This window comes from Pseudophryne corroboree, unplaced genomic scaffold (assembly GCF_028390025.1).
Source record: "Pseudophryne corroboree isolate aPseCor3 unplaced genomic scaffold, aPseCor3.hap2 scaffold_573, whole genome shotgun sequence".
Lineage (NCBI taxonomy): Eukaryota > Metazoa > Chordata > Amphibia > Anura > Myobatrachidae > Pseudophryne > Pseudophryne corroboree.
The window spans coordinates 289243-416135 of NW_026970172.1; the positions used below are offsets into that span (position 1 = coordinate 289243).

A 126893-nucleotide genomic window follows, 5' to 3' on the forward strand; every position below is an offset into this window, starting at 1 on the left:
GTCCTCACTCTCTCTCTCTGTCGTCACTGTCGTCACTCTCTATCCCTGTCGTCACTCTCTCTCCCTGTCGTCACTGTCGTCAATCTCTCTCACCCTGTCATCACTCTCTCTCCCTGTCGTCACTCTTTCTCCCTGTCATCACTCTCTCTCCCTGTCATCACTTTCTCTCTCTCTCTGTCGTCACTGTCGTCACTCTCTCTCCCTGTCGTCACTGTCTCTCCGAGTCATCACTGTCGTCACTCTCTCTTCCTGTCGTCACTCTCTCTCCCTGTCGTCAATGTCATCACTCTCTCTCCCTGTCATCACTGTTGTCACTCTCTCTCCCTGTTGTTACTCTCTCTACCTGTCATCACTCACCCTGTTGTCACTCTCTCTCCCTGTCGTCACTGTTGTCACTCTCTCTCCCTGTCATCCCTCTCTCTCCCTGTCATCACTGTCTCTCCCTGTCGTCACAGTCATCACTCTCTATCCCTGTCATCACTGTCGTCACTCTCTACCTGTCGTCACCGTCGTCACTCTCTACCTGTCATCACCGTCGTCACTCTCTCTCCCTGTCGTCACTGTCGTCACTCTCTCACTGTCGTCATTGTCATCACTCTCTCTCCCTGTCATCACTCTCTCTCTCTCTCCCTTTCGTCACTGTAGTCACTCTCTCTCCGTGTTGTCACTGTCGTCACTCTCTCTCCCTGCCGTAACTGTCGTCACTCTCTCTCCCTGTCGTCACTGTCATCACTCTCTCCCTGTCATCACTGTTGTCACTTTCTCTCCATGTCGTCACCGTCGCCACTCTCCCTGTTGTCACCGTCGTCACTCTCTCTCTCTGTCGTGACTGTCATCACTCTCTCTCATTGTCGTCACCGTTGTCACTCTCTCCCTGTCGTCACTGTCATCACTTTCTCTCTCTGTCGTCACTGTCGTCACTCTCTCTCCCTGTCGTCACTGTTGTCACTCTCTTTCCCTGTCGTCACTCTCTCTCCATGTCATCACTTTCATCACTCTCTTTCCCTGTCATCAATGTTGTCACTCTCTCTCCCTGTCATCACTGTCATCACTCTCTCTCCCTGTCATCACCGTCGTCACTCTCTCTCCCTGTCATCACTGTCATCACTCTCTCTCTCTGTCGTCACTGTCATCACTATCTCTCACTTTTATCACTCTCTCTCCCTGTCGTCACTCTCTCTCCCTGTCGTCACTCTCTCTCTCCCTATCATCACTGTCTTTCCCTGTCATCTCTCTTTCTCCCTGTCGTCACTCTCTCTTCCTGTCATCAATGTCATCACTCTCTCTCTCCCTGTCGTCATTGTCGTCACTCTCTCCCTGTCTTCACTGTCTCTCCCTGTCTTCACTGTCAACACTCTCTCTCCCTGTCGTCACTGACGTCATGTTAGTCTCTCTCCCTGTCGTCACTGTTGTCCCTCACTCTCCCTGTCATGACTGTCGTCACTCTCCCTGTCATCACTGTCATCACTCTCTCCCTGTCGTCACCGTCGTCACTCTCTCTCCCTGTCGTCACTGTCGTCACTCTCTCTCTCTGTCGTCACAGTTGTCACTCTCTCTCTCTGTCGTCACTGTCATCATTCTCTCTCCCTATCATCACTCTCTCTCCCTGTCGTCACTGCCGTCACTCTCTCTCCGTGTCGTCACTGTCATCACTCTCTCTTTCCCTGTCGTCAATCTCTCTCCCCGTCGTCACTCTCTAACCCTGTCGTCACTCTCTCTCCCTGTCGTCACTGTCATCACTCTCTCTCCCTGTCGTGACTGTCGTCAATCTCTCTCACCCTGCCATCACTCTCTCTCCCTGCCGTCACTCTTTCTCCCTGTCATCACTCTCTCTCCCTGTCATCACTATCTCTCTCTCTGTCGTCACTGTCGTCACTCTCTCTCCCTGTCGTCACTGTCTCTCCGAGTCATCACTGTCGTCACTCTCTCTCCCTGTTGTAACTTTCTCTTCGAGTCATCACTGTCGTCACTCTCTCTCCCTGTCGTCACTGTCGTCACTCTCTCTCCCTGTCGTCACTGTCTCTCCGAGTCATCACTGTCGTCACTCTCTCTCCCTGTTGTAACTTTCTCTTCGAGTCATCACTGTCGTCACTCTCTCTCCCTGTCGTCACTGTCGACACTCTCTCTCCCTGTCGTCACTGTCAGCACTCTCTCTCCCTGTCATCAATGTTGTCACTCTCTCTCTCTTTCATCACTGTCATCACTCTCTCTCTCTGTCGTCACTGTCATCACTCTCCTTGTCATCACTCTCTCTCCCTGTCATCACTGTCGTCACTCTCTCTCCCTGTTGTCACTGTCTTCATTCTCTCTCCCTGTCGTCACTGTCATCACTCTCTCTCCCTGTCGTCACCGTCGTCACTCTCTCTCCCTGTCGTCACTGTCGTCTCTCTCTCTCTGTCGTCACTGTCATCACTCTCTCTCCCTGTCATCACTTTCTCTCCCTGTCGTCACTGTCCTCACTCTCTCTCTCTGTCGTCACTGTCGTCACTCTCTATCCCTGTCGTCACTCTCTCTCCCTGTCGTCACTGTCGTCAATCTCTCTCACCCTGTCATCACTCTCTCTCCCTGTCGTCACTCTTTCTCCCTGTCATCACTCTCTCTCCCTGTCATCACTTTCTCTCTCTCTCTGTCGTCACTGTTGTCACTCTCTCTCCCTGTCGTCACTGTCTCTCCGAGTCATCACTGTCGTCACTCTCTCTCCCTGTCGTCACTGTCGTCACTCTCTCTCCCTGTCGTCAATGTCATCACTCTCTCTCCCTGTCATCACTGTTGTCACTCTCTCTCCCTGTTGTTACTCTCTCTACCTGTCATCACTCACCCTGTTGTCACTCTCTCTCCCTGTCGTCACTGTTGTCACTCTCTCTCCCTGTCATCCCTCTCTCTCCCTGTCATCACTGTCTCTCCCTGTCGTCACAGTCATCACTCTCTATCCCTGTCATCACTGTCGTCACTCTCTACCTGTCGTCACCGTCGTCACTCTCTACCTGTCATCACCGTCGTCACTCTCTCTCCCTGTCGTCACTGTCGTCACTCTCTCACTGTCGTCATTGTCATCACTCTCTCACCCTGCCATCACTCTCTCTCCCTGCCGTCACTCTTTCTCCCTGTCATCACTCTCTCTCCCTGTCATCACTATCTCTCTCTCTGTTGTCACTGTCGTCACTCTCTCTCCCTGTCGTCACTGTCTCTCCGAGTCATCACTGTCGTCTCTCTCTCTCCCTGTCGTCACTGTCGTCAATCTCTCCCTGTCATCACTGTCATCACTCTCTCTCCCTATCATCACTCTCTCTTCCTGTCGTCACTGCCGTCACTCTCTCTCCGTGTCGTCACTGTCATCACTCTCTCTTTCCCTGTCGTCAATCTCTCTCCCCGTCGTCACTCTCTCTCCCTGTCGTCACTGTCATCACTCTCTCTTCCTGTCATCACTGTCATCACTCTCTTCCTGTCGTCACCATCGTCACTCTCTCCCTGTCATCACTGGCGTCACTCTCTCTTCCTGTCGTCACTGTCAACACTCTCTCTCCCTGTCATCCCTCTCTCTCCCTGTCATTACTCTCTCTCCCTGTCATCACTGTCGTCACGATCTCCCTGTCGTCACTGTTGTCACTCTCTCACTGTCGTCACTGTCATCACTCTGTCGTCACTCTCTCTCCCTGTCATCACTGTGGTCACTCTCTCTCCCTGTCATCACTCTCTCTCCCTGTCGTCACTGTCTCATCCTGTCATCACTGTCATCACTCTCTCTCCCTGTCATCACTGTCGTCACTCTCTCCTTGTCGTCACCGTCGTCACTCTCTCCCTGTCATCAATCACCCTGTTGTCATTCTCTCTCCGTCGTCACTGTAGTCACTCTCTCTCCCTGTCATCCCTCTCTCTCCCTGTAATCACTGTTTCTCCCTATCGTCACTGTCATCACTCTCTCTCCCTGTCGTCACCGTCGTCACTCTCTCTCCATGTCGTCACTTTCGTCACTCTCTTTCTGTCGTCACTGTCATCACTCTTTCTCCCTGTCGTCACTCTCTCTCCCTGTCATCACTGTCATCACTCTCTCTCTCTCCCTGTTGTCACTGTCATCACTCTCTCTCCCTGTAGTCACTCTCTCTGTGTCGTCATTGTCGTCACTCTCTCTCCCTGACGTCATTGTCGTCACTCTCTCTCCCTGTCGTCACTGTCATCACTCTCTCTCCCTGACATCACTGTTGTCACTCTCTCTCCCTGTTTTCACCGTCGCCACTCTCCCTGTTGTCACCATTGTCACTCTCTCTCTGTCGTGACTGTCTTCACTCTCTCTCCCTATCATCACTCTCTCTCCGTGTCGTCACTGTCGTCACTCTCTCTCCGTGTTGTCACTGTCATCACTCTCTCTTTCCCTGTAGTCACTCTCTCTCTCCGTCGTCTCTCCCTCTCCCTGTCGTCACTGTCATCACTCTCTCTCCCTGTCGTCACCGTCGTCACTCTCTCTCCCTGTCGTCACTGTCATAACTCTCTCTCCCTGTCATCACTCTCTCTCCCTGTCGTCACTGTCGTCACTCTCTCTCCGTGTTGTCACTGTCGTCACTCTCCCTGTCGTCACTCTCTTTCCCTGTCGTCACTCTCTTTCCCTGTCGTCACTCTCTCTCCCTGTCGTCACTGTCATCACTCTCTCTCCCTGTCATCAATGTTTTCACTCTCTCTCCCTGTCATCACTGTCGTCACTCTCTCTCCCTGTCATCACCGTCGTCACTCTCTCTCCCTGTCATCACCGTCGTCACTATCTCTCCCTGTCGTCACTGTTGTCACTCTCTCTCTCCCTGTCATCACTGTCTTTCCCTGTCGTCACCCTTTCTCCCTGTCATCACTCTCTCTCCCTGTCATCAATGTCATCACTCTCTCTCTCCCTGTCATCATTGTCGTCACTCTCTCTCCCTGTCTTCACTGTCTCTCCCTGTCTTCACTGTCGTCACTCTCTCTCCCTGTCGTCACTGTCGTCACTTTCTCTCCCTGTCATCACTGTCATCAATCTCTCTCCCTGTCATCACTGTCGTCACTATCTCTCCCTGTCGTCACTGTCGTCACTCTCTCTCCCTGTGATCACTCTCTCTCCCTGTTGTTACTCTCTCTCCCTGTCGTCACTGTTGTCCCTCAATCTCCCTGTCATCACTGTCGTCACTATCTCCCTGTCATCACTGTCGTCACTATCTCCCTGTCGTCACCGTCATCACTCTCTATCCCTATCGTCAATGTCGTCACTCTCTCTCTCTGTCGTCACTGTCATCACTCTCTCTCCCTGTCATCACTCTCTCTCTCTGTCGTCACTCTCTCTCTCTGTCGTCACTGTCATCATTCTCTCTCCCTGTCATCATTCTCTCTCCCTGTTGTCACTATCATCACTCTCTCTCCGTGTTGTCACTCTCTCTCCTTGTCATCATTGTCTCTCCCTGTTGTCACTGTCATCACTCTCTCTCCCTGTCATCACTGTTGTCACTCTCTCTCCCTGTCGTCACCATCGTCACTCTCTCTCCCTGTCATCACTGTCATCACTCTCTCTCTGTCGTCACTGCCATCACTCTCTCTCCTTGTCATCACTCTCTCTTCCTGTCGTCACTGTCGTCACTCTCTCTCCCTGTCGACACTGTCGTCACTCTCTACCTGTCGTCACTGTCGTCACTCTCTCTCCCTTTCATCACTGTCATCACTCTCTCTCCCTGTCGTCACCGTCGTCACTTTCTCTCCCTGTCGTCACTGTCGTCACTCTCTCTCCCTGTCGTCACTTTCTCTCCCTGTCGTCACTGTCGTCAATCTCTCTCACCCTGTCATCACTCTCTCTCCCTGCCGTCACTCTTTCTCCCTGTAATCACTCTCTCCCCCTTTCATCACTATCTCTCTCTCTATTGTCACTGTCGTCACTCTCTCTCCCTGTCGTCACTGTCGTCACTCTCTCTCCCTGTCGTCACTGTCATCACTCTCTCTCCCTATCATCACTCTCTCTCCCTGTCGTCACTGCCGTCACTCTCTCTCCAAGTCGTCACTGTCATCACTCTCTCTTTCCCTGTCGTCAATCTCTCTCCCCGTCATCACTCTCTCACCCTGTCGTCACTCTCTCTCCCTGTCGTCACTGTCATCACTCTCTCTCCCTGTCGTGACTGTCGTCAATCTCTCTCACCCTGCCATCACTCTCTCCCTGCCGTCACTCTTTCTCCCTGTCATCACTCTCTCTCCCTGTCATCACTATCTCTTTCTCTGTTGTCACTGTCGTCACTCTCTCTCCCTGTCGTCACTGTCTCTCCGAGTCATCACTGTCGTCTCTCTCTCTCCCTGTCGTCACTGTCGTCAATCTCTCCCTGTCATCACTGTCATCACTCTCTCTCCCTATCATCACTCTCTCTTCCTGTCGTCACTGCCGTCACTCTCTCTCCGTGTCGTCACTGTCATCACTCTCTCTTTCCCTGTCGTCAATCTCTCTCCCCGTCGTCACTCTCTCTCCCTGTCGTCACTCTCTCTCTCCCTGTCGTCACTGTCGTCACTCTCTCTCCCTGTCGTGACTGTCGTCACTCTCTCCCTGTCATCATTCTCTCTCCTTTTCGTCACTCTCTCTCCCTGTCGTCACTGTCGTCACTCACTCTCCCTGTCATCCCTCTCTCTCCCTGTCATCACTGTCTCTTCCTGTCGTCACTGTCATCACTCTCTCTTCCTGTCATCACTGTCATCACTCTCTTCCTGTCGTCACCATCGTCACTCTCTCCCTGTCATCACTGGCGTCACTCTCTCTCCCTGTCGTCACTGTCAACACTCTCTCTCCCTGTCATCCCTCTCTCTCCCTGTCATTACTCTCTCTCCCTGTCATCACTGTCGTCACTATCTCCCTGTCGTCACTGTTGTCACTCTCTCACTGTCGTCACTGTCATCACTCTCTCTCCCTTTCATCACTCTCTCTCCCTGCCATCACTGTCTCTCCCTGTCGTCACTCTTTCTCCCTCTCATCACTCTCTCTCCCTTTCATCACTGTCATCACTCTCTCTCTCTGTCGTCACTGTCATCACTCTCTCTCTCCCTGTCGTCACTCTCTCTTCCTGTCGTCACGGTCGTCACTCTCTCTCCCTGTCGTCACTGTCATCACTCTCTCTCCCTGTCATCACTGTTGTCACTCTCTCTCCCTGTCATCACTCACTCTGTCGTCACTCTCTCTTCCTGTCATCACTGTGGTCACTCTCTCTCCCTGTCATCACTCTCTCTCCCTGTCGTCACTGTCTCATCATGTCATCACTGTCATCACTCTCTCTCCCTGTCATCACTGTCGTCACTCTCTCCTTGTCGTCACCGTCGTCACTCTCTCCCTGTCATCAATCACCCTGTTGTCATTCTCTCTCCGTCGTCACTGTAGTCACTCTCTCTCCCTGTCATCCCTCTCTCTCCCTGTAATCACTGTTTCTCTCTGTCGTCACTGTCATCACTCTCTCTCCCTGTCGTCACCGTCGTCACTCTCTCTCCATGTCGTCACTTTCGTCACTCTCTTTCTGTCGTCACTGTCATCACTCTTTCTCCCTGTCGTCACTCTCTCTCCCTGTCATCACTCTCTCTCTCTCCCTGTCGTCACTGTCATCACTCTCTCTCCCTGTAGTCACTCTCTCTGTGTCGTCACTGTCGTCACTCTCTCTCCCTGAAGTCACTGTCGTCACTCTCTCTCCCTGTCGTCACTGTCATCACTCTCTCTCCCTGACATCACTGTCGTCACTCTCTCTCCCTGTTTTCACCGTCGCCACTCTCCCTGTTGTCACCATTGTCACTCTCTCTCTGTCGTGACTGTCTTCACTCTCTCTCCCTATCATCACTCTCTCTCCGTGTCGTCACTGTCGTCACTCTCTCTCCGTGTTGTCACTGTCATCACTCTCTCTTTCCCTGTAGTCACTCTTACTCTCCGTCGTCTCTCCCTCTCCCTGTCGTCACTGTCATCACTCTCTCTCCCTGTCGTCACCGTCGTCACTCTCTCTCCCTGTCGTCACTGTCATAAATCTCTCTCTCTGTCGTCACTGTCATAACTCTCTCTCCCTGTCATCACTCTCTCTCCCTGTCGTCACTGTTGTCACTCTCTCTCCGTGTTGTCACTGTCGTCACTCTCCCTGTCGTCACTGTCGTCACTCTCTTTCCCTGTCGTCAATCTCTCCCTGTCATCACTGTCATCACTCTCTCTCCCTATCATCACTCTCTCTTCCTGTCGTCACTGCCGTCACTCTCTCTCCGTGTCGTCACTGTCATCACTCTCTCTTTCCCTGTCGTCAATCTCTCTCCCCGTCGTCACTCTCTCTCCCTGTCATCACTCTCTCTCTCTCCCTGTCGTCACTGTCGTCACTCTCTCCCTGTCATCATTCTCTCTCCTTTTCGTCACTCTCTCTCCCTGTCGTCACTGTCGTCACTCACTCTCCCTGTCATCCCTCTCTCTCCCTGTCATCACTGTCTCTTCCTGTCGTCACTGTCATCACTCTCTCTTCCTGTCATCACTGTCATCACTCTCTTCCTGTCGTCACCATCGTCACTCTCTCCCTGTCATCACTGGCGTCACTCTCTCTCCCTGTCGTCACTGTCAACACTCTCTCTCCCTGTCATCCCTCTCTCTCCCTGTCATTACTCTCTCTCCCTGTCATCACTGTCGTCACTATCTCCCTGTCGTCACTGTTGTCACTCTCTCACTGTCGTCACTGTCATCACTCTCTCTCCCTTTCATCACTCTCTCTCCCTGCCATCACTGTCTCTCCCTGTCGTCACTCTTTCTCCCTGTCATCACTCTATCTCCCTCTCATCACTCTCTCTCCCTATCATCACTGTCATCACTCTCTCTCTCTGTCGTCACTGTCATCACTCTCTCTCTCTCCCTGTCGTCACTCTCTCTTCCTGTCGTCACGGTCGTCACTCTCTCTCCCTGTCGTCACTGTCATCACTCTCTCTCCCTGTCATCACTGTTGTCACTCTCTCTCCCTGTCATCACTCACTCTGTCGTCACTCTCTCTCCCTGTCATCACTGTGGTCACTCTCTCTCCCTGTCATCACTCTCTCTCCCTGTCGTCACTGTCTCATCCTGTCATCACTGTCATCACTCTCTCTCCCTGTCATCACTGTCGTCACTCTCTCCTTGTCGTCACCGTCGTCACTCTCTCCCTGTCATCAATCACCCTGTTGTCATTCTCTCTCCGTCGTCACTGTAGTCACTCTCTCTCCCTGTCATCCCTCTCTCTCCCTGTAATCACTGTTTCTCCCTATCGTCACTGTCATCACTCTCTCTCCCTGTCGTCACCGTCGTCACTCTCTCTCCATGTCGTCACTTTCGTCACTCTCTTTCTGTCGTCACTGTCATCACTCTTTCTCCCTGTCGTCACTCTCTCTCCCTGTCATCACTCTCTCTCTCTCCCTGTCGTCACTGTCATCACTCTCTCTCCCTGTAGTCACTCTCTCTGTGTCGTCACTGTCGTCACTCTCTCTCCCTGACGTCATTGTCGTCACTCTCTCTCCCTGTTTTCACCGTCGCCACTCTCCCTGTTGTCACCATTGTCACTCTCTCTCTGTCGTGACTGTCTTCACTCTCTCTCCCTATCATCACTCTCTCTCCGTGTCGTCACTGTCGTCTCTCTCTCTCTCCGTGTTGTCACTGTCATCACTCTCTCTTTCCCTGTAGTCACTCTCTCTCTCCGTCGTCTCTCCCTCTCCCTGTCGTCACTGTCATCACTCTCTCTCCCTGTCGTCACCGTCGTCACTCTCTCTCCCTGTCGTCACTGTCATAACTCTCTCTCCCTGTCATCACTCTCTCTCCCTGTCGTCACTGTCGTCACTCTCTCTCCGTGTTGTCACTGTCGTCACTCTCCCTGTCGTCACTGTCGTCACTCTCTTTCCCTGTCGTCACTCTCTTTCCCTGTCGTCACTGTCATCACTCTCTCTCCCTGTCATCAATGTTTTCACTCTCTCTCCCTGTCATCACTGTCGTCACTCTCTCTCCCTGTCATCACCGTCGTCACTCTCTCTCCCTGTCATCACCGTCGTCACTATCTCTCCCTGTCGTCACTGTTGTCACTCTCTCTCTCCCAGTCATCACTGTCTTTCCCTGTCGTCACCCTTTCTCCCTGTCATCACTCTCTCTCCCTGTCATCAATGTCATCACTCTCTCTCTCCCTGTCATCATTGTCGTCACTCTCTCTCCCTGTCTTCACTGTCTCTCCCTGTCTTCACTGTCGTCACTCTCTCTCCCTGTCGTCACTGTCGTCACTTTCTCTCCCTGTCATCACTGTCATCAATCTCTCTCCCTGTCATCACTGTCGTCACTATCTCTCCCTGTCGTCACTGTCGTCACTCTCTCTCCCTGTGATCACTCTCTCTCCCTGTTGTTACTCTCTCTCCCTGTCGTCACTGTTGTCCCTCAATCTCCCTGTCATCACTGTCGTCATTCTCCCTGTCATCACTGTCGTCACTATCTCCCTGTCGTCACCGTCATCACTCTCTATCCCTATCGTCAATGTCGTCACTCTCTCTCTCTGTCGTCACTGTCATCACTCTCTCTCCCCCTGTCATCACTCTCTCTCTCTGTCGTCACTCTCTCTCTCTGTCGTCACTGTCATCATTCTCTCTCCCTGTCATCATTCTCTCTCCCTGTTGTCACTGTCATCACTCTCTCTCCCTGTAGTCACTCTCTCTGTGTCGTCACTGTCGTCACTCTCTCTCCCTGAAGTCACTGTCGTCACTCTCTCTCCCTGTCGTCACTGTCATCACTCTCTCTCCCTGACATCACTGTCGTCACTCTCTCTCCCTGTTTTCACCGTCGCCACTCTCCCTGTTGTCACCATTGTCACTCTCTCTCTGTCGTGACTGTCTTCACTCTCTCTCCCTATCATCACTCTCTCTCCGTGTCGTCACTGTCGTCACTCTCTCTCCGTGTTGTCACTGTCATCACTCTCTCTTTCCCTGTAGTCACTCTTACTCTCCGTCGTCTCTCCCTCTCCCTGTCGTCACTGTCATCACTCTCTCTCCCTGTCGTCACCGTCGTCACTCTCTCTCCCTGTCGTCACTGTCATAAATCTCTCTCTCTGTCGTCACTGTCATCATTCTCTCTCCCTGTCATCATTCTCTCTCCCTGTCGTCACTGTCGTCACTCTCTCTCCCTGTCGTCACTTTCTCTCCCTGTCGTCACTGTCGTCAATCTCTCTCACCCTGTCATCACTCTCTCTCCCTGCCGTCACTCTTTCTCCCTGTAATCACTCTCTCCCCCTTTCATCACTATCTCTCTCTCTCTATTGTCACTGTCGTCACTCTCTCTCCCTGTCGTCACTGTCGTCACTCTCTCTCCCTGTCGTCACTGTCATCACTCTCTCTCCCTATCATCACTCTCTCTCCCTGTCGTCACTGCCGTCACTCTCTCTCCGTGTCGTCACTGTCATCACTCTCTCTTTCCCTGTCGTCAATCTCTCTCCCCGTCATCACTCTCTCACCCTGTCGTCACTCTCTCTCCCTGTCGTCACTGTCATCACTCTCTCTCCCTGTCGTGACTGTCGTCAATCTCTCTCACCCTGCCATCACTCTCTCCCTGCCGTCACTCTTTCTCCCTGTCATCACTCTCTCCCTGTCATCACTATCTCTCTCTCTGTTGTCACTGTCGTCACTCTCTCTCCCTGTCGTAACTGTCTCTCCGAGTCATCACTGTCGTCTCTCTCTCTCCCTGTCGTCACTGTCGTCAATCTCTCCCTGTCATCACTGTCATCACTCTCTCTCCCTATCATCACTCTCTCTTCCTGTCGTCACTGCCGTCACTCTCTCTCCGTGTCGTCACTGTCATCACTCTCTCTTTCCCTGTCGTCAATCTCTCTCCCCGTCGTCACTCTCTCTCCCTGTCGTCACTCTCTCTCTCCCTGTCGTCACTGTCGTCACTCTCTCTCCCTGTCGTGACTGTCGTCACTCTCTCCCTGTCATCATTCTCTCTCCTTTTCGTCACTCTCTCTCCCTGTCGTCACTGTCGTCACTCACTCTCCCTGTCATCCCTCTCTCTCCCTGTCATCACTGTCTCTTCCTGACGTCACTGTCATCACTCTCTCTTCCTGTCATCACTGTCATCACTCTCTTCCTGTCGTCACCATCGTCACTCTCTCCCTGTCATCACTGGCGTCACTCTCTCTCCCTGTCGTCACTGTCAACACTCTCTCTCCCTGTCATCCCTCTCTCTCCCTGTCATTACTCTCTCTCCCTGTCATCACTGTCGTCACTATCTCCCTGTCGTCACTGTTGTCACTCTCTCACTGTCATCACTCTCTCTCCCTTTCATCACTCTCTCTCCCTGCCATCACTGTCTCTCCCTGTCGTCACTCTTTCTCCCTATCATCACTCTATCTCCCTCTCATCACTCTCTCTCCCTTTCATCACTGTCATCACTCTCTCTCTCTGTCGTCACTGTCATCACTCTCTCTCTCCCTGTCGTCACTCTCTTTTCCTGTCGTCACGGTCGTCACTCTCTCTCCCTGTCGTCACTGTCATCACTCTCTCTCCCTGTCATCACTGTTGTCACTCTCTCTCCCTGTCATCACTGTGGTCACTCTCTCTCCCTGTCATCACTCTCTCTCCCTGTCGTCACTGTCTCATCCTGTCATCACTGATATCACTCTCTCTCCCTGTCATCACTGTCGTCACTCTCTACTTGTCGTCACCGTCGTCACTCTCTCCCTGTCATCAATCACCCTGTTGTCATTCTCTCTCCGTCGTCACTGTAGTCACTCTCTCTCCCTGTCATCCCTCTCTCTCCCTGTAATCACTGTTTCTCTCTGTCGTCACTGTCATCACTCTCTCTCCCTGTCGTCACCGTCGTCACTCTCTCTCCATGTCGTCACTTTCGTCACTCTCTTTCTGTCGTCACTGTCATCACTCTTTCTCCCTGTCGTCACTCTCTCTCCCTGTCATCACTGTCATCACTCTCTCTCTCTCCCTGTCGTCACTGTCATCACTCTCTCTCCCTGTAGTCACTCTCTCTGTGTCGTCACTGTCGTCACTCTCTCTCCCTGAAGTCACTGTCGTCACTCTCTCTCCCTGTCGTCACTGTCATCACTCTCTCTCCCTGACATCACTGTCGTCACTCTCTCTCCCTGTTTTCACCGTCGCCACTCTCCCTGTTGTCACCATTGTCACTCTCTCTCTGTCGTGACTGTCTTCACTCTCTCTCCCTATCATCACTCTCTCTCCGTGTCGTCACTGTCGTCACTCTCTCTCCGTGTTGTCACTGTCATCACTCTCTCTTTCCCTGTAGTCACTCTTACTCTCAATCGTCTCTCCCTCTCCCTGTCGTCACTGTCATCACTCTCTCTCCCTGTCGTCACCGTCGTCACTCTCTCTCCCTGTCGTCACTGTCATAAATCTCTCTCTCTGTCGTCACTGTCATAACTCTCTCTCCCTGTCATCACTCTCTCTTCCTGTCGTCACTGTTGTCACTCTCTCTCCGTGTTGTCACTGTCGTCACTCTCCCTGTCGTCACTCTCTTTCCCTGTCGTCAATCTCTCCCTGTCATCACTGTCATCACTCTCTCTCCCTATCATCACTCTCTCTTCCTGTCGTCACTGCCGTCACTCTCTCTCCGTGTCGTCACTGTCATCACTCTCTCTTTCCCTGTCGTCAATCTCTCTCCCCGTCGTCACTCTCTCTCCCTGTCATCACTCTCTCTCTCCCTGTCGTCACTGTCGTCACTCTCTCCCTGTCATCATTCTCTCTCCTTTTCGTCACTCTCTCTCCCTGTCGTCACTGTCGTCACTCACTCTCCCTGTCATCCCTCTCTCTCCCTGTCATCACTGTCTCTTCCTGTCGTCACTGTCATCACTCTCTCTTCCTGTCATCACTGTCATCACTCTCTTCCTGTCGTCACCATCGTCACTCTCTCCCTGTCATCACTGGCGTCACTCTCTCTCCCTGTCGTCACTGTCAACACTCTCTCTCCCTGTCATCCCTCTCTCTCCCTGTCATTACTCTCTCTCCCTGTCATCACTGTCGTCACTATCTCCCTGTCGTCACTGTTGTCACTCTCTCACTGTCGTCACTGTCATCACTCTCTCCCTTTCATCACTCTCTCTCCCTGCCATCACTGTCTCTCCCTGTCGTCACTCTTTCTCCCTGTCATCACTCTATCTCCCTCTCATCACTCTCTCTCCCTTTCATCACTGTCATCACTCTCTCTCTCTGTCGTCACTGTCATCACTCTCTCTCTCCCTGTCGTCACTCTCTCTTCCTGTCGTCACGGTCGTCACTCTCTCTCCCTGTCTTCACTGTCATCACTCTCTCTCCCTGTCATCACTGTTGTCACTCTCTCTCCCTGTCATCACTCACTCTGTCGTCACTCTCTCTCCCTGTCATCACTGTGGTCACTCTCTCTCCCTGTCATCACTCTCTCTCCCTGTCGTCACTGTCTCATCCTGTCATCACTGTCATCACTCTCTCTCCCTGTCATCACTGTCGTCACTCTCTCCTTGTCGTCACCGTCGTCACTCTCTCCCTGTCATCAATCACCCTGTTGTCATTCTCTCTCTGTCGTCACTGTAGTCACTCTCTCTCCCTGTCATCCCTCTCTCTCCCTGTAATCACTGTTTCTCTCTGTCGTCACTGTCATCACTCTCTCTCCCTGTCGTCACCGTCGTCACTCTCTCTCCCTGTCGTCACCTTCGTCACTCTCTCTCCATGTTGTCACTTTCGTCACTCTCTTTCTGTCGTCACTGTCATCACTCTTTCTCCCTGTCGTCACTCTCTCTCCCTGTCATCACTGTCATCACTCTCTCTCTCTCCCTGTCGTCACTGTCATCACTCTCTCTCCCTGTAGTCACTCTCTCTGTGTCGTCACTGTCGTCACTCTCTCTCCCTGAAGTCACTGTCGTCACTCTCTCTCCCTGTCGTCACTGTCATCACTCTCTCTCCCTGACATCACCGTCGTCACTCTCTCTCCCTGTTTTCACCGTCGCCACTCTACCTGTTGTCACCATTGTCACTCTCTCTCTGTCGTGACTGTCTTCACTCTCTCTCCCTATCATCACTCTCTCTCCGTGTCGTCACTGTCGTCACTCTCTCTCCGTGTTGTCACTGTCATCACTCTCTCTTTCCCTGTAGTCACTCTTACTCTCCGTCGTCTCTCCCTCTCCCTGTCGTCACTGTCATCACTCTCTCTCCCTGTCGTCACCGTCGTCACTCTCTCTCCCTGTCGTCACTGTCATAAATCTCTCTCTCTGTCGTCACTGTCATAACTCTCTCTCCCTGCCATCACTCTCTCTCCCTGTCGTCACTGTCGTCACTCTCTCTCCGTGTTGTCACTGTCGTCACTCTCCCTGTCGTCACTGTCGTCACTCTCTTTCCCTGTCGTCACTCTCTCTCCCTGTCGTCACTGTCATCACTCTCTCTCCCTATCATCAATGTTTTCACTCTCTCTCCCTGTCATCACTGTCGTCACTCTCTCTTCCTGTCATCACCGTCGTCACTCTCTCTCCCTGTCATCACCGTCGTCACTATCTCTCCCTGTCGTCACTGTTGTCACTCTCTCTCTCCCTGTCATCACTGTCTTTCCCTGTCGTCACCCTTTCTCCCTGTCATCACTCTCTCTCCCTGTTATCAGTGTCATCACTCTCTCTCTCCCTGTCATCATTGTTGTCACTCTCTCTCCCTGTCTTCACAGTCTCTCCCTGTCTTCACTGTCGCCACTCTATCTCCCTGTCGTCACTGTCGTCACTTTCTCTTCCTGTCATCACTGTCATCAATCTCTCTCCCTGTCATCACTGTCGTCACTATCTCTCCCTGTCGTCACTGTCGTCACTCTCTCTCCCTGTGATCACTCTCTCTCCCTGTTGTTACTCTCTCTCCCTGTCGTCACTGTTGTCCCTCAATCTCCCTTTCATCACTGTCGTCATTCTCCCTGTCATCACTGTCGTCACTATCTCCCTGTCGTCACCGTCGTCACTCTCTCTCCCTATCGTCAATGTCGTCACTCTCTCTCTCTGTCGTCACTGTCATCACTCTCTCTCCCTGTCATCACTCTCTCTCTCTGTCGTCACTCTCTCTCTCTGTCGTCCCTGTCATCATTCTCTCTCCCTGTCATCATTCTCTCTCCCTGTTGTCACTGTCATCACTCTCTCTCCGTGTTGTCACTCTCTCTCCTTGTCATCATTGTCTCTCCCTGTTGTCACTGTCATCACTCTCTCTCCCTGTCATCACTGTCATCACTCTCTCTCCCTGTAGTCACCGTCGTCACTCTCTCTCCATGTCGTCACTTTCGTCACTCTCTTTCTGTCGTCACTGTCATCACTCTTTCTCCCTGTCGTCACTCTCTCTCCCTGTCATCACTGTCATCACTCTCTCTCTCTCCCTGTCGTCACTGTCATCACTCTCTCTGCCTATAGTCACTCTCTCTGTGTCGTCACTGTCGTCACTCTCTCTCCATGACATCACTGTCGTCACTCTCTCTCCCTGTTTTCACCGTCGCCACTCTCCCTGTTGTCACCATTGTCACTCTCTCTCTGTCGTGACTGTCTTCACTCTCTCTCCCTATCATCACTCTCTCTCCGTGTCGTCACTGTCGTCACTCTCTCTCCGTGTTGTCACTGTCATCACTCTCTCTTTCCCTGTAGTCACTATTACTCTCCGTCGTCTCTCCCTCTCCCTGTCGTCACTGTCATCACTCTCTCTTTCCCTGTCATCAATCTCTCTCCCCGTCGTCACTCTCTCTCCCTGTCGTCACTTTCTCTCTCCCTGTCATCACTGTCGTCACTCTCTCTCCCTGTCGTAACTGTCGTCACTCTCTCCCTGTCATCACTCTCTCTCCCTGTCGTTACTCTCTCTCCCAGTCATCACTGTCGTCACTCACTCTCCCTGTCATCCCTCTCCCTCTCTCTCCATGTCATCACTGTCTCTCCCTGTCGTCACTGTCATCACCCTCTCTCCCTGTCATCACTGTCGTCACTCTCTACCTGTTGTCACCATCGTCACTCTCTCCCTGTCATCACTGTCGTCACTCTCTCTCCCTGACGTCACCGTCAAAACTCTCCCTGTTGTCACCGTTGTCACTCTCTCTTTCTGTCGTCACTGTCATCACTCTCTCTCCCTATAATCACTCTCTCTCCCAGTCGTCACTGACGTCACTCTCTCTCCGTGATGTCACTGTCATCACTCTCTCTTTCCCTGTCGTCACTCTCTCTCCCCGTCGTCACTGTCGTCACTCTCTCTCCCTGTCGTCACTTTCGTCACTCTCTCTCCCTGTCGTCACTCTCTCTCCCTGTCATCAATGTCATCACTCTCTCTCTCCCTGTCATCATTGTCGTCACTCTCTCTCCCTGTCTTCACTGTCGTCACTCTATCTCCCTGTCGTCACTATCGTCACTTTCTCACCCTGTCATCACTGTCATCAATCTCTCTCCCTGTCATCACTGTCGTCACTATCTCTCCCTGTCGTCACTGTCATCACTCTCTCTCCCTGTGATCACTCTCTCTCCCGGTTTTGACTCTCTCTCCCTGTCGTCACTGTTGTCCCTCACTCTCCCTGTCATCACTGTCGTCATTCTCCCTGTCATCACTGTCGTCACTCTCTCCCTGTCGTCACCGTCATCACTCTCTCTCCTTGTCATCACTCTCTCTCCCTGTCATCACTGTCGTCACTCTCTCTCCCTGTCGACACTGTTGTCACTCTCTCCCTGTCGTCACTGTTGTAACTATCTATCCCTGTCGTCACTCTCTCTCCCTGTCGTCACTGTTGTCACTCTCTCTCCCTTTCATCACTGTCATCACTCTCTGTCCCTGTCGTCACCGTCGTCACTCTCTCTCCTTGTCATCACTGTCGTCACTCTCTCTCTCTCGTCACTGTCATCACTCTCTCTCTCCCTGTCATCACTCTCTCTCCCTGTCGTCACTCTCTCTCCCTTTTGTCACTGTTGTCAATCTCTCTCTCCCTGTCATCACTCTCTCTCCCTGTCATCACTCTTTCTCCCTGTCATCACTCTTTCTCCCTGTCATCACTCTCTCTCTCTCTCTCTGTCATCACTGTCGTCACTCTCTCCCTGTCATCACTTACCCTGTTGTCACTCTCTCTCCCTGTCGTCACTGTCGTCACTCTCTCTCCCTGTCATCCCTCTCTCTCCCTGTCATCACTGTCTCTCCCTGTCGTCACTGTCATCACTTTCTCTCCCTGTCATCACTGTCGTCACTCTCTCCCTGTCATCACCGTCGTCACTCTCTCTCCCTGTCGTCACTGTCATCACTCTTTCTCCCTGTCGTCACTCTCTCCCTGTCATCACTGTCATCATTCTCTCCCTGTCGTCGCTGTCATCACTCTCTCTCTCCCTGTCATCACTTGCTCTCCGTGTAGTCACTGTCGTCACTCTCTCTCCCTGTCGTCACTGTCGTCACTCTCTCTCTCTTTCGTCACTGTCATCACTCTCTCTCCCTGTCGTCACTGTTGTCCCTCACTCTCCCTGTCATCACTGTCGTCATTCTCCCTGTCATCACTGTCGTCACTCTCTCCCTGTCGTCACCGTCGTCACTCTCTCTCTCTGTCGTCACTGTCGTCACTCTCTCTCTCTGTCGTCACTGTCATCATTCTCTCTCCCTGTCATCACTGTCTCTCCATGTTGTCACTGTCATCACTCTCTTTCCGTGTTGTCACTCTCTCTCCTTGTCATCATTGTCTCTCCCTGTTGTCACTGTCATCACTCTCTCCCTGTCATCACTGCTGTCACTCTCTCTCCCTGTCGTCACCATCATCACTCTCTCTCCCTTTCATCACTGTCATCACTGTCTCTCTCTGTCGTCACTGTCATCACTCTCTCTCCTTGTCATCACTCTCTCTCCCTGTCATCACTGTTGTCACTCTCTCTCCCTTTCATCACTGTCATAACTCTCTGTCCCTGTCGTCACCGTCGTCACTCTCTCTCCTTGTCATCACTGTCGTCACTCTCTCTCCATGTCGTCACTGTCATCACTCTTTCTCCCTGTCATCACTCTCTCTCCCTGTCGTCACTGTCCTCACTCTCTCTCCCTGTCGTCACTCTCTCTTCTGGTTGTCACTGTCGTCAATCTCTCTCTCCCTGTCATCACTCTCTCTCCCTGTCGTCACTCTTTCTCCCTGTCATCACTCTCTCTCCCTGTCATCACTCTCTCTCTCTCTCTCTGTCATCACTGTCGTCACTCTCTCCCTGTCATCACTTACCCTGTTGTCACTCTCTCTCCCTGTCGTCACTCTCTCTCCCTGTCGTCACTCTCTCTCCCTGTCATCCCTCTCTCTCCCTGTCATCACTGTCTCTCCCTGTCGTCACTGTCATCACTTTCTCTCCCTGTCATCACTGTCGTCACTCTCCCCCTGTCTTCACCGTCGTCACTCTCTCCCCCTGTCGTCACTGTCATCACTCTTTCTCCCTGTCATCACTCTCTCTCCCTGTCATTACTGTCATCACTCTCTCTCTCCCTGTCGTCACTGTCATCAATCTCTCTCCCTGTCATCACTGGCTCTCCGTGTAGTCACTGTCGTCACTCTCTCTCTCTGTCGTCACTGTCGTCATCTCTCTCTGTCGTCACTGTCATCACTCTCTCCCTGTCATCACTGTTGTCACTCTCTCTCCCTGTTGTTACTCTCTCTCCCGGTCATCACTCACCCTGTCATCACTCTCTCTCCCTGTCATCACTGTCGTCACTCTCTCTCCCTGTCATCACTCTCTCTCCCATTTGTCAATGTCTCTCCCTGTCATCACTGTCATCACACTCTCTCCCTATCATCACTGTCGTCACTCTCTCCCTGTCGTCACCATCGTCACTCTCTCTCCTTGTCGTCACTCTCTCACTGTCGTCACTGTCATCACTCTCCCTGTCATCAATCTCTCTAACTGTCGTCACTGTCGTCACTCTCTCTCCCTGTCATCACTGTCGTCACTCTCTCCCTGTCGTCACCGTCGTCACTCTCCCTGTTGTCACCATCGTCACTGTCATCACTCTCCTTCCGTATCATCACTCTCTCTCCCTGTCGTCACTGTCGTCACTCTATCTCCGTGTTGTCACTGTCATCACTCTCTCTTTCCCTGTCATCAATCTCTCTCCCCGTCGTCACTCTCTCTCCCTGTCGTCACTTTCTCTCTCCCTGTCATCACTGTCGTCGCTCTCTCTCCCTGTCGGAACTGTCGTCACTCTCTCCCTGTCATCACTCTCTCTCCCTGTCGTTACTCTCTCTCCCTGTCATCACTGTCGTCACTCACTCTCCCTGTCATCCCTCTCCCTCTCTCTCCATGTCATCACTGTCTCTCCCTGTCGTCACTGTCATCACCCTCTCTCCCTGTCATCACTGTCGTCACTCTCTCCCTGTTGTCACCATCGTCACTCTCTCCCTGTCATCACTGTCGTCACTCTCTCTCCCTGTCGTCACCGTCACCACTCTTCCTGTTGTCACCGTTGTCACTCTCTCTTTCTGTCGTCACTGTCATCTCTCTCTCTCCCTATAATCACTCTCTCTCCCAGTCATCACTGACGTCACTCTCTCTCCGTGATGTCACTGTCATCACTCTTTCTTTCACTGTCGTCACTGTCGTCACTCTCTCTCCCCGTCGTCACTGTCGTCACTCTCTCTCCCTGTCGTCACTTTCGTCACTCTCTCTCCCTGTCGTCACTCTCTCTCCCTGTCATCAATGTCATCACTCTCTCTCTCCCTGTCATCATTGTCGTCACTCTCTCTCCCTGTCTTCACTGTCTCTCCCTGTCTTCACTGTCGTCACTCTCTCTCCCTGTCGTCACTATCGTCACTTTCTCTCCCTGTCATCACTGTCATCAATCTCTCTCCCTGTCATCACTGTCGTCACTATCTCTCCCTGTCGTCACTGTCGTCACTCTCTCTCTCCCTGTGATCACTCTCTCTCCCGGTTTTGACTCTCTCTCCCTGTCGTCACTGTTGTCCCTCACTCTCCCTGTCATCACTGTCGTCATTCTCCCTGTCATCACTGTCGTCACTCTCTCCCTGTCGTCACCGTCATCACTCTCTCTCCCTGTCGTCACTCTCTCTCCCTTTCATCACTGTCATCACTCTCTCTCTCTGTCGTCACTGTCATCACTCTCTCTCCTTGTCATCACTCTCTCTCCCTGTCATCACTGTCGTCACTCTCTCTCCCTGTCGACACTGTTGTCACTCTCTCCCTGTCGTCACTGTTGTAACTATCTATCCCTGTCGTCACTCTCTCTCCCTGTCGTCACTGTTGTCACTCTCTCTCCCTTTCATCACTGTCATCACTCTCTGTCCCTGTCGTCACCGTCGTCACTCTCTCTCCTTGTCATCACTGTTGTCACTCTCTCTCTCTCGTCACTGTCATCACTCTCTCTCTCCCTGTCATCACTCTCTCTCCGTCGTCACTCTCTCTCCCTTTTGTCACTGTTGTCAATCTCTCTCTCCCTGTCATCACTCTCTCTCCCTGTCATCACTCTTTCTCCCTGTCATCACTCTTTCTCCCTGTCATCACTCTCTTTCTCTCTGTCATCACTGTCGTCACTCTCTCCCTGTCATCACTTACCCTGTTGTCACTCTCTCTCCCTGTTGTCACTGTCGTCACTCTCTCTCCCTGTCATCCCTCTCTCTCCCTGTCATTACTGTCTCTCCCTGTCGTCACTGTCATCACTTTCTCTCCCTGCCATCACTGTCGTCACTCTCTCCCTGTCGTCACCGTTGTCACTCTCTCTCCCTGTCGTCACTGTCATCACTCTTTCTCCCTGTCGTCACTCTCTCTCCCTGTCATCACTCTCTCCCTGTCGTCACTGTCATCACTCTCTCTCCCTGTCATCACTGGCTCTCCGTGTAGTCACTGTCGTCACTCTCTCTCCCTGTCGTCACTGTCGTCACTCTCTCTCTCTGTCATCACTGTCATCACTCTCTCTCCCTGTCGTCACTGTTGTCCCTCACTCTCCCTGTCATCACTGTCGTCATTCTCCCTGTCATCACTGTCGTCACTCTCTCCCTGTCGTCACCGTCGTCACTCTCTCTCCCTGTCGTCACTGTCGTCACTCCCTCTCTCTGTCGTCACTGTCGTCACTCTCTCTCTGTCGTCACTGTCATCATTCTCTCTCCCTGTCATCACTGTCTCTCCCTGTTGTCACTGTCATCACTCTCTTTCCGTGTTGTCACTCTCTCTCCTTGTCATCATTGTCTCTCCCTGTTGTCACTGTCATCACTCTCTCCCTGTCGTCACCATCGTCACTCTCTCTCCTTGTCGTCACTCTCTCACTGTCGTCACTGTCATCACTCTCCCTGTCATCACTCTCTCTAACTTTCGTCACTCTATCTCCCTGTCATCACTCTCTCCCTGTCATCACTCTCTCTCCCTGTCGTCACCGTCGTCACTCTCCCTGTTGTCACCGTCGTCACTGTCATCACTCTCTCTCCCTGTCGTCACTGTCGTCACTCTATCTCCGTGTTGTCACTGTCATCACTCTCTCTTTCCCTGTCATCAATCTCTCTCCCCGTCGTCACTCTCTCTCTCTGTCGTCACTCTCTCTCTCCCTGTCATCACTGTCGTCACTCTCTCTCCCTGTCGTAACTGTCGTCACTCTCTCCCTGTCATCACTCTCTCTCCCTGTCGTTACTCTCTCTCCCTGTCATCACTGTCGTCACTCACTCTCCCTGTCATCCCTCTCCCTCTCTCTCCCTGTCATCACTGTCTCTCACTGTCGTCACTGTCATCACCCTCTCTCCCTGTCATCACTGTCGTCACTCTCTCCCTGTTGTCACCATCGTCACTCTCTCCCTGTCATCACTGTCGTCACTCTATCTCCCTGTCGTCACCGTCACCACTCTCCCTGTTGTCACCGTTGTCACTCTCTCTTTCTGTCGTCACTGTCATCACTCTCTCTCCCTATAATCACTCTCTCTCCCAGTCGTCACTGACATCACTCTCTCTCCGTGATGTCACTGTCATCACTCTCTCTTTCCCTGTCGTCACTGTCGTCACTCTCTCTCCCCGTCGTCACTGTCGTCACTCTCTCTCCCTGTCGTCACTTTTGTCACTCTCTCTCCCTGTTGTCACTCTCTCCCTGTCATCACTCTCTTTCCCTGTCGTCACTCTCTCTCCCTGTCGTCAATGTCGTCACTCTCTCTCCCTGTCATCCCTCTCTCTCCCTGTCGTCACTCTCTCTCCCTGTCATCACTGTCGTCACTATCTCCTGGTCGTCACTATCATCACTCTCTCACTGACGTCACTGTCATCACTCTCTCTCCCTTTCATCGCTCTCTCTCCCTGTCATCACTGTCTCTCTCTATCGTCACTCTTTCTCCCTGTCGTCACTCTCTCTCCCTTTCATCACTGTCATCACAATCTCTCCCTGTCGTCACTGTCATCACTCTCTCTCCCTGTCATCACTCTTTCTCCCTTTCATCACTGTCGTCACTCTCTCTCCCTGTCGTCACTGTCATCACTCTCTCTCCCTGTCATCACTGTTGTCACTTTCTCTCCCTGTCATCACTCTCTCTGTCGTCACTCTCTCTCCCTTTCATCACTGTCGTCACTCTCTCTCCCTGTTATCATTCTCTCTCCCTGTCGTCACTATCTCTTCCTGTCATCACTGTCATCACTCTATCTCCCTGTCATGATTGTCATCACTCTCTCCTTGTCGTCACCGTCGTCACTCTCTCTCCCTGTCGTCACTGTTGTCACTCTCTCACTGTCGTCACTGTCATCACTCTCTCTCCCTGTCATCACTCTCTCTCCCTAACATCACTGTCGTCACTCTCTCCCTGTCATCACTGTCATCACTCTCTCTCCCTATCATCACTCTCTGTCCCTTTCGTCACTGTCGTCACTCTCTCTCTCTCTCCGTGTTGTCACTGTCATCACTCTCTCTTTCCCTGTCATCACTCTCTCTCCCCGTCGTCTTTCTCTCTCTCTGTTGTCACTGTCGTCACTCTCTCTCCCTGTCGTCACTGTCGTCACTGTCGTCACTCTCTCCCTGTCATCACTCTCTCTCCCTGTCGTCACTCTCTCTCCCTGTCATCACTGTCGTCACTCTCTCTCCCTGTCATCACTCTCTCTCCCTGTCGTCACTCTCTCTCCCTGTCATCACTCTCTCTCACTGTCATCACTGTCATTACTCTCTCCCTGTCATCCCTCTCTCTCCCTGTCATCATGGTCGTCACTCTCTCTCTCCCTGTCGTCACTCTGGTTGTCCCCATCTGTCTCAATTTCAGCTCATTCATTGTGCTATAACGTGAATTTCGGCTCATTCAGTATGCTACAATGTGAATTTTGGCTCATTCAGTGTGCTACGGTGTAAGTTTTGGCTCATTCAGTGTGCTACAATGTGAGTTTCGGCTCATTCAGTGTGCTACAATGTAAGTTGGTACTATCCAGAGCTGTCAGTATGGATTATCATGCTATATTGCAGAAAATCAATTTGATGTAACTGCTTTACCAACAGTGTGTTAATCTTTTCCATTGCTGTTTTGTTGGCTGACTGAAGGAAGATATGCAGTGCATTTGAACCAAAGCAGATGTGTGCTGACAACTTAAATTTACAATCATGTTTGTGTTTTTTCTTTCTTTTTTCTTTCTTCCATCCTTTGTAATATCATATTTAATATTTAGGTAGCAGATTATAATCAATGACTAATGACATAAGAAAAAGAAAAAAAAACAGTAAACAAATCTAATCCAGATGAGGCTTGAAATCACAAGCTCGGAATTGCTCAAAAGATTCTGTCTTATAAGTAACACGCGCTGACCAATTGCACCACTGGAGCACTTAGCAGCATACCGTGATTATGGTAGATGTGGATTTTATTCAATACAATCAGTACAGTCATAAGAATTTAAAAAGAAAATCATTTATGGTGATGAATGATGAGCAACAAACGAACATGCATGCCAGATGGCTCTTGAATAAGCTGTCCACAGTGATAGAAAAGTAAAAAAAAACACCAACAATGTTATCATAATAAATGTAATTTTTAGGTTCTGTGGTCATTTTTTGCAAGCTAAACACTACAAGACTGTTGTACAGTTGAAGCAAGGATAAAATATCAACTCTAGAGATGAGACGGTTGCTTCAATGACTTCCACCCCAGATGGAACTCGAAACCATAATCCCTGGCGTAGGAAGCCAGTGCCTTATACATTAGTCCACTATGGCTTAGTGATGTGCTCTTTTTTGAGACTGATAGGTTTTTAATAGTCAATTATTTATTTTTGAGAAAAAGTGAAGCTGTTTACTGTGTTCTTTGCATTACCAAGTCCAGCAAGAAATGTGCTGGTACTATCCAGAGCTGTCAGTATGGATTATCATGCTATATTGCAGAAAATCAATTTGATGATTATGATTGAGTGATGTGGATTGGAAATCAATCATAATAAATTTGCACCTAGGGCACTTCAATACTTATTATTTATTACGGTTCCACTCAATTTTCATCATCATATATATTTTTTTTAACACCAGCACTTGCACAATTTAATATCTCTTTATGTCATTGGTTTATAAATGTATTAATGATATAATTTGAAATGTTATAACTTATATTGTCATATACAGAACTCTATCTAATTGATAGCAGCAATTGCTGCTTATTATATTAAGACATAGTCTCTTGCCCCGGGTCCTTTTAGGTATCAAATGTCAGCATTCTTAATTTCTAATATTTTTTAATAATGTTATCAAACTGGGCTCCAGTATTCAAATGCGGTCCCCTCATGTATACTTTTCGTTTCTATTTGCGACCATGAATCATTGTTGATCAGTGTTCGGGCCTCGGATATATCCTATACCATCTAATTACACTGTACCATTTGTAGTATAAGAGGTGCTGTTTATCCGATCAGCTGCGGAGGACAGGAGACGCGACAGAACGTCTCCTGAATGGGAGATCGCATGACCGCTAAATCACGCGGCTATTGGCCCCTGCAGCCGTTATAGTATCTCCGTGCAGGGCAATCGGGTTTGCCCTGACGAAGCTTACGTGAAACGTACACGTGGGCGTTTCAGAGCGGCGCCAGCACACCGGCTCATTCACTATGTGTCTGCAATAACAAATCATAATGTGCTTAATACTTATTGTAGTTTTGTGAGAATTGTGCACAACACATGGAATATGATCACAGTTAGGGATGTGGAATAGGACCGATGTTTATTGTAATAGGATGCACTGATTTAGATTAGCTTAGCACCGGGACCTGTATGCTTAAAGTGTGATAGAACCAAAAGCTCAGTATACCAGTACTAGCACACCCGATTCAATTAAGCCAGCTTATCCTGCAGATATAGTCTACTAGCATTTGTTGTCCATTCAAATTGGTTTAGTACACAGGTACATTAAGTGCAGGCTGTAGCAATGTTGTGCAATAAATGTATATGATAATATAGCTCATTTCTATTTAAACAGCTGCAAGCCCATTGGGTGGAATAACATTTTTAAAAAAGTAAATGCAATCATTTCCTGTAGGATTTATTGTACTAAGAATAAACATAATAGCCCTATCTAGGGTGACCAAAATTCACAGCTCCAGCTGCAACTGTTACAATGATTATAGCAACACCATAAATGCTTTGAATTGTTGCAATTTGCAAGAAAGTAACAGAATAGTTACATGAGGGAGATACGAGTGAGTTATTCCGCTGTATCAAACCAGCATAGCATTTAGGTTGGATGTGTCTTGCACAACAAAAATACAGTACAGATAGCCTACAACATACATGCTCTCTATTTGCAAGACAGCAATAGAATAGCTGTATGAAAGAGACATAAATAAGCCAATCCACTGTATTAAACTAGCATAGTATTCAGGTGGTAGACACTTTATATATGCCCTCTGCAAGATAATCTGTATGTTAAATTGACAGAGGAGTGCATATATAGTTAAGTGCAATAGATATGCACAGTGACAGTTTATATGTGAATACATGCTGTTCAATTTAATCAGCATAATACATAGATACATTCCAATTATATATATGATTGGTTAACGGAGATTTATGGGATGGAGTTGTATCTTTAATGAATGCATATCAATATTTCCTGCAGGATACAGTATATAATGAAATGGGCATAGCAGTCCACCTTTACTAAATGATACAGGATCCTTTAGCTCCAGTTGCAACTGTTACAGTATAAAGTAACAGAGGTGTAGAACGAGCAACCAGCAGCTTTCAATGCTAATAGTTACTATACATTGAAGATTGCGCTGTAACACTACAGATTATAGCATTCCGTGTGACAGAAATAAAAGGGCTATTAATGAGCTATAATTATCAAATTATATGTGGCAATGACTGCTTATTGATCTTGTGTGCAGGATAGATGAGGTTTGGTTCCATGGATTACAGCATCCCGTGTGACAGAAATGAAAGGGTTATTAATGAGCTAAAATTATCAAATTACATGTGGTAATGACTGCTCACTGATCTTGTGTGCAGGACATATGAGATTGATTCCATGAATACGTGCGTAATTAGATACATACCTGCTCACGACTTGACTTAATAAAGGTATTCCAATAAATCAAGAATTGATTTGAGCAGCTAATAATTTGTGATTTTCCTCAAACTACAGTGAGACACATTTAAGAATTATTAAAGGTACAGACACAATAAGGACACATAGGAGGATTTGATAACACTCTTATCTTTATTACATTTTGTTTCATTTTATGTACTGTTTGTGATTATTGTCCTACGATTTTTCACGTTCTCAGGCATTTTTTAACCAATTGCAATTAAAAGTAATATTTTAAACATACATATTTCTTTCTCACAATTGCGCCAACAAAGAGACAATCCTTTTCTTTCTAGTATTTTCCCTTCAACTCATTGTCTATGGCGGCACCCCCACAGAAAAATATTGTAAATTAATTCATAATATGGAAATTGGGGTTTTACTTGTTATCTGATTATTAGCATTATTAATTCAATATAAGTCCAGTGCAGAGGATTACACCCCTTCCCCCCTACCCTTGAATCTATCATTACCAAGTCCAGCAAGAAAAGTGCTGGTACTATCCAGATCTGTCAGTATGGATTATAATGCTATATTGTAGAAAATCAATTTGATGCAACTGCTTTACCAACAGTGTGTTAATCTTTTCCATTGCTGTTTTGTTGGCTGACTGAAGGAAGATATGCAGTGCATTTGAACCAAAGCAGATCTATGCTGGCAACTTAAGTTCACAATCATGTTAGTGTGTTTTCTTTCTTTCTTCCATCCTTTGTAATATCATATTAAATATTAAGATAACAGATTAGAATCAATGACTAATGACATAAGAAAAAGAAAAAAAAAAAGGAAAAAGTAGCTCCAGGTGAGGCTTGAAGTCACATGCTTAGCATTGCTCAACAGATACTGTCTTACAAGTAACGTGCGCTGACCAATTGCGCCACTGGAGCAATTACCAGCATGAGATAGTTTTGGTAGATGTGGATTTTATTCAATACAATCAGTACAGTCATAAGAATTGAAAAAGAAAACCATTTTTGGTGATGAATGATGAGCAACAAAGGATCATGCATGCCAGATGGCACTTGAATAAACTGTTCACAGTGATAGAAAAGTAAAATAAAAACACCAACAATGTTATAATAAATGTCATTTTTTTAGCTTCTGTGGTCATTTTTTGCAATCTAAACACTACAAGACTGTTGTACAGTTGAAGCAAGGATAAAATATCAACTCGAGTGATGAGACACTTGCTGTAATGACCTCCATCCTAGATGGGACTTGAACCCACAACCCCTGGCTTAAGAAGCCAGTACCTAATCCATTAGGCCACTGGGGTTTAGTGATGCACTCATTTAAGACTCATAAGTTTTTAATAGTCAATTATTTATTTTTGAGAAAAAGTGAAGCTGTTTACTGTGTTCTTTGCATTACCAAGTCCAGCAAGAAATGTGCTGGTACTATCCAGAGCTGTCAGTATGGATTATCATGCTATATTGCAAAAAATCTATTTGATGCAACTGCTTTACCAACAGTATGTTAATCTTTTCCATTGCTGTTTTGTTGGATGACTGAAGGAAGATGTGTAGTGGATTTTAACCAAAGCAGATGTGTGCTGACGACTTAAATTCACAATCACGTTTGTGTTTTTTCTTTCTTTCTTCCATACTTTGTAATATCATATTAAATATAAAGATAGCAGATTATAATCAATGACTAATGACATAAGAAAATTTAAAAAAAAGTGTAAACAAAGGAGCTCCAGATGAAGCTTGAACTTACAACCTTAGCATTACGCAACAGATACTGTCTTATAAGTACCACGCGCTGACCAATTGCGCCACTGGAGAACTTAGCAGCATATGTTGGTTGTGCTAGATTTGGATTTTATTCAATTTAATCAGTACAGTCATAAGAATTGAAAAAGAAAATCATTTTTGGTGATGAATGATGAGCAACAAAGGAACATGCATGCCAGATGACACTTGAATAAGCTGTCCACTGTGATAGAAAAGTTTAAAAAAACAACAACAATGTTATCATAATAAATTTCATTTTTCAGCTTCTGTGGTCATTTTTTTGCAAGCTAAACACTGCAAGACTGTTGTACAGATGAAGCAAGGATAAAATATCAACTCTAATGATGAAACACTTGCTGTAATGACTTCTACCCCAGATGGGACTTGAACACACAACCCTTGGCGTATCCATTATGCGAGCAGTGCTTACTGATGCTCTAGTTTAAGACTCATAGGTATTTAATAGTCAATTTTTTTTTTTTTTTTGAGAAAAAGTGAAGCTGTTTAATGTGTTCTTTGCATTACCAAGTCCAGCAAGAAATGTACTGGTACTATCCAGAGCTGTCAGTATGGATTATCATGCTACAGATGTGTCCCCATATATTGTTGCTGCATACTGCATAGCGGGCGCGATACATCTCGCACACGCTCCTTGCACTATAACTCCCGTTATAAATTGCGTTATAAATGTGACGTCACGTTATAATTGTAACGTGCATTCTACTTTCTGTCCACCAGATGTCGCTGTTCCTAAACTCTACAGCGCATTCCTCAAATAGCCAATGGATCCTTCATAGGGCCACCATTAATTACTACCCTTTATATGGGAATTATTTTGGACTAGCTTTGTTTTTCAGTCACTACCAGATGGTCTCCATCCTCACTGCCGCTCGATCATGCTAGCTATGGATATTGTCATTACAGTGTGTACAAATTTCCGGAGAGCTTATTTCGGACCTTTTTTTTAAAGCACTCAGATACAACACATGACATATACACCCATAGGGCCTGTGTCTACCATGGTTGGCTGTGGCCTATCTAGAACAGCGACCGCCTGCGATGCTTGAATACCAGAGTTCAGCACCCATTTATTTTATTTATTTATTCTTTTTTAATACAATAAAGTTATTTGGTGTTTTAAGTTTCTACTTCTCAATATATAAAAAAGTCAGCTTCTACTAAATACAAGGCCACGCTGCAGCCCTGTTCACTCAATTCATCTAGTCGTTATGTTGTGTACAAAATGATATTTAATATTAGCATAAGCAGCAATCCTATTTTGGACTAGCTTTGTGTCTCTATTGTTTCAAATGGGCAGAAATATTGAATGCAAAGTGCAACTGGGTACCCACAATATCTCATTAATGCACAGTATGACTACCAGGTGGTCTCCAGGCACACTGCTGCCCGATAACGCTAGCTATGGATATTGTCACTACAGTGTGTACAAATTGCCGGTTAGCATTAGCATAAGCAAATACCTTTTTGTTTTCTTTTTAAAGCACCAAGATACAACACATGTTATATACACCCAGAGGGCCTTCCTCTACCTTGGTCGGCTGTGGCCTAACTAGATCAGCGGCTGCCTGCAATGCTTGAAGACTCGGGTTTGCAACGGAGTTCGGTACCCATTTATTTATTTATTCTTTTTTAATAAAATAAAGTTATTTGGTGTTTTAAGTTTCTACTTATCGTTATATAAAAAAGTCCACTTCTACGAAATACAAGGCCACGCTGCTGTCCTGTTAACTCAATTCATCTAGTCGTTATGTTGTGTACAAACTGATGGTTAATATTAGCATAAGCAGCAATCCTATTTCGGACTAGCTTTGTGTCTCTGTTGTTTCAAATGGGCAGAAATATTGAATGCAAAGTGCAACTGGGTACCCACAGTATCTCATGAATGCATAGTATGACTACCAGGTGGTCTCCAGGCACACTGCTGCCCGATCACGCTATCTATGGATATTGTCGTTACAGTGTGTACAAATTGCCGGTTAGCATGAGCGTAAGCAGCTACCTTTTTTTTTTTAAATCACCAAGATAAAACACATGACATATACACCTGGAGGGTCTGACTCTACCATGGTTGGCTGTGGCCTAACTAGAGCAGTGGCCGCCTGCAATGCTTGAAAACCCGGGTTCGATATGGAGTTTGGCACCATTTATTTTATTTATTCTTCTTTTAATACATTAAAGTTACTTGGTGTTTTAAGTTTCTACTTATCGTTATATAAAAAAGTCAGCTTCTGCTAAATACAAGGCCTCGCTGCTGTCCTGTTCACTCAATTCATCTAGTCGTTACATTGTGTACAAAATGATGGATAATATTAGCATAAGCATCAATCCTATTTCGGACTAGCTTTGTGTTTCTGTTGTTTCAAATGGGCAGAAATATTGAATGCAAAGTGCAACTGGGTACCCACAGTATCTCATGAATGCATAGTATGACTACCAGGTGGTCTCCAGGCACACTGCTGCCCGATCACGCTATCTATGGATATTGTCGTTACAGTGTGTACAAATTGCCGGTTAGCATGAGCGTAAGCAGCTACCTTTTTTTTTTTAAATCACCAAGATAAAACACATGCCATATACACCTGGAGGGTCTGACTCTACCATGGTTGGCTGTGGCCTAACTAGAGCAGTGGCCGCCTGCAATGCTTGAAAACCCGGGTTCGATATGGAGTTTGGCACCATTTATTTTATTTATTCTTCTTTTAATACATTAAAGTTACTTGGTGTTTTAAGTTTCTACTTATCGTTATATAAAAAAGTCAGCTTCTGCTAAATACAAGGCCTCGCTGCTGTCCTGTTCACTCAATTCATCTAGTCGTTACATTGTGTACAAAATGATGGATAATATTAGCATAAGCATCAATCCTATTTCGGACTAGCTTTGTGTTTCTGTTGTTTCAAATGGGCAGAAATATTGAATGCAAAGTGCAACTGGGTACCTACAGTATCTCATGAATGCACAGTACGACTACCAGATGGTCTCCATGCACACTGCCGCACGATCACGCTAGCTATGGATATTGTCGTAACAGTGTGTACAAATTGTCGGTTAGCATTAGCATAAGCAGCAGTCCTATTTGTGCCCCCTGTAGCTGTGCCCCAGTAGTTGTGCCAGATGTTGCTTTGCTCCCAGTAGATTTGCCCCAGTAGTTGTGCCCACTGTTGTTTTGCCCTCCTGCATATGTGTATCTGGTACTATGGGGGCATACTGTTTGTGTATCTGGCACTGTGGGTGCATACTGTATAACAGATTGCATGGCAGCCCTCCCCCCAGTCAAACATACTGTATTTCTAAACAATAGATGATGTCTCCTTTCACTCCAAAAGAGTTAATCCACTTTGCCCAGAATACACATCAATATGCAGATAATGAATTTCTAAACAATAGATGACTTCTCCTTTCACTCTGCTGGTAATTGTTTCATGACAATGTGATCCAAACTGATTGATCAGGCCGGCTCTGATGTCACACACTCTCCCAGAAAATGTTTGGGAAGGCCTGTATTTTTCCTGAGAAATGGCCAGTTACTACCCACAAATGTCCCCTTCTTTAAATACTGTGTTTTGTTTGAATTCATATCATTGTTTGGATGTCATTAGTCCTAGAACACAATGAAATGCATTGGTGTATTAAATATTGTATTATCACCCAAGATTGCATCGCAGAATGCAGTCACATTGGGTGAATGTGTCACCTGGTACAGGCAGGATCATATTGTATCTAACAGTATACTGTACTTATTATTAGTCTCATTCAGATACTGTATATCCAAAATAGAAGGTACAGGTATATGCATAAGCAGCTGCCATTTTTTGCGCTGTAGACTCTGGCACTCAGAGCGCTAGCAGCAGTGGTGACGGCTACGAGAGAGGAGGGGGCCCATACATGGAGTCTTGCACACAGGTCCCCTCCTCTCTACAGATGCCCATGGTACTACTGTGTTGCATAATGTGAATAATGTCCTGTACATTACTGTGCTCCATAATGTGAGTAAGGCACACTATTGTGGTGTGCTGTAATTTGATTTGGGGTACTATTGAGTGGACACGCCCCTTTTTTGACACACGTGCCTTCCCTATTTCAAATACTGTATGGGTTGGGCAACAGTCCTTTACTTTGCCAGGGCTGCTCTGACCCCTAAATACACCCCTGCGGGCTAGTCACCCCGCATACTATATCTGTGTGCCTGATCGTAGCACTGCACATTTTTGCAGGGCTACGATCTGGCCGGAATTAGCCCCTTAGTCATGAAGTAGTGGCAAACATGAAGAAGTGGAGAAGTTACCCATGGCAACCAATCAGATTCTCAGTATAATTTTATACTATAGTATGCAATTTATAAATGTTAACACAATGCTGATTGCTTCACTTCTCCACTGTTTTCACTGCCTAACATGCTGCTACAGTATGTTCTACATGAAATCCCAGCCCCTGGCATTGTAATGTGGCCATGTCTGCGACTCACGTCTACTGTACAGTATGTACTCTCATTTAACACTCACCAGACATTTACAGTACTTCACGAAGGAACTTGCACCCCCTCATACAAAGCCCTGTAGTACTGTAATTGAACCATAATTTGCTACTATACTGTTACTACTGTACTGTACATGTACTTGAGTCTTATTATTGTGTATTGTAGAGTGCACTGCATAGTGTGAAGATGGTGAAAACCAAAGCATTCTATTCTGGAGCCTGTTCACCATCACTTACCAAGAAAATGTCTGCGGCAGTGCCACAGATTCTAAAGAAGAAAGCAATCCCCGATAATTTGCACAAGGACATACTGTCACGGTGCTATGCCCGATACAAGATGGGAGATGTTGAATTGGTAAAGCTGAAGGACACTTTAAATGGATTGCTACGGATGCCCAGTATAAAATGATAATGTCGATATTATCTTAAACCATAAAGCTATTCCTCTAGATACACTTTTACCGTGGAGCTGCTATGGCCGCTAGACTGAATACACGCGCTACGCACTTTGTACGCTATTTGCATACAGAGTCCCGTACGTGGTACATACTTGGCGTACACACACCGCGCTGAGTGTACAGAGTACGCACAGCGCGCACACACACAATTGATAAACTTTAAACCTTATTAGTAATACAATGTAATAATATGGTTACACTTTAAACCTTTATGCAGGCAAAGCACTGCAATGATGTTATACCTTAAACCTTAAGTAGCGCTGACGGTATAAAGTACCCGCAGTGCGTACACCTTATCAAAACTTATAAACCTTATACAGTTAAATACGCTTTAAACCCTAGCAGGGAAATGAGGACACAACACCGATATGTAGTTGAACCACAGGGTTCTAAGGCCACAGTGGGTTATTTCAAAAGGTAAAACAGTACAAATTATACACTACAGGCTAACAAGATAAATCTACAACAGAATAATGGCTACAGTCAATGGAGGTCATTCCGAGTTGGTCGCTCGCAAGCGGATTTTAGCAGATTTGCTCATGCTAAGCCGCCGCCTACTGGGAGTGAATCTTAGCATCTTAAAATTGCGAACGATGTATTCGCAATATTGCGATTACACACCTCGTAGCAGTTTCTGAGTAGCTCCAGACTTACTCGGCATCTGCGATCATTTCACTGCTTGTCGTTCCTGGTTTGACGTCACAAACACACCCAGCGTTCGCCCAGACACTCCCCCGTTTCTCCGGCCACTCCTGCGTTTTTTCCGGAAACGGTAGCGTTTTTTCCCACACGCCCATAAAACGGCCTGTTTCCGCCCAGTAACACCCATTTCCTGTCAATCACATTACGATCGCCAGAACGATGAAAATGCCGTGAGTAAAATTCCTAAGTGCATAGCAAATTTACTTGGCGCAGTCGCAGTGCGGACATTGCACATGCGCATTAAGCGGAAAATCGCTGCGATGCGAAGATTTTTACCGAGCGCACAACTCGGAATGACCTCCAATGTACATACGTGAGAATGTTCGCTTGTGCAACCCGGCCGGTCCTCCGCTTATCAGGTAGAAAGCGTTCAGAGTCTTCTGACAGGCCAGGCAACAACAGGCTTTTTATACACAACTTCCATATACAATACAATGGTCACTGTAATCCCTTTGTCTATTGGACACAGAGATGCATCTCTACATTACAGGAGAGGTCATAGGTTGATTTGAAAAGGTGGGCGATGTCTTTCTCAACTGCTCTTGTGGGTGGTATCCTCTGGATTCCCCCCCGCATACATAATATACAGTAAATACAGTTTAAACCTATATTCTGCTTCTGCATCTAACTATCCTCAGGAACATGCAATCTTCCTCAAACCAACACCAGAATGTTTCCCTTAAAATACCCTACAGCTGGATACTAGACATCACCTTATAACCTTTGTCTGTCCCTTGCTATCATGCAAATGTGATTACCTTAGTCCTGGAATAATTTAAACTGTTGATACTTGCTGATGTGGTGTAGGGGAGCTATGTGTACAATGTGCACTATTTGGGCTAAATATGTAATGTTCTGATAACCCTCTATGCGCTCACAAACTCCGCCGTAAATACCCATACCACGCGCATGATCGCAGGAGCGATCCTACGCAAATTGCGGATATGTGCACGCACGGCGGAATAAGTGCACGCGCAGCGGGCATGTGTATGGGGTTAGTACATGATGTATGCATTACAATATTTTTCGACTTTGACAAAAAACATGGAGAGGCATACTGTAACAGCACAGCAACTGGTGACTTCAAACTGTGGCACCTATTGGACACGACCTTCAACGTGAAGAAGGGTGAAGAGAGAATATGGTCATTCACTCATCAATAAAAAAGGTACGGTACAGTACATTATTGTGTTGTGGTGGGTACCGCAATGTGCTTACTGCATGAACATTATTTGACAGTATTGTACAGTACAGTGAGTGTTTCTTACAGTTCTGTACAGTATTGAGGTTTCTCTGTCTTGCTCTCCCCCTCTCCTGCTCCTGTATGGGACTTTGTAGTGATAACAGCAAGGGGGGGAGGGAGTTTCAAGGCTTGTTACTGTTGCATTATACAGTGCACTGTACATTGTTATAGTACATTGGAGGTAATTGCAAGTTGATCGCAGCAGAAATTTTGTTAGCAGTTGGGCAAAACTATGGGGGTAATTCCAAGTTGATCTCAGCAGGATTTTTGTTAGTAATTGGGCAAAACCATGTGCACTGCAGGGGAGGCAGATATAACATGTGCAGAGACAGTTAGATTTGGGTGGGGTGTGTTCAATCTACAATCTATTTTGCAGTGTAAAAATAAAGCAGACAGTATTTACCCTGCACAGAAACAAAATAACCCACCCAAATCTAACTCTCTCTACACATGTTATATCTGCCTCCCCTGCAGTGCACATGGTTTTGCCCAATTGCTATCAAAGCTCCTGCTGCGATCAACTTGGAATTACCCCCATGTGCACTGCAGGGGAGGCAGATTTAACATGTGCAGAGAGAGTTAGATTTGGGTGTGGTATGTTCAATCTGCAATCTAATTTGCAGTGTAAAAATAAAGCAGCCTGCACAGAAATAAAATAACCCACCTAAATCTAACTCTTTCTGCAAATGTTATATCTGCCACACCTGCAGTGCACATGGTTTTGCCCGTCTGCTAACAAAATTCCTGCTGCGATCAACTTGGAATTACCCCCATTGTACACTGTAGACTCTCTCCCCCTGCCCCTTCTCTTTCTTGTTTTTGATATTGATATATGGGTTTTGATATTGACACCAGCAGGGTGGACTTTGAAGGTTTTGCTATGGGGCCCTCAAAGTTCTATTTGCGCACCTGCCTGACAGTACTCAATTCCAGACATCTACAGTATACTGTACTGTACTGTAGGCTGTATCTGAAATGTCAGATTTAGAGAAACACTTTGTTAAGCATTGTTGTGGCATGTTGTGAACATACGAATACTACTACTGTACTAACGATACTGTATTTCTATTATCTTCTTCCTACCATGCACTGAACTACTGTACACTGAGCCAAATGCAGTTTGTTGGGTGTAAGAAATGCAAAATTCATGAAAGAGAGGAATAAATTGGCACCACACACCGCCAAATACAGTAGATTGGCAACGTACACCCTGCCAGAGTGAGTATCATTCTAATCTACTGTATTCACTAATTATTGTACAATACACTATGGTATGTACAGTATTTACAGTATATACAGGTTGAGTATCCCATATCCAAATATCCGAAATACGGAATATTCCGAAATACTGACTTTTTTGAGCGAGAGTGAGATAGTGAAACTTTTGTTTTCTGATGGCTCAATGTACACAAACTTTGTTTAATACACACAGTTATTAAAAATATTGTATTAAATGACCTTCAGACTGTGTATATAAGGTGTATATGAAACATAATTGAATTGTGTGAATGTAGACACACTTTGTTTAATACACACAGTTATTAAAAATATTGGCTAAAATTACCTTCAGGCTGTGTATATAAGGTGCATATAAAACATAAATGCATTCCGTGCTTAGATTTAGGTCCCATTGCCATGATATCTCATTATGGTATGCAATTATTCCAAAATACGGAAAAATCCGATATCCAAAATACCCCTGGTCCCAAGCATTTTGGATAAGGGATACTCAACCTGTACTGTAGTTGACTTTGTATTGATTGAATTACTGTACTGTACAGTACGCTAATATAATGTATATTTCTTTAGTGTACTGTAGGTCACCGGACAGGAATCCTATTGAATTGGTCTGGGCACAGTTGAAGAGGTTCATCAGGTGTGATGTGAAACCAAAAAAATAAACAAACACTTTTGTCTGGGATAAAGATGTACTGTAATACACTAAATGAACAACAACTAATACTGTACAGTAATAATAAATATTTTTTTACAAAGAACGATAAATGTAGTCAAACAGGGTGTTTGCCAGTGACATTAGTCTTCGGAGTTCTGTGAAAATAAAAAACAATGTACTGTATCAGAACAGTAATACAGGTTGAGTACTGTACAGATACAGATAAGATCTAGATACAGATAAGGTTGAGAAACAGTGGTGAAATGAACCTTAACTTAACAAAAAATGTCTTACCGGGAGGAGGTGGATTGCCGGATTCTGGCTGTGGTGAGACTGCAAAAAACAAACAGAATTTTTTTTGTCATTTCGGAATGTACATTTCTACAGTATTGTTAGTGTCACTCAGAGGGAATTTTGGGGTAGTAGTAAATCATAATACAGTATACAGTCCAGTAGAATACAGTACTGTACAATACTAGGCAACTCAATGGTGACCATCCTGTAAGTAGTTACAGTAGGTACAGTAAGTACAGTAAGTACAGTATACAGTACTACCATACTCCCTACCTTCTAACCTACCTTTTCTGCAGCCTAACCCTAAAAACCCCTCCACAGCTTAGCCCTAACCCCCCACGCCATAGACTAACCTTAACCTCCACCAGCGATGCCTACACTTATCCATCCCTGGCGGTGACTAACCCAAACCCCTCTTCCCTGCAGCCTATCCCTAAACTCCCTGTTCTCCTTACACTGTAATACTAACCCTCACCAGTTATCGTAGCATCTAGTGTCAATGTTAACCCCCCTACCCCTGCAGCCTAACCCTAAACTGATCGCACCTGCCTCCTTTAAGTTAGTCTCCCCTAAAATGACTACTGTTTCCTCTGACTTTCTCTACAAGTTTAGCAACGGCTCACCCACACCTAGCAATGGTCTTGCTGGATTCTTTCAGTACAGTAACGTTCTTACTGGACAGAGGTGTCCATACACAGTAATGTAGACTTTTCCTATACTTTACAGTATTTTTCCATGTACAGTACATGTACAGCAATGTACAGTGCAGGAATGCTTACTTATTGATGGTAGAGATGTGCTGGCATCATGAAGTGGGTGGGTGGGTGGTCGGGTGGTGGTAGTAGCAGGAGTGCTGGGGGGTCCTGGAGACCATGTTTGGCCCTCGCCCTCCTAGAGACCTGTCAATGGTGAAGAATAATAAAACACATTGGCCCCTGTACCAGTGATGTGCGGTGGGGGGAGGCAGGTGAGGCAGAGCCTTTCCTGTCATACTTACATTTGTAGCAGAGTTTTGATTGTATAAAGTATATGAAAAATACAAAGAATATGTTTGAAATATCTTTTTTGCATTATTCTAATCATTTTTATAGTCAAATCTCTGGAGTAAAAAGTCTATGGCAGGTGATGCAGTGCCTCACCTGTGTATCTTTTCCGCACATCTCTGATCAAAACTCACCAAAGTTCCAGGAGTTTATACTGCTGCACCTGTGTAAAATGCCCAGATGTACCCTTTGGCTCATATTTTGTGTGTAAATCTGGCTCTGGTGCTAGCTAGTGCCTCCTTAGCGTTTTAGCTCACTGCACGTCCCTGCCCTGTACAGTAGTTACTGTATCGAACACATTGGCCACAGCATTCACATTGTCCCCAGGAGTGATCAAACAGAAGCATTCACCCTCACATGGTTTAAATTTCACAAGGTGCACATCACACCTGTGGCCTATTTCAGATCAGATAGTAGATGTACTGTAGATGTGCTACATTTAGCACATCTACGATCAGTTCTACAATCAGTTTCACAGACATGCGGGGGCAGTGCCGTAACTAGACTTTTTAGCGCTGTGTGCAAGAAACCACATCAGCGCCCCCCCCAAAAAAAAAAAAAATTACGCCACACTGTAGCGCCACTTACACACACATTACACCATGTAGAGCCCCTGTCACACATTACACCAAGTAGAGTCCCCTTTTACACATCAAGGCAGCTAGAGTCACCTTTTTCACAGTACAGCAGGCAGGGGCGGATCCAGAAAAAAATTAAAAGGGGCACCATGATAGGTAAGCGTGGGAGGTCAATGGCACTAGTCATATTTGATGCTCACAGAAAAGAGGCATGGCCTCGCTGCAAGGGGTGTAGCCTCACAAGGTATGCTGTCCCAAAAAGCTGCACCCCTCATTTTCATCACGCTGGTGGTTACATATAAAAAACAAGGCCATCAGCCTTACCTGCTTTCCGTGCTATGGGTCTTGACTCCTGGTTGATCACCGTGTCGTCATGGTAGCTGTTCCAAGTGATGGTGGCCTGGCTCTTCTCCACAATCTGTGCATTACAGTCGGTTGTTAAAATAAAATCGAGACAGCACAGTTAAAAAAAAGATGTACAGTACTACACCTCACAGGGGTTGGTTACAGTATACCGGCAGTTAGGATGCCAGTGGTCAGAATACTGACACCGGCATCCCAACTGCCATAATCCCGACAGGGGCGAGAAACTAAACTAACCCTCGCTCTCCCTTCCTGAAACCTAACCCTCCCCTTCCACAGCATAACTCTAACCCTCCCCTACATATTTACGTTCGGAATTCCAGCTTCAGCATTCTGACAGGTGCCGTGATTCTAGCGCCGGTCTTCTGACCGCCGGCATCCCATCCATTGGGATGCCAACTACCTCCCCCTCACCGTACTTCACCCCCTTCAATGTCCTGCTCACAGTACTCCCCCACAGGCCCCTTAAATGTCCACACCGCAGCACTCTCATACCCCCCCAGCCACTTCAATGTTCACACTATTGTACTGTCCCATCCACAGCCCCTTCAATATCCTGAGCACACTCTCCCCCCCTCCCCATCAATATCCTGAGCACACTCTCCCCCCCTCCCCTTCAATATCCTGTGCACACTCTCCCCCCCCTCCCCTTCAATATCCTGAGCACACTACCCCCCTCCCCTTCAATGTCCTGAGCACACTCTCCCCCCCTCCCCTTCAGTGTCCTGAGCACACTCCCCCCCTCCCCTTCAATGTCCTGAGCACACTCCCCCCCCTCCCCTTCAGAGTCCTGAGCACACTCTCCCCCCCTCCCCTTCAGTGTCCTAAGCACACTCTCCCCCCTCCCCTTCAGTGTCCTGAGCACACTCTCCCCCCCCTCCCCTTCAATGTCCTGAGCACACTCTCCCCCTTCCTCAGCCCCTTCAACGTCCACAGCACATTTCCACCTGCTTTAATGTTCACTTCACAATACAGCCTCTTTCCCTCCCTCCCTCTCCCCCCCCCTCCCCTTTAATGTCCATAGCATGCTCCCTCCCTCCTCAGCCCCTTCGTTGTTCCCAGCACACTCTCCCTTCCTTCAAACTAGACAGCACGGCTACCTCCCCCAATATGTACCTCTCACTGCAGTGGATCCACCGCAGGCGCCGTGTTCAAACTTCCCAATTGCTGCTGCTCTGTGCTACTGCAGTAGCACGCGTGATTCCGGACAGCCCTGCTGTTATAGCCGCGCGGGTCCTAGTGCCCGCCGGCTCTATTGAACCAGACGGGCTCTGCTTTACTTTGGAGAAAACGAAATGCACAGTAACGACAGGGGGAATGGGGATCACTGGCCCGTGTCTCTCCCTCCCCTCCTGAATGCGCCGCTGGCTGCCAGTGTTAAACGCTGAGCAGCCCCAGTGCTCACCTGCCACCGCACCGGAGCTGCTGCCGGCCGCCTCTCCCACAAGTGTCCCGCCTGACCCCGCAGACGTATGTGTCCCTGGCTGCAGCGGAACACTTTTCCTGCAAACATCGCAGCGGGGAACTCGCCAGCGCTGACACGATGAACAACAACCAGGGCAGGCAATCGGGGACACAGCACCAAATGCGCTCCCATCACAAGTGCGCTGTGTGCAACGCACACTTTGCACACACCTGGTTACGGCCCTGTGCGGGGGGACGCCCAGCATGTCTGGCCCTACACCCCAGCATACTGTAGGTACAAAAGCATTGCATGGCTGCAAATATTGGGGTAGTAAAGCATAATACAGTATACAGTACATTAATACTTTGTACTGTAATTACAGATAGGAGAGGGCTACTTAGGCAGCTTGTCCCACCCTCCTCTTACTGTGCCTTCCCAAACCCTGCCACGAATAAACATACAGTGCATATGAAATGCAACAAGGAAATCCCCACAATGCCCTACCACTCCCCACTGGAAAAAATACATAGTACTGTACAATACTAGGGCTACAGTATTTTGGAAGTCATAATCCTAGGCAATGTTGGGGGTACTGTAGTTATACATGAATGGCAACCTTACAGTATTTACTTGATTTTGACCGTTGAATGGCAAATACATTAAAATACTGTACTTTAGTGCAGTAGATTTTAACATACAGTACTGTACTGTACTGTACTGGATTCAGCAAGCATTGCAGAAGTCTGAAGATTATTCCCACTTGATACTGTAAACAGCCATGAGGGATCTTAATACTGAAAGTTATTAAAAATTACAGTACTGTACCTAGGAGGTCTACCTCTTCTACAGGCGTTGCTGTAAAAAATAGTGCACTGTCAGTTTACTGTGCAGTACTGTACCTCAAACCCATGTGAACACACACAATACAGTCAATGGATAGAGAAGGTAAAGGTGGGGCATGAGATACACTTTACAATAATGTACACTGCACATGTGGTGTTTTATTTTAATTACAGTAGAGAAGGTACTGTATAGTACAGTTGAGTACTCTGAGGTATACTGTAGGTTTAGTTCTCTGCCGTAGACCTCACGGGGCCCTAATCAAAATTCAGATTCAGGGCACCCCTCCCTCAAACAATCCAGCATCCCTAATACTGTACTTATTATTACCAGTTATTTATATAGCGCACACATATTCCGCAGCGTTTTACAGAGAATATTTGCTCATTCACATCAGTCCCTGCCCCAGTGGAGCTTACAATCTATATTCCCTACCACATGTACACACATTCACGCCTAGGGTAATTTTGTTGGGCATCAATTAACCTACCAGTATATTTTTGGATTGTGGGAGGAAACCCACGCAAGTACGGGGAGAATATACAAACTCCACACAGTTGGGGCCATGGTAGGAATCGAACCTATGACCTCAGTGCTGTGAGGCAGTAATGCTAACCATTACACCATCCGTACTGCCCCCACTGTCCACCCAACTCCCTCCACTACACACCCACCTTTGTGGAATTTAAAATTATATGCAAAATTAATGTACTGTATGTTATACTGTACAAAATACTCCAGTAATGTCCTATAGTGTATACAGCCTTGTGGTGGGCCTCTTATGGCAAGCAGAGACCCGTGAGACCTACAGGACCCTAAGCAGATGCTTTGGTTAACTTGTGGTAAATCCTCCACTGTGTACTGTAGTGTAGAGACAGTGGAGGTCATTCTGAGTTGATCGCTCGCTAGCTGTTTTTAGCAGCCGTGCAAACGCTTTTCCACCGCCCACAGGGGAGTGTATTTTAGCTTTGCAGGAGTGTGAACGCTTGTGCAGCCAAGCTCTGCAAAAACAGTTTGTGCAGTTTCAGAGTACAGTAGCTCGGAACTTACTTAGCCCTTGTGATCACTACAGCCTATTCATGTCAGGAATGGACGTCATACACCCGCCCAGTGACCGGCCAGCCACGCCTGCATTTTCTCCGACATGCCTGCATTTTTCCAAACACTCCCTGAAAATGGTCAGTTGACACCCAGAAACGCCCCTTTCATGTCAGTCTTCTTGCGTTCTGCCGTGTGAATGGAATCGTCGGTAGATTCCATTCAAACGGCATGGAACCGTAACGACGCGCCTGCGCATTGCAGTGCATACGCATGCGTAGAAAATCAGATTTTTAGCCTAATCGCTATACAGCAAAAAAATGCAGCTAGCGATAAACTTGGAATGAGCACCAGTATTACTAAAAGTCAGAGACAGTACAGTCAGTAATGTACTGTACAGTACAGTAGTTCTTACATGGTAGTGGAGGAGTCTCAGGCCACTCCCCATCCTTAGATTCCTCCTCTGGTAGTATGGGGGAATGCACTGTGGATAAAGAAATGATCGTTCACTTTCTGAAATGATAGTAATACAGTACAGCATACAGAAAAACTATACAATATCATACGGCAGCACATGTGAACACCAATAAAGTACAGTAAGAAGATTATTGATGCTGGAGCCCAAAATTCTGTATACTGTAATGTAATGTAATGTGCTGTACCATGGAGTGCCCGAAGAACAAATCAATCACTAATTCAAAAGACAAATCTGTGTTCTCCTACAGTACCTACTGTACTGTAGCTACTGTATACTACTCTACTTTGGACAGCATGCGCAGAAAGGTGCAGTACTGTACAGTATCCATACAGAAAAACAGAGGAAGACCAGCAGTGAGATGGCTTGACAACTACAGTATTACTGTATGTTGTACAGTATCTACAGTACTACATATACTATCACACTATCAACACTGAGCCGCTTCAGGGAAGATAAAAATTTTCTTAGGGCAGAAATCCATAGGGTCATCATACTGTAAATCATCATTAACAACAGAACATGGGCCCTCATTCCGAGTTGATCGGTCGCAAGGCGAATTTAGCAGAGTTACACACGCTAAGCCTACGCCTACTGGGAGTGTATCTTAGCTTCTTAAAATTGCGACCGATGTAATCGCAATATTGCGATTACAAACTACTTTGCAGTTTCTGAGTAACTTCAACCTTACTCTGCCTGTGCGATCAGTTCAGTGCTTGTCGTTCCTGGTTTGACGTCACAAACACACCCAGCGTTCGCTCAGACATTCCCCCGTTTCTCCAGCCACTCCTGCGTTTTTTCCGGAAACGGTAGTGTTTTCATCCACACGCCCATAAAAAGCCGTGTTTCCGCCCAGTAACACCCATTTCCTGTCAATCACATTACGATCGCCGGAGCGAAGAAAAAGCCGTGAGTAAAAATACTATCTTCATTGTTAAATTACTTGGCGCAGTCGCAGTGCGAATATTGCGCATGCGTACTAAGCGGATTTTCATTGCGATGCGATGAAAAATACCGAGCGAACGACTCGGAATGAGGGCCATGATCTACAGTACAGTTCAGTACTTACAGCCTGGGAGAGGCCTGGTGCATACAGGAGGCAGTGCTGCTGTCACCTCCTCATCGGAGGAGAAGGATTCGTAGTATACAGTTGGCTCCAGGGGCTCAGGGCTGCTCCAGCACTCGTAGCTGTCCATGCTGGGGCCTGAAGGGCTGCTTGGCCCTGCTTCCTCCTGCTGAACTGTGGACCAAAAAATGGTAGCACAATTTTCAGTAAGACAGACCGGGGAGGGTGGGAGGAGATGAGTTGATGATACTGTATACTGTATAATAGGGAATAATTAAGTCTTTTGTGTAGAGGAGGGAGAGAGAAACAGAGAGTGAGACACACACATTTTCAACAATTTAAAAATACAGTATACTGTATGCATACAGTTAGTCCTTATTAAAAAAACTCACAAAATAACAAAAACAAGTACTGTACTTACTATGGGGAGGGCTGTGCTTGCCTCTCCAGTGAAGGATGGGTGGACAGATGGTGGCGGGTCCTGGAGGGCACGGTGGGCCCTGATCCGCCTGGAGGCCTGTCACTGTGGAAAAATAATAAAAATCATTGGCCCCTGTACAGTAGTTACTGTATTAAGCACATTGCCCACAGCATTAACACTGTCCCCAGCAGTGATCAAACAGAAGCATTCATCCCGACAGGAATAAAGCACATTGCCCCCCCCCCCCCCACAGTAAGCAAACACATTGTTCCCTGTACTTAGCAAAAACAGCAGGCCCGGCAGTAACTTTTGGGGTAGTTAAGCATAACACAGTATACAGTACTTACCATACCCCCTACCTTTATCCCACCTTTTCTGCAGCCTAACCCCAAAAACTCCTCCACAGCTTAGCCCTAACCCTCCCTGCCATAGACTATCCTTAACCTCCACCAGCGATGCCTAAACTTAACCATCCCTGGAGGTGACTTAGCCAAAGCCCTCTTCCCTGCAGCCTATTGACTTAGCTTACTTATTGAGGTTCCGGGAATGCTGGAAGGTGGAGTGGTGGCGGTGGTGGTGGTGGTGGTGGTGGTGGAGGTGGGAGCCGGAGGGCGCAATGTTCCCAGGTACGCCTGGAGGCCTGTCACTGTGGAAAATTAATAAAAACATTGGTCCCTGTACAGTAGTCACTGTATCAACCCCCCACCCCCACCCCACAGTAAGCAAACAGCAGGCCTGGCAGTAACGTAGCATCTACTGCCAAGGTGAAACCCTCTGCCCCTGTACTTACCTGGCAAGGGAGGGAGGGTGCCACTGGGGCCCTCCAGAGTATCAGCTCCCTGGCTAGATGGGTGGAGGCGGGGCATACATTCTGTGAAAAAGAAACATTATTTAAAATCCCTACCAAATCGTCACCCCCTTCCAAAAAAAATTATACTATAATTACAGTATGCACCCATATTATACAGTAATTAATCATTAAAAATGAATTAAAAAAATCAAAGGATACGGTCCGTATGCCAGCTGAGGGATTTCCAGCAAATGCTAAACAGATGCCAGAATCACAACTGCAGGACGACATGTTCTACTGTACGTCGACAGGTCAGAAGGTCAGCATTAGCTTTTCACATTTTTTTTTCTCTTTTGAAAACCTTCTCATGCAGTACTTTACGATCCACATGGACTGCAATTGGGAATGGAAACCTGTGGCAAGTGCAGCGGTAGCGGAGGGAGGAACCTTGCACGAAACATGGCGAGCAAAGCGAACCATCCGAGGGGGCTCTGTGCACTAATTGGGGTTCTCAGTCACTACTGTATATGGAGGAAACCACACCAAATAAACATCAAAAACTCATGTCTACCATCTCACCTGTTGACACAGATCGTGTCGACCTACAGACACTGTCATCCTAGAAACCCTGTCGCCTTACAGTGCTTACTGTCGACCAATAGTGGTTGACCTAGACATAGTCATCCTACAGTAGTTACTGTCGATCTTCCATAAAGTACCAGACCCCTTGAGCTAGCCCTGTACTTACTGTACTTATAATAATAATAATGATATACTGACTTGGCTGCAGTACTGTACAGTAATACTTTTTAGTATACTGTACTGTAGTACATAAAAATGTAATAACAGTAATAAAAAAAATCACTATACTGTACCTCTAGCGACTTTGGCCCTAAATAGTTGCGGCCTCTGCGGTTCCCATCTAACCAGGTCACTTCATCTCCTCTGGAGAGCTGGGATACCTCTCTCCCTGTGCAGTCTAGACAGGATCTCCTGCCTGGCACATTCATATGCTGCCAATTTCTCAGCATTATTGGCAAGGGGCCTGTCAATATACCGCACAAGAATCTGTAGCTCCTTACTACTGAACCTTCTTGACATGTGCGCCATTTTGTCACAGAGGTAATAATAATGGCGCCACCTACCCGCTCGTCTGGTGAAAAACCACACTCCACAACCAGCTCAGATTACAAATACTGTACACTCCCTGGTTCGATACAAAGTTCGTCGTCCAATTAATATTTAAATTTATTTAAATATTTATTGTTTTTTAATACAATGAAGTTATTTTGGTGCAACTGGGTACCTACAGTATCTCATGAATGTACAGTATGACTACCAGATGGTCTCCAGGCACACTGCTGCCCGATCACGCTATCTATGGATATTGTCGTTACAGTGTGTACAAATTGACGGTTAGCATTAGCGTAAGCAAATACCTTTTTTTTTAAAGCACCCAGATACAACACATGACATATACACCCGGAGGGCTTGCCTCTACTGTGGTCGTCTGAGGCCTAATTAGAACAGCGGCCACCTGCAGTGCATGAAAACTTGGGTTCGGTACGGAGTTCGGCACCCATTTATTATTTTATTTATTTATTCTTTTTTAATACAATAAAGTTATTTGGTGTTTTAAGTTTCTACTTCTCGTTATATAAAAAAGGTCTGCTTCTACGAAATACAAGGCCACGCTGCTGCCCTGTTCACTCAATTCATCTAGTCGTTACGTTGTGTACAAAATGATGGGTAATATTTAGAGATGAGCGGGTTCGGTTTCTCTGAATCCGAACCCGCCCGAACTTCATGTTTTTTTACACGGGTCCGAGCGACTCGGATCTTCCCGCCTTGCTCGGTTAACCCGAGCGCGCCCGAACGTCATCATCACGCTGTCGGATTCTCGCGAGGCTCGGATTCTATCGCGAGACTCGGATTCTATATAAGGAGCCGCGCGTCGCGGCCATTTTCACACGTGCATTGAGATTGATAGGGAGAGGACGTGGCTGGCGTCCTCTCCGTTTAGAAATTAAAATAGATAGGAGAGTGAGAGTGAGACACTTCATTTACTTACTGGAGCTTAGGAGGAGTTATACTAGTGACTGATGACCAGTGACCTGACCACCAGTGCAGTTTTATAATTTATTATTATTTAATAATCCGTTCTGTTCTTGTTCTCTGCCTGAAAAAAACGATACACAGTGACTCAGTCACATATCTGTGCTCAGCCCAGTGTGCTGCATCATCTATGTATAATATCTGACTGTGCTCACACAGCTTAATTGTGGGGGAGACTGGGGAGCAGTTATAGGTTATAGCAGTAGCCAAGAGTACATATTAAACAGTGCACACTTTTGCTGCCAGAGTGCCACTGCCAGTGTGACTGACCACTGACCACTGTGACCAGTGACCTGACCACACTGACCACCAGTATAGTATATTGTGATTGAATGTCTGCCTGAAAAAGTACACTCGTCGTGTGACTTGTGTGGTGTTTTTTTATTCTATAAAAATTAAAAAACTCATTCTGCTGACAGACAGTGTCCAGCAGGTCCGTCATTATATAATATATACCTGTCCGGCTGCAGTAGTGATATATATATATTTTTTATATCATTATTTATCATCCAGTCTATACTAGCAGCAGACACAGTACGGTAGTTCACGGCTGTAGCTACCTCTGTGTCGGCACTCGGCAGTCCATCCATAATTGTATACCACCTACCCGTGGTTTTTTTTTTCTTTCTTCTTTATACATACTACATCTCATTATCATCCAGTCTATATTAGCAGCAGACACAGTACAGTACGGTAGTCCACGGCTGTAGCTACCTCTGTGTCGGCACTCGGCAGTCCATCCATAATTGTATACCACCTACCCGTGGTTTTTTTTTCTTTCTTCTTTATACATACTACATCTCATTATCATCCAGTCTATATTAGCAGCAGACACAGTACAGTACGGTAGTCCACGGCTGTAGCTACCTCTGTGTCGGCACTCGGCAGTCCATCCATAATTGTATACCACCTACCCGTGGTTTTTTTTTTCTTTCTTCTTTATACATACTACATCTCATTATCAACCAGTCTATATTAGCAGCAGACACAGTACGGTAGTTCTAGGCTGTAGCTACCTCTGTGTCGGCACTCGGCAGTCCATCCATAATTGTATACCACCTACCCGTGGTTTTTATTTTTCTTTCTTCTTTATACATACTACATCTCATTATCATCCAGTCTATATTAGCAGCAGACACAGTACAGTACGGTAGTCCACGGCTGTAGCTACCTCTGTGTCGGCACTCGGCAGTCCATCCAAAATTGTATACCACCTACCCGTGGTTTTTTTTTCTTTCTTCTTTATACATACTACATCTCATTATCAACCAGTCTATATTAGCAGCAGACACAGTACAGTACGGTAGTCCACGGCTGTAGCTACCTCTGTGTCGGCACTCGGCAGTCCATCCATAATTGTATACCACCTACCCGTGGTTTTTTTTTTCTTTCTTCTTTATACATACTACATCTCATTATCAACCAGTCTATATTAGCAGCAGACACAGTACAGTACGGTAGTCCACGGCTGTAGCTACCTCTGTGTCGGCACTCGGCAGTCCATCCATAATTGTATACTAGTATCCATCCATCTCCATTGTTTACCTGAGGTGCCTTTTAGTTGTGCCTATTAAAATATGGAGAACAAAAATGTTGAGGTTCCAAAATTAGGGAAAGATCAAGATCCACTTCCACCTCGTGCTGAAGCTGCTGCCACTAGTCATGGCCGAGACGATGAAATGCCAGCAACGTCGTCTGCCAAGGCCGATGCCCAATGTCATAGTACAGAGCATGTCAAATCCAAAACACCAAATATCAGTAAAAAAAGGACTCCAAAACCTAAAATAAAATTGTCGGAGGAGAAGCGTAAACTTGCCAATATGCCATTTACCACACGGAGTGGCAAGGAACGGCTGAGGCCCTGGCCTATGTTCATGGCTAGTGGTTCAGCTTCACATGAGGATGGAAGCACTCAGCCTCTCGCTAGAAAACTGAAAAGACTCAAGCTGGCAAAAGCACCGCAAAGAACTGTGCGTTCTTCGAAATCCCAAATCCACAAGGAGAGTCCAATTGTGTCGGTTGCGATGCCTGACCTTCCCAACACTGGACGTGAAGAGCATGCGCCTTCCACCATTTGCACGCCCCCTGCAAGTGCTGGAAGGAGCACCCGCAGTCCAGTTCCTGATAGTCAGATTGAAGATGTCAGTGTTGAAGTACACCAGGATGGGGAGGATATGGGTGTTGCTGGCGCTGGGGAGGAAATTGACCAGGAGGATTCTGATGGTGAGGTGGTTTGTTTAAGTCAGGCACCCGGGGAGACACCTGTTGTCCGTGGGAGGAATATGGCCACTGACATGCCTGGTGAAAATACCAAAAAAATCAGCTCTTCGGTGTGGAAGTATTTCAACAGAAATGCGGACAACAGGTGTCAAGCCGTGTGTTGCCTTTGTCAAGCTGTGATAAGTAGGGGTAAGGACGTTAACCACCTCGGAACATCCTCCCTTATACGTCACCTGCAGCGCATTCATAATAAGTCAGTGACAAGTTCAAAAACTTTGGGCGACAGCGGAAGCAGTCCACTGACCAGTAAATCCCTTCCTCTTGTAACCAAGCTCACGCAAACCACCCCACCAACTCCCTCAGTGTCAATTTCCTCCTTCCCCAGGAATGCCAATAGTCCTGCAGGCCATGTCACTGGCAATTCTGACGAGTCCTCTCCTGCCTGGGATTCCTCCGATGCATCCTTGCGTGTAACGCCTACTGCTGCTGGCGCTGCTGTTGTTGCTGCTGGGAGTCGATGGTCATCCCAGAGGGGAAGTCGTAAGCCCACTTGTACTACTTCCAGTAAGCAATTGACTGTTCAACAGTCCTTTGCGAGGAAGATGAAATATCACAGCAGTCATCCTGCTGCAAAGCGGATAACTGAGGCCTTGACAACTATGTTGGTGTTAGACGTGCGTCCGGTATCCGCCGTTAGTTCACAGGGAACTAGACAATTTATTGAGGCAGTGTGCCCCCGTTACCAAATACCATCTAGGTTCCACTTCTCTAGGCAGGCGATACCGAGAATGTACACGGACGTCAGAAAAAGACTCACCAGTCTCCTAAAAAATGCAGTTGTACCCAATGTCCACTTAACCACGGACATGTGGACAAGTGGAGCAGGGCAGGGTCAGGACTATATGACTGTGACAGCCCACTGGGTAGATGTATGGACTCCCGCCGCAAGAACAGCAGCGGCGGCACCAGTAGCAGCATCTCGCAAACGCCAACTCTTTCCTAGGCAGGCTACGCTTTGTATCACCGGTTTCCAGAATACGCACACAGCTGAAAACCTCTTACGGCAACTGAGGAAGATCATCGCGGAATGGCTTACCCCAATTGGACTCTCCTGTGGATTTGTGGCATCGGACAACGCCAGCAATATTGTGTGTGCATTAAATATGGGCAAATTCCAGCACGTCCCATGTTTTGCACATACCTTGAATTTGGTGGTGCAGAATTTTTTAAAAAACGACAGGGGCGTGCAAGAGATGCTGTCGGTGGCCAGAAGAATTGCGGGACACTTTCGGCGTACAGGCACCACGTACAGAAGACTGGAGCACCACCAAAAACTACTGAACCTGCCCTGCCATCATCTGAAGCAAGAAGTGGTAACGAGGTGGAATTCAACCCTCTATATGCTTCAGAGGTTGGAGGAGCAGCAAAAGGCCATTCAAGCCTATACAATTGAGCACGATATAGGAGGTGGAATGCACCTGTCTCAAGCGCAGTGGAGAATGATTTCAACGTTGTGCAAGGTTCTGATGCCCTTTGAACTTGCCACACGTGAAGTCAGTTCAGACACTGCCAGCCAGAGTCAGGTCATTCCCCTCATCAGGCTTTTGCAGGAGAAGCTGGAGACATTGAAGGAGGAGCTAACACGGAGCGATTCCGCTAGGCATGTGGGACTTGTGGATGGAGCCCTTAATTCGCTTAACAAGGATTCACGGGTGGTCAATCTGTTGAAATCAGAGCACTACATTTTGGCCACCGTGCTCGATCCTAGATTTAAAGCCTACCTTGGATCTCTCTTTCCGGCAGACACAAGTCTGCTGGGGTTGAAAGACCTGCTGGTGAGAAAATTGTCAAGTCAAGCGGAACGCGACCTGTCAACATCTCCTCCTTCACATTCTCCCGCAACTGGGGGTGCGAGGAAAAGGCTCAGAATTCCGAGCCCACCCGCTGGCGGTGATGCAGGGCAGTCTGGAGCGACTGCTGATGCTGACATCTGGTCCGGACTGAAGGACCTGACAACGATTACGGACATGTCGTCTACTGTCACTGCATATGATTCTCTCAACATTGAAAGAATGGTGGAGGATTATATGAGTGACCGCTTCCAAGTAGGCACGTCACATAGTCCGTACTTATACTGGCAGGAAAAAGAGGCAATTTGGAGGCCCTTGCACAAACTGGCTTTATTCTACCTAAGTTGCCCTCCCACAAGTGTGTACTCCGAAAGAGTGTTTAGTGCCGCCGCTCACCTTGTCAGCAATCGGCGTACGAGGTTACATCCAGAAAATGTGGAGAAGATGATGTTCATTAAAATTAATTATAATCAATTCCTCCGCGGAGACATTGACCAGCAGCAATTGCCTCCACAAAGTACACAGGGAGCTGAGATGGTGGATTCCAGTGGGGACGAATTGATAATCTGTGAGGAGGGGGATGTACACGGTGATATATCGGAGGATGATGATGAGGTGGACATCTTGCCTCTGTAGAGCCAGTTTGTGCAAGGAGAGATTAATTGCTTCTTTTTTGGTGGGGGTCCAAACCAACCCGTCATATCAGTCACAGTCGTGTGGCAGACCCTGTTACTGAAATGATGGGTTGGTTAAAGTGTGCATGTCCTGTTTATACAACATAAGGGTGGGTGGGAGGGCCCAAGGACAATTCCATCTTGCACCTCTTTTTTCTTTAATTTTTCTTTGCTGTTTGGGGAGGGTTTTTTGGAAGGGCCATCCTGCGTGACACTGCAGTGCCACTCCTAGATGGGCCCGGTGTTTGTGTCGGCCACTAGGGTCGCTTATCTTACTCACACAGCTACCTCATTGCGCCTCTTTTTTTCTTTGCGTCATGTGCGGTTTGGGGAGGGTTTTTTGGAAGGGACATCCTGCGTGACACTGCAGTGCCACTCCTAGATGGGCCCGGTGTTTGTGTCGGCCACTAGGGTCGCTTATCTTACTCACACAGCTACCTCATTGCGCCTCTTTTTTTCTTTGCGTCATGTGCTGTTTGGGGAGGGTTTTTTGGAAGGGCCATCCTGTGTGACACTGCAGTGCCACTCCTAGATGGGCCCGGTGTTTGTGTCGGCCACTAGGGTCGCTTATCTTACTCACACAGCTACCTCATTGCGCCTCTTTTTTTCTTTGCGTCATGTGCTGTTTGGGGAGGGTTTTTTGGAAGGGACATCCTGCGTGACACTGCAGTGACACTCCTAGATGGGCCCGGTGTTTGTGTCGGCCACTAGGGTCGCTTATCTTACTCACACAGCTACCTCATTGCGCCTCTTTTTTCTTTGCGTCATGTGCTGTTTGGGGAGGGTTTTTTGGAAGGGACATCCTGCGTGACACTGCAGTGACACTCCTAGATGGGCCCGGTGTTTGTGTCGGCCACTAGGGTCGCTTATCTTACTCACACAGCTACCTCATTGCGCCTCTTTTTTTCTTTGCGTCATGTGCTGTTTGGGGAGGGTTTTTTGGAAGGGACATCCTGCGTGACACTGCAGTGACACTCCTAGATGGGCCCGGTGTTTGTGTCGGCCACTAGGGTCGCTTATCTTACTCACACAGCTACCTCATTGCGCCTCTTTTTTTCTTTGCGTCATGTGCTGTTTGGGGAGGGTTTTTTGGAAGGGACATCCTGCGTGACACTGCAGTGACACTCCTAGATGGGCCCGGTGTTTGTGTCAGCCACTGGGGTCGCTTATCTTACTCACACAGCTACCTCATTGCGCCTCTTTTTTTCTTTGCGTCATGTGCTGTTTGGGGAGGGTTTTTTGGAAGGGACATCCTGCGTGACACTGCAGTGACACTCCTAGATGGGCCCGGTGTTTGTGTCGGCCACTAGGGTCGCTTATCTTACTCACACAGCTACCTCATTGCGCCTCTTTTTTTCTTTGCGTCATGTGCTGTTTGGGGAGGGTTTTTTGGAAGGGACATCCTGCGTGACACTGCAGTGACACTCCTAGATGGGCCCGGTGTTTGTGTCGGCCACTAGGGTCGCTTATCTTACTCACACAGCTACCTCATTGCGCCTCTTTTTTTCTTTGCGTCATGTGCTGTTTGGGGAGGGTTTTTTGGAAGGGACATCCTGCGTGACACTGCAGTGACACTCCTAGATGGGCCCGGTGTTTGTGTCGGCCACTAGGGTCGCTTATCTTACTCACACAGCTACCTCATTGCGCCTCTTTTTTTCTTTGCGTCATGTGCTGTTTGGGGAGGGTTTTTTGGAAGGGACATCCTGCGTGACACTGCAGTGACACTCCTAGATGGGCCCGGTGTTTGTGTCAGCCACTGGGGTCGCTTATCTTACTCACACAGCTACCTCATTGCGCCTCTTTTTTTCTTTGCGTCATGTGCTGTTTGGGGAGGGTTTTTTGGAAGGGACATCCTGCGTGACACTGCAGTGACACTCCTAGATGGGCCCGGTGTTTGTGTCGGCCACTAGGGTCGCTTATCTTACTCACACAGCTACCTCATTGCGCCTCTTTTTTTCTTTGCGTCATGTGCTGTTTGGGGAGGGTTTTTTGGAAGGGACATCCTGCGTGACACTGCAGTGACACTCCTAGATGGGCCCGGTGTTTGTGTCGGCCACTAGGGTCGCTTAGCTTAGTCATCCAGCGACCTAGGTGCAAATTTTAGGACTAAAAATAATATTGTGAGGTGTGAGGTATTCAGAATAGACTGAAAATGAGTGTAAATTATGGTTTTTGAGGTTAATAATACTTTGGGATCAAAATGACCCCCAAATTCTATGATTTAAGCTGTTTTTTAGTGTTTTTTGAAAAAAACACCCGAATCCAAAACACACCCGAATCCGACAAAAAAAATTCGGTGAGGTTTTGCCAAAACGCGGTCGAACCCAAAACACGGCCGCGGAACCGAACCCAAAACCAATACACAAAACCCGAAAAATTTCCGGCGCTCATCTCTAGTAATATTAGCATAAGCAGCAATCCTATTTCGGACTAGCTTTGTGTCTCTGTTGTTTCAAATGGGCAGAAATATTGAATGCAAAGTGTAACTGGGTACCTACAGTATCTCATGAATGCACAGTATGACTACCAGTTGGTCTCCAGGCACACTGCCGCCCAATCACGCTAGCTATGGATATTGTCATTACAGTGTGTACAAATTGCTGGTTAGCAACAGCATAAGCAAGCATTCCTATATCGGACTAGCTTTTTTTTTTTTTTTAAGCAGTCAGATACAACAAATCACATAGAGTATACACCCAGAGGGCCACTGGGTCCATGTTTCCCTATTCTGTATATTATATTTTAAAAAGGTTCTTGTTGATACCAGAGATATTGGTGGCCTAGTGGTTCGAGTAAGGAATGTGCATTGAATGGTCCCTGGGTTTGATCCCCGGTTGCGGCACATAGCTTACTTATTTATTTATCCTACTATCTGTCAGGTGCATCCAGCGTCATGCGTCATGCTAGGGACTTCAATAGGAAAAATGGCGACCCACGGAAGCCCATATCTATGCGGGGAGCTCCTCATCCTATTGAGGTGGCGGGACCGGCCATTGGCCAACAATCGTGAGAAGCAGCGGGCTTATAACCGAGCCCGCCGTGAAATTCTCTTTAAGTACCAGAAGTCACGCTCTATATGGTCACTCCAGCGGAGGTGGAGTGACTTGGTCTCCAGACAGCCGAGGAAGCTGGAGTTGCTGTAGCTGTCTCTGATAATGAGCAAGTACTGTCCAGTACTGCGCTTTATTATTGTTTAGTACAGTACACATGGCCAGATTAACAATGGGGTGGATGGAGCTACAGCTCCAGGCCTACACATCAAAATAGGCCTATCATCATGGCAGCATGATCACTAGCAACCACCTGTACACATGGTCTGCCACAAAGCATAACTAATAGGCCCAATTCACACTACAGTACTGTATATGGGTTTTGTCTTTTCAGTGTGTACTGATGCAGTACGTGTCATTTCTTAGCATAAACACTGTGGGGGCATACTGTATCTGGTACTGTGGGGGCATTTAGTGTATGTACTGTATCTGGCACTGTGGGGGCATACCATGTGTAGCTGGCACTGCTGGGGGACATATCATGTCTATATGGCACTGCAATACTGTAGACATTGTTTGTAAGGCCCAATTCACACTACAGTACTGTATATGGATTTTGTCTTTACAGTGTGTACTGATGCAGTACGTGTCATTTCTTAGCATAAACACCGTGGGGGCATACTGTCTCTGTCACTGTGGGGGCATACCATGTGTAGCTGGCACTGCTGGGGGACATATCATGTCTATATGGCACTGCACTACTGTAGGCATTGTTTGTGAGGCCCAATTCACACTACAGTACTGTATATGGATTTTGTCTTTACAGTGTGTACTGATGCAGTTTGTGTCATTTCTTAGCATAAACACAGTGGGGGCATACTGTCTCTGGCACTGTGGGGGCATACCATGTGTAGCTGGCACTACTGTGGGGCATATCATGTCTATCTGGCACTGCACTACTGTAGGCATTGTTTGTAAGGAACACTACTGTGGCTGTTATGTGTAAGGCTTCAAATTGTGTGCGTAGAGGGGGTGTGAAAATATATTTACAGTTTGATAATATGAAATTACTGTTACAGTATTCAGTACTGTATGTGCAGGACTGTGTCTAAGGCAGGGCTTAAAGTGGTCCTGGTGAGGTGGTGGAACTCATGGAGGAAGACCATGGAGGCACCAGGACCTGAGGAAGGAGTAGGTGGCTGCAGCTCATCAGTAACACTAGTGCCGCCTGTATCATCGATTGACTCAGATTATGGGGTGGGCTTTTCTGTTGTAATTACTGTGCAGGGCAATGGAGATGGTGGAACTAGTTCCCCCTACCATTACAGGTGGTGGAACTCAGTTCCACCTCGTTCCCCCCTACTTTAACCCCTGGTCTAAGGGCACTGTAATTATTTTTTGTACCCAGAACGTCGGAGGTTAATACAGTACCGAGCCCGTTGACATGGCTTTACAGCCATACCAGGCACAAGCACAGCAACCAGTAAGTGCTGTACTCTCTTTATTGTGTCCTTTTTTTTTTCATTTGAAGTAAAACGCTAAAGGTAGGGGAGTATGGTAAGTACTGTATACTGTGTTATGCTTTACTGCCCCAAAAGTTACTTCCGGGCCTGCTGTTTTTGCTAAGTACAGGGAACAATGTGTTTGATTACTGTTTGGGAGGGGGCAATGTGCTTTATTTCTGTGAGGGTGAATGCTTTTGTTTGATCACTGCTGGGGACAAAGTTAATATTGTGACCAATGTGCTTGATACAGTAACTACTGTACAGGGACCAATGGTTTTCATTAATTTTCCACAGTGACAGGCCTCCAGGCGTACCTGGGAACACTGCGCCCTCCGGCTCCCACCTCCTCCACCTCCACCACCACCACCACCACCTCCACCACTACTCCACCTTCCAGCATTCCTGGACCCTCAATAAGTAAGCTAAGTCAATGGGCTGCAGGGAAGAGGGCTTTGGCTAAGTCACCTCCAGGGATGGTTAAGTTTAGGTATCGCTGGTGGAGGTTAAGGATAGTCTATGGCAGGGAGGGTTAGGGCTAAGCTGTGGAGGAGTTTTTGGGGTTAGGCTGCAGAAAAGGTGGGTTAAAGGTAGGGGCTATGGTAAGTACTGTATACTGTGTTATGCTTTACTACCCCAAAAGTTACTGCCAAGCCTGCTGTTTTTGCTAAGTACAGGGAACAATGTGTTTGATTACTGTGGGGGATGGGGCCAATGTGCATTATTCCTGTGAGGGTGAATGCTTTTGTTTGATCACTGCTGGGGACAAAGTTAATATTGTGACCAATGTGCTTGATACAGTAACTACTGTACAGGGACCAATGGTTTTCATTAATTTTCCACAGTGACAGGCCTCCAGGCGTACCTGGGAACACTGCGCCCTCCGGCTCCCACCTCCTCCACCTCCACCACCACCACCACCACCACCACCTCCACCACTACTCCACCTTCCAGCATTCCTGGACCCTCAATAAGTAAGCTAAGTCAATGGGCTGCAGGGAAGAGGGCTTTGGCTAAGTCACCTCCAGGGATGGTTAAGTTTAGGTATCGCTGGTGGAGGTTAAGGATAGTCTATGGCAGGGAGGGTTAGGGCTAAGCTGTGGAGGAGTTTTTGGGGTTAGGCTGCAGAAAAGGTGGGTTAAAGGTAGGGGCTATGGTAAGTACTGTATACTGTGTTATGCTTTAATACCCCAAAAGTTACTGCCAAGCCTGCTGTTTTTGCTAAGTACAGGGAACAATGTGTTTGATTACTGTGGGGGATGGGGCCAATGTGCATTATTCCTGTGAGGGTGAATGCTTTTGTTTGATCACTGCTGGGGACAATGTTAATATTGTGACCAATGTGTTTGATACAGTTACTACTGTACAGGGACCAATGGTTTGAATTAATTTTCCACAGTGACAGGCCTCCAGGCATACCTGGGAACACTACGCCCTCCGACTCCCACCTCCTCCACCTCCACCACCACCACCACCACCACCACCACCACCACTCCACCTTCCAGCATTCACGGACCCTCAATAAGTAAGCTAAGTCAATAGGCTGCAGGGAAGAGGGCTTTGGCTAAGTCACCTCCAGGGATGGTAAAGTGTAGGCATTGCTGGTGGAGGTAAAGGTTACTCTATGGCGTGGAGGGTTAGGGCTAAGCTGTGGAGGAGTTTTTAGGGTTAGGTTGCAGAAAATGTGGGTTAAAGGTAGGGGATATGGTAAGTACTGTATACTGTGTTATGCTTTACTACCTCAAAAGTTACTGCCGTGCCTGCTGTTTTGCTAAGTACAGGGAACAATGTGTTTGCTTACTGTGGGGGGGGGGGGGGGGGGGGCAATGTGCTTTATTCCTGTGGGGGTGAATGTTTCTGTTTGATCACTGCTGGGGACAGTGTTAATGCTGTTGGCAATGGGGGTCATTACGAGTTGATCGATAGCTAAAAATGTTCGCTGCGCAGTGATTAAGTGAAAAAATGGCACTTCTGGGCTGCGTATGCGGCGCAATGCCCACGCGTGAAGTACATTCACAACGGGCGATGTAGTTTCACACAGGGTCTAGCAAAACTTTTCAGTCGCAATGGCGGCTGCAGAGTGATTGACAGAAAAGGGGCGTTTCTGGGTGTCAAATCACCGTTTTCAGGGAGTGTTCAGAAAAATGCAGACGTGGCTGTGAGAACGCAGGGCATGTTTGTGATGTCAAATCCGGAACTGAATGGTCTGAAGTGATCGCAAGCGCTGAGTAGATCTGGAGCTACTGTACTCTGAAACTGCACAATTTTTTTTTGCTGCCGCACTGCGATGCATTCGTTCGTACTTCTACTAAGCTAAGATACACTCCCAATGGATGGCGGCTAAATGTTTGCATGGCTGATAAAAACTGCTAGCAAGCGAACAACTCAGAATGACCCCCAATGTGTTTGATACAGTAACTACTGTACAGGGGCCAATGTGTTTAATTATTTTTCCACATTGACAGGACTCCAGGTGGACCATGGCAAACCACGCCCTCCGGCTCCCACCTTCACCACCACCAGCACCACCAGACCAGCGTACATCGCCGGAATCTCAATGAGTAAGCTAAGTCAATAGGCTGCAGGGAAGAGTGCTTTGGCTAAGTCACTGCCAGGGATGGTTAAGTTTAGACATTGCTGGTGGAGGTTAAGGTTAGTCTACGGCGATTAGGGCTAAGCTGTGGAGGGATTTTTAGGGTTATGCTGTAGCAAAGGTAGGGGGTATGGTAAGCACTGTATACTGTGTTATGCTTCACTACCCTAAAAGTTAGTGCTGGGCCTGCTGTTTTTGTTTAGTGCGGGGAAAAATGTTTTGAGTATACCATGTTCCAAATCACTCAGGCACGGTGGTAGATTAAAAACCAACAGTGGTTTATTGACAGAATAGGTTATAACACAGTTCAGCACACTTCCGTAATCCAATTCCACATGACATTTCCCACCACAATCTCCTGACAGAACATTACTTCTTAGTCTGGGAGCAGAGAGTCTCTTCTAGCAACACAGAGACCCAGATAAATCCAATATAATGGGTCCCTAAGCCGATCCTTGGCAGAACATTACTTCTTAGGCTGGTATCCAAGAATCTCTCTTCACCTCTCTGGGTAGCTCTACTTACTGTATACTGAACCTCCCAAAGCTTCATATTGCTGGGGTGTGTGTGACCTCTGTGTCTAGGATCTTACAGCATTGGAATACAATACATATTCCAATCAAGGTGATTACATCAGTCAGAGAGCTACCCTGTCTGGTCAACTCACTTTTGGACAATAGGGAGTAAACAAACATACAGTAGACAATGGTACCTTATATGACTCACCCTCTGAGGGTCCACTGCAGTGTATGAAAACAATTGGAAACTACAGTACAGTAGGTGTAACATAGTAAATATACAGTAGGGTACATTATCTAAAGGGTAACAGATAACATAACACAATTGCATATACTGTATTAACAATATTTACAGTAGGTTGATTTAAACACAGTGTTGGGTGAGCACCAATGGACATGTTATGGAGAATGAACAAACAGACAAATTGGATACAGTACACTGGATATGGATATACAGTAAAAAGTACAGTACATGCAGTATTTGACAGGGGAAATGAGGCATACTGTAGCGGGGGGCAATGTGCTTTATTCCTGTGGGGGTGAATACTTGTGTTTGATTGCTGTGGGCAATGTCTTTGATAGAGTAACTACTGCACAGGAGCCAATGATTATTTTTTTTCACAGTGAGAATCCTCCAGGCTTACTTGGACCTGCTAGGTCCTCTGATCACCACCACCACCAGCACCACCACCCCACCATCCGGCATTCCTGGACCCTTAATAAGTAAGCTAAGTCAATAGGCTGCAGGGAAGAGGGCTTTGGCTAAGTCACCGCCAGGGATGTTTAAGTGTAGGCATTGCTGGTGGAGGTAAAGGTTACTCTATGGCGTGGAGGGTTAGGGCTAAGTTGTGGAGGAGTTTTTAGGGTTAGGTTGCAGAAAATGTGGGTTAAAGGTTGGGGGTATGGTAAGTACTGTATACTGTGTTATGCTTTACTACCCCAAAAGTTACTGCTGGGCCTACTGATTTTGCTTAGTACGGGGAACAATGTGTTTGCTTAATGGGGGGGGGGGGGGGGGGGGCAATGTGCTTTATTCCTGTGGGGGTGAATGCTTCTATTTGCTCACTGCTGGGAACAATGTTAATGATGTGACCAATGTGTTTCATACAGTAACTACTGTACAGGGTCCAATGTGTTTTGTTATTTTTCCACATTGACAGGCCTCCAGGCGGACCAGGGTCCACTGCGCCCTCCGACTCCTACCTCCACCTTCACCACCACCACCACCGCCCAACCAGGACATGAACAGAGGGGCTATGGGCCGGACAATCTTTCAAGGGGTACAGTAATAATAATAATTATATTTTACATGCATACTGTTCATAAACTTTGAAGTGCTGTACAGTATACTGTACAGTACTCAACCTGTGTTACTGTTCTAATACTGTACATAGTTTTTTATTTTCACAGAGCAAGTGGGCGGTGGTGAACCGAATCTTTGAAATTATTTTGCACAACATTTAATTTTTGTTTATTTCTTTCATGTTTTTTTAATTAAACTTTATCTAGTTTACAGTTTTGTTTTGTGTTATTTTCCCCCTTAGTAGAGAGAGTCTACAGTACACTGTATAATGTATCAGTAACGAGCCTTAAAACTCCCCCCCCCACCTTGCTGTTATCACTATAAAGCCCATCCAGTTTTCCTGTCAGTCCATCAATTTGCGCTTGAAGGTGAGTCACCTTGCCCAGAAGGTCTCTCACCAGCCCTGGGGTTGTGCTCCAGAATAGAATGCTTTGGTTTTCACCATCTTCACACTATGCAGTGCACTCTAATACAATAATAAGACTCATGTACATGTACAGTACAGTAGTAATAGTACAGTAGCAAATGATGGTTCAATTACAGTACTACAGGGCTTTGTATGAGGGGGTGCAAGCTCGTTCGTCAAGTACTGTAAATGTCTGGTGAGTATTAAATGACAGTACATACTGTACAGTAGACGTGAGTCGCAGACATGGCCACATTACAATGCCAGGGGCTGGGATTTCATGTAGAACATACTGTAGCAGCATGTTAGGCAGTGAAAACAGTGGAGAAGTGAAGCAATCAGCATTGTAGTAACATTTATAAATTGCATACTATAGTATAAAATTATACAGTGAATCTGATTGGTTGCCATGGGTAACTTCTCCACTTCTTTATATTTGTCACTAGTTCATGACTAAGGGGCTAATTCCGTCCAGATCGTAGCCCTGCAAAAATGAGCAGGGCTACGATCAGGCACACAGATATGGTATGCGGGGTGACTAGCCTGCAGGGGTGTATTTAGGGGTCAGAGCAGCCTTGGCAAAGTAAAGGGCTGGTGCCCCACCCATACAGTATTTGAAATAGGGAAGGCACGTGTGTCAATAAAGGGGCGTGTCCACTCAATAGTACCCCAAATCAAATTACAGCACAGCACAATAGTGTGCCTTACTCACATTACGGAGCACAGTAATGTACAGGACATTATTCACATTATGCTACACAGTAGTACCATGGGCATCTGTAGAGAGAAGGGGACCCGTGAGCAGATTCCATGTATGGGCCCCCTCCTCTCTCGTAGCCGTCACCACTGCTGCAAGCGCTCTGAGTGCCAGAGTCTACAGCGCATGCGCAGGACTCAGAAAAATGGCCACTGCTTATGCTTATACCTTTACCTTCTATTTTGGGAATACAGTATCTTAATGAGCCTAATAAGAAGTACGGTTTACTGTTAGATACAGTATGAAACTGCCTGTTCCAGGTGACACATTCACCCAATGTGACTGCATTCTGCCATGCAATTTTGGGTGATAATACAATATTTAATACACCAATGCATTTCATTGTGTTCTAGGACTAATTGTTATGATCCCTGGCGCTCAGAACACGGAAGATGTTATGAAGTGAGTCCAGAGCACCAGGACGCAATGCTAGATTTGGTGAAATTGAACGGGAATAGCCCCTGTCACCCTACCTCCGTTGTTTTACCCGTGTTGTGAATTCACGCCTGCAAGACTATGGTTTCTTGGGCCCATGGCAGCCGCGTTTGAAGGGCGGATTAGGTCTGCCCAACTCCGATGCCCCCTCAGGTCTTAAAGAGAGACAAAGCATGAACTGAGACAGGGTAATAACAAGGGGACCTCTAACTAATACAACCAAAGCCAGGGGCTACTGACTAGCCTAAAACTAAATGTATGCGCGGCTTGCCGCCAAAGGAAAAGAACAACCAAAAAGATACCACTGTCCACTTCCCCACACGGCACCGCCGAGTTCCGGGGAGGACAGTGGAAGCGGAAACCTCCGCAAATGCACCAATACAAAATAACGCTATCTAAAGCGGGCTAGGCCGCAACACGCGGCAAAGCCGCTACTCACGAAAACCGGGCAAGAACCCCAAACGACAGTTACAGGTTCACAAGGACTAGAAGCATTCCCGGGACCAGCTTGAGAACTCCTGGATACAAGGACACAAGGAGCAGGACGGACCGGATACAGCAGACCAGGAACAGACGTTCACCAGACAGAAACAGCATACAGGAAGCTATCACCGGCGTTTGTGTGAGGCACTGAGGAGGCATATAACAGGGAACCCTCCAATGGGAGTACAGAGAATAATTAATAAATGTCGTGCAGCTGCCTTGCTGCACGAGCAGGGGAAAACAGGTGTGAATACTTCCTTAATGCAACGGGGAACGCAGTCTGCCTGTGGCATCCCCGTTGCTATGGACCCGGCGGCCCTGAACGCACGGCGTCCTAGCGTTGCCAGGGAGCCGGTGGCTATCCCGGCGTTGCTAGGCGCCATGCAGAGATGGACAGGGAGAGAGGTGCAGCGGCCGTGACCGCTGCTCTGTCAGAGTGCGGGCGAGCACCGCAGTGCCTAACAGTACCCCCCCCCCTTGAGGAGGGGTTACAGAACCCCTAGAGCCGGGTTTCTGAGGAAACTCCTGAAAAAATATCCTCTTAAGTCTAGGAGCATGTAAATCCTTATCCAACACCCAAGACCTTTCTTCAGGGCCATAGCCTTTCCAGTGGACCAAAAAATAAAATCGGCCCAGAGAAAGCTTAGAATCTAAAACCTTCTCCACCAAGTACTCTTGTTGCCCCTGCACATCCACCGGAAGTCTACCCCGGGAAGTCCTTCGAAGAAATCTCCTGGAAGAAAAATACTGTTTCAGAAGGGAACAGTGAAAAGTATTGCCAATTTTGAGTGATCTCGGCAAACGTAGTCGAAAAGCAACTGGGTTGACCTTTTTAATGATAAGGAACGGTCCAATAAATTTGGGTCCTAATCTAGCCGAGGGCTGTCGGAGCCTGATGTTGCGGGTTGACAACCACACCTTATCTCCCACCTTAAAAAAGCATGGGCGCCGGAACCTGTCAGAAAAAATCTTTTCTCGGAAGGCAGCCTTCTTAAGGGCAAGGTGAACTTTTTCCAAATAATTCTAAGATGGGAAGTTAAGGTCAACGAGGAGACTGGAACATGAGGGTAAAAAGAATTTGCTCTAGGATGGAAGCCCAACACTGAAAAGAATGTGGACTCCTTGGTGGAAGAATGACAAGAGTTATTATAAGCAAACTCGGCCAAAGGAAGAAATTCAGACCAATTATTCTGAAGTTTGGCCGAATATAACCGTAAATACTGTTTTAATGACTGATTTACATGTTCAGTTTGTCCGTTAGACTGAGGATGATACCCAGATGTTAAAGAAAGTTTCATATTTAATGAGGCACAAAAACGTTTCAAGAATCGTGCAATGAATTGCGGTCCCCGATCAGAGACAATATCCGTGGGTAAACCATGGAGCCTGAACACATGGCGGAGGAACAAAACTGCTAACCCTTGAGCAGAGGGTAACCGGGAGAGAGCAATGAAATGAGCCATTTTACTAAAACGGTCTACTACCACCCAAATGACTCGAAAGACTGCTGAAAGAGGAAGGTCCACCACGAAATCCATGGATATATGTGACCATGGCCTGAGAGGAATGGCTAGAGGTATGAGTTGCCCGACTGGCAACGCTCGAGCTACCTTGCACTGAGCACACACCTGACAGGAACGGACAAATTCCTTAACGTCTTTAGAGAGACTAGGCCACCACACTGAACGAGATACTAGTTTCAAGGTCTTAGTGATACCTGGATGACCAGACACTTTGTTGTCATGAAACTCAGCTAGAACCGAGCCTCTCAGAAATTCAGGGACGAAAAGACGATCAGCAGGAGTAACTTTGGGAGCCTGCTGTTGAAGCTGGACAAGCTGTGTAAATAAATGCTGTGTGAGGCCTGCCCGGATGATAGATGATGGAACTATGGGGGTAGTAGCAGGATGGTTATTGTGAACCGGAAAAAAACAACGTGACAGGGTGTCAGCTTTCGTATTCTTGGAACCGGGCCTGAAAGTGATAATAAACCTGAAACGAGTAAAAAACAATGCCCAACGTGCCTGCCGAGCATTAAGCTGTTTAGCTGACTCAATATACTGCAGGTTCTTATGGTCAGTAAACACTGTAATGGTATGCCTAGCTCCCTCCAGAAAATGCCTCCACTCCTCGAAAGCCCATTTAACTGCCAGCAATTCTCGATTACCAACATCATAGTTGGATTCTGCGGAGGAGAATTTCCTGGACATGAAAGCACAAGGGTGTAATTCCTGAGACTCCGGATCTTCCTGAGAAAGGATTGCCCCCACTCCAACCTCTGAGGCATCTACCTCGACTATAAAGGGGAGCTCCGGGTTAGGGTGCCTGAGAACAGGAGCCGAGACAAAGGCCTGCTTCAAGGCCAGAAAGGCAGACTCAGCTTCAGGCGACCAATTGGAAGGGTCCGCTCCTTTTTTAGTCAATGCTACAATAGGAGCGACCAAATCTGAAAAGGTATGAATGAAACGCCTATAATAATTTGCAAACCCTAAAAAGCGCTGAATTGCTTTTAAATTCATGGGTTGCGCCAAATTAAGGATGGCCTGGAGTTTTTTCGGTTCCATGAAAAACCCCTGGGGAGAAATAATATACCCCAAGAAGGACACTTCTGTGATGTGGAAATCACATTTCTCAAGTTTAGCATATAAATGATTCTCCCGTAGTTTTTGAAGGACCAGACGCACATGGGAAACATGTTGTTCCAAAGACTCAGAGTAAATCAAAATGTCGTCTAAATAAACGACTACGAACTTCCCAAGAAAGTCACGAAGCACATCATTAATGATGTCTTGAAATACCGCAGGCGCATTTGACAGCCCAAACGGCATCACCAGGTATTCATAATGACCTGACTGTGTGCTGAAAGCCGTCTTCCACTCATCCCCAGATCTTATTCGGATGAGATTGTAAGCTCCTCTAAGATCGATCTTAGAGAAGATAACGGCAGAACGTAACTGATCAAAGAGTACTGAAATCAATGGCAAGGGGTAGGTGTTTTAGACAGAAATTTTATTCAGAGCCCGAAAGTCAATACATGGTCTGAGCGACCCATCTTTTTTCTCAACAAAAAAGAACCCCGCACTCAATGGAGATTTCGAGGGCCTAATGAAGCCTTTTTTCAGGCTCTCCTGAATGTAATTATCCATAGCCGTGGTTTCCGGCCCGGACAGGGCATATAATCTTCCCTTAGGTAAAGTGGCACCTGGAATTAAATCAATAGCACAATCATAGGACCAATGGGGAGGCAGAACGTCCACGTTACCCTTGGAGAAAACATTGGCAAAATCCTGATATTCCAAAGGAATAAATTCTGAGGTAACAGCCGCAACCCGGACTGGATGGGAAATACACTCCTTAACACAAAAGGGACCCCATTGGGAAATCTACCCAGACCGCCAATCTATGGTGGGATTATGAAGGGCAAGCCAGGGGTGACCCAAAACTACTGGAACTGCCGGATAATGAGTAAGGTAAAATTCAATTTTTTCTGAATGTAGGGCCCCCACTGTCAGTAGTACTGGAGGTGTGCGGTGAGTAATAACCCCATTGGAAAGCGGACCACCATCCAAGCCGTGCATGGTGATACGTTTATCCAAAGGTACCTGTGGAACGCCTAAAGTCTTAGCCCAACCTAAATCCATGAAATTTCCTGCAGCTCCACTGTCCACGAAGGCAGACACCGACGAACTGAGGCTACCAAAGGAAATCTTTACAGGAACTAATAAAGAATCATTAGAGGAGATTAACTGCAGACCCAAGTGAACCCCCTCACAATTCACTTGGTCAGAGCGTTTTCCGACTTATTCGGGCAATTACGTGCGATATGTCCCTTGCCACTACAATACAAACAAAGACCAGATTTTAACCTTCTGGTTCTTTCCTCTGGGGACAGCCGGGAGAAAACCATCTGCATGGGCTCCTCGACGTCATCAGGAAAAGTATATACACATGGACTAGGCCTAAAAGTTGTTCATCTTTCAGCCCTCCGCTCTCGGAGACGACGATCAATTTTAATAGCGAGCTCCATGAGTCTGTCTAGAGTCTCAGGAGCGGGGTACTGAAGGAGACTGTCTTTAATAACTTCAGACAAACTGAGGCGAAACTGACTGCGCAGGGCCGGGTCATTCCAGCCACAGTCGTTCGACCAACGGCGAAACTCAGTACAATATGCTTCTGCTGGATCTTTCCCTTGCTTTAGTGCACGCAGGTGGCTCTCAGCTGATGCTTCTCTATCAGGGTCATCATACAAAAGGCCTAAGGACTTAAAAAAGGTGTCTACTGATAGCAAGGCAGCATCATCTGATCTTAGCCCAAAAGCCCAGGTCTGTGGATCACCTTGGAGTAAAGATATCACAATCCCGACCCGTTGAGACTCCGTACCGGAAGAACGGGGCTTTAAACGAAAATAAAGCTTACAAGCTTCCTTAAAATTAAAAAAATCCTTTCGGTTACCCGAAAAACGGTCAGGTAAATGCATCTTTGGTTCAGGAACCACACTCGGGGAGGCTCGCAAAAGATCTTCCTGCGATCTCACCCGAAGAGTAAGGTCCTGAACCATCTGAGTTAATTCCTGAATCTGGTTGGCCAAAAGCTGACTGGGATTTGGACCTAAACCTGCCGGATTCATGAGGGCGAATTTCTAGGCCCACCAATACAAAGGAAAAAATTATACCCTTTTTTTTTTTTTTTTTGGGCCGGTGATAATGTTACGATCCCTGGTGCTCAGAACACGGAAGATGTTATGAAGTGAGTCCAGAGCACCAGGACGCAATGCTAGATTTGGTGAAATTGAACGGGAATAGCCCCTGGCACCCTACCTCCGTTGTTTTACCCGTGTTGTCAATTCACGCCTGCAAGACTATGGTTTCTTGGGCCCATGGCAGCCGCGTTTGAAGGGCGGATTAGGTCTGCTCAACTCCGATGCCCCCTCAGGTCTTAAAGAGAGACAAAGCGTGAACTGAGACAGGGTAATAACAAGGGGACCTCTAACTGAAACAACCAAAGCCAGGGGCTACTGACTAGCCTAAAACTAAATGTATGCGCGTCTTGCCGCCAAAGGAAAAGAACAACCAAAAAGAAACCACTGTCCACTTCCCCACACGGCACCGCCGAGTTCCGGGGTGGACAGTGGAAGCGGAAACATCCGCAAATGCACCAATACAAAATAACGCTATCTAAAGCGGGCTAGGCCGCAACACGCGGCAAAGCCGCTACTCACGAAAACCGGGCAAGAACCCCAAACGACAGTTACAGGTTCACAAGGACTAGAAGCATTCCCGGGACCAGCTTGAGAACTCCTGGATACAAGGACACAAGGAGCAGGACGGACTGGATACAGCAGACCAGGAACAGACGTTCACCAGACAGAAACAGCATACAGGAAGCTATCACCGGAGTTTGTGTAAGGCACTGAGGAGGCATATAACAGGGAACCCTCCAATGGGAGTACAGAGCCTAATTAATAAATGTCGTGCAGTTGCCTTGCTGCACGAGCAGGGGAATACAGGTGTGAATACTTCCTTAATGCAACGGGGAATGCGGTCCGCCTGTGGCATCCCCGTTGCTATGGACCCGGCGGCCTTGAACGCACGGCGTCCTAGCGTTGCCAGGGAGCCGGCGGCTATCGCGCACCCGGCGTCCCGGCGTTGCTAGGCACCGTGCGGAGACGGACAGGGAGAGAGGCGCGGCGGCCATGACCGCTGCTCTGTCAGAGTGCGGGCGAGCACCGCCGCGCCTAACACTAATGACATCCAAACAATGATATGAATTCAAACAAAATACAGTATTTAAAGAATGGGACATTTGTGGGTAGTAACTGGCAATTTCTCAGGAAAAATACAGGCATTCCCAAACATTTTCTAGGAGAGTGTGTGACATCAGAGCCGGCCTGATCAGCCAGTTTGGATCACATTGTCATGAAACAATTACAGCAGAGTGAAAAGAGAAGTCATCTATTGTTTAGAAATTCATTATCTGCATATTGATGTGTATTCTGGGCAAAGTGGATTAACTCTTTTGGAGTGAAAGGAGACATCATCTATTGTTTAGAAATACAGTATGTTTGACTGGGGGGAGGGCTGCCATGCAATCTGTTATACAGTAAATGGCATTTAGAGTGTTAAGGGGGGTACTCACGGAGCGATATTCTAAGCAATCTGACTAGATTGCTTAGAATTTAAGCAGGATCGCTCCGTGTGTACCCCATACAGTGATAGTGATGCGCAGCCCCACGCATCGCTATCGCTGCTGCTAGATTGGCCTGCCGTGCAGGACAATCTAGCAGGTCGCTCACTTCACCCGCTGGGTGAAATGAGCGTCTCCCCCCGCACGCTCAGCACAGATCGAGCTGAGCGGAGGGAGAGATGTGTGCTGAGCGAACTGCTCAGCACACATCTCTCCCCAAATCGGCCCGTGGGTACTGGGCTTTAGCAAACAGGAAAAATCCTTTTTAACTGCTATCTACTGTACAAACTTATACAGTATAACCATGAATAGTTAAAATAACATACAATACAGGTACTGTACTGTATATAGAAATAAAAGTATAGTTTATAAAATAGTTGTCTTTCAATTAGCTGGACTTACAGTATAAACAGTACCCAGGCATTATTACACTATGGGGTATATTTACTAAGGTCCCGATTTTGACCGAGATGCCGTTTTTTCTTCAAAGTATCATCTCGGTAATTTACTAAGCAAAAATCACGGCAGTGATGAGGGCATTCGTAATATTTTGGAAGTCCTAGGAAAAAATCACGAATCAATACACCATCGGTCAAATACGCCTGCAATTTGCTAGAAATCGGGAATTTACTAAAAAGTGCAAAACACAAACACTGCCGACAATAGCCAAACACTGCCGTGATAAAATACAAATCGTGAAAAAGTGCTAAAAAAAAACAGACCTGCTTTTTTATCCCGTGTTTGTATAGGCATGCACGGATCCATGAGATCCGTGCATGTTTTTCAGTGGGAAGGGGGGGGAAATGTTCTAAATTTTCAGAAAAAAAATTGCGTGGGGTCCCCCCTCCTAAGGCAAACCAGCCTCGGGCTCTTTGAGCCGATCCTGGTTGCAGAAATATGGGGAAAAAATGGACAGGGGTTCCCCCATATTTAAGCAACCAGCATCGGGCTCTGCGCCTGGTCCTGGTTCCAAAAATAAGGGGGAAAAAAAGAGTAGGGGTCCCCCGTATTTTTGAAACCAGCACCGGGCTCCACTAGCTGGACAGATAATGCCACAGCCGGGGGTCACTTTTATACAGTGCCTTGCGGCCGTGGCATCAAATATCCAACTAGTCACCCCTGGCCGGGGTACCCTGGGGGAGTGGGGACCCCTTCAATCAAGGGGTCCCCCCTCCAGCCACCCAAGGGCCAGGGGTGAAGCCCGAGGCTGTCCCCCCAATCCAATAGGCTGCGGATGGGGGGCTGATAGCCTTTGTGATAAGTGTTTGATATTGTTTTTAGTAGCAGTACTACAAGGCCCAGCAAGCCTCCCCCGCAAGCTGGTACTTGGAGAACCACAAGTACCAGCATGCGGCGGAAAAATGGGCCCGCTGGTACCTGTAGTAGTACTACTACTAAAAAAATACCCCAATAAAGACATTACACACACACCTTGAAAGTATAACTTTAATACATCCATACACACCGCCATATACACATACTTACCTTATGTTCCCACGCAGGTCGGTCCTCTTCTCCAGTAGAATCCATGGTAGAAAAAATTATACTCACATAATCCAGTGTTTTCGGCTCCTCGGTAAATCCTTTTGTAATCCACGTACTTGAAAAAATAAAAAAAAACGGATACCCGACCTCGCACTGAAAGGGGACCCATGTTTTCACATGGGCCCCCTTTCCCCGAATGCCAGAAACCCACTCTGACTGATGTCTAAGTGGGTTTCTTCAGCCAATCAGGGAGCGCCACGTTGTAGCACCCTCCTGATCGGCTGTGTGCTCCTGTACTGTCTGACAGGCGGCACACGGCAGTGTTACAATGTAGCGCCTATGCGCTCCATTGTAACCAATGGTGGGAACTTTCAGGTCAGCGGTGAGGTCACTTTCGGTCAACCGCTGACCTGAAAGTTCCCACCATTGGTTACAATGGAGCGCATAGGCGCTACATTGTAACACTGCCGTGTGCCGCCTGTCAGACAGTACAGGAGCACACAGCCGATCAGGAGGGTGCTACAACGTGGCGCTCCCTGATTGGCTGAAGAAACCCACTTAGACATCAGTCAGAGTGGGTTTCTGGCATTCGGGGAAAGGGGGCCCATGTGAAAACATGGGTCCCCTTTCAGTTCGTGGTCGGGTATCCGTTTTTTTATTTTTTCAAGTATGTGGATTACAAAAGGATTTACCGAGGAGCCGAAAACACTGGATTATGTGAGTATAATTTTTTATACAGGTACACCATGGATTCTACTGGAGAAGAGGACCGACCTGCGTGGGAACATAAGGTAAGTATGTGTATATGGAGGTGTGTATGGATGTATTAAAGTTATACTTTCAAGGTGTGTGTGTGTTGTCTTTATTGGGGTATTTTTTTAGTAGTAGTACTACAGGTACCAGCGGGCCCGTTTTTCCGCCGCATGCTGGTACTTGTGGTTCTCCAAGTACCAGCTTGTGGGGGAGGCTTGCTGGGCCTTGTAGTACTGCTACTAAAAACAATATCAATCACTTTTCACAAAGGCTATCAGCCCCCCATCCGCAGCCTATTGGATGGGGGGGACAGCCTCGGGCTTCACCCCTGGCCCTTGGGTGGCTGGGGGGGGGACCCCTTGATTGAAGGGGTCCCCACTCCCCCAGGGTACCCCGGCCAGGGGTGACTAGTTGGATATTTGATGCCACGGCCGCAAGGCACTGTATAAAAGTGACCCCCGGCTGTGGCATTATCTGTCCAGCTAGTGGAGCCCGGTGCTGGTTTCAAAAATACGGGGGACCCCTACTCTTTTTGCCCCCCGTATTTTTGGAACCAGGACCAGGCGCAGAGCCCGGTGCTGGTTGCTTAAATATGGGGGAACCCCTGTCCATTTTTTTCCCATATTTCTGCAACCAGGATCGGCTCAAAGAGCCCGAGGCTGGTTTGCCTTAGGAGGGGGGACCCCACGCTATTTTTTTTTACATTTAAACTTTATTTTTTTGTTTAACAAAGTGCACAATGAAGCCCAGCACGGATCTCTCAGATCCGGCCGAGATTCATTGTATTAAAGTCGGCAGTGTTTTACAAGTCACTCACGTAAAACACTGCCAAAAAAAACGAATGACATCGACATCGGAAAACCCGAAAATGCAGAATACGGCAGCTTAGTAAATTAGTCGTAATAAATTCAAAAAGTTGCAGTTTTACAATTTCGATGTCATTCGTGATTATTCTCCCACCAAATCGGGAGAATTACGAATGTAAGTAAATATACCCCTATTAGTCCAAAATCGAGATGAGCGGGTTTGTATTTACAGTTGCTGGTTCTTAACACCAGAATTATCGGAAGTTCAGTTTAATACTGAGTTTTCTTATTGGCTGTCCAAAACACGTAACATCTGTGAGCCAATAAGATGCCATTTTGTGATCCCGGGAAATCTGCATAAAACCAAACATGCACATTTCTAGTTTAAACTAATACACCCCAATTGGTTTTAATTTAATATACAGTACACAATCTAGACCGCCCACCATGACTCATTCCAGGAGGGACACAATGCACTGCATCCTGGACTTCCTTCTTAATTTATGATTGCAAACACCTGCGTTAAAGTACTGTACCTTTCTTATCAATTATTACGTTCTAGACAGGTGATGCCAATCACCTGCGGAAGTCCAGGTAGAGAGCATTTTGACCAGGGGTTAAAGTGGGAGGGAATGAGGTGGTACTGAATTCCACCACCTGCAATGGTAGGGGGAACTACTGTAGTTCCACCACCTTCAATGCCCTGCACAGTAATTCTAACAGAAAAACCTGCCCCATCACCCACTGTACATCAATAGATGATGCAGGTGGTGCTAGTGTTACTGATGAGCTGCAGCCACCTCCCCTTCCTCAGGTACTGGTAGCTCCATGGTCCTCCTCCATTTACAGCCCACCCCTCCTTGTACTCACATACACTGTCTCTGTTGTACAGCATTCATCCCCTGCTCAGGTCAAAGTGGCTTAATTTTCCAACACGGCGTATGTGATGTCATGCTGTCACCGCTGCTGAAGTTAAAAGGGGCCATGAAGAGGAGCAGGCTCTATGCCAGTGGTTCCCAAACTTTTTTGAATCACGGCGCCCTAGAGTATCAGAATTTTTATCACGGCACCCCTAGTCCAAAAGTTTCTAATTGGGAAATTTATAAAAAATATGAAATTAAGTAAATTATGTTTATATGTCATACTTAGGTTCAGTTATGTGGTGAGGGACAAGATTTGCTTCTGTTTGTACACATATGTTATGACTGCCAGCCACAAGTACTAGTTTTTCCTATTACATGGATAATAAATATTTTGAATTGGTTCTGGACCACCAATCCGAGGCACCCCTGCAAGTGTCCCGCGGCACCCCAGGGTGCCACGGCACACAGTTTGGGAACCACTGCTCTATGCATCTTAAAGACAAGATGAGAGGTGGCCGGAGGGACAAGAGAGGTGGGGAACCTGCTGAAGGGATAAAGGGTCTAACCCTCCCTTAACTACCAAGGTATATAGGCTACCTATCAATTGATTGTGCCTCCACCCAGACTAAATGTTTAATTCAGGCTTGCCTGGGTAAGCCCCCCCAAGTGATGAATAATAATCGCAAATCAGTCTATCTCATAAGTGTATATATGTGCACATTTTTTACAATATTATACCTGTTCTTCTGTCTGCGTTTCCAGGATCTCTGGATGGAATTTTCAAATCACATTACATATGGTAAGTATAGGTAAGTGTATTTATTCATCACGAAAGTATTTTAAGGTTAAAAGCAAACACATTTTACCAGCTAGTAAGACAAATACAATTTACAATCATGTCCCACTATGTCCCCCTTTAGAACCTATACAAGTTTTTCATTCAATACAAAAATTACCTTCTATAAGCTACACCGTGAGGTGTTAGAGTGACCCGGGTACTCTTACTGTGATAGTGCACTAAAAAGGCCCCATGAGATTCATACAATTAATAATAATCTATATCCACAGTTTAGCATTACCCTGCAATAACAACGTTTGCTCTTCTCTACTTTTTGTGACTGAATCGCCTAGCCCAGCAAGAAACACAACTGTATTAGTCACTGTATTATAGAGTGTCAATTATGTTTCTTTTCCTCTCTGTTAAGAAAAAAGTATCTTTTCCTTCCAATGTATCACACTTCTGTAGAAAGCTAGTTCTTTTCCTTCATGAAGATATGCTTACAATCTTATATCAAATTCTCTTGTGAATTTTATCTCTGGTAGCTGTATTTCTTGACCAAAACTGCTCTCCTCTATATTTTATAGCATAAGTGTCTCGTCTACTCCGTAAAGTGAAATTTCAACGGTTCAGTTCTGTACCAGACTTTTAAAACAGATATAATTTACGTTCGGTAGCTATGTTCCCTTGGCTTGAGTGTGGTTTTCCCTTGTATTCTAAATAATGTGTCCTCTCTGTTCCTTTAGAATTAGATAGAATCTGTCCTTTGTGTATTACCCGTGCCAGTTTCACTCACATTGAATATATTCTGTTTCAATACACTTGAGTTCTCCAGCTTTGTGGCTAAATAATTTAATATATCTCGTGTGCCAAACTTTTCTCTTACAGTGGCACAATTTATGTATTTATGTGTAATATTACAGAGTTACTGAGTTGTAGATGAGTTAAATTCACTGGAATGAAGCTTTCGTTCTCTGCTGTTAATTCCCTTAAAATAGGTTCCTTGCTATAGCTACTGATCTTTGTTAATTCCTGGGCAGAGATATCTCCATTAATTATACTTAAACGTCTAAGCTTTTAATTTAATAGTTGGTGCTGCAATAAGATGGGCCAGTCTCTCCTTTCTTGTGCTGAAGTGACACCTTAAGCAATAGGGAATTTATAAGGGCAAAGTTACAGTCTTATCCTACTTCAGTCACTATACATCCTGGCAGCACTTTTCAATCTCTCCACTGCTCTATTAGAATACCTCACATAGAGCTATAATACAGTTAATATAAGTCACTGGGATATGACTTGTTATGCTTTTCTCCAGCAAACACTGTCATTGACTCCTCAATAACTGCTGCCTGGCACATATGTCCTCAATCACATCCTATTTGTGGCTAAATGTCCTACAGTGCTTAGGGGTATAGTATAATGAGAGTAAAAGGATTTACACTTACACCTCCTCAATTAATCACTGCTGCTGAGCGGTGCTCCCCCAACTCCCTTGGCTCTGGCTGGCAGGTGCCGCCCCCCTTCACAGTTATTGGAGTCCCAGCACTAGGTCACTTCCCCTTATGTGAGAGAGGGAATACAGCTAGCGTTGTGTTGCCATGGCACCTCACCTCTTGTTCCGCCGCCTCCGTTGTTATGGGCGCCCGGGGCTCTCTACGGTGTCTCTGCCTCCAGCCGCCAGCGCTACCCGCCCGGATGTTTACAGCGGGAGCAAAGGTACTTCAACGGCGCAACCTCCTCCGCCAACACTGGGGTGTCTGGGAGTATGTGAGCTGACACAACGGCCACTCGGTCTCCTACTCCGGATCCCCGCTCCACCTTCTCGCTGCCCTGTATGGCTGCGCTCCCTGAACTCTCCAGCTGCCGCTGTAATGTTCACAGCGAGGACAGCTCTTAGCAGCGCTGGATCAGCTTAGGTGCGAGCACTCTCAGGGGGATCTGCAGTCTGCCCTGTCGCCGATGGGAAGCACTTTTTATATTCTCCCCTGTCGGCGGTACGCGGTCCCTCCAGCGTCTCGCAGCCCCCCATGTTTCCTGCTCTGCCCACGTGAATCTCTGATCTGCAGGCTCGGGGACACTCTGGAAGCTTCCCTAGCTTCTTCTACAGTGCCCTGTGTAATATGTATATGTAACCCCTTCAGTGCCACTAAAAGGTGTCTGTCCCTCTACACCATGTACAAATGTCTCCACCTCTCCACTTTGACACAGCACCATACATCTTTTACCCCACAAATTAACACATCAATCTATATATATATATATATATATATATATATATATATATATATATATATATATATATACACACACACACACATATATGTATAATACACCAATATATATAATTTAATACACATATCATTATATACACATCACTAACACTTTATACATTGCTACACTCTCCCCCTGGTGATCTAAACAAATTCATTTGGGTTAGGTCACCACTCATACCTTTTTTATTTCACTTAATAATTGTGTGTATAACTTTAGAAATAAGGCCAGGTAAGTATAACATTGGGGTGTATTATCCTGGGTACAATGCTAGGTATTCCTAATTTATCATAAGTAAGCATAGATGGGGGTTGACATGTTCTGCTTGGTCTATTTACAGTTTCCTGTTCTATGCTTATATCACTACAGGGAGAATAATGATCAAATCTCTCCAATGAACCACTACTCTCTTCGTCTAGAACAGCACTGTCATACTCAACAGGATCTATACAGGTAATTGCGTGATTAAGCTCTGAAAGAGACTCAGGGGGTCCCCTGATGTCTCCTGTGTCAATTACTTTCCCACTTTCAACATATTGATCCCTATAGTAACAGCCCTGACCTTCATCTTCTCCCTCATAACTGTCATCATTGTGTTAGGAGCCGCAGTCCGCGGCGCCACTCGGTCTGCTTCCGAGTGACGCTCACGGCCGCCGCACCTCCCTCCCTGCCTGCCCGGCGCCTAGCAACGCCAGGACGCCGTGCGTACTGTAGCCGCCGGGTCCCTGGCAACGCTAGGACGCCAGGCGTACACAGCCGCTGGGTCCATAGCAATGGGGACGCCATTGGCGGACCGCGTTCCCCGTAGCCAGATAAGATTGATTAGTTGCTCTTGCAGCAGGGCAGCTGCACGGCAACTAGTAATTAGGGTCTGGGGGCTGGTTTTGCTGGCCCTCCTGTCATTGGCCAGCAGGGCCCTTTTATGGGAGCCAGCACACTGCAGCCTCGCCGGTGATAGCTTCCTGTATGCTGTTCCTGCCTTGCAACATCTGTTCCTGTATCTGGTCAATCCTGCTCCCTGTGATCCTGAGTCCTGGAGTTCTGAAGCCGGTCCTGGGAATCCTTCCTGTCCAAGTGAACCTGTTGCAGTCATCTGGGGGTTTTCGCTTGTTGGGGTTCTCTCCTGGTTTCGTGAGTAGCGGCTTCTGTCGCGTGTTGCGGCCTAGGTCGCTTAGTCCTTGTGTTAATTTTGTATTGGTGGTTTTTGCGGAGGTTTCCGCTTTTCACTGTCCTCCCCGGTACACGGCGGTGTTGTGTGGGGGTGTGGACAGTGGTATCTTTTGTTGTTCTTTTCCTTTGGCGGCGTGCCGCACATATATTTAGTTTTAGGGTAGTAAGTAGCCCCTAGCTTCTGTTTGCTTTAGTTAGAGGTACCCTTGTTATTATCCTGTCTCAGTTCACGCCTTGTCTCACTCTAAGACTTGGGGGCATCGGAGTTGGGCAGACCTAATCCGCCCTTCAAACACGGCTGCTGTGGGCCCAAGACACCGTAGTCACTCAGGCGTGAACTGACCACACGGGTAAAACAATGGAGGTAGGGTGCTAGGGGCTATTCCCGTACCACACATTATTTCAGCGTCACGTCCTGGTGCTCTGGACTCACTACGCAACATCTCCCCAGTTCTGAGCATCAGGAACGTAACACATTGTTAGATCTTAGTGAGTCAGTTAGCTTATTTGATGTCTCCTTCTCATATGGTACTACCTCATTTTTACTTTCAAAGTCTTCTAAGCGTACTTCTCTACCTATGGGAAGTAGATTTTGCCTATGATGGATCAAAACTGCACCCTGTCCATTTTCCAGCTGGATTCTATAAACAGGCAGGTCTTTAAACTTCTCCACCACTACATAGGGGTCTTCTCTCCATCGATTGGAGATTTTAAATCTCCTTGGCATCCCTAGCTGTCTTAACAACACTCGGTCTCCAGGAAACAGAACCTGATCCCGCACACTCCTATCATAGCGAACCTTGTTCCTCTCTCCCAATCTACTGGCAGTACGCTCAGCTAAAGCATATGCATCTCCCAATTCTCTTCTGAGTCTTTCTATATACTTTAAATGAGAAACACAAGGGTCATTTCCTGCATTAGTTCCCATACATACATCTATTGGGAGCTTAGCCTCCCTCCCAAACATTAAATAGTAAGGTGAGAACCCAGTGGCCTCATTTCGGGTGCTATTGTACGCATGTATTAGACGGTCGATATGCCTCTTCCAATGCTGTTTGTTTAAGGGATTCAGGGTCCCTAACATGTCTAACAAGGTTCTGTTGAACCTCTCGGGTTGCGGATCACTCTGAGGGTGATATGGAGTAGTCCTAGATTTGGTAATCCCACAGCTCAAACACATTTCTTTTATTAGTCGACTTTCAAAGTCTTTCCCTTGATCCATATGCAACCTGTTCGGCAAACCATATTGGATAAAAAATGTATCCCATAAGGTATTTGCTACAGTGGTAGCCTTGTGATTTGGCGTCACATGTGCCTGGGCATAACGAGTGAAGTGGTCTGTCACAATTAATATATTACACTTCTTTCCATCTTCTACTTCAAGGGAGAGGAAGTCCATACAGACCAAGTCCATAGGCCCTTTGCTTTTATATGTCACTAAAGGAGCTACTCTGGATGGTAACGTTTTCCGCAATACACAGTTTTCGCAGTTTTGGCAGTATTCTTTTATTTCCTTCCCCATACCCGGCCAGTAAAATCTATCAGCTATAAGGTTTAATGTTTTCTCGAACCCTAAATGACCGTGCTTGTCGTGCAAGGCACGCATTACTAGGGTACGGTGTTTCTTGGGCAGTACTAGCTGAAATCTTTTCCGCCCATTCGCTTGTCTAGTGCTGCGGTATAATATTCCTGCTTTCATAAGCAAATTACACTTTTGTTTTCTCAACAATTTGACTTCTAATAGAGATTCAGGAGCAATCGCCGACTTTCTACCGCTGGGAATTAGGTGTCGTATGCTGGGGTCTTGTTGTTGCTCTTGCCGAATTTGATAGCGCTTTAGTTTAGGCAAATCTTCAAGCTCTACATGACTAATCCAGCAATATGATGGAGGTAGTGATGTTGACTTCATTGCCAAGGTGCTAACTTGCTCGCTTCCAGCTGATACTTTCAAACTCATTCTGTGACACATTCCTTTGATTTCCCCCGCTGGTATTTCTATCCACTCTTCTTCTGTATTCTCCATATGCTGGTTTGGAATTCTGGAAAGGGAGTCGGCATCAATGTTGCTAACACCTGGCCGGTACTTCAGCATGAAATCATATAGCGCCAAAGCAGCCAACCACCGGTGACCCGTGGCATCCAGCTTTGCCGTTGTTTGGACATAGGTCAGAGGATTATTTTCTGTTTGTACTTCAAATGTCACTCCATATAGATAGTCATGGAATTTATCTATTACGCTCCATTTCAAAGCCAAGAACTCTAATATGTGAGCAGGTATCACTTTTCACTATTAGTTAGACCTCAACTTATGAATGAAATGGGTTTCAATCCATCAGAATGTTTCTGATACAGAACACCCCCCAATCCTTCTAAAGAGGTGTCAATATGAAGGACATAGGGCAACCCAGGATCTACATAGGCTAATACAGGAGCATTCATCAGCTTTTGTTTCAATAAATGAAATGCCATTTCACATTCGGTAGTCCATCTTTCTCCAAATGGATCATTTACTTCATGCAGGGGGCCTCCTTCACATGACCATTCTCGTTCCTTCTTCTTATTCGATGTTGGATATCCTCTCGTCAAATCAGTTAATGGCCTAGCTATACTGGAATAATTCGGGACAAACCTGCGGTAATACCCACAAATGCCTAGGAAATATCTTAGTTCCTTTAATTTTGTTGGTCTAGGCCAATTCTTAATGGTCTCCACTTTTTCTGGGTCGGTGGAGACTCCGTTTCTGCTTACGATGTGTCCCACGTATTTGACTGTGGATTGACAAACACGACATTTGTCTAGGGATAATTTCAGTGCCCCTTCCATCAATCTATGGAGAACTTTAAGGAGTTGTTTATTGTGTTCCTTCAGGGTGGCTCCGAAAAAAATTATATCATCTAAATACACAATAACTTCTCTATAATTCATATCCCCCATGGTTCTTTCCATTGTTCTTTGAAAGGTGGCTGGGGCTCCTTTCACTCCATGTGGCATGCGTAGAAATTCAAAGAAACCCAGAGGGCATATAAATGCAGTTTTCTCACGGTCTTCCGGCTTCATGGGGATTTGATAAAACCCATTTCTTAGGTCTAACATGGAAAACCAAGAGCTCCCTTGGAGGCAGTCTAGAGCTTCGTCTATCCTTGGTACTGTATACTGATCTGTTACAGTTCTTTGGTTCAGTGTACGGTAGTCTACACACAGTCGTATTTTTCCACTCTTTTTCCGCGCAATCACTATGGGGGAAGCGTAGGGACTTCTGGACTCGATTACAACTTGATTCTCAAGTAGTCCTTTAATGTGTTGCCTTACGTCTTCAAAGTCTGCAGGAGCTATCCTGCGGGACCATTCCCGGAAAGGAGTCTCATCCATTAATCTGATACTGTGCTCCACCCCATTAGCTGTCCCCAGATCCCATTCTCCCATGGAGAATACCTGGTTCTTAGATTCCAGTTCCTTAATTAAAGCAGATTTTTCCTCCAAAGAAATGTCACTCCCTTGGAAACATATATCAAATTTATTTTCTGAAACAATTACACTCTCAGCGGATTGAATGCAACATATCTGTGCAGAAGATAGTTCCTCTCTTCCTTCATACCATACAGCGAGTAAAGGGTATATCCGTGTGTTAGTCCGTATAATTACAGGTGGTTCATCCCTCCCTTCAGGAACTTCTGTGCATATCAATGCAATAAGTGATGTCTGTATCCCTTCTTCTTTTCTTACACAGTTATTGATTTCAAGAGTAACTTGCACATATCCTAGATACGGGTACTTTTCAACACTTAGACCCCATATCACTAATCCGCTTAAAGGCTGGATGGGTACATCAGGGATGTTTTCATTGTACCAATTTTAAAGTATGATAGAAACCTGGGATCCACTATCCACCAAGATCTTGCAGTGGTGTCCATTTATATTAGCAGCCAAAAGGGGAGCCGGTCCCAGCAATCCTTCTGGTAGACTTCCACTCCTCCAGGAATTCCCCATAGCACAGTGACTGACCTCTAGGGGGCCTGTGAGGGGCCCACAGACCTCCCCTGTCCATTTCCCGGCCCTGAATTCTCTGCATTCTGATTACCACCTGAAGCTCAGTCAGTGTTCCGATTCAAATTCCTATTCAAATTACATTCAAAGGCCTGATGTCCTGTCCTCCCACATCTAAAGCATCCTCTATTAAAGTTGTTACTCCCCCTACCTAACCCTCTTACTGGGTTGCCGTTGTCAGATGTTTGTGATGAAGTATTCATAGACTGTGCCGCAATGAATTTGTCAATTTTCTTATTTTGCTCATCCATAAGCTTTAATATTTTCTCTTCAAATGCATTGCTTTCCACTACTGGTTGTATTACCTTGACTTTCTTCACCGTTTTCTCCCTCATTTCTATTAATACCTCTTCTTGTTTGACTTCTTTTAACATTTCGTTAAAGGTGGGAAAAGGTTCTTTAACTCCTGTACATCTTAATTTCTGAGCTACTGGGTTGGTGGTCAAGGCACCCCGCAGTAACTGTTTCATCAGACTTCTGTCCACATCATCCCTTACTATACCTCCTTTATCCACTATCTTATATAGTAACTTGTCTAACCTAATCAAGAATGCACTTAGCTTTTCCGTTGGTTCTTGGAACGTGTGGTGGAACCTAGAGGTGAGATCTCCCACGTCCTCAAGGGTGCCATATGCATAATACAATGCCTCAAAGAATGTTTCTAAAGTAGCATTAGGATTACTATGTCTAGCAGCTTGTATAATTCCCATAGCCGGCACTCTCAAGCTCTCTACTACCCTCTGTCTTTTGATCTTATCTGGGCACTGCCATTCTTCTACTTGCTGTACCGCCGCTTCTTTCCAGGCCTCATATGTCTATTCCCCTGACGGTACAGGTAGAATCCCGGAAAAAATCTGTAACCGCCTATAACTCCCTTCATAATGCCACCTTTCTAACTGAGTGACCACTCTATCCATCATGACTTCAAACTGTCCACTGGTGGCATTTGCACCAGTATCCTGAGCATCACTCCCTTCACCACCGCTATTCCCTTCACCTCTATTAAGGTTATCTAGAGGGGGCACTGATACATGTGCACTAATTGCTGCTTCTTCGTCCTCCCATATGTTGGACCACATCGCATTCCACCTCCTACCCATCTCTTCATTGGCTATCACTATCAATGGTATTACTTCAGCCTCCAATTTGTTCTCTGTTTCTATCAGTACTGCTATTACTCTTCCCAATCCTCCCATCCATTTATCTACAACCTTGGGCCTAATTATCCCATATAACTTGGCTAGCCTTTCAACTATCTCCTCATAAGAGAATTCTGAAAAATTTCCTTCCACACTTAAACATCTCTTGGGATCTTTTTTCCTCCTTTGACACCAAGCACTGATATCTTCCCCAGTAAACTTTTCCATTGTTATATCCTGAGTATACTCATCTCGGCCAGTGCCTCCAAATGTAACCCTCCCTTAACTACCAAGGTATATAGGCTACCTATCAATTGATTGTGCCTTCACCCAGACTAAATTTTTCATTCAGGCTTGCCTGGGTAAGCCCCCCCAAGTAATGAATAATAATCGCAAATCAGTCTGTCTCATAAGTGTATATATGTGCACATTTTTTACAATATTATACCTGTTCTTCTGTCTGCGTTTCCAGGATCTCCGGATGGAATTTTCAAATCACATTACATATGGTAAGTATAGGTAAGTGTATTTATTCATCACAAAAGTATTTTAAGGTTAAAAGCAAAAACATTTTACCAGCTAGTAAGACAAATACCATTTACAATCATGTCCCACTATGTCCCCCTTTAGAACCTATACAAGTTTTTGCATGCAATACAAAAATTACCTTCTATAAGCTACACCGTGAGGTGTTAGAGTGACCCGGGTACTCTTACTGTGATAGTGCACTAAAAAGGCCCCATGAGATTCATACAATTAATAATAATCTATATCCACAGTTTAGCATTACCCTGCAATAACAACTTTTGCTCTTCTCTACTTTTTGTGACTGAATCGCCTAGCCCAGCAAGAAACACAACTGTATTAGTCACTGTATTATAGAGTGTCAATTATGTTTCTTTTCCTCTCTGTTAAGAAAAAAGTATCTTTTCCTTCCAATGTATCACACTTCTGTAGAAAGCTAGTTCTTTTCCTTCATGAAGATATGCTTACAATCTTATATCAAACTCTCTTGTGAATTTTATCTCTGGTAGCTGTATTTCTTGACCAAAACTGCTCTCCTCTATATTTTATAGCATAAGTGTCTCGTCTACTCCGTAAAGTGAAATTTCAACGGTTCAGTTCTGTACCAGACTTTTAAAACAGATATAATTTACGTTCGGTAGCTATGTTCCCTTGGCTTGAGTGTGGTTTTCCCTTGTATTCTAAATAATGTGTCCTCTCTGTTCCTTTAGAATTAGATAGAATCTGTCCTTTGTGTAATACCCGTGCCAGTTTCACTCACATTGAATATATTCTGTTTCAATACACTTGAGTTCTCCAGCTTTGTGGCTAAATAATTTAATATATCTCGTGTGCCAAACTTTTCTCTTACAGTGGCACAATTTATGTATTTATGTGTAATATTACAGAGTTACTGAGTTGTAGATGAGTTAAATTCACTGGAATGAAGCTTTCGTTCTCTGCTGTTAATTCCCTTAAAATAGGTTCCTTGCTATAGCTACTGATCTTTGTTAATTCCTGGGCAGAGATATCTCCATTAATTATACTTAAACGTCTAAGCTTTTAATTTAATAGTTGGTGCTGCAATAAGATGGGCCAGTCTCTCCTTTCTTGTGCTGAAGTGACACCTTAAGCAATAGGGAATTTATAAGGGCAAAGTTACAGTCTTATCCTACTTCAGTCACTATACATCCTGGCAGCACTTTTCAATCTCTCCACTGCTCTATTAGAATACCTCACATAGAGCTATAATACAGTTAATATAAGTCACTGGGATATGACTTGTTATGCTTTTCTCCAGCAAACACTGTCATTGACTCCTCAATAACTGCTGCCTGGCACATATGTCCTCAATCACATCCTATTTGTGGCTAAATGTCCTACAGTGCTTAGGGGTATAGTATAATGAGAGTAAAAGGATTTACACTTACACCTCCTCAATTAATCACTGCTGCTGAGCGGTGCTCCCCCAACTCCCTTGGCTCTGGCTGGCAGGTGCCGCCCCCCTTCACAGTTATTGGAGTCCCAGCACTAGGTCACTTCCCCTTATGTGAGAGAGGGAATACAGCTAGCGTTGTGTTGCCATGGCACCTCACCTCTTGTTCCGCCGCCTCCGTTGTTATGGGCGCCCGGGGCTCTCTACGGTGTCTCTGCCTCCAGCCGCCAGCGCTACCCGCCCGGATGTTTACAGCGGGAGCAAAGGTACTTCAACGGCGCAACCTCCTCCGCCAACACTGGGGTGTCTGGGAGTATGTGAGCTGACACAACGGCCACTCGGTCTCCTACTCCGGATCCCCGCTCCACCTTCTCGCTGCCCTGTATGGCTGCGCTCCCTGAACTCTCCAGCTGCCGCTGTAATGTTCACAGCGAGGACAGCTCTTAGCAGCGCTGGATCAGCTTAGGTGCGAGCACTCTCAGGGGGATCTGCAGTCTGCCCTGTCGCCGATGGGAAGCACTTTTTATATTCTCCCCTGTCGGCGGTACGCGGTCCCTCCAGCGTCTCGCAGCCCCCCATGTTTCCCGCTCTGCCCACGTGAATCTCTGATCTGCAGGCTCGGGGACACTCTGGAAGCTTCCCTAGCTTCTTCTACAGTGCCCTGTGTAATATGTATATTTAACCCCTTCAGTGCCACTAAAAGGTGTCTGTCCCTCTACACCATGTACAAATGTCTCCACCTCTCCACTTTGACACAGCACCATACATCTTTTACCCCACAAATTAACACATCAATCTATATATATATATATATATATATATATATATATATACACACACACATATATGTATAATACACCAATATATATAATTTAATACACATATCATTATATACACATCACTAACACTTTATACATTGCTACACTCTCCCCCTGGTGATCTAAACAAATTCATTTGGGTTAGGTCACCACTCATACCTTTTTTATTTCACTTAATAATTGTGTGTATAACTTTAGAAATAAGGCCAGGTAAGTATAACATTGGGGTGTATTATCCTGGGTACAATGCTAGGTATTCCTAATTTATCATAAGTAAGCATAGATGGGGGTTGACATGTTCTGCTTGGTCTATTTACAGTTTCCTGTTCTATGCTTATATCACTACAGGGAGAATAATGATCAAATCTCTCCAATGAACCACTACTCTCTTCGTCTAGAACAGCACTGTCATACTCAACAGGATCTATACAGGTAATTGCGTGATTAAGCTCTGAAAGAGACTCAGGGGGTCCCCTGATGTCTCCTGTGTCAATTACTTTCCCACTTTCAACATATTGATCCCTATAGTAACAGCCCTGACCTTCATCTTCTCCCTCATAACTGTCATCATTGTGTTAGGAGCCGCAGTCCGCGGCGCCACTCGGTCTGCTTCCGAGTGACGCTCACGGCCGCCGCACCTCCCTCCCTGCCTGCCCGGCGCCTAGCAACGCCAGGACGCCGTGCGTACTGTAGCCGCCGGGTCCCTGGCAACGCTAGGATGCCAGGCGTACACAGCCGCTGGGTCCATAGCAATGGGGACGCCATTGGCGGACCGCGTTCCCCGTAGCCAGATAAGATTGATTAGTTGCTCTTGCAGCAGGGCAGCTGCACGGCAACTAGTAATTAGGGTCTGGGGGCTGGTTTTGCTGGCCCTCCTGTCATTGGCCAGCAGGGCCCTTTTATGGGAGCCAGCACACTGCAGCCTCGCCGGTGATAGCTTCCTGTATGCTGTTCCTGCCTTGCAACGTCTGTTCCTGTATCTGGTCAATCCTGCTCCCTGTGATCCTGAGTCCTGGAGTTCTGAAGCCGGTCCTGGGAATCCTTCCTGTCCAAGTGAACCTGTTGCAGTCATCTGGGGGTTTTCGCTTGTTGGGGTTCTCTCCTGGTTTCGTGAGTAGCGGCTTCTGTCGCGTGTTGCGGCCTAGGTCGCTTAGTCCTTGTGTTAATTTTGTATTGGTGGTTTTTGCGGAGGTTTCCGCTTTTCACTGTCCTCCCCGGTACACGGCGGTGTTGTGTGGGGGTGTGGACAGTGGTATCTTTTGTTGTTCTTTTCCTTTGGCGGCGTGCCGCACATATATTTAGTTTTAGGGTAGTAAGTAGCCCCTAGCTTCTGTTTGCTTTAGTTAGAGGTACCCTTGTTATTATCCTGTCTCAGTTCACGCCTTGTCTCACTCTAAGACTTGGGGGCATCGGAGTTGGGCAGACCTAATCCGCCCTTCAAACACGGCTGCTGTGGGCCCAAGACACCGTAGTCACTCAGGCGTGAACTGACCACACGGGTAAAACAATGGAGGTAGGGTGCTAGGGGCTATTCCCGTACCACACATTATTTCAGCGTCACGTCCTGGTGCTCTGGACTCACTACGCAACATCTCCCCAGTTCTGAGCATCAGGAACGTAACACATTGTTAGATCTTAGTGAGTCAGTTAGCTTATTTGATGTCTCCTTCTCATATGGTACTACCTCATTTTTACTTTCAAAGTCTTCTAAGCGTACTTCTCTACCTATGGGAAGTAGATTTTGCCTATGATGGATCAAAACTGCACCCTGTCCATTTTCCAGCTGGATTCTATAAACAGGCAGGTCTTTAAACTTCTCCACCACTACATAGGGGTCTTCTCTCCATCGATTGGAGATTTTAAATCTCCTTGGCATCCCTAGCTGTCTTAACAACACTCGGTCTCCAGGAAACAGAACCTGATCCCGCACACTCCTATCATAGCGAACCTTGTTCCTCTCTCCCAATCTACTGGCAGTACGCTCAGCTAAAGCATATGCATCTCCCAATTCTCTTCTGAGTCTTTCTATATACTTTAAATGAGAAACACAAGGGTCATTTCCTGCATTAGTTCCCATACATACATCTATTGGGAGCTTAGCCTCCCTCCCAAACATTAAATAGTAAGGTGAGAACCCAGTGGCCTCATTTCGGGTGCTATTGTACGCATGTATTAGACGGTCGATATGCCTCTTCCAATGCTGTTTGTTTAAGGGATTCAGGGTCCCTAACATGTCTAACAAGGTTCTGTTGAACCTCTCGGGTTGCGGATCACACTGAGGGTGATATGGAGTAGTCCTAGATTTGGTAATCCCACAGCTCAAACACATTTCTTTTATTAGTCGACTTTCAAAGTCTTTCCCTTGATCCATATGCAACCTGTTCGGCAAACCATATTGGATAAAAAATGTATCCCATAAGGTATTTGCTACAGTGGTAGCCTTGTGATTTGGCGTCACATGTGCCTGGGCATAACGAGTGAAGTGGTCTGTCACAATTAATATATTACACTTCTTTCCATCTTCTACTTCAAGGGAGAGGAAGTCCATACAGACCAAGTCCATAGGCCCTTTGCTTTTATATGTCACTAAAGGAGCTACTCTGGATGGTAACGTTTTCCGCAATACACAGTTTTCGCAGTTTTGGCAGTATTCTTTTATTTCCTTCCCCATACCCGGCCAGTAAAATCTATCAGCTATAAGGTTTAATGTTTTCTCGAACCCTAAATGACCGTGCTTGTCGTGCAAGGCACGCATTACTAGGGTACGGTGTTTCTTGGGCAGTACTAGCTGAAATCTTTTCCGCCCATTCGCTTGTCTAGTGCTGCGGTATAATATTCCTGCTTTCATAAGCAAATTACACTTTTGTTTTCTCAACAATTTGACTTCTAATAGAGATTCAGGAGCAATCGCCGACTTTCTACCGCTGGGAATTAGGTGTCGTATGCTGGGGTCTTGTTGTTGCTCTTGCCGAATTTGATAGCGCTTTAGTTTAGGCAAATCTTCAAGCTCTACATGACTAATCCAGCAATATGATGGAGGTAGTGATGTTGACTTCATTGCCAAGGTGCTAACTTGCTCGCTTCCAGCTGATACTTTCAAACTCATTCTGTGACACATTCCTTTGATTTCCCCCGCTGGTATTTCTATCCACTCTTCTTCTGTATTCTCCATATGCTGGTTTGGAATTCTGGAAAGGGAGTCGGCATCAATGTTGCTAACACCTGGCCGGTACTTCAGCATGAAATCATATAGCGCCAAAGCAGCCAACCACCGGTGACCCGTGGCATCCAGCTTTGCCGTTGTTTGGACATAGGTCAGAGGATTATTTTCTGTTTGTACTTCAAATGTCACTCCATATAGATAGTCATGGAATTTATCTATTACGCTCCATTTCAAAGCCAAGAACTCTAATATGTGAGCAGGTATCACTTTTCACTATTAGTTAGACCTCAACTTATGAATGAAATGGGTTTCAATCCATCAGAATGTTTCTGATACAGAACACCCCCCAATCCTTCTAAAGAGGTGTCAATATGAAGGACATAGGGCAACCCAGGATCTACATAGGCTAATACAGGAGCATTCATCAGCTTTTGTTTCAATAAATGAAATGCCATTTCACATTCGGTAGTCCATCTTTCTCCAAATGGATCATTTACTTCATGCAGGGGGCCTCCTTCACATGACCATTCTCGTTCCTTCTTCTTATTCGATGTTGGATATCCTCTCGTCAAATCAGTTAATGGCCTAGCTATACTGGAATAATTCGGGACAAACCTGCGGTAATACCCACAAACGCCTAGGAAAGATCTTAGTTCCTTTAATTTTGTTGGTCTAGGCCAATTCTTAATGGTCTCCACTTTTTCTGGGTCGGTGGAGACTCCGTTTCTGCTTACGATGTGTCCCACGTATTTGACTGTGGATTGACAAACACGACATTTGTCTAGGGATAATTTCAGTGCCCCTTCCATCAATCTATGGAGAACTTTAAGGAGTTGTTTATTGTGTTCCTTCAGGGTGGCTCCGAAAAAAATTATATCATCTAAATACACAATAACTTCTCTATAATTCATATCCCCCATGGTTCTTTCCATTGTTCTTTGAAAGGTGGCTGGGGCTCCTTTCACTCCATGTGGCATGCGTAGAAATTCAAAGAAACCCAGAGGGCATATAAATGCAGTTTTCTCACGGTCTTCCGGCTTCATGGGGATTTGATAAAACCCATTTCTTAGGTCTAACATGGAAAACCAAGAGCTCCCTTGGAGGCAGTCTAGAGCTTCGTCTATCCTTGGTACTGTATACTGATCTGTTACAGTTCTTTGGTTCAGTGTACGGTAGTCTACACACAGTCGTATTTTTCCACTCTTTTTCCGCGCAATCACTATGGGGGAAGCGTAGGGACTTCTGGACTCGATTACAACTTGATTCTCAAGTAGTCCTTTAATGTGTTGCCTTACGTCTTCAAAGTCTGCAGGAGCTATCCTGCGGGACCATTCCCGGAAAGGAGTCTCATCCATTAATCTGATACTGTGCTCCACCCCATTAGCTGTCCCCAGATCCCATTCTCCCATGGAGAATACCTGGTTCTTGGATTCCAGTTCCTTAATTAAAGCAGATTTTTCCTCCAAAGAAATGTCACTCCCTTGGAAACATATATCAAATTTATTTTCTGAAACAATTACACTCTCAGCGGATTGAATGCAACATATCTGTGCAGAAGATAGTTCCTCTCTTCCTTCATACCATACAGCGAGTAAAGGGTATATCCGTGTGTTAGTCCGTATAATTACAGGTGGTTCATCCCTCCCTTCAGGAACTTCTGTGCATATCAATGCAATAAGTGATGTCTGTATCCCTTCTTCTTTTCTTACACAGTTATTGATTTCAAGAGTAACTTGCACATATCCTAGATACGGGTACTTTTCAACACTTAGACCCCATATCACTAATCCGCTTAAAGGCTGGATGGGTACATCAGGGATGTTTTCATTGTACCAATTTTAAAGTATGATAGAAACCTGGGATCCACTATCCACCAAGATCTTGCAGTGGTGTCCATTTATATTAGCAGCCAAAAGGGGAGCCGGTCCCAGCAATCCTTCTGGTAGACTTCCACTCCTCCAGGAATTCCCCATAGCACAGTGACTGACCTCTAGGGGGCCTGTGAGGGGCCCACAGACCTCCCCTGTCCATTTCCCGGCCCTGAATTCTCTGCATTCTGATTACCACCTGAAGCTCAGTCAGTGTTCCGATTCAAATTCCTATTCAAATTACATTCAAAGGCCTGATGTCCTGTCCTCCCACATCTAAAGCATCCTCTATTAAAGTTGTTACTCCCCCTACCTAACCCTCTTACTGGGTTGCCGTTGTCAGATGTTTGTGATGAAGTATTCATAGACTGTGCCGCAATGAATTTGTCAATTTTCTTATTTTGCTCATCCATAAGCTTTAATATTTTCTCTTCAAATGCATTGCTTTCCACTACTGGTTGTATTACCTTGACTTTCTTCACCGTTTTCTCCCTCATTTCTATTAATACCTCTTCTTGTTTGACTTCTTTTAACATTTCGTTAAAGGTGGGAAAAGGTTCTTTAACTCCTGTACATCTTAATTTCTGAGCTACTGGGTTGGTGGTCAAGGCACCCCGCAGTAACTGTTTCATCAGACTTCTGTCCACATCATCCCTTACTATACCTCCTTTATCCACTATCTTATATAGTAACTTGTCTAACCTAATCAAGAATGCACTTAGCTTTTCCGTTGGTTCTTGGAACGTGTGGTGGAACCTAGAGGTGAGATCTCCCACGTCCTCAAGGGTGCCATATGCATAATACAATGCCTCAAAGAATGTTTCTAAAGTAGCATTAGGATTACTATGTCTAGCAGCTTGTATAATTCCCATAGCCGGCACTCTCAAGCTCTCTACTACCCTCTGTCTTTTGATCTTATCTGGGCACTGCCATTCTTCTACTTGCTGTACCGCCGCTTCTTTCCAGGCCTCATATGTCTATTCCCCTGACGGTACAGGTAGAATCCCGGAAAAAATCTGTAACCGCCTATAACTCCCTTCATAATGCCACCTTTCTAACTGAGTGACCACTCTATCCATCATGACTTCAAACTGTCCACTGGTGGCATTTGCACCAGTATCCTGAGCATCACTCCCTTCACCACCGCTATTCCCTTCACCTCTATTAAGGTTATCTAGAGGGGGCACTGATACATGTGCACTAATTGCTGCTTCTTCGTCCTCCCATATGTTGGACCACATCGCATTCCACCTCCTACCCATCTCTTCATTGGCTATCACTATCAATGGTATTACTTCAGCCTCCAATTTGTTCTCTGTTTCTATCAGTACTGCTATTACTCTTCCCAATCCTCCCATCCATTTATCTACAACCTTGGGCCTAATTATCCCATATAACTTGGCTAGCCTTTCAACTATCTCCTCATAAGAGAATTCTGAAAAATTTCCTTCCACACTTAAACATCTCTTGGGATCTTTTTTCCTCCTTTGACACCAAGCACTGATATCTTCCCCAGTAAACTTTTCCATTGTTATATCCTGAGTATACTCATCTCGGCCAGTGCCTCCAAATGTAACCCTCCCTTAACTACCAAGGTATATAGGCTACCTATCAATTGATTGTGCCTTCACCCAGACTAAATTTTTCATTCAGGCTTGCCTGGGTAAGCCCCCCCAAGTAATGAATAATAATCGCAAATCAGTCTGTCTCATAAGTGTATATATGTGCACATTTTTTACAATATTATACCTGTTCTTCTGTCTGCGTTTCCAGGATCTCCGGATGGAATTTTCAAATCACATTACATATGGTAAGTATAGGTAAGTGTATTTATTCATCACAAAAGTATTTTAAGGTTAAAAGCAAACACATTTTACCAGCTAGTAAGACAAATACCATTTACAATCATGTCCCACTATGTCCCCCTTTAGAACCTATACAAGTTTTTGCATGCAATACAAAAATTACCTTCTATAAGCTACACCGTGAGGTGTTAGAGTGACCCGGGTACTCTTACTGTGATAGTGCACTAAAAAGGCCCCATGAGATTCATACAATTAATAATAATCTATATCCACAGTTTAGCATTACCCTGCAATAACAACTTTTGCTCTTCTCTACTTTTTGTGACTGAATCGCCTAGCCCAGCAAGAAACACAACTGTATTAGTCACTGTATTATAGAGTGTCAATTATGTTTCTTTTCCTCTCTGTTAAGAAAAAAGTATCTTTTCCTTCCAATGTATCACACTTCTGTAGAAAGCTAGTTCTTTTCCTTCATGAAGATATGCTTACAATCTTATATCAAACTCTCTTGTGAATTTTATCTCTGGTAGCTGTATTTCTTGACCAAAACTGCTCTCCTCTATATTTTATAGCATAAGTGTCTCGTCTACTCCGTAAAGTGAAATTTCAACGGTTCAGTTCTGTACCAGACTTTTAAAACAGATATAATTTACGTTCGGTAGCTATGTTCCCTTGGCTTGAGTGTGGTTTTCCCTTGTATTCTAAATAATGTGTCCTCTCTGTTCCTTTAGAATTAGATAGAATCTGTCCTTTGTGTAATACCCGTGCCAGTTTCACTCACATTGAATATATTCTGTTTCAATACACTTGAGTTCTCCAGCTTTGTGGCTAAATAATTTAATATATCTCGTGTGCCAAACTTTTCTCTTACAGTGGCACAATTTATGTATTTATGTGTAATATTACAGAGTTACTGAGTTGTAGATGAGTTAAATTCACTGGAATGAAGCTTTCGTTCTCTGCTGTTAATTCCCTTAAAATAGGTTCCTTGCTATAGCTACTGATCTTTGTTAATTCCTGGGCAGAGATATCTCCATTAATTATACTTAAACGTCTAAGCTTTTAATTTAATAGTTGGTGCTGCAATAAGATGGGCCAGTCTCTCCTTTCTTGTGCTGAAGTGACACCTTAAGCAATAGGGAATTTATAAGGGCAAAGTTACAGTCTTATCCTACTTCAGTCACTATACATCCTGGCAGCACTTTTCAATCTCTCCACTGCTCTATTAGAATACCTCACATAGAGCTATAATACAGTTAATATAAGTCACTGGGATATGACTTGTTATGCTTTTCTCCAGCAAACACTGTCATTGACTCCTCAATAACTGCTGCCTGGCACATATGTCCTCAATCACATCCTATTTGTGGCTAAATGTCCTACAGTGCTTAGGGGTATAGTATAATGAGAGTAAAAGGATTTACACTTACACCTCCTCAATTAATCACTGCTGCTGAGCGGTGCTCCCCCAACTCCCTTGGCTCTGGCTGGCAGGTGCCGCCCCCCTTCACAGTTATTGGAGTCCCAGCACTAGGTCACTTCCCCTTATGTGAGAGAGGGAATACAGCTAGCGTTGTGTTGCCATGGCACCTCACCTCTTGTTCCGCCGCCTCCGTTGTTATGGGCGCCCGGGGCTCTCTACGGTGTCTCTGCCTCCAGCCGCCAGCGCTACCCGCCCGGATGTTTACAGCGGGAGCAAAGGTACTTCAACGGCGCAACCTCCTCCGCCAACACTGGGGTGTCTGGGAGTATGTGAGCTGACACAACGGCCACTCGGTCTCCTACTCCGGATCCCCGCTCCACCTTCTCGCTGCCCTGTATGGCTGCGCTCCCTGAACTCTCCAGCTGCCGCTGTAATGTTCACAGCGAGGACAGCTCTTAGCAGCGCTGGATCAGCTTAGGTGCGAGCACTCTCAGGGGGATCTGCAGTCTGCCCTGTCGCCGATGGGAAGCACTTTTTATATTCTCCCCTGTCGGCGGTACGCGGTCCCTCCAGCGTCTCGCAGCCCCCCATGTTTCCCGCTCTGCCCACGTGAATCTCTGATCTGCAGGCTCGGGGACACTCTGGAAGCTTCCCTAGCTTCTTCTACAGTGCCCTGTGTAATATGTATATTTAACCCCTTCAGTGCCACTAAAAGGTGTCTGTCCCTCTACACCATGTACAAATGTCTCCACCTCTCCACTTTGACACAGCACCATACATCTTTTACCCCACAAATTAACACATCAATCTATATATATATATATATATATATATATATATATATATACACACACACATATATGTATAATACACCAATATATATAATTTAATACACATATCATTATATACACATCACTAACACTTTATACATTGCTACACTCTCCCCCTGGTGATCTAAACAAATTCATTTGGGTTAGGTCACCACTCATACCTTTTTTATTTCACTTAATAATTGTGTGTATAACTTTAGAAATAAGGCCAGGTAAGTATAACATTGGGGTGTATTATCCTGGGTACAATGCTAGGTATTCCTAATTTATCATAAGTAAGCATAGATGGGGGTTGACATGTTCTGCTTGGTCTATTTACAGTTTCCTGTTCTATGCTTATATCACTACAGGGAGAATAATGATCAAATCTCTCCAATGAACCACTACTCTCTTCGTCTAGAACAGCACTGTCATACTCAACAGGATCTATACAGGTAATTGCGTGATTAAGCTCTGAAAGAGACTCAGGGGGTCCCCTGATGTCTCCTGTGTCAATTACTTTCCCACTTTCAACATATTGATCCCTATAGTAACAGCCCTGACCTTCATCTTCTCCCTCATAACTGTCATCATTGTGTTAGGAGCCGCAGTCCGCGGCGCCACTCGGTCTGCTTCCGAGTGACGCTCACGGCCGCCGCACCTCCCTCCCTGCCTGCCCGGCGCCTAGCAACGCCAGGACGCCGTGCGTACTGTAGCCGCCGGGTCCCTGGCAACGCTAGGATGCCAGGCGTACACAGCCGCTGGGTCCATAGCAATGGGGACGCCATTGGCGGACCGCGTTCCCCGTAGCCAGATAAGATTGATTAGTTGCTCTTGCAGCAGGGCAGCTGCACGGCAACTAGTAATTAGGGTCTGGGGGCTGGTTTTGCTGGCCCTCCTGTCATTGGCCAGCAGGGCCCTTTTATGGGAGCCAGCACACTGCAGCCTCGCCGGTGATAGCTTCCTGTATGCTGTTCCTGCCTTGCAACGTCTGTTCCTGTATCTGGTCAATCCTGCTCCCTGTGATCCTGAGTCCTGGAGTTCTGAAGCCGGTCCTGGGAATCCTTCCTGTCCAAGTGAACCTGTTGCAGTCATCTGGGGGTTTTCGCTTGTTGGGGTTCTCTCCTGGTTTCGTGAGTAGCGGCTTCTGTCGCGTGTTGCGGCCTAGGTCGCTTAGTCCTTGTGTTAATTTTGTATTGGTGGTTTTTGCGGAGGTTTCCGCTTTTCACTGTCCTCCCCGGTACACGGCGGTGTTGTGTGGGGGTGTGGACAGTGGTATCTTTTGTTGTTCTTTTCCTTTGGCGGCGTGCCGCACATATATTTAGTTTTAGGGTAGTAAGTAGCCCCTAGCTTCTGTTTGCTTTAGTTAGAGGTACCCTTGTTATTATCCTGTCTCAGTTCACGCCTTGTCTCACTCTAAGACTTGGGGGCATCGGAGTTGGGCAGACCTAATCCGCCCTTCAAACACGGCTGCTGTGGGCCCAAGACACCGTAGTCACTCAGGCGTGAACTGACCACACGGGTAAAACAATGGAGGTAGGGTGCTAGGGGCTATTCCCGTACCACACATTATTTCAGCGTCACGTCCTGGTGCTCTGGACTCACTACGCAACATCTCCCCAGTTCTGAGCATCAGGAACGTAACACATTGTTAGATCTTAGTGAGTCAGTTAGCTTATTTGATGTCTCCTTCTCATATGGTACTACCTCATTTTTACTTTCAAAGTCTTCTAAGCGTACTTCTCTACCTATGGGAAGTAGATTTTGCCTATGATGGATCAAAACTGCACCCTGTCCATTTTCCAGCTGGATTCTATAAACAGGCAGGTCTTTAAACTTCTCCACCACTACATAGGGGTCTTCTCTCCATCGATTGGAGATTTTAAATCTCCTTGGCATCCCTAGCTGTCTTAACAACACTCGGTCTCCAGGAAACAGAACCTGATCCCGCACACTCCTATCATAGCGAACCTTGTTCCTCTCTCCCAATCTACTGGCAGTACGCTCAGCTAAAGCATATGCATCTCCCAATTCTCTTCTGAGTCTTTCTATATACTTTAAATGAGAAACACAAGGGTCATTTCCTGCATTAGTTCCCATACATACATCTATTGGGAGCTTAGCCTCCCTCCCAAACATTAAATAGTAAGGTGAGAACCCAGTGGCCTCATTTCGGGTGCTATTGTACGCATGTATTAGACGGTCGATATGCCTCTTCCAATGCTGTTTGTTTAAGGGATTCAGGGTCCCTAACATGTCTAACAAGGTTCTGTTGAACCTCTCGGGTTGCGGATCACACTGAGGGTGATATGGAGTAGTCCTAGATTTGGTAATCCCACAGCTCAAACACATTTCTTTTATTAGTCGACTTTCAAAGTCTTTCCCTTGATCCATATGCAACCTGTTCGGCAAACCATATTGGATAAAAAATGTATCCCATAAGGTATTTGCTACAGTGGTAGCCTTGTGATTTGGCGTCACATGTGCCTGGGCATAACGAGTGAAGTGGTCTGTCACAATTAATATATTACACTTCTTTCCATCTTCTACTTCAAGGGAGAGGAAGTCCATACAGACCAAGTCCATAGGCCCTTTGCTTTTATATGTCACTAAAGGAGCTACTCTGGATGGTAACGTTTTCCGCAATACACAGTTTTCGCAGTTTTGGCAGTATTCTTTTATTTCCTTCCCCATACCCGGCCAGTAAAATCTATCAGCTATAAGGTTTAATGTTTTCTCGAACCCTAAATGACCGTGCTTGTCGTGCAAGGCACGCATTACTAGGGTACGGTGTTTCTTGGGCAGTACTAGCTGAAATCTTTTCCGCCCATTCGCTTGTCTAGTGCTGCGGTATAATATTCCTGCTTTCATAAGCAAATTACACTTTTGTTTTCTCAACAATTTGACTTCTAATAGAGATTCAGGAGCAATCGCCGACTTTCTACCGCTGGGAATTAGGTGTCGTATGCTGGGGTCTTGTTGTTGCTCTTGCCGAATTTGATAGCGCTTTAGTTTAGGCAAATCTTCAAGCTCTACATGACTAATCCAGCAATATGATGGAGGTAGTGATGTTGACTTCATTGCCAAGGTGCTAACTTGCTCGCTTCCAGCTGATACTTTCAAACTCATTCTGTGACACATTCCTTTGATTTCCCCCGCTGGTATTTCTATCCACTCTTCTTCTGTATTCTCCATATGCTGGTTTGGAATTCTGGAAAGGGAGTCGGCATCAATGTTGCTAACACCTGGCCGGTACTTCAGCATGAAATCATATAGCGCCAAAGCAGCCAACCACCGGTGACCCGTGGCATCCAGCTTTGCCGTTGTTTGGACATAGGTCAGAGGATTATTTTCTGTTTGTACTTCAAATGTCACTCCATATAGATAGTCATGGAATTTATCTATTACGCTCCATTTCAAAGCCAAGAACTCTAATATGTGAGCAGGTATCACTTTTCACTATTAGTTAGACCTCAACTTATGAATGAAATGGGTTTCAATCCATCAGAATGTTTCTGATACAGAACACCCCCCAATCCTTCTAAAGAGGTGTCAATATGAAGGACATAGGGCAACCCAGGATCTACATAGGCTAATACAGGAGCATTCATCAGCTTTTGTTTCAATAAATGAAATGCCATTTCACATTCGGTAGTCCATCTTTCTCCAAATGGATCATTTACTTCATGCAGGGGGCCTCCTTCACATGACCATTCTCGTTCCTTCTTCTTATTCGATGTTGGATATCCTCTCGTCAAATCAGTTAATGGCCTAGCTATACTGGAATAATTCGGGACAAACCTGCGGTAATACCCACAAACGCCTAGGAAAGATCTTAGTTCCTTTAATTTTGTTGGTCTAGGCCAATTCTTAATGGTCTCCACTTTTTCTGGGTCGGTGGAGACTCCGTTTCTGCTTACGATGTGTCCCACGTATTTGACTGTGGATTGACAAACACGACATTTGTCTAGGGATAATTTCAGTGCCCATCAATCTATGGAGAACTTTAAGGAGTTGTTTATTGTGTTCCTTCAGGGTGGCTCCGAAAAAAATTATATCATCTAAATACACAATAACTTCTCTATAATTCATATCCCCCATGGTTCTTTCCATTGTTCTTTGAAAGGTGGCTGGGGCTCCTTTCACTCCATGTGGCATGCGTAGAAATTCAAAGAAACCCAGAGGGCATATAAATGCAGTTTTCTCACGGTCTTCCGGCTTCATGGGGATTTGATAAAACCCATTTCTTAGGTCTAACATGGAAAACCAAGAGCTCCCTTGGAGGCAGTCTAGAGCTTCGTCTATCCTTGGTACTGTATACTGATCTGTTACAGTTCTTTGGTTCAGTGTACGGTAGTCTACACACAGTCGTATTTTTCCACTCTTTTTCCGCGCAATCACTATGGGGGAAGCGTAGGGACTTCTGGACTCGATTACAACTTGATTCTCAAGTAGTCCTTTAATGTGTTGCCTTACGTCTTCAAAGTCTGCAGGAGCTATCCTGCGGGACCATTCCCGGAAAGGAGTCTCATCCATTAATCTGATACTGTGCTCCACCCCATTAGCTGTCCCCAGATCCCATTCTCCCATGGAGAATACCTGGTTCTTGGATTCCAGTTCCTTAATTAAAGCAGATTTTTCCTCCAAAGAAATGTCACTCCCTTGGAAACATATATCAAATTTATTTTCTGAAACAATTACACTCTCAGCGGATTGAATGCAACATATCTGTGCAGAAGATAGTTCCTCTCTTCCTTCATACCATACAGCGAGTAAAGGGTATATCCGTGTGTTAGTCCGTATAATTACAGGTGGTTCATCCCTCCCTTCAGGAACTTCTGTGCATATCAATGCAATAAGTGATGTCTGTATCCCTTCTTCTTTTCTTACACAGTTATTGATTTCAAGAGTAACTTGCACATATCCTAGATACGGGTACTTTTCAACACTTAGACCCCATATCACTAATCCGCTTAAAGGCTGGATGGGTACATCAGGGATGTTTTCATTGTACCAATTTTAAAGTATGATAGAAACCTGGGATCCACTATCCACCAAGATCTTGCAGTGGTGTCCATTTATATTAGCAGCCAAAAGGGGAGCCGGTCCCAGCAATCCTTCTGGTAGACTTCCACTCCTCCAGGAATTCCCCATAGCACAGTGACTGACCTCTAGGGGGCCTGTGAGGGGCCCACAGACCTCCCCTGTCCATTTCCCGGCCCTGAATTCTCTGCATTCTGATTACCACCTGAAGCTCAGTCAGTGTTCCGATTCAAATTCCTATTCAAATTACATTCAAAGGCCTGATGTCCTGTCCTCCCACATCTAAAGCATCCTCTATTAAAGTTGTTACTCCCCCTACCTAACCCTCTTACTGGGTTGCCGTTGTCAGATGTTTGTGATGAAGTATTCATAGACTGTGCCGCAATGAATTTGTCAATTTTCTTATTTTGCTCATCCATAAGCTTTAATATTTTCTCTTCAAATGCATTGCTTTCCACTACTGGTTGTATTACCTTGACTTTCTTCACCGTTTTCTCCCTCATTTCTATTAATACCTCTTCTTGTTTGACTTCTTTTAACATTTCGTTAAAGGTGGGAAAAGGTTCTTTAACTCCTGTACATCTTAATTTCTGAGCTACTGGGTTGGTGGTCAAGGCACCCCGCAGTAACTGTTTCATCAGACTTCTGTCCACATCATCCCTTACTATACCTCCTTTATCCACTATCTTATATAGTAACTTGTCTAACCTAATCAAGAATGCACTTAGCTTTTCCGTTGGTTCTTGGAACGTGTGGTGGAACCTAGAGGTGAGATCTCCCACGTCCTCAAGGGTGCCATATGCATAATACAATGCCTCAAAGAATGTTTCTAAAGTAGCATTAGGATTACTATGTCTAGCAGCTTGTATAATTCCCATAGCCGGCACTCTCAAGCTCTCTACTACCCTCTGTCTTTTGATCTTATCTGGGCACTGCCATTCTTCTACTTGCTGTACCGCCGCTTCTTTCCAGGCCTCATATGTCTATTCCCCTGACGGTACAGGTAGAATCCCGGAAAAAATCTGTAACCGCCTATAACTCCCTTCATAATGCCACCTTTCTAACTGAGTGACCACTCTATCCATCATGACTTCAAACTGTCCACTGGTGGCATTTGCACCAGTATCCTGAGCATCACTCCCTTCACCACCGCTATTCCCTTCACCTCTATTAAGGTTATCTAGAGGGGGCACTGATACATGTGCACTAATTGCTGCTTCTTCGTCCTCCCATATGTTGGACCACATCGCATTCCACCTCCTACCCATCTCTTCATTGGCTATCACTATCAATGGTATTACTTCAGCCTCCAATTTGTTCTCTGTTTCTATCAGTACTGCTATTACTCTTCCCAATCCTCCCATCCATTTATCTACAACCTTGGGCCTAATTATCCCATATAACTTGGCTAGCCTTTCAACTATCTCCTCATAAGAGAATTCTGAAAAATTTCCTTCCACACTTAAACATCTCTTGGGATCTTTTTTCCTCCTTTGACACCAAGCACTGATATCTTCCCCAGTAAACTTTTCCATTGTTATATCCTGAGTATACTCATCTCGGCCAGTGCCTCCAAATGTAACCCTCCCTTAACTACCAAGGTATATAGGCTACCTATCAATTGATTGTGCCTTCACCCAGACTAAATTTTTCATTCAGGCTTGCCTGGGTAAGCCCCCCCAAGTAATGAATAATAATCGCAAATCAGTCTGTCTCATAAGTGTATATATGTGCACATTTTTTACAATATTATACCTGTTCTTCTGTCTGCGTTTCCAGGATCTCCGGATGGAATTTTCAAATCACATTACATATGGTAAGTATAGGTAAGTGTATTTATTCATCACAAAAGTATTTTAAGGTTAAAAGCAAACACATTTTACCAGCTAGTAAGACAAATACCATTTACAATCATGTCCCACTATGTCCCCCTTTAGAACCTATACAAGTTTTTGCATGCAATACAAAAATTACCTTCTATAAGCTACACCGTGAGGTGTTAGAGTGACCCGGGTACTCTTACTGTGATAGTGCACTAAAAAGGCCCCATGAGATTCATACAATTAATAATAATCTATATCCACAGTTTAGCATTACCCTGCAATAACAACTTTTGCTCTTCTCTACTTTTTGTGACTGAATCGCCTAGCCCAGCAAGAAACACAACTGTATTAGTCACTGTATTATAGAGTGTCAATTATGTTTCTTTTCCTCTCTGTTAAGAAAAAAGTATCTTTTCCTTCCAATGTATCACACTTCTGTAGAAAGCTAGTTCTTTTCCTTCATGAAGATATGCTTACAATCTTATATCAAACTCTCTTGTGAATTTTATCTCTGGTAGCTGTATTTCTTGACCAAAACTGCTCTCCTCTATATTTTATAGCATAAGTGTCTCGTCTACTCCGTAAAGTGAAATTTCAACGGTTCAGTTCTGTACCAGACTTTTAAAACAGATATAATTTACGTTCGGTAGCTATGTTCCCTTGGCTTGAGTGTGGTTTTCCCTTGTATTCTAAATAATGTGTCCTCTCTGTTCCTTTAGAATTAGATAGAATCTGTCCTTTGTGTAATACCCGTGCCAGTTTCACTCACATTGAATATATTCTGTTTCAATACACTTGAGTTCTCCAGCTTTGTGGCTAAATAATTTAATATATCTCGTGTGCCAAACTTTTCTCTTACAGTGGCACAATTTATGTATTTATGTGTAATATTACAGAGTTACTGAGTTGTAGATGAGTTAAATTCACTGGAATGAAGCTTTCGTTCTCTGCTGTTAATTCCCTTAAAATAGGTTCCTTGCTATAGCTACTGATCTTTGTTAATTCCTGGGCAGAGATATCTCCATTAATTATACTTAAACGTCTAAGCTTTTAATTTAATAGTTGGTGCTGCAATAAGATGGGCCAGTCTCTCCTTTCTTGTGCTGAAGTGACACCTTAAGCAATAGGGAATTTATAAGGGCAAAGTTACAGTCTTATCCTACTTCAGTCACTATACATCCTGGCAGCACTTTTCAATCTCTCCACTGCTCTATTAGAATACCTCACATAGAGCTATAATACAGTTAATATAAGTCACTGGGATATGACTTGTTATGCTTTTCTCCAGCAAACACTGTCATTGACTCCTCAATAACTGCTGCCTGGCACATATGTCCTCAATCACATCCTATTTGTGGCTAAATGTCCTACAGTGCTTAGGGGTATAGTATAATGAGAGTAAAAGGATTTACACTTACACCTCCTCAATTAATCACTGCTGCTGAGCGGTGCTCCCCCAACTCCCTTGGCTCTGGCTGGCAGGTGCCGCCCCCCTTCACAGTTATTGGAGTCCCAGCACTAGGTCACTTCCCCTTATGTGAGAGAGGGAATACAGCTAGCGTTGTGTTGCCATGGCACCTCACCTCTTGTTCCGCCGCCTCCGTTGTTATGGGCGCCCGGGGCTCTCTACGGTGTCTCTGCCTCCAGCCGCCAGCGCTACCCGCCCGGATGTTTACAGCGGGAGCAAAGGTACTTCAACGGCGCAACCTCCTCCGCCAACACTGGGGTGTCTGGGAGTATGTGAGCTGACACAACGGCCACTCGGTCTCCTACTCCGGATCCCCGCTCCACCTTCTCGCTGCCCTGTATGGCTGCGCTCCCTGAACTCTCCAGCTGCCGCTGTAATGTTCACAGCGAGGACAGCTCTTAGCAGCGCTGGATCAGCTTAGGTGCGAGCACTCTCAGGGGGATCTGCAGTCTGCCCTGTCGCCGATGGGAAGCACTTTTTATATTCTCCCCTGTCGGCGGTACGCGGTCCCTCCAGCGTCTCGCAGCCCCCCATGTTTCCCGCTCTGCCCACGTGAATCTCTGATCTGCAGGCTCGGGGACACTCTGGAAGCTTCCCTAGCTTCTTCTACAGTGCCCTGTGTAATATGTATATTTAACCCCTTCAGTGCCACTAAAAGGTGTCTGTCCCTCTACACCATGTACAAATGTCTCCACCTCTCCACTTTGACACAGCACCATACATCTTTTACCCCACAAATTAACACATCAATCTATATATATATATATATATATATATATATATACACACACACATATATGTATAATACACCAATATATATAATTTAATACACATATCATTATATACACATCACTAACACTTTATACATTGCTACACTCTCCCCCTGGTGATCTAAACAAATTCATTTGGGTTAGGTCACCACTCATACCTTTTTTATTTCACTTAATAATTGTGTGTATAACTTTAGAAATAAGGCCAGGTAAGTATAACATTGGGGTGTATTATCCTGGGTACAATGCTAGGTATTCCTAATTTATCATAAGTAAGCATAGATGGGGGTTGACATGTTCTGCTTGGTCTATTTACAGTTTCCTGTTCTATGCTTATATCACTACAGGGAGAATAATGATCAAATCTCTCCAATGAACCACTACTCTCTTCGTCTAGAACAGCACTGTCATACTCAACAGGATCTATACAGGTAATTGCGTGATTAAGCTCTGAAAGAGACTCAGGGGGTCCCCTGATGTCTCCTGTGTCAATTACTTTCCCACTTTCAACATATTGATCCCTATAGTAACAGCCCTGACCTTCATCTTCTCCCTCATAACTGTCATCATTGTGTTAGGAGCCGCAGTCCGCGGCGCCACTCGGTCTGCTTCCGAGTGACGCTCACGGCCGCCGCACCTCCCTCCCTGCCTGCCCGGCGCCTAGCAACGCCAGGACGCCGTGCGTACTGTAGCCGCCGGGTCCCTGGCAACGCTAGGATGCCAGGCGTACACAGCCGCTGGGTCCATAGCAATGGGGACGCCATTGGCGGACCGCGTTCCCCGTAGCCAGATAAGATTGATTAGTTGCTCTTGCAGCAGGGCAGCTGCACGGCAACTAGTAATTAGGGTCTGGGGGCTGGTTTTGCTGGCCCTCCTGTCATTGGCCAGCAGGGCCCTTTTATGGGAGCCAGCACACTGCAGCCTCGCCGGTGATAGCTTCCTGTATGCTGTTCCTGCCTTGCAACGTCTGTTCCTGTATCTGGTCAATCCTGCTCCCTGTGATCCTGAGTCCTGGAGTTCTGAAGCCGGTCCTGGGAATCCTTCCTGTCCAAGTGAACCTGTTGCAGTCATCTGGGGGTTTTCGCTTGTTGGGGTTCTCTCCTGGTTTCGTGAGTAGCGGCTTCTGTCGCGTGTTGCGGCCTAGGTCGCTTAGTCCTTGTGTTAATTTTGTATTGGTGGTTTTTGCGGAGGTTTCCGCTTTTCACTGTCCTCCCCGGTACACGGCGGTGTTGTGTGGGGGTGTGGACAGTGGTATCTTTTGTTGTTCTTTTCCTTTGGCGGCGTGCCGCACATATATTTAGTTTTAGGGTAGTAAGTAGCCCCTAGCTTCTGTTTGCTTTAGTTAGAGGTACCCTTGTTATTATCCTGTCTCAGTTCACGCCTTGTCTCACTCTAAGACTTGGGGGCATCGGAGTTGGGCAGACCTAATCCGCCCTTCAAACACGGCTGCTGTGGGCCCAAGACACCGTAGTCACTCAGGCGTGAACTGACCACACGGGTAAAACAATGGAGGTAGGGTGCTAGGGGCTATTCCCGTACCACACATTATTTCAGCGTCACGTCCTGGTGCTCTGGACTCACTACGCAACATCTCCCCAGTTCTGAGCATCAGGAACGTAACACATTGTTAGATCTTAGTGAGTCAGTTAGCTTATTTGATGTCTCCTTCTCATATGGTACTACCTCATTTTTACTTTCAAAGTCTTCTAAGCGTACTTCTCTACCTATGGGAAGTAGATTTTGCCTATGATGGATCAAAACTGCACCCTGTCCATTTTCCAGCTGGATTCTATAAACAGGCAGGTCTTTAAACTTCTCCACCACTACATAGGGGTCTTCTCTCCATCGATTGGAGATTTTAAATCTCCTTGGCATCCCTAGCTGTCTTAACAACACTCGGTCTCCAGGAAACAGAACCTGATCCCGCACACTCCTATCATAGCGAACCTTGTTCCTCTCTCCCAATCTACTGGCAGTACGCTCAGCTAAAGCATATGCATCTCCCAATTCTCTTCTGAGTCTTTCTATATACTTTAAATGAGAAACACAAGGGTCATTTCCTGCATTAGTTCCCATACATACATCTATTGGGAGCTTAGCCTCCCTCCCAAACATTAAATAGTAAGGTGAGAACCCAGTGGCCTCATTTCGGGTGCTATTGTACGCATGTATTAGACGGTCGATATGCCTCTTCCAATGCTGTTTGTTTAAGGGATTCAGGGTCCCTAACATGTCTAACAAGGTTCTGTTGAACCTCTCGGGTTGCGGATCACACTGAGGGTGATATGGAGTAGTCCTAGATTTGGTAATCCCACAGCTCAAACACATTTCTTTTATTAGTCGACTTTCAAAGTCTTTCCCTTGATCCATATGCAACCTGTTCGGCAAACCATATTGGATAAAAAATGTATCCCATAAGGTATTTGCTACAGTGGTAGCCTTGTGATTTGGCGTCACATGTGCCTGGGCATAACGAGTGAAGTGGTCTGTCACAATTAATATATTACACTTCTTTCCATCTTCTACTTCAAGGGAGAGGAAGTCCATACAGACCAAGTCCATAGGCCCTTTGCTTTTATATGTCACTAAAGGAGCTACTCTGGATGGTAACGTTTTCCGCAATACACAGTTTTCGCAGTTTTGGCAGTATTCTTTTATTTCCTTCCCCATACCCGGCCAGTAAAATCTATCAGCTATAAGGTTTAATGTTTTCTCGAACCCTAAATGACCGTGCTTGTCGTGCAAGGCACGCATTACTAGGGTACGGTGTTTCTTGGGCAGTACTAGCTGAAATCTTTTCCGCCCATTCGCTTGTCTAGTGCTGCGGTATAATATTCCTGCTTTCATAAGCAAATTACACTTTTGTTTTCTCAACAATTTGACTTCTAATAGAGATTCAGGAGCAATCGCCGACTTTCTACCGCTGGGAATTAGGTGTCGTATGCTGGGGTCTTGTTGTTGCTCTTGCCGAATTTGATAGCGCTTTAGTTTAGGCAAATCTTCAAGCTCTACATGACTAATCCAGCAATATGATGGAGGTAGTGATGTTGACTTCATTGCCAAGGTGCTAACTTGCTCGCTTCCAGCTGATACTTTCAAACTCATTCTGTGACACATTCCTTTGATTTCCCCCGCTGGTATTTCTATCCACTCTTCTTCTGTATTCTCCATATGCTGGTTTGGAATTCTGGAAAGGGAGTCGGCATCAATGTTGCTAACACCTGGCCGGTACTTCAGCATGAAATCATATAGCGCCAAAGCAGCCAACCACCGGTGACCCGTGGCATCCAGCTTTGCCGTTGTTTGGACATAGGTCAGAGGATTATTTTCTGTTTGTACTTCAAATGTCACTCCATATAGATAGTCATGGAATTTATCTATTACGCTCCATTTCAAAGCCAAGAACTCTAATATGTGAGCAGGTATCACTTTTCACTATTAGTTAGACCTCAACTTATGAATGAAATGGGTTTCAATCCATCAGAATGTTTCTGATACAGAACACCCCCCAATCCTTCTAAAGAGGTGTCAATATGAAGGACATAGGGCAACCCAGGATCTACATAGGCTAATACAGGAGCATTCATCAGCTTTTGTTTCAATAAATGAAATGCCATTTCACATTCGGTAGTCCATCTTTCTCCAAATGGATCATTTACTTCATGCAGGGGGCCTCCTTCACATGACCATTCTCGTTCCTTCTTCTTATTCGATGTTGGATATCCTCTCGTCAAATCAGTTAATGGCCTAGCTATACTGGAATAATTCGGGACAAACCTGCGGTAATACCCACAAACGCCTAGGAAAGATCTTAGTTCCTTTAATTTTGTTGGTCTAGGCCAATTCTTAATGGTCTCCACTTTTTCTGGGTCGGTGGAGACTCCGTTTCTGCTTACGATGTGTCCCACGTATTTGACTGTGGATTGACAAACACGACATTTGTCTAGGGATAATTTCAGTGCCCATCAATCTATGGAGAACTTTAAGGAGTTGTTTATTGTGTTCCTTCAGGGTGGCTCCGAAAAAAATTATATCATCTAAATACACAATAACTTCTCTATAATTCATATCCCCCATGGTTCTTTCCATTGTTCTTTGAAAGGTGGCTGGGGCTCCTTTCACTCCATGTGGCATGCGTAGAAATTCAAAGAAACCCAGAGGGCATATAAATGCAGTTTTCTCACGGTCTTCCGGCTTCATGGGGATTTGATAAAACCCATTTCTTAGGTCTAACATGGAAAACCAAGAGCTCCCTTGGAGGCAGTCTAGAGCTTCGTCTATCCTTGGTACTGTATACTGATCTGTTACAGTTCTTTGGTTCAGTGTACGGTAGTCTACACACAGTCGTATTTTTCCACTCTTTTTCCGCGCAATCACTATGGGGGAAGCGTAGGGACTTCTGGACTCGATTACAACTTGATTCTCAAGTAGTCCTTTAATGTGTTGCCTTACGTCTTCAAAGTCTGCAGGAGCTATCCTGCGGGACCATTCCCGGAAAGGAGTCTCATCCATTAATCTGATACTGTGCTCCACCCCATTAGCTGTCCCCAGATCCCATTCTCCCATGGAGAATACCTGGTTCTTGGATTCCAGTTCCTTAATTAAAGCAGATTTTTCCTCCAAAGAAATGTCACTCCCTTGGAAACATATATCAAATTTATTTTCTGAAACAATTACACTCTCAGCGGATTGAATGCAACATATCTGTGCAGAAGATAGTTCCTCTCTTCCTTCATACCATACAGCGAGTAAAGGGTATATCCGTGTGTTAGTCCGTATAATTACAGGTGGTTCATCCCTCCCTTCAGGAACTTCTGTGCATATCAATGCAATAAGTGATGTCTGTATCCCTTCTTCTTTTCTTACACAGTTATTGATTTCAAGAGTAACTTGCACATATCCTAGATACGGGTACTTTTCAACACTTAGACCCCATATCACTAATCCGCTTAAAGGCTGGATGGGTACATCAGGGATGTTTTCATTGTACCAATTTTAAAGTATGATAGAAACCTGGGATCCACTATCCACCAAGATCTTGCAGTGGTGTCCATTTATATTAGCAGCCAAAAGGGGAGCCGGTCCCAGCAATCCTTCTGGTAGACTTCCACTCCTCCAGGAATTCCCCATAGCACAGTGACTGACCTCTAGGGGGCCTGTGAGGGGCCCACAGACCTCCCCTGTCCATTTCCCGGCCCTGAATTCTCTGCATTCTGATTACCACCTGAAGCTCAGTCAGTGTTCCTATTCAAATTACATTCAAAGGCCTGATGTCCTGTCCTCCCACATCTAAAGCATCCTCTATTAAAGTTGTTACTCCCCCTACCTAACCCTCTTACTGGGTTGCCGTTGTCAGATGTTTGTGATGAAGTATTCATAGACTGTGCCGCAATGAATTTGTCAATTTTCTTATTTTGCTCATCCATAAGCTTTAATATTTTCTCTTCAAATGCATTGCTTTCCACTACTGGTTGTATTACCTTGACTTTCTTCACCGTTTTCTCCCTCATTTCTATTAATACCTCTTCTTGTTTGACTTCTTTTAACATTTCGTTAAAGGTGGGAAAAGGTTCTTTAACTCCTGTACATCTTAATTTCTGAGCTACTGGGTTGGTGGTCAAGGCACCCCGCAGTAACTGTTTCATCAGACTTCTGTCCACATCATCCCTTACTATACCTCCTTTATCCACTATCTTATATAGTAACTTGTCTAACCTAATCAAGAATGCACTTAGCTTTTCCGTTGGTTCTTGGAACGTGTGGTGGAACCTAGAGGTGAGATCTCCCACGTCCTCAAGGGTGCCATATGCATAATACAATGCCTCAAAGAATGTTTCTAAAGTAGCATTAGGATTACTATGTCTAGCAGCTTGTATAATTCCCATAGCCGGCACTCTCAAGCTCTCTACTACCCTCTGTCTTTTGATCTTATCTGGGCACTGCCATTCTTCTACTTGCTGTACCGCCGCTTCTTTCCAGGCCTCATATGTCTATTCCCCTGACGGTACAGGTAGAATCCCGGAAAAAATCTGTAACCGCCTATAACTCCCTTCATAATGCCACCTTTCTAACTGAGTGACCACTCTATCCATCATGACTTCAAACTGTCCACTGGTGGCATTTGCACCAGTATCCTGAGCATCACTCCCTTCACCACCGCTATTCCCTTCACCTCTATTAAGGTTATCTAGAGGGGGCACTGATACATGTGCACTAATTGCTGCTTCTTCGTCCTCCCATATGTTGGACCACATCGCATTCCACCTCCTACCCATCTCTTCATTGGCTATCACTATCAATGGTATTACTTCAGCCTCCAATTTGTTCTCTGTTTCTATCAGTACTGCTATTACTCTTCCCAATCCTCCCATCCATTTATCTACAACCTTGGGCCTAATTATCCCATATAACTTGGCTAGCCTTTCAACTATCTCCTCATAAGAGAATTCTGAAAAATTTCCTTCCACACTTAAACATCTCTTGGGATCTTTTTTCCTCCTTTGACACCAAGCACTGATATCTTCCCCAGTAAACTTTTCCATTGTTATATCCTGAGTATACTCATCTCGGCCAGTGCCTCCAAATGTAACCCTCCCTTAACTACCAAGGTATATAGGCTACCTATCAATTGATTGTGCCTTCACCCAGACTAAATTTTTCATTCAGGCTTGCCTGGGTAAGCCCCCCCAAGTAATGAATAATAATCGCAAATCAGTCTGTCTCATAAGTGTATATATGTGCACATTTTTTACAATATTATACCTGTTCTTCTGTCTGCGTTTCCAGGATCTCCGGATGGAATTTTCAAATCACATTACATATGGGTAAGTATAGGTAAGTGTATTTATTCATCACAAAAGTATTTTAAGGTTAAAAGCAAACACATTTTACCAGCTAGTAAGACAAATACCATTTACAATCATGTCCCACTATGTCCCCCTTTAGAACCTATACAAGTTTTTGCATGCAATACAAAAATTACCTTCTATAAGCTACACCGTGAGGTGTTAGAGTGACCCGGGTACTCTTACTGTGATAGTGCACTAAAAAGGCCCCATGAGATTCATACAATTAATAATAATCTATATCCACAGTTTAGCATTACCCTGCAATAACAACTTTTGCTCTTCTCTACTTTTTGTGACTGAATCGCCTAGCCCAGCAAGAAACACAACTGTATTAGTCACTGTATTATAGAGTGTCAATTATGTTTCTTTTCCTCTCTGTTAAGAAAAAAGTATCTTTTCCTTCCAATGTATCACACTTCTGTAGAAAGCTAGTTCTTTTCCTTCATGAAGATATGCTTACAATCTTATATCAAACTCTCTTGTGAATTTTATCTCTGGTAGCTGTATTTCTTGACCAAAACTGCTCTCCTCTATATTTTATAGCATAAGTGTCTCGTCTACTCCGTAAAGTGAAATTTCAACGGTTCAGTTCTGTACCAGACTTTTAAAACAGATATAATTTACGTTCGGTAGCTATGTTCCCTTGGCTTGAGTGTGGTTTTCCCTTGTATTCTAAATAATGTGTCCTCTCTGTTCCTTTAGAATTAGATAGAATCTGTCCTTTGTGTAATACCCGTGCCAGTTTCACTCACATTGAATATATTCTGTTTCAATACACTTGAGTTCTCCAGCTTTGTGGCTAAATAATTTAATATATCTCGTGTGCCAAACTTTTCTCTTACAGTGGCACAATTTATGTATTTATGTGTAATATTACAGAGTTACTGAGTTGTAGATGAGTTAAATTCACTGGAATGAAGCTTTCGTTCTCTGCTGTTAATTCCCTTAAAATAGGTTCCTTGCTATAGCTACTGATCTTTGTTAATTCCTGGGCAGAGATATCTCCATTAATTATACTTAAACGTCTAAGCTTTTAATTTAATAGTTGGTGCTGCAATAAGATGGGCCAGTCTCTCCTTTCTTGTGCTGAAGTGACACCTTAAGCAATAGGGAATTTATAAGGGCAAAGTTACAGTCTTATCCTGCTTCAGTCACTATACATCCTGGCAGCACTTTTCAATCTCTCCACTGCTCTATTAGAATACCTCACATAGAGCTATAATACAGTTAATATAAGTCACTGGGATATGACTTGTTATGCTTTTCTCCAGCAAACACTGTCATTGACTCCTCAATAACTGCTGCCTGGCACATATGTCCTCAATCACATCCTATTTGTGGCTAAATGTACTACAGTGCTTAGGGGTATAGTATAATGAGAGTAAAAGGTTTTACACTTACACCTCCTCAATTAATCACTGCTGCTGTGCGGTGCTCCCCCAACTCCCTTGGCTCTGGCTTGCAGGTGCCGCCCCCCTTCACAGTTATTGGAGTCCCAGCACTAGGTCACTTCCCCTTATGTGAGAGAGGGAATACAGCTAGCGTTGTGTTGCCATGGCACCTCACCTCTTGTTCCGCCGCCTCCGTTGTTATGGGCGCCCGGGGCTCTCTACGGTGTCTCTGCCTCCAGCCGCCAGCGCTACCCGCCCGGATGTTTACAGCGGGAGCAAAGGTACTTCAGCGGCGCAACCTCCTCCGCCAACACTGGGGTGTCTGGGAGTATGTGAGCTGACACAACGGCCACTCGGTCTCCTACTCCGGATCCCCGCTCCACCTTCTCGCTGCCCTGTATGGCTGCGCTCCCTGAACTCTCCAGCTGCCGCTGTAATGTTCACAGCGAGGACAGCTCTTAGCAGCGCTGGAGGAGCTTAGGTGCGAGCACTCTCAGGGGGATCTGCAGTCTGCCCTGTCGCCGATGGGAAGCACTTTTTATATTCTCCCCTGTCGGCGGTACGCGGTCCCTCCAGCGTCTCGCAGCCCCCCATGTTTTCCCGCTCTGCCCACGTGAATCTCTGATCTGCAGGCTCGGGGACACTCTGGAAGCTTCCCTAGCTTCTTCTACAGTGCCCTGTGTAATATGTATATTTAACCCCTTCAGTGCCACTAAAAGGTGTCTGTCCCTCTACACCATGTACAAATGTCTCCACCTCTCCACATTGACACTGCACCATACATCTTTTACCCCACAAATTAACACATCAATCTATATATATATATATATATATATATATACACACACACACACACATATATGTATAATACACCAATATATATAATTTAATACACATATCATTATATACACATCACTAACACTTTATACATTGCTACACTCTCCCCCTGGTGATCTAAACAAATTCATTTGGGTTAGGTCACCACTCATACCTTTTATATTTCACTTAATAATTGTGTGTATAACTTTAGAAATAAGGCCAGGTAAGTATAACATTGGGGTGTATTATCCTGGGTACAATGCTAGGTATTCCTAATTTATCATAAGTAAGCATAGATGGGGGTTGACATGTTCTGCTTGGTCTATTTACAGTTTCCTGTTCTATGCTTATATCACTACAGGGAGAATAATGATCAAATCTCTCCAATGAACCACTACTCTCTTCGTCTAGAACATCACTGTCATACTCAACAGGATCTATACAGGTAATTGCGTGATTAAGCTCTGAAAGAGACTCAGGGGGTCCCCTGATGTCTCCTGTGTCAATTACTTTCCCACTTTCAACATATTGATCCCTATAGTAACAGCCCTGACCTTCATCTTCTCCCTCATAACTGTCATCATTGTGTTAGGAGCCGCGGTCCGCGGCGCCACTCGGTCTGCTTCCGAGTGACGCTCACGGCCGCCGCACCTCCCTCCCTTCCTGCCCGGCGCCTAGCAACGCCAGGACGCCGTGCGTACTGTAGCCGCAGGGTCCCTGGCAACGCTAGGACGCCAGGCGTACACAGCCGCTGGGTCCATAGCAACGGGGACGCCATTGGCGGACCGCGTTCCCCGTAGCCAGATAAGATTGATTAGTTGTTCCTGTATCTGGTCAATCCTGCTCCCTGTGATCCTGAGTCCTGGAGTTCTGAAGCCGGTCCTGGGAATCCTTCCTGTCCAAGTGAACCTGTTGCAGTCATCTGGGGGTTTTCGCTTGTTGGGGTTCTCTCCCGGTTTCGTGAGTAGCGGCTTCTGCCGCATGTTGCGGCCTAGGCCGCTTAGTCCTTGTGTTAATTTTGTATTGGTGGTTTTTGCGGAGGTTTCCGCTTTTCACTGTCCTCCCCGGTACACGGCGGTGTTGTGTGGGGGTGTGGACAGTGGTATCTTTTGTTGTTCATTTCCTTTGGCGGCGTGCCGCACATATATTTAGTTTTAGGGTAGTAAGTAGCCCCTAGCTTCTGTTTGCTTTAGTTAGAGGTACCCTTGTTATTATCCTGTCTCAGTTCACGCCTTGTCTCACTCTAAGACTTGGGGGCATCGGAGTTGGGCAGACCTAATCCGCCCTTCAAACACGGCTGCTGTGGGCCCAAGACACCGTAGTCACTCAGGCGTGAACTGACCACACGGGTAAAACAATGGAGGTAGGGTGCTAGGGGCTATTCCCGTACCACACATTATTTCAGCGTCACGTCCTGGTGCTCTGGACTCACTACGCAACATCTCCCCAGTTCTGAGCATCAGGAACGTAACACATTGTTAGATCTTAGTGAGTCAGTTAGCTTATTTGATGTCTCCTTCTCATATGGTACTACCTCATTTTTACTTTCAAAGTCTTCTAAGCGTACTTCTCTACCTATGGGAAGTAGATTTTGCCTATGATGGATCAAAACTGCACCCTGTCCATTTTCCAGCTGGATTCTATAAACAGGCAGGTCTTTAAACTTCTCCACCACTACATAGGGGTCTTCTCTCCATCGATTGGAGATTTTAAATCTCCTTGGCATCCCTAGCTGTCTTAACAACACTCGGTCTCCAGGAAACAGAACCTGATCCCGCACACTCCTATCATAGCGAACCTTGTTCCTCTCTCCCAATCTACTGGCAGTACGCTCAGCTAAAGCATATGCATCTCCCAATTCTCTTCTGAGTCTTTCTATATACTTTAAATGAGAAACACAAGGGTCATTTCCTGCATTAGTTCCCATACATACATCTATTGGGAGCTTAGCCTCCCTCCCAAACATTAAATAGTAAGGTGAGAACCCAGTGGCCTCATTTCGGGTGCTATTGTACGCATGTATTAGACGGTCGATATGCCTCTTCCAATGCTGTTTGTTTAAGGGATTCAGGGTCCCTAACATGTCTAACAAGGTTCTGTTGAACCTCTCGGGTTGCGGATCACACTGAGGGTGATATGGAGTAGTCCTAGATTTGGTAATCCCACAGCTCAAACACATTTCTTTTATTAGTCGACTTTCAAAGTCTTTCCCTTGATCCATATGCAACCTGTTCGGCAAACCATATTGGATAAAAAATGTATCCCATAAGGTATTTGCTACAGTGGTAGCCTTGTGATTTGGCGTCACATGTGCCTGGGCATAACGAGTGAAGTGGTCTGTCACAATTAATATATTACACTTCTTTCCATCTTCTACTTCAAGGGAGAGGAAGTCCATACAGACCAAGTCCATAGGCCCTTTGCTTTTATATGTCACTAAAGGAGCTACTCTGGATGGTAACGTTTTCCGCAATACACAGTTTTCGCAGTTTTGGCAGTATTCTTTTATTTCCTTCCCCATACCCGGCCAGTAAAATCTATCAGCTATAAGGTTTAATGTTTTCTCGAACCCTAAATGACCGTGCTTGTCGTGCAAGGCACGCATTACTAGGGTACGGTGTTTCTTGGGCAGTACTAGCTGAAATCTTTTCCGCCCATTCGCTTGTCTAGTGCTGCGGTATAATATTCCTGCTTTCATAAGCAAATTACACTTTTGTTTTCTCAACAATTTGACTTCTAATAGAGATTCAGGAGCAATCGCCGACTTTCTACCGCTGGGAATTAGGTGTCGTATGCTGGGGTCTTGTTGTTGCTCTTGCCGAATTTGATAGCGCTTTAGTTTAGGCAAATCTTCAAGCTCTACATGACTAATCCAGCAATATGATGGAGGTAGTGATGTTGACTTCATTGCCAAGGTGCTAACTTGCTCGCTTCCAGCTGATACTTTCAAACTCATTCTGTGACACATTCCTTTGATTTCCCCCGCTGGTATTTCTATCCACTCTTCTTCTGTATTCTCCATATGCTGGTTTGGAATTCTGGAAAGGGAGTCGGCATCAATGTTGCTAACACCTGGCCGGTACTTCAGCATGAAATCATATAGCGCCAAAGCAGCCAACCACCGGTGACCCGTGGCATCCAGCTTTGCCGTTGTTTGGACATAGGTCAGAGGATTATTTTCTGTTTGTACTTCAAATGTCACTCCATATAGATAGTCATGGAATTTATCTATTACGCTCCATTTCAAAGCCAAGAACTCTAATATGTGAGCTGGTATCACTTTTCACTATTAGTTAGACCTCAACTTATGAATGAAATGGGTTTCAATCCATCAGAATGTTTCTCATACAGAACACCCCCCAATCCTTCTAAAGAGGTGTCAATATGAAGGACATAGGGCAACCCAGGATCTACATAGGCTAATACAGGAGCATTCATCAGCTTTTGTTTCAATAAATGAAATGCCATTTCACATTCGGTAGTCCATCTTTCTCCAAATGGATCATTTACTTTATGCAGGGGGCCTCCTTCACATGACCATTCTCGTTCCTTCTTCTTATTCGATGTTGGATATCCTCTCGTCAAATCAGTTAATGGCCTAGCTATACTGGAATAATTCGGGACAAACCTGCGGTAATACCCACAAACGCCTAGGAAAGATCTTAGTTCCTTTAATTTTGTTGGTCTAGGCCAATTCTTAATGGTCTCCACTTTTTCTGGGTCGGTGGAGACTCCGTTTCTGCTTACGATGTGTCCCACGTATTTGACTGTGGATTGACAAACACGACATTTGTCTAGGGATAATTTCAGTGCCCCTTCCATCAATCTATGGAGAACTTTAAGGAGTTGTTTATTGTGTTCCTTCAGGGTGGCTCCGAAAAAAATTATATCATCTAAATACACAATAACTTCTCTATAATTCATATCCCCCATGGTTTTTTCCATTGTTCTTTGAAAGGTGGCTGGGGCTCCTTTCACTCCATGTGGCATGCGTAGAAATTCAAAGAAACCCAGAGGGCATATAAATGCAGTTTTCTCACGGTCTTCCGGCTTCATGGGGATTTGATAAAACCCATTTCTTAGGTCTAACATGGAAAACCAAGAGCTCCCTTGGAGGCAGTCTAGAGCTTCGTCTATCCTTGGTACTGTATACTGATCTGTTACAGTTCTTTGGTTCAGTGTACGGTAGTCTACACACAGTCGTATTTTTCCACTCTTTTTCCGCGCAATCACTATGGGGGAAGCGTAGGGACTTCTGGACTCGATTACAACTTGATTCTCAAGTAGTCCTTTAATGTGTTGCCTTACGTCTTCAAAGTCTGCAGGAGCTATCCTGCGGGACCATTCCCGGAAAGGAGTCTCATCCATTAATCTGATACTGTGCTCCACCCCATTAGCTGTCCCCAGATCCCATTCTCCCATGGAGAATACCTGGTTCTTAGATTCCAGTTCCTTAATTAAAGCAGATTTTTCCTCCAAAGAAATGTCACTCCCTTGGAAACATATATCAAATTTATTTTCTGAAACAATTACACTCTCAGCGGATTGAATGCAACATATCTGTGCAGAAGATAGTTCCTCTCTTCCTTCATACCATACAGCGAGTAAAGGGTATATCCGTGTGTTAGTCCGTATAATTACAGGTGGTTCATCCCTCCCTTCAGGAACTTCTGTGCATATCAATGCAATAAGTGATGTCTGTATCCCTTCTTCTTTTCTTACACAGTTATTGATTTCAAGAGTAACTTGCACATATCCTAGATACGGGTACTTTTCAACACTTAGACCCCATATCACTAATCCGCTTAAAGGCTGGATGGGTACATCAGGGATGTTTTCATTGTACCAATTTTAAAGTATGATAGAAACCTGGGATCCACTATCCACCAAGATCTTGCAGTGGTGTCCATTTATATTAGCAGCCAAAAGGGGAGCCGGTCCCAGCAATCCTTCTGGTAGACTTCCACTCCTCCAGGAATTCCCCATAGCACAGTGACTGACCTCTAGGGGGCCTGTGAGGGGCCCACAGACCTCCCCTGTCCATTTCCCGGCCCTGAATTCTCTGCATTCTGATTACCACCTGAAGCTCAGTCAGTGTTCCGATTCAAATTCCTATTCAAATTACATTCAAAGGCCTGATGTCCTGTCCTCCCACATCTAAAGCATCCTCTATTAAAGTTGTTACTCCCCTACCTAACCCTCTTACTGGGTTGCCGTTGTCAGATGTTTGTGATGAAGTATTCATAGACTGTGCCGCAATGAATTTGTCAATTTTCTTATTTTGCTCATCCATAAGCTTTAATATTTTCTCTTCAAATGCATTGCTTTCCACTACTGGTTGTATTACCTTGACTTTCTTCACCGTTTTCTCCCTCATTTCTATTAATACCTCTTCTTGTTTGACTTCTTTTAACATTTCGTTAAAGGTAGGAAAAGGTTCTTTAACTCCTGTACATCTTAATTTCTGAGCTACTGGGTTGGTGGTCAAGGCACCCCGCAGTAACTGTTTCATCAGACTTCTGTCCACATCATCCCTTACTATACCTCCTTTATCCACTATCTTATATAGTAACTTGTCTAACCTAATCAAGAATGCACTTAGCTTTTCCGTTGGTTCTTGGAACGTGTGGTGGAACCTAGAGGTGAGATCTCCCACGTCCTCAAGGGTGCCATATGCATAATACAATGCCTCAAAGAATGTTTCTAAAGTAGCATTAGGATTACTATGTCTAGCAGCTTGTATAATTCCCATAGCCGGCACTCTCAAGCTCTCTACTACCCTCTGTCTTTTGATCTTATCTGGGCACTGCCATTCTTCTACTTGCTGTACCGCCGCTTCTTTCCAGGCCTCATACGTCTCTTCCCCTGACGGTACAGGTAGAATCCCGGAAAAAATCTGTAACCGCCTATAACTCCCTTCATAATGCCACCTTTCTAACTGAGTGACCACTCTATCCATCATGACTTCAAACTGTCCACTGGTGGCATTTGCACCAGTATCCTGAGCATCACTCCCTTCACCACCGCTATTCCCTTCACCTCTATTAAGGTTATCTAGAGGGGGCACTGATACATGTGCACTAATTGCTGCTTCTTCGTCCTCCCATATGTTGGACCACATCGCATTCCACCTCCTACCCATCTCTTCATTGGCTATCACTATCAATGGTATTACTTCAGCCTCCAATTTGTTCTCTGTTTCTATCAGTACTGCTATTACTCTTCCCAATCCTCCCATCCATTTATCTACAACCTTGGGCCTAATTATCCCATATAACTTGGCTAGCCTTTCAACTATCTCCTCATAAGAGAATTCTGAAAAATTTCCTTCCACACTTAAACATCTCTTGGGATCTTTTTTCCTCCTTTGACACCAAGCACTGATATCTTCCCCAGTAAACTTTTCCATTGTTATATCCTGAGTATACTCATCTCGGCCAGTGCCTCCAAATGTAACCCTCCCTTAACTACCAAGGTATATAGGCTACCTATCAATTGATTGTGCCTTCACCCAGACTAAATTTTTCTTTCAGGCTTGCCTGGGTAAGCCCCCCCCAAGTAATGAATAATAATCGCAAATCAGTCTGTCTCATAAGTGTATATATGTGCACATTTTTTACAATATTATACCTGTTCTTCTGTCTGCGTTTCCAGGATCTCCGGATGGAATTTTCAAATCACATTACATATGGTAAGTATAGGTAAGTGTATTTATTCATCACAAAAGTATTTTAAGGTTAAAAGCAAACACATTTTACCAGCTAGTAAGACAAATACCATTTACAATCATGTCCCACTATGTCCCCCTTTAGAACCTATACAAGTTTTTGCATGCAATACAAAAATTACCTTCTATAAGCTACACCGTGAGGTGTTAGAGTGACCCGGGTACTCTTACTGTGATAGTGCACTAAAAAGGCCCCATGAGATTCATACAATTAATAATAATCTATATCCACAGTTTAGCATTACCCTGCAATAACAACTTTTGCTCTTCTCTACTTTTTGTGACTGAATCGCCTAGCCCAGCAAGAAACACAACTGTATTAGTCACTGTATTATAGAGTGTCAATTATGTTTCTTTTCCTCTCTGTTAAGAAAAAAGTATCTTTTCTTCCAATGTATCACACTTCTGTAGAAAGCTAGTTCTTTTCCTTCATGAAGATATGCTTACAATCTTATATCAAACTCTCTTGTGAATTTTATCTCTGGTAGCTGTATTTCTTGACCAAAACTGCTCTCCTCTATATTTTATAGCATAAGTGTCTCGTCTACTCCGTAAAGTGAAATTTCAACGGTTCAGTTCTGTACCAGACTTTTAAAACAGATATAATTTACGTTCGGTAGCTATGTTCCCTTGGCTTGAGTGTGGTTTTCCCTTGTATTCTAAATAATGTGTCCTCTCTGTTCCTTTAGAATTAGATAGAATCTGTCCTTTGTGTAATACCCGTGCCAGTTTCACTCACATTGAATATATTCTGTTTCAATAAACTTCAGTTCTCCAGCTTTGTGGCTAAATAATTTAATATATCTCGTGTGCCAAACTTTTCTCTTACAGTGGCACAATTTATGTATTTATGTGTAATATTACAGAGTTACTGAGTTGTAGATGAGTTAAATTCACTGGTATGAAGCTTTCGTTCTCTGCTGTTAATGCCCTTAAAATAGGTTCCTTGCTATAGCTACTGATCTTTGTTAATTCCTGGGCAGAGATATCTCCATTAATTATACTTAAACGTCTAAGCTTTTAATTTAATAGTTGGTGCTGCAATAAGATGGGCCAGTCTCTCCTTTCTTGTGCTGAAGTGACACCTTAAGCAATAGGGAATTTATAGTTATAAGGGCAAAGTTACAGTCTCATCCTACTTCAGTCACTATACATCCTGGCAGCACTTTTCAATCTCTCCACTACTCTATTAGAATACCTCACATAGAGCTATAATACAGTTAATATAAGTCACTGGGATATGACTTGTTATGCTTTTCCCCAGCAAACACTGTCATTGACTCCTCAATAACTGCTGCCTGGCACATATGTCCTCAATCACATCCTATTTGCGGCTAAATGTCCTACAATGCTTAGGGGTATAGTATAATGAGAGTAAAAGGTTTTACACTTACACCTCCTCAATTAATCACTGCTGCTGTGCGGTGCTCCCCCAACTCCCTTGGCTCTAGCTTGCAGGTGCCGCCCCCCTTCACAGTTATTGGAGTCCCAGCACTAGGTCACATCCCCTTATGTGAGAGAGGGAATGCAGCTAGCGTTGTGTTGCCATGGCACCTCACCTCTTCTACCGCCGCCTCCATTGTTATGGGCGCCCGGGGCTCTCTGCGGTGTCTCTGCCTCCAGCCGCCAGCGCTACCTGCCTGGATGTTTACAGCGGGAGCAAAGGTACTTCAGCGGCGCAACCTCCTCCGCCGATGCTGGGGTGTCCGGGAGTATGTGAGCTGACACAGTGGCCACTCGATCTCCTACTCCGGCTCCCCGCTCCGCCTTCTGGTTGCCCTGTATGGCTGCGCTCCCCGAGCTCTCCAGCCGCCGCTGTAATTTTCACAGCGAGGACAGCTCTTAGCAGCGCTGGAGGAGCTTAGGTGCGAGCACTCCCAGGGGGATCTGCAGTCTGCCCTGCCGCCGACGGGAAGCACTTTTTATATTCTCCCCTGTCAGCAGTACGCGGTCCCTCCAGCGTCTCGCAGCCCCCCTTGTTTTCCCGCTCTGCCCACGTGAATCTCTGATCTGCAGGCTCGGGGACACTCTGGATGCTTCCCTAGCTTCTTCTACAGTGCCCTGTGTAATATGTATATTTAACCCCTTCAGTGCCACTAAAAGGTGTCTGTCCCTCTACACCATGTACAAATGCCTCCACCTCTCCACATTGACACTGCACCATACATCTTTTACCCCACAAATTAACACATCAATCCATATATATATATATATATATATATATATATACACACATATATGTATAATACACCAATATATATAATTTAATACACATATCATTATATACACATCACTAACACTTTATACATGGCTACAAGGGCATGGAGCCACTGGAAGGACTCAGGCAGTGAGCTGCTGTAGTGACAGAGGCAGAGATGTATACAGTATAAGGGGTATTACTGTGGGCAATACTGTATGTGTATAAGCGGCACTACTGTGGTCATTATGTGTAAGGGACACTGCTATATTGGTAATTGTGTATAAGGGATACTACTGTGGGCATTGTATATAAGGTGCACTACTGTGTGGTATAACATGTAAAGTCGGTACCATTGTGTAGTGCAATATGAATAAAGGGCACTACTAAGTGACGTATACCTGAATAAGGGGCATTACTGTGTGGTGTAATGAATCAGGGGCACTATATGTGGTGTAATGTAAATAAGATTGTGCTACTATGTGGTGTAATTAGAATGGGGGGAATTGGGGGTGCTATTATGTGACCACGCTCCTTCTTTGTCAGATCAAAGTCCCTTTATAAAGTATGGGAAGTACTGTAGAGCACTAATTTACGGGGAGGTCGTGTCCAATAGGTGCCACAGTTTGAAGTCACCAGTTGCTGTGCTGTTACAGTATGCCTCTCCATGGTTTTATTCTGGGCATCCGTAGCAATCCAATTAAAGTGTCCTTCAACTTTACCAATTCAACATCTCCCCTCTTGAATCGGGCATAGCACCGTGACATTATGTCCTTGCGCAAATTGTCGGGGATTGCTTTCTTCTTTAGAATCTGTGGCACTGCCGCAGACATTTTCTTGGTAAGTGACGGTGAACGGGCTCCAGAATAGAATGCTTTGGTTTTCACCCTCTTCACACTATGCAGTGCACTCTACAATACACAATAATAAGACTCAAGTACATGTACAGTACAGTAGCAAATTATGGTTAATTACAGTACTACAGGACTTTGTATGAGGGGGTGCAAGCTCGTTCATGAAGTACTGTAAATGTCTGGCAAGTGTTAAATTACAGTACATACTGTACAGTAGACGTGAGTCGCAGACATGGCCACTTTACAATGCCAGGGGCTGGGATTTCATGTAGAATATACTGTAGCAGCATGTTAGGCAGTGAAAACAGTGGAGAAGTGAAGCAATCAGCATTGTGGTAACTAGTGAAGAGCGGGTTTGGTTCCTTGGAATCCGAACCCCCCCGAACTTCACCCATTTTACACGGTTCCGAGGCAGACTCGGATCTTCCCGCCTTGCTCGGTTAACCCGAGCGCCCCCGAACATCATCATCCCGCTGTCAGATTCTCGCGAGATTCGTATTCTATATAGGGAGCCGCGCGTCACCACCATTTTCACTCGTGCATTGGAAATGATAGGGAGAGGACGTGCAGTGTTCTCTCAGTTTCTGTGTTCAGTGTGCTGCAAATATCTGTGCTCAGTGTGCTGCAAATATCTGTGCTCAGTGTACTTGCAAATATCTGTGCTCAGTGTGCTGAAAATATCTACGTTCTCTGCCTGAAAAATGCTCCATATCTGTGCTGCATTGTAGTATATAGTAGGAGGACAGTGCATAATTTTGCTGACCACCAGTATATAATATATAGCAGTACGGTACAGTAGTCCACTGCTCTACCTACCTCTGTGTCATCAAGTATACTATCCATCCATACCTGTGCTGCATTTCAGTTGTGCGCAGTATTATATAGTAGGAGGACAGTGCAGAATTTTGCTGACCACTAGTTGTCACGATCCGGGTATCTGGACGCCATTTCTTACCCATCAGATGCCTCCTAAGGCTGGCTCAGCGCTCCAGGACCGGATCCCATCTGTTATCCTGATGTGTACATTCCTGTATCCTCTCCTGTCACTCTGGGACGCTGTCACAGTAAACGCCATATTACACCTGGCATGGCGTTTCCCGCGGCCTCCGCCGCCGTCCCTGAACTTCTGCATGCAGAGTGTCTGAGTGGCGATTACGTCAGCCGCGGCCTCCGCTGTGTCCGCGTGGTTGGATGTGCATCTGTCAGCCTGGCGCCTCCTGTCTCCGGTGGCCGGCGCCGCCATTACTGTTTTCATTACCACATGGATTACAAACCAAACTTCCCTCCAAGTGTCTGCATGGGCGCAGCCATCTTGGATTCTGTCAGCTGATCATTTCCACCAATCTGTTCTCAGTATTGATAATCTGCATAATTGCCTAGCCAATCCCTTCCTTGCTGCAGGTATAAATACACTGTGCCTGAGCAAGGAAGGCGTCAGTGCTTTGGTTGTCAAACCTAGTTCCTGTTTGTCTCTCTCCTGTGATTGTCTTCCAGGTTCCAGCTCCTGTCTCAAGACTTCCACCATAGAGACCCGCACCAGCATTCCACCTGCGGTGTAGCCTGACTCTCCAATCCATTGTGGATTCATCTGTTTCCAGCTACAACATTACCTGCTTCCAGCTCAGCTTCCAGCAGAGTATAGCTTCTCTTAAAGGGCCGGTGTCCTTTCTACACTTTACCACTCTCCACCGGTATTATTATTTCTCCGCTCTCAAGTTCTACATTTCAGTTCATATTTCATCGCTCCCAAGTTCATTTATTATTTAACTGGTTCCAGCCAGTATCCACTCCGTGCTAACAACAGTCTGGTTCCAGCCAGTATCCACAGCAGCCGTTTTATCTTCAGCAACCCAGCTTTTCCTGGAACACCAGCTGGCACAATCCTGGGTTATCTCCATTGCTACAGTCGGGCCTGGTAAGGACTTTCCATCTAGAAGATTTTAAGAACTATCTCACACTACCAGTGCCCTGTGGCTCCTGCCATCCTGTAGTACCCAGGAACTGTATTTATTCTTTGCTGACTTTTACGTTTTCTTTTACTGCTGCTGTGTTGCGGAGTTGTCATAATAAACATCATTGACTTTTATCCAAGTTGTCGTGGTCACGCCTTCGGGCAGTTATTATTCATGTTACTTACATGTCCAGGGGTCTGATACAACCTCCCAGGTTCCGGTACATCTCAGCCCCTACAACTGAGGCTGCCTCCCGTCAGCTCAGGCCCTCAGTTGTGACAGTAAGCACTGACCTAATGAATCCAGCCGGAGACCAGGATCAAGCGGCCAGGCCGATGCAAGAACTGGCAGCCCGACTAGAACATCAGGAGGCTGCACAGGGCCACATCATCCGCTGTCTCCAGGATCTCTCTACTCGGCTGGATGGGATTCAGACAACTCTCCGTGGATCAGGCGCGTCTGGTGCGTCAACCACAGTGACTCCAGCTATAACCCCACCCACCTTACCCATTTCTGCTCCACGTCTTCATCTTCCAACGCCAGCAAAATTTGACGGATCTCCAAGATTCTGCAGGGGATTTCTCAACCAGTGTGAGATTCAGTTTGAGCTACAACCTGGCAATTTTCCCAGTGACCGTACAAAAATTGCCTACATTATTTCTCTTCTCAGTGGCTCAGCCCTTGATTGGGCATCACCGTTATGGGAGAGGTCCGATACCCTGCTATCTTCCTACACTGCCTTCGTGTCAACATTCAGGCGCATCTTCGACGAGCCAGGCCGGGTAACCTCAGCTTCATCCGAGATTCTCCGTTTACACCAGGGGTCACGTACTGTAGGACAATATCTGATACAGTTCCAGATCCTGGCCTCCGAACTGGCATGGAACGACGAGGCCCTGTATGCTGCATTCTGGCATGGCTTATCTGAGCGTATTAAAGATGAGTTAGCTACCAGAGACTTACCTTCTAAGTTAGATGAGCTAATCTCACTCTGCACGAAAGTTGATTTACGTTTCAGAGAGAGAGCAACTGAGCGTGGAAGATCATCTGCTCCAAAATCTTCTGCTCCTCCTCCTCGTCAACTGTCACCATCTAAAGATGAGCCCATGCAACTTGGCCGTTCCCGTTTAACTCCTGCTGAGCGCCGAAGACGTCTCTCCGAGTCTCTCTGTCTCTATTGTGCAGCTCCGTCTCACACCATTAATGCCTGTCCCAAACGTCCGGGAAACTCCAAATCCTAGCTCGCCAAGGAGAGGGCCGGCTAGGAGTAATGATCTCCTCTCCATCTCCTCAAGATTGTAATCTCCCAGTCTCGCTTCAAGTTGCTCAACGTTATCGGAACGTCATTGCCCTCCTTTATTCCGGAGCAGCTGGGAACTTTATTACCGAAGCCTATGTTAAACGGTGGTCCCTACCCACCGAGAGACTTCCTTCGTCCATTTCTTTAACTGCCGTGGATGGCAGCAAAATTTTTGATGCAGTTATTTCTTTAAGGACTCTACCAGTTCGTCTGAGAGTGGGAGTTCTTCATTCCGAACTTATT

At 45.9% G+C, this 126893-nt stretch overlaps 1 protein-coding gene and 1 long non-coding RNA gene across 4 annotated transcripts; one reads left to right on the plus strand and one right to left on the minus strand.

The window, feature by feature from the left end:
* Positions 1–37997: 37997 nt before the first annotated feature.
* LOC135033561 (uncharacterized) lies at positions 37998–77043 on the minus strand. 2 transcript variants are annotated; one of them, XM_063954192.1, is made up of 10 exons: positions 76620–77043; positions 46296–46376; positions 46035–46151; positions 45506–45607; positions 45088–45258; positions 43959–44027; positions 40222–40315; positions 39056–39175; positions 38277–38315; positions 37998–38137 (listed from the first exon to the last, which is right to left on the minus strand). In XM_063954192.1, the coding sequence occupies exons 2-7, from the start codon at positions 46369–46371 to the stop codon at positions 40269–40271; spliced, it is 582 nt and encodes a 193-aa protein (XP_063810262.1). In that variant the 5' UTR covers positions 46372–46376; positions 76620–77043; the 3' UTR covers positions 37998–38137; positions 38277–38315; positions 39056–39175; positions 40222–40268. The 2 variants fall into 2 exon arrangements, with proteins under 2 accessions (XP_063810262.1, XP_063810263.1); XM_063954193.1 differs by lacking the exon at positions 76620–77043 and adding an exon at positions 76455–76612.
* Positions 77044–77645: 602 nt separating this feature from the next.
* LOC135033560 (uncharacterized) lies at positions 77646–121127 on the plus strand. Of its 2 annotated transcripts, XR_010228915.1 has the most exons (11): positions 77646–77733; positions 84106–84142; positions 86739–86822; positions 93195–93231; positions 95830–95913; positions 102281–102317; positions 104910–104993; positions 111349–111386; positions 113982–114065; positions 120275–120311; positions 120878–121127. It is a non-coding gene; the product is annotated as an uncharacterized LOC135033560 (long non-coding RNA). The 2 variants fall into 2 exon arrangements; XR_010228916.1 differs by lacking the exons at positions 77646–77733; positions 84106–84142 and adding an exon at positions 85667–85838.
* The last annotated feature ends 5766 nt before the right edge of the window (positions 121128–126893 follow it).

Bases quoted from the DNA above. Each gene is read 5' to 3' on its own strand.
- LOC135033561 (XM_063954192.1), bottom strand. From the start codon at position 46,371: ATGCCCCGCCTCCACCCATCTAGCCAGGGAGCTGATACTCTGGAGGGC. The intron at 45,608-46,034 runs GTAAGCTAAGTC...ATTTTTCCACAG, and splicing joins CATTCCCGGAACCTCAATAA to TGACAGGCCTCCAGGCGGAT. The intron at 40,316-43,958 runs GTAAGAACTACT...TGTAATGCACAG, and splicing joins TGAGACTCCTCCACTACCAT to ATTGTGGAGAAGAGCCAGGC.